The following is a 144,179-nucleotide window of genomic DNA, read 5'->3' on the forward strand; positions in this document are numbered from 1 at the left end:
AACAGCACTCAGTAAAACTTTTGCATGCGAAGAATAGGAAGTGTCACACTTATGTAGAAATATTATACACTTATGATAATAGTAATTTCCTTTAAGTATCGATAAATACATTCTTGCATACGCAATAAAAATAAAATAAATCCAGGAATATATTAGACTAAATAAATCCTTCAAATCGAATATTACAGTCGCTAAGATATCGTTCTGACCAAAAAGGGTAAAGGAGGGGGGGGGGGGGGGCTGATAAAATGTCATAAAATTTCATTCAAATAGATGACGAATATAGTCCGTTTAATATCCGACCATAGATAAATTATTCCTTCGGGCAATCTGTTCGCCCCCTCCCCCCGCCTAGGATCGTAAAGTTTCCAAATAAAATCCATCAATCTAACAAAATTTCAGTCATTAAATTTAATTTCAACCGTGATATATGCGATAACGGAATAAGTTATCGACGAAAAAAAAAGTATTATATTCATCTACGCTAGGGTTACAAAAAAATAAAAAATGGTTTCCCGATTTTACGACGTTATCGACGAAAATATCGAGTCCAAAGATCATAAAATAAAAGAAAGTCGAGAGAGAGAGAGAGAGAGAGAGAGAGAGCGAAAAAATGGGAAACTTTTCCCATCGAGAATTCGGCGAATTGATCCGAATAAAATTTGTTTCCGAATCAGCCAACTCGAAAAGTTGATGGATCATTTACGTTTGTAACGCCATCTGTTGTCTCTTGAGAGAGATGAATGGATGCCGAATTTATCATCACCCTTTTTTTTCTTTACTTCAGTAATATTACATCTTCACGAGCAAAGCTTCTCGGGGTTTTTTTTATCCTCTTCTAGACGTACTAACTGAAGCTCTTATTACTTAGGCAGAGAAAATATCTGAGAGAGAAATATTTGATTTATTCCAGAGTCACTTTTCATGGAAGCCCTGAAATTTGGGATGAACTGATTCGCGCCTTACGTACGCTTAGACTACGCGATCGGGGAGATTCCCTAACGGGTCAACGAAGTCTGTCGAACATTGACCGTTTGTATTGGTCAAATACCCAGGGGCGGCGTCAGGAGATTTTTCAATTGTAGGCCCCCTGTTGCTCAATGGTGGGCCCCCTGTTCTTCAATGGTGGGCCCCTGTTCTTTGATTGTGAATTCCTTGTTCCTCAATGGGGGCCCCCTGTTCTTCAATTGTGAATCCCTTGTTCCTCAATGGTGGGCTCCTATTCCTCAATGGTGGGCCACTATTCCTCAATGGTGGGCCCCTGCTCCTTAATTGTGAATCCCTTGTTCCTCAATGGTGGGCCCCTGTTCCTCAATGGTGGGCCCCTGCTCCTAAATTGTGAATCCCTTGTTCCTCAATGGTGGGCCCCTGTTCCTCAATGGTGGGCCCCTGCTCCTTAATTGTGAATCCCTTGTTCCTCAATGGTGGGCCCCTGTTCCTCAATGGTGGGCCCCTGTTCCTCAATGGTGGGCCCCTGCTCCTTAATTGTGAATCCCTTGTTCCTCAATGGTGGGCCCCTGTTCCTCAATGGTGGGCCCCTGTTCCTCAATGGTGGGCCCCTGCTCCTTAATTGTGAATCCCTTGTTCCTCAATGGTGGGCCCCCTGTTCCTCAATTGTGGGGATCCCTATACCGGGTGTCCACTAAAAAACTAAAAATTATAAATAACTGAAAAAGTTTTTTTTTATTTAAAATTTCAATTGAACATGCCTCGTGCAAGGGACATTTACTAGTGTAAAATTGAATGACCTTGAACCCTGTCTTCGTGGCTTTTCAAAAGCTAACTCGAGAACCATTGGGTTTACGTATTTCGTTCCAATTAAAATGTTGTTGCTCGCCATATTATTAGTTCAGATAACTTTGATTTGAACAAATTGTACAAATAAGAAGCCAATAATTTAAAGGTTAATGAATAAAATAATCTGATCAATTTTAATGTGACTTAATCAAATAAATACTGAATAGTTTACAACGGTTCATTTATGCCACCGTCGGCTACGATACATGCTTGAGCTCGTTTAACGACAGAGTTCATAGTGCTGTTCAACATTTCAATTGAAATGTCACGGAAGTAATTAATTATTCTTTCTCGCAAAACTTCGATTTATCGGCTTCTGATTGGTCAAATTTGGTCAAATTAAAGATATATGAACTAATAATATGGCGAGCAACAACTTTCTAAATCCGTAAACCCAACGGTTCTCAAGATGGTTTTTGCATGACCTTGAAGACATGATTCAAGATCATTCAATTCTAAAATAGTAAATGTCCCCCTGCACGAGAAATGTTCCACAGAAATTTGAAATAAAAAAAAAACGTTTTTCAGTTATTTAAATTTTTTTGTTTTTTAATAGTCACTTGTATCAAGAATGTATTTATTTATACTCAGGGAGAATGAATATGTCGAGACTATCGACGGACACGTTGAGCCCCTAACCCCGCCACGCTAAGGGGTGGGGGGGTAGAGAAAAAGGAGGCGGTCTTATTTTTTGCGTCCTCGCTGCAGCGTTAATCGCGTCGAAAAACGTAATTTTTAAGAACCAATGAGATTGCAATATTATTTGATTTTATTAAAGCGGAGGAGCATACCGCGGGGCCCAACGTGTGGAATTAGAGAAACGCTGAAAATAATCTCGACATATTCATTCTCCCTGAGTATAAATAATACTGTATATTGACTTGAAAATTAAATTTTGCTAAGTTTTATCAGAAGAAAATAGGGGGAAGTACGCTTCTAGTCAGCTTTGGAAAGGCGTCACTTTTCACGAATTTTCGCGCCAAAACGGTTTGGTGGGAAATCGCGGATGAATACATCGTTTAAAAAATCAATTTTTCTTAAATTGAACAATTGTAACATATTGTCCTTCTCATTCTCTGCTAATTGTGCTAATAAGGCGTATTTGCTTTCGTCGTTTATAGCCGAGTTGAATCAAAACAAAAGCGGAACTACTTTTTCAGTTTGGCTTATTATGCGTAAAAAGGCGTTTTCGTGGGTCACACGACGACTTCTACGGCTCAAAGCTACAGATACGTACTTCCCCTATTTTCTTCTGGTTTTATGTATAAGTCAATTTGTGGGCTTTAGCCGGTCTTGTCTACCCCTACAGCAGACCCTGATTTCCACGCGCATAATCAAAGACAATTTAAATTCGTACCCTAGATTCGAATACTGAGAGCTTTCACATTGACGATTTTGTTACGAAGCGTTTACCCTTTTCCGGCATGTGACCTCAGAAAAATCGGGCTCCATCGGTTGCGGCACGGCCAACTTCGATCACGCGCTGCCACGCTATATAGCGCGGCAGCGCGTGATTGAAGTTGGCCGTGGTTGCGGTAAGGCGCAAACCATGGAGCGAATTTTTTCTGAGTTCCGGCGGGAAGTGGGTAAACGCTATCGGCAACGCGCGAGAGAGTGATTTCGAATCTAGGGTACGAGTCTAAATTATCTTTGGTATAATTAAGAGTCAATACAGTGATGCCGGATCACAAAAATGAAATTTCCTTTCCATGGCGTTAAAATTTCCCTTTTCGGATAAAAAATTACCTAATTTTCCAAAAGCCAAGAAACAAAAAATGAACTATGCAACCCTAGAAAAAAAGGTTTACATTGTTAATTCGAAATAATTATCACTGTATTATACCCATAGTTCATATCTATTGGTTAATTTTTCAGTTCTTTAAAGAAATCTTAAATTAAATTCGACCGAAGCCTTGCTATCAATTGCTAATTTTATTGTTTTTATTTTTCAAATTTAATTAAGTTGGTAGATTTTTAATAGCTTCGTTTTTAAATCATCTCCACCTCGAATTTCCCTACATTTCGTCTTTCGAGGTTAAAATTTCCCTCGATCTGACATTATACTGCAATACACATTTGACCCAGAAGAAGATCCTTTCTCTCAGGGGTAACATCATTAGAAGATAATATTTAAATACTTTACAGATGGTACCAGCAGTGTGAAACGTAGACATTTTACATTACCTAAAAATACCGTGTTTTTTATGCCGAATCTTTTATAGTTTTTACATAAAACAACGTTAGAAGTAATTTTCTGTTATAAATTTATTTATTTATTTCCTTAAAGTTGAAAGGTTTAAATTGACGCAATCTAGTATCAATAAAATAACATTTAAAATCGTACCTCTAATGGCGGGTTGCTAAAGTTTCAAATTGTAAAGATCGCAATTTTGAAGGTCAAGATCACCATTCTCAAGGTCAAGAATGCCCCAATAAATTTTGTTAATTTTTGTTTTAAAAAATGTTACATCTCTTTTAAATAAATATAGTTTAAAAGGACATCGCACTTCTTCTATGGGATTTGGCTTTCGACCGAATTTTTTCAAATTGAAACATGTTGTTAAGCTTGCTCAATGGAGCAAAATTGTCCATTGCCATTTTTCCATAGCTCCTTTAGTTTGTCCAGTATCAGCGGCCAAAAGTGGACAAAACTTAGTATAGTCTATTTGTTAAAAGAATTCACGGCCCATCGGTTAGCGTTCTACGTTCGCGCGTCGCTAGTACGGGCTCACTATCAAAAGAGTTTTCTTGCCAAGATTCGGAATGCTTCCCAAAACAGACTGAGCGTCGGATTTGGTTTCGTTCTGATCGCACGATGAACAAACAAAGTAAATAAATCAGTGGTGTAGTCGGGCCAGGGCGGGGCAGGGCGTCGCCCCGGTGCTTTTTTCAAAGGCAGGGCCCCGCCCCGCCTTAGTTTTTCCATTTTGCCAGGGCGGGCCCTGCCTCTTTTTTTTTCAACTTGCCAGGGCGCGCCTTGCTTCTATTTCGTATATCATTTTTTGGAATAAAGGGGGTGTGAATTTATGATAAATTTTGCCCACAGAAAAATACCATAACAATTTCAAATCGTTACCTAGGTACGGCCAGCTTCGATCACGTTAAAAATTGAAGTTGGACGTACATTTATAGATTTGATATTTAAGATTTATTGGTAAACACATACCAAGTACAACCCCTTGATATCGGGGCGGCGTCACCAAATTGAAGGGAGCACGGTTTAAAAACAATACACAACATATATAATATAAAGTACTGGAAAGTATCAAACATAAGTTACATAATGCAACAATAAAATTATATATCTAACGAATAAACATTTAAATTCCTAAATATTTTCAAGACGACACTGATCTTTATTAGCCCTCCAGGTAACCAGAATGTGTTTAACTATATACAAGTGATGAAAATTTCCTGACAATCCAAGGGCTTCCTCTAAGGAGATTTCCCGGTTCCGCACGCGCCATTCAAAGATATCTTCATCGCTTTCACCAACCGGACAATGAAAGAGTACATGGGCGATGTCTTCATAGGCATTCCCACACAGCTTGCAGGCCGGTTCAAAACCAAACAACCGATGTTGCCTCTCTCCCGTCAGAAGGCAGCCCGTTCTAGCGCTCGAACAGGAGGCCACTACACCAAGAACCATCATAACACGGTTCGGTTTGTGGCTTCTGTTTCACTTGGTAGAGCTTTAGACTATTCTTACTTTTGACATCATTACGCCAACGCCTCTCCGCCGCTTCATGAACATCTCGCGCTACTACAGCAGCCCATTCTCTCTCGTTCGTCGCTGTATTCCGGGTCGTGCCATTGCCAAAGACACAATCAAGCTGTGCCATACGCTTAAGTAGCCTGGTCTCAACTCCTTGAAGCCTCAGCGATCTAAAAACTAGGCCAGGAAGCATGGACGCCGGCAAAAATAACAGCCGCCCTAGGTATTTCAGCTTATTCGTAGCTTCACGTTCCTCCATGCTGCTCCAACCCATTTCACCTTTAATTGCAGCCTTAGCTGCGAAAGGGCCCGCCGAAAGTGCAACACGGCCAACTTCTCTCTGAGCATATTCAAAGGCTGTGATTGGGACCCGGGAATACGGTAGAACATCGTTTGCATACGTGATGGTGGGTACCGCCACAGCTTTCCACAAAGTCCTAGATACACTGTATTTGTTATATGATCCATCCGCCATATTCTTGACCGCCCACCGTAGACGAGTAGTTTTAGCTACAAGGTTGCGCTCATGATTTTCCATATAGTTAGGCTTGGAACAGAACAGGACACCAGGATAGCTTTACTCTTCCACCACTTCCAAAGAGGCGTTTCGCAACGTAAAGGGGACCGGGCTAGCTTCCTTTGACGTACCAAACATCAAAACTTTTGATTTCTCTGGGCTTAACCTTAACGCCTTGGAATTAGCATAAGCGGAAAATCTATCCAACAGCTCCTGTAAATCCGCCGCAGAATGTGCCAAAAGAAGAATGTCATATGCAAACAGTAAGCAAGGGATCGACACTTTGCCAACAGAGGCACCTTTATCCTTCTCCACCTTTTCGATCTTAGCGCCAACTCCCGACTCGGACAAACTCACCGCAAGGCCATTGATATAAGAAATTAACAGTATGGTAGACAGTGGACACCCCTGACGCAAACCTACACCACACCTCAACGCCTCAGTAGTAACACCTTGGGCTGTGTATATATACGAGCTATCAGCGTACAGTTTTTGAATTTGGCGAACTACACTCGGGACAAAGCCGAAGCCACGCAACGTTTTCCACAACTTATAATAATAATAATAATAATAATAATAATAATAATAATAATAATAATCAGCTAGGCTAATACCCAAGGCACCACCTTAACTTATCATGATTGACACTGTCGTACGCCTTGTGAAGGTTAAGAAACGCAGAATAAAGAGAGAGCCACTGCTTCTGATAGAGTTCAACCAGCTGAGAAAGCACAAAAATATTGTCTACCTCTTCGAAAACCACACTGAGCTTCATCGAGCAAGCCGTTTATTTCCATATACCCGCTAATTACGTTCTTTCCAAAGTATGGCATACACTTTGTGGAAGACCGACGTTACTGCTATAGGACGATAGGAACTGAGTTCTTCCTCAGCCTTTCCCTTTCCTTTGAAAACCACGTGACTCTTTCCAGCTATCCGGAATATCATCTTGATGCATAATTTCGTTAAACAGAAACCAAATACAATCCTTTGCCGGTACAGCCAACTTCGATTTCGCGCGTAATCGAAATTGGCTGTACCCCGGTAACGCCCCGGTTCTTTTTATTTTAGGACTACACCACTGAAATAAATAGTTAAATATTGAGTTTTAACTGTCGTGTGACCGTGACTTTAACCGACTGTGTGACTATAATCGATAAATAAGTGTTTGATTGATTATGGTGTGACTGATTCTTTCCTATAGGCGAGTGTTGAATGTGGAATTTAACGAAACGGTTAATTATATATATGCTGATTTCTTAAGTATTTCTTTTATGGTATGTTTTATTTTATTAATGCTCATAAAATATTGAATAAAAAATAATTCCACGTACTAAAATTCATCGAATTATTATTTGCGAGAAAAGAAATAATGAAGTAGAGGTGTAAAAATCTTGGCAAGAAAACTCTATTGATAGTGAGCCCGGACTAGCGACGCGCGAACGTAGAACGCTAACCGATGGGCCGTGAATCTTTTTAACAAATAGACTATACTAAGTTTTGTCCACTTTTGACCAGTGATACTGGACAAACTCAAGGACGTATATAAGGGGGGGGGGTTTAGGGGGTTCAAACCCCCCCCCTTAGGACTCGATTCCTTTCTTGCGAAATTAAGTTTTGCAAAACAATATCAATTTTGTTCTTTGTTTTATTATCAGTTTCCCGCAAATGTATTAAAAAACTTCGTTTGATACACATGCGGAAATGTCATTGTCACTCGTCCCGAGTCTAGCCAGTACTTTAAATATGCGTTATTGCTAACGAAAAATTTCGCGCTCGCTGCGCTCGCGATTTCATCTGGTTGTGTTATAACCCGTCCCCCCCCTTAGACTTTCTATATCTACGTGCTTGGACAAACTATAGGAGCTAGATAAAAATGGTAATGGACAATTTCGCTCCTTTGATCAAGCGTAACAACATGTTTCAATTTGAAAAACATCTTATGAAAGCCAAATCCCATAGAAGAAGTGCGATGTCCTTTACTTAATTTGTTTCTGTAAGACATTTCTGAATCGGCTTAATACAGATTGGAACATAATGTTGTCAAAATATTCCAACTTACAGGTAATAAGAGTATTCAACATATGTTTCGTTGCAAATGAATCGGGATAGTAAACAGATAGTAATATTACCAAAAGCAGTTATTCTAGTGTTGTAAGTCGGAAACATTTCCGGAAAATGACCGAGACCTATTTTCCGGAAAATTTTCCGTATTTTTCCCGAAAAAATAAAACAGTTTTCATTCCATGATTAGTCTAATATATTGTTTGCAAATTTAAAGAAAGCGGCATTTTCGCTTCATTTTTCCGAATCTAAAAGTAAAACTAAACCTCTAGACTGGTTTAAACTGATTGACAATGTAACACTTTTAGTGTTTTAGTATGTTTACTGATTTTAGACATTTTATATCGATAAAAAGTTAAAAACATTAAAAACCCCAAAAATTTATTATGTTTCAATTTTTTTTTTCCGATTTGCGGAAAATTTTCCGGAACAATTTCTGAAAATGTTTTTGCATTTTCTTTTTCCGGAAAATTAACATCACTAAGTTATTCGATAAATAACCGATAACAAATATCTAAAGAAATTTGTCTTTATTCTCTAAGATCTAAAAATTGTATTTAAGTACGTAAATTTTACTCACAAATTATGTTTTCGTAGACCATTAAGTCCCAAGTTATAGCGCGTAATCTCAAGAATATATTAAAGTTGACAGATAATGTGTCCGCAACTATAACGTCTGTTTCCATGATTTCAGTTAGATATTCCCCGCCTTCAAGGAGAGAAAGCCTCGGATTTTACCGTAGTGTATTCCCCCCTTACCAGAAGAAAGGGGGGAAAACGATTACGCCAATAAAAGTGGAGGGGCGTGGTTTTTCTTGCGGGAGTCACGAGACGAACATGAGCTGGTTGTATATTCTACGTTCACATTCTTGGTGACCTAAATTAGCATACAGAATGGGAGGCTTTGGGTCTTCTCAGACACGAATTAAATTCCTTTGTTAAACTAGAGCTTGCTTTTTGGCGTCAGAGTATATTTTACGCGGAAACGAATTAATTGTACTTTGCATAATATTCTAATTTCTAAAGATCTCCGTCAAATATTGAAAGACAAAAGCTGGCCGGGAAACTGAGAGCGCGATGTCGAAATTTGAAATAAAATTAATCCCGAGAAACGGCGAGCCGTGATTTGGGATTTTTTCCTTCTTTTCTTTTTGATAGTCCCAGAAATGCTTTTAAAAGTTTCCCAAATCGATACGATTACAAGAACTAAAACGGGATGGCCAAGCCATAATGCTAACTATACAACTCAATTTATTTTATTATTAGGATTTAGTTGAATGATTCTACAATACAATTATCGGATAAATTGATTCAATTTTAATAGTGGGAGTGGCAATAGCTGAAGCAAAAAAGATACTATGCTTTGATATTAGCCAAACAATGAAGTAGCCTATTAGTAAATTTAAAAAATGTTTTATCTAATATATATGTTTGTCCGCTATAGGAATCTAAAGTTTTCGACTTGGGTCGACCACATTTGGTACCTTGACTGTGGTTTTCGATGGTTACTGTTAGCAAAACAACTTTAATTAATTGAATTCATTTAATAAATAGGTATATCCGCTATAAACAAGATACTACACTTTGATCTTAGCCAAAAGATTAGGCAAACACACGAAAAAAGCTTAAATTATTTGCAATTTGTTTTAAACGCTTTCTTCTATAGACACTAGGCCGTATAATAAAAGGCAAATTATGATGTAATCAACGAATAATTGGTTAAAATTGTCATTAACTAGTTGGTTATATTGGGTACGGTGCCATGCGTGAAGATGTTTATCGCAGCGTTCTATTTCGGAGTTGAAAGTATCAAAAATACGTCACCGGCGCTCTTGCCTTGATTATATAAAGTGTTATGTTATCACGGGAAATACCGGAGTTTCATCCTTGTTATACAATAATCATATTATTTCGGGAAATATTTGGTATCACAGCATCGCGGCAAAATAACTCTAATTTAGTGTATTAAGTTAATAATTAAGTTTATCCCCTATATACAAGATACTACACTTTGATCTTAGCCAAAAGATCGGGTTTCTTAACTCAGAGTTTCGTCACTAGAGCTTTTTCCTTGATTGAAATAAAAGAATCATATTTCCCCGGGAAATACCATATACCGCAGATAGTAATCATATAAAGAAGATGGTATTCAAATGGTGAATTCCTTTAAGCACAGGGCCGGATTAACCAATAGGCCGAATAGGCCTGGGCCTAGGGTACCAAGCCTACAAGGGGCACCAAGAGGGATCGAAAAAAAATAAAAGTACAAAACTTTAATCATTTGCTTTTCACAAAATATTTTCCGGAGTAATTTTAGTAAATGCGTCCACCCCTATGAACCAAAAACGTTTGATTGTCACATTCTCTGACGGACTGCCGTCTAGCCCCTGACGACATACTAAATCTGGCAGCAAAATGAATTTTCCTTCCATTTGTCAATTATAAATTGAAGAAGCGCCTAGCTCGCTATTGAAAGGGGGCACCAAAATTAACTTGGGCCTAGGGCCCCATAAAGTCTTAATACGGCCCTGTTTAAGCACACTCGAATCACATTTCGAGATCCAGTTCTAATGGAGATTGTATTTGAAGCTCGATACGGAAGTGATTCCGGAAACAGTAAAAGGTAAACGCCGTGACAGTAACTATGCAAGACATCCGAATAAATAGTTTAATAATTTCTTCTAAACTTATAATAATAATAATCAGCTAGGCTAATACCCAAACCACCTTTGACTACAGTTTTCCAAATAAAACAGACTTTAAATCCCGTAGAAGTAGCACCAATTATATTTGCTGAGATTTTATGGAAACATCTATTGGTCGTTAACAGCAGTGGGGCAAACCAAAAATATTCACCATCTAAATTCTATTTTGAATCTTGGGATGGCGCCACGGTCTACGGATATTTGTAGAAAAAATAATGATTGTGATGAGACGTCACAAGCTGTCGCGAGAGAGAAGGATGCACTCGTGACTCCACCAAGCGCATCTTAGGACGTAAAACGGTAAACGCGGATCAAGATTTTCCACTACAGCTCGGATGTACGGTCGCAACTACAAACTGGGTGTTCTAGTGTTGTTAATTTTCCGGAAAAATATAAAATTGAAACATAAATTACTTTTTAAGGGTTTTTAATGTTTTTAACATTTTATCGATATAAAATGTCTAAAATCAGTAAATATATTACAAAACATTAATAGTGTTACATTGTTAATCAGTTTAAACTAGTCTAGAGGTTTAGTTTAACTTTCAGATTCGAAAAAATGAGGTGAAAATTCAGCTTTATTTAAATTTGCAAATAATAAATTAGACTAATCATGAAATGAACACTTTTTTTTTATTTTTTTTCGTAAAAATACGGAAAAGTTTCCGACTTCCAACACCAGGGTGTTCATTCCATCAACTTAGCGCAAAAGGCGGTAGACGCGTTGGCGCGATGTAAAAGTGGTGGCGCTGAAGGGGTGTAAGTGTTCTATTCGTCTCGGGATAGTCACAGTCATTAGTCTTTGTATAGACCACGGGATTGCATTTGAGAATGAGCGGCAAAAGAGAATCTCTCAGAATATAAAGAGCAAAGAAAAGAAGGATAAAGGAGCAAAAGAGAGAATGAAGAGGCTCTGTTAATGACACCTCGCAACGAACGGTACTTCTCCATCGGAGCGCCAAAAGTCGGCCAGTAGCGAATGAACGTAGGAAGGTATATTAAGAGGCCGACCAAGATCACCGCGCACTTCGCGGAAGTGCTCGGGAAAGGGTATCAGTATGCGTCCGCGACTACAATCTCTAGAAGATCGTTAAGACCAGGCTGCGAGAATCATTATAGGAAGAAAGTATGGAAAGACAGAAAAAAAAGTACTGGGGGTTAGCAGGGGGGGGATGGAGTGAAGATTTATAGCGTATAAGGAAAGGAGAACGAAATAAATTCTGCTCGTTGATTTAGCGCAATCCCAGAATCGGGAGAGAACAATTAATTCGCCGTCGCTTCTCCAACCAGACGGACTTTGTTTGCTTTCCTTGCGCGAGACCCCTTTCTTTGTTTCAGCGACGTGGTACCCCCCCCTCATTCCGACCCCCCCCCGTCGCGTCATCAACGCGTGAGTCTCCACTGCCATTGTATTGTGGCGACGTTATTTGTACGCCGCCATATACTCTGTTTATCGCGTAATTTGTTTCGCCGTTAGTAGGCGGACTGTCCAGCTCGCGTCACCAACGACAATTCGGTTAGGTTGATGGGTCGGTGTGTCTCTGCGATTGTAGGAAAGGAATTGCGTCTCTCTTCCGTGTTCGGGAGCGATTCACCATTGAAGCCAATTAATTTAGGAAGAATTACGAAGAAGATTTGATACTCGCAGATTTTTACACTTTTTACAAACGATTTATAAGTAAGGGGATAATGATATGTGGAGTTACACCCAAATTCGGTCGGTACAAGGTTACAAGGTGTGTATGGCATTGAAACAGGACGCTGGTCACTTAATGAAATCGGTCTACAATGAAGAGATTACGAGCAAGCTCTCGGTATTCGGAGTACACTCTGGTTGACGAGATTAACAGCAATCTCTCGGTAATAGGAGTACACTCTGGTTGAAGAGATTACGAGCAAGCTCTCGGTAATAGGAGCTCACTCTGGTTGAAGGGATTACGAGCAAGCTCTCGGTAATAGGAGCTCACTCTGGTTGAAGGGATTACGAGCAAGCTCTCGGTAATAGGAGTACACTTTGGTTGAAGGGATTACGAGCAAGCTCTCGGTAATAGGAGTACACTTTGGTTGAAGAGATTACGAGCAAGCTCTCGGTAATAGGAGTACACTTTGGTTGAAGAGATTACGAGCAAGCTCTCGATAATAGGAGTACACTTTGGTTGAAGAGAATACGAGCAAGCTCTCGGTAATAGGAGTACACTCTGGTTGAAGAGATTACGAGCAAGCTCTCGGTGATAGGTGTACACTCTGTCGGGTGAGGGTGTGCTTTACGGAACATTCGGGATTTCAAACTCCCTGGGTTCCAAAGAACTTTATTAAAACGACCGTGCCCCCCGCCCTCTGAATCTGGCTAAAATGATTACGGGAATGCGCTCAGTAATCATTCGGTAATCATTATGAATCGCTGTAATCCATACGTTATCGCCAAAGTCGCTCACTACTTACGTGATCGGGGAAACTCTAATGAATGTCTAAAGAAGAATATGGTGGCCCAGATGATTCGCATCGAAACGGGACGTGGATAGCCAAACTCGACACTGTAGGGAGTATGAACTAAATTAAAAATCGTCTGTTAAAGCTAGTGGTCCACCAGAGGTTACGTAACCGTATCGCGAGCGTTACGTCACTTCCACGTCGCATGACGTTTTATCTACGATTTATTTTCAAAAAGCGCGCGTCCACTATCTGTGATGCTAATACGTAGGTTATTCAGGCAGGGCCGGCGTTAGGGGGGATAAGCGGAGCAAAAGTACCACGGGCCTGGGCCTGTGAACGCTTACCTGGGGCCCGAAAATCCTAGCGCCGGTCGTAATTTGCAGATAAATATAGTTAATCAGTTAGTCAGATCAGGTAATCTTTTATATTCCCCTCACCTAGCAATCTGATTTCAAAGTGAATCTGATTTACTATCCTTAGTAACAGATCTGAACTGATCTGTAAAAACTTGTTGAGGTTAACGGTAAACGGTGGGGTGGCGGAGTGGTTAGCACTTTCGCCTCGCAGCAAGAGGAGCCGGGTTCGATCCCAACTTGTGGAACAACTCCTTCTGCGTTGAGTTTGCAAGTTCTCTCCCCACTGGTTTAAGGGGTTTTCCCCCGAGTTCTTCGGTTTCCCCTTCCATAAAAACTTGTCTAGGTTAACGGTAATAGTTAGTGTAGGGAGCTGTTGGCTCGATCTCGTGGCATGTAGGGCTTGCCACCACCCTCCTACGCATTATAACCCGGCCACCTGAATTAAGGGCTTCAAAAGTCGCATGATGACTTAGGCCTAAGGTGGTGCCTTGGGTATTAGCCTAGCTGATTATGATTATGATTAGTAAGTGTAGGGAGCTGTTGGCTCGTGTGGAATGAAGGGCTTGCCACCACCCTCCTACGCATTGTAACCCGGCTATCGGTAATTCTCTTTACATTATCGATTGTGTAAGTTCAATTTTATGTAGTGGCAGTATGTTACGCTATATCCGGTATTTTAGTCAAATCATAAACTAAATGCTTAAGCGGACGTAAAATAGGACATACCATATTGTCAATAACTTTCGAATCAACTATTATTTTGCACTCAGGCTCAGTCCAAAAAGATCAATACTCGGCTTTGTTTAAATTAAGTCTAGACGTCGACAAAGGCAATTTTCGGTGGTTTGATATTTAAAATTAAAATTTAATTTTTAAAAACTTACCAAATTTTCGAACCAAGCCTACATAATGGTAGTGAAATAATTTGGCCAAGAATTCAATAATTTTTAAGTTCGTATACCATAATTTCCATTTTTATGTCTGGCAACGCTGAGTGTAGGGAGCTGATGGCTCACGTGGCATGAAGGGCTTGCCGCCATACTCCTACGCATTATAACCCAGCCACATGAATTTAAAAGTCGCTCCATTACTAAGGCCTAAGGTGGTGCCTTGGGTATTAGCCAACCTGATTATTATAATTATTATTATTATTATGGCAGTTCCAAAATATTTACTCAGCCCCCAGATTTCGATATTTAATTGTTATACTTTGGTTTATTTAAAAATAATTCTGTTAAAAATTAAGAAATAAATGAAAAATTAAAAATAATAGTTTATTATGATGAGTTTTTGCTGTAGCTAGGTAGAAATTGAATATACTACCAATCTACATTGATAATGTGTTGCCAGTCGTGTTTTGTTTAAAATTGGGGGCGAGGTTACAACTGACAGGCAACAAAGTTGAAGTGAGGGGAAAATACTTGGCAGAACATGCTCAAACTGCAAGGTGACGCTGAAGCTAGTGCTTTTGGCGTTGTAAGGTAGCGCCACCCCGGATTTGTTTTAACTAGATCATGCCACATTTTCACGGTGCAGTTCGAGCAGATTATTCCACTTACAAGGAGACTACCCGAGGTGTTTATCTCCGATTTCGTGTAACTTGAAAACCCCTCAAAGGGTGGACAATAATAGGCTTTCGTTTTGCCATGGCAATCGAAAATGTTTTTGACAACTTAAAACCTGATTTTCTCTACGGAAATTAACATGAGAAAATCGAAGATTTTAAGGCTCCCCCGGGGACCACTTTTAATATTTCTCCAAAATTGAAAAACTTAATTAATTAGAAACCGAATTCAGAACATGGGTAGATTGGGTTAACTTTGGCAAATACACGTTAATTTGAGTAAATATACTTAAATTGGGTAAATTGTGGTAAATACACAATTTTTCCATGTTAATTTCCGAAGAAAATATCAGGTTTTAAGTTGTCAAAAACATTTTCGGTTGCCATGGCAAAAGGAAAGGCCATTCTTGTCCACCCTTGTGGAGATTTTCAAGTTACATTCGGGTCTACTTACCACCACCCGAGTTAGATTTCCCAACGCCATCATTTCGCTTCTTTGGTAAGCTTAATTTTTACAAGATTACGGACTCTATTAAGACTAAAGGAATTCAGATAGTAAAGCAATGCCAACACATTTTTTTCACAATCAAATTCCCTGACTTTTCCAGGTTTTCCCTGACCATCTCCGGAGAATTTCCCTGACTTGTTTTGTGCCTAGATTTTGTAATTTTTAACCTATATTTTAGAAAAGTTTCCTATTTGCAATCGAAATTAAATAGACCCATAACAAAAGAGGGGCCGCAGACGAGGCTTAAGTGAGACCTTTGGACGGAACATCCTGTTTGTGACGTTTTGAACCACGTGATCGCCATTGAAATATACAGGCGGAAGTAAGGGAACGGATGTTCCGTCCAAATGCTGAGTTACTAGGTAAAAATGTTAATTTTCGGCCCCCCAACTTTCATCGTGGGTCTATTCCCTGACTTTTCCCTGATTTTTATACCCATATTCCAATTCCCAGACTTTTCCAGGAATTCCAGGTTTTCCAGGTACCGTGGCAACCCTGTAATATTAATTTATTTATCAACCTACAAATCTCTTAAGTAAATTATAATTTTATTTAGAAGGGAATTAAAATTACGCTGTGGAAAGATAGAATTAATTTGCATAACCCTTTGAACGAGGCTTTGAATGCCCTCGATTGAAACGTCGAGAAGTGAAATCATAAAATTCAATAGTACTATTTAATATCTTTCGAAGAAATATTTAAAATGAGGTTATGTTTCCTAGTTTTGACTGGTCAGATAAAATATTAAAATCTTAAAATTCGCTATTTTGCTTCAATTTGAAAATTAATAATTCAACGAAATAAAGACTACAAATGAAATTTAAGCGACATCTATCAAGTGGTTGCGAAATTAGAGTCACTTCGGCTGTCGCATGACAAAATCTCATAAACGCCATTTTGAGATAACTGATTTTTAATATTGGAGTGTATTATAATGATAATAATAATAATAATAATAATAATAATAATAATAATAATAATAATAATACTAAAAATGTAAGTGGTACAGCACTTACTGATATAAAGCATTAAGGAATATTTAGGAAGGTTTGTACAATTCGCGTTTATTTACTGTAAATTTAGAATAGTGTTGATTATTTTCCGAAAAAATAAAATGCGGAAAAATTTCCAGAAAAGTTTCCGCAAATTGGAAAACGAAAATATTGAATAATAAATTACTTTTTAAGGGTTTCTAATGTTTTTAACTTTTTATCGATATAAAATGTCTAATAACAGTAAACATACTACAAAACATTAATAGTGTTACATTGTAAATCAGTTTAAAGCTAGTCTAGAGATTTAGTTTTACTTTTAGATTCGAAAAAATGAGGCGACAATGCCGAATTATTTAAATTTGAAAACAATGTTAGACTAATCATGGAATTAAAACTTTTTTTTTTACGGAAAAATACGGAATATTTTCCGAAAAAAAAAGGTATCGGTCATTTTCCGGATAATTTTCCGACTTAAAACATTATTTTAGAATTTTCAAATTGGCGCTTACAAGGTTTCTCCGTGGGACAACTGACTTTATAATAGCCATCTAGTTTTGGACGGCAACCAAAAGAGGGCGCAAATTATTTACTAATTATGTAAGAGAATTTCCGTCCATTTTGAAAAAAGTTACATATGTTCAAATCGCTTTAGTTTTGCTTAAATTTCATATTTATTATCCGATGAAACATGGTTGTATAACGTCACGTGAATTTAATAATTTTGAACTTGACATAAATAATAGTTGCAATTGACATGTAAATGGTTATAAGATATTTTCGCTTTAGACATTTCTCAAAGATTTTTGAGATAACACAAATCCTAAGATCAATAATTTATAACGAAATTTTCTCATTTAAATTTTATTCATTCTATCGAGTTATTTCAATAATTTTAAAAATGAACCACGATTAAATAACCATAAATTATACAAAATCTGAATACGATATCGAGGTTTGTAGAACATGCCATTTCGTAAATATAAAAGGCAATAAAAATATGACCAATATTATTAGAAAATTTCCCGATATTATTTCTCGGCATATTTATGGAAATTAAATTTTTGAGGTTTTCCTGAAACACAGCGTATTGATGATTTATTCGAAACGCTCGCGCCCCCTGGTGCGAGAAATATCGAACGTCAGTTCCGAGCCAATAAACAATTTATAGCCCATTCGCAAAAGCTAGAGTTGGACGTAGCCACCCGCTATCGCCATTCCTTATTTGTCACTCCGACTGTTTACATTAAAGATTTCGAGCTCGGCAAAGAGTCAGCCTTTCCAAAATCTTTTATTTATTTCGCCCATCCAATTCATTTCTAAAATCCCCCCCAAGGCACATCAATATTTAATCGGATAGCTCGCGATCGAGGATAATTCCGTTGAGGGGGAGGGAGATAAGGGTTACCTGAGAAAATGTAACCCCCCCCGTCCTACCTAGGCAATCAAAATTAAATATTAATTAACCATTCCGACTTAAATTTTATATGAGAAAGAAAATTGAGTTTAATTTTCATTTATAAAGTTATTTGGGGAAGAGGATAGATTCAAATTATTAAATCGAGTAAAAACTTAGTTTTAATATTTTTTTCCTTTAAATGTGGCTTGAATAGCTTAATCGCTTAGGTACGCTTCGAATCAATTATTTTTGAAGTGTGGGTTGAATCGATTAGTCGCTACATTAGGAATCGTATCGATTAATACTTTAAGAATGGTTTGCATAGCTTAATCGCTTAAGTGCGGTTCGAATCGATTATTTTTATTTAGTATGGAAATCGATTAATTTGTTTTAATACGGTTTCCGATAATTTTATAGAACAAGAAACGATTGTTATAAATCTTCAATAAGTAATTAAAAAATGTGTCTATGATATTATCGTTTAATCGATAATCCGATTTAAAATCGTTTAATAGAGTAGAGGACTTGAATACAAGTAACAACATGAAAGGCAAAAAACTGTCACAACTTATAAATAACTCCTCAAAATATAAGAATTGAAACATTTCAAACTTTTACCGGTTGTTTGAGGTAAGAAGGTGATTTTAAATATTAATGCTAAATGCATACCTATGTGAACCTCATCCGCAGAGGAACGAGAACAGCTGGCTGGAATTTCACACCGAACAAAAAAAACCCTGATGATAAACTATTTAAATGACATTACTTTTAATTATATTGAAGCAGATAGTGTAAATTACACAAGGTAATTCAATTTGACCCGGAAATTAATTTCTGTCTGAAAAACGAATATACAATTCTGAATTTTTCAGTTGAAATTTATGAATAGGGAAATGTTTCCAAAATATTTCACGGCTATGAAAAATTTTGAAACTTTTATTTATGGTACCGTTCTTGTAATTAGTGCTTCCAATTTATATCTGAAAAGGTGAAATCTTTAACCTCTTTCTCATATCAGATGATAATCAGACATGTAAATGGTTTCCCCCGAGTTCTTCGGTTTCCCCTTTCCATAAAAATTGGTAGCGGTTAACCTCAATAGTTAGTGTAGGGAGCTGTTGGCTCGCGTGGCATGAAGGGCTTGCCACCAACCTCCTACGCATTGTAACCACCTGTTTAAAAGGCATTATAAGTCGCTAGATGACTTGGGCCTAATGTGGTGCCAAGGGTATTCGCCTAGCTGATTATTATTATTATTATTATTATTATTATCATAAATAACATAATAACAATAAGTATGACACTTACTATTGCTTTAATGCTAATTTTCTAACCGAACCTTTTTTCGGCACTGATACTCTCTTCAAGCTGTGACTTGGACTCGCGACTTACCGTTTTGGAAGACTGCTATTTGATAAAAATTTAAGCCTAATATCGGAGAGCACGTTCTGGAGTCGCGAGGGGCTTTGTTTTTGTTTAGAAGCCCGCGTGCGAATCACGCGTTATAAAAAACATGAGCTCGTGGCGCCGAGAAAAACATTTTTTTAACTTTTATCATTTTAGCCTAATATTCCGCCTATCTATCGGAAACCAGATATTTCGGCTTATCGGAAGTCTCGCGTATTTTAGACACTAGAGGACTCTGTGCTGAGAAAACATCTCGATTACGCAATAACTATGAAAATCAGTTTGGTTGTAAATCTCGTTAATTGTCATACTTATTGTGATTATGTTACTTATGTTATTATTATATATCTGGTAATCTGCCATGAGGCTAATCTGATCTGATAAAATCTGATAATTTACAAAACGTTGCGGATTTTCTGATGCGCGTAACGGATAACGGGTTCGGTTTGGAATGCTCATCCTGCCGTATCGCGTATGGTAAGATCACTCTGACGGCTTTGGCCCCGCCTACGAGATAAAAATCCCCTTTGCGCGCGCTCCCCTCTCACGTTGTTGTTTGTTAAGTTACCATAGTGACGTCAAAAAAACCGTCAGCCACATCGAGACGAAAATCTGCCGCGATAAGCATTCCAAGTAGAGGTATGGATTCCTGGTTTGAACGACGGTTTGAAGCACTACTTGTAATATGTATCTTGAAAGTGAATTTAAAAAGATTGAACTTTTGGTTTCCTTACAATAATGATTTCTGAAATTTAAATAAAATTACAGATATACATTTTAAACATTTTGTTGTCATCACTTCGAAAAAAAGCCCATTGTTGTTAGTAGAAGAAAGTATAATCGAATATTTTCCCTGGCAATAGTGGGGGAGAGGGCAAGGGAAAACGTCACTAGTGTGTGCTTCAATCGCGTCGGAAAAGAACCAATGAGATACCAGTCTGATTTTATTTTATTTAGGGGGGAGGAGCTTACTGTTAGAACAAAACGAGGATTGGGAGCAGTGCTAAAAATAGACTTTAAATAGAAACAAATATATTATTTCAAATAGGCCTATTCAGCTTCAAAGTACATTCCGCGGTATCTTCCCATTGTGCCGAATCCCATTCGACCGAAGTCCGCCAATGTTTTTGATGAAATTAGCCCAAAGGCGGGTTTTGTATTTTTCTAATCGACCGACGCAATATTCACAATTGAGCGACCGCAAAAAAAAATAGTTTTTCTTTCTACTCCTTTTGATTTTTTATGGAAGCGTTTTAATATATTTTTAAGTCTGTTAGGTTAGGTTAGGTTAGGTGAGGTGAGGTTAGGTTAGGTTAGGTTAGGTAATACTGCATGCTGTTCTGACAGATGCTGAAACGGATAAAACCAAATCCTAAACCCGGAGAAGTGCGGGTTTTTCGGTCGAATGGGACAATCCCATTAGACCGAATCCTAAATCCGCCAAAGTGCGGCTTTTTCGGTCGAATGGGATTGGGTTCGGTCAAATGGAACAGATTCCATTCCGCCTACCTGTGAAATACATTAAATATTTTCCGATTTTTCTGTAATTTACTAATTAAATTAAATTGAGGCTTAATTTTATAACCGCTTCGAAAGAATATTCTGGCACAGCGTTTTTTCGTATTAAATTTAGCGGTCCTAATATATTAAATAGTTTAAAAAAAATTATTTGTGTCGATCAAATTGAAACTACCTGCACAAGAACTAAACGTAAAAATTGATGAACATTTGGGTATATAGGCTAAAACGTTTTAATGACACAAATATCTGGACAATTTATTTTGGCCTTTCGTATAAAATAATCTACTGTATAAATTAATAGATGCTAAATAATTAATCTGCGGGTTTTAACGTATTATAATTCGGAAATAATAATTAAACTTGAGAAACAAATTAATACAAATCCGTTTTACATTTTCTTTTAAAACTTTGACGAACTGCACTTGGCCCAGCCACTTAATCGCAATTATATAAAAACTTCTTTCCAAAAATTGCTCTTTGACAAAATACGCAGTTCATTTTTGAAATAATAATCCTAAATGCTAATAATTAAATTAAAATAATTTTTGAAATGTGAATATTTTTTTAATTTAAAAACAATTCACGCCGTTTTTTGTTCAATGCCAATTATCAATTAAATTTAATTAAACCGTCTGTGGCCGTAAAATTGATTGTTACTATATTAATATTTAAATTTACTTTTTTTGGAATTAACAAAATATTTAAATTTCCGGAATCCAGCTGTAATCTTTCGATCGCAACTACGTAACCGTGGCGCAGCGCCTTTAATTCAGGCGAAACTTAAGACGTACGAAGTTGCAAACGACTTACGAGCTTCACCGTAGCGTTTATTATTTTCTTTTGCCATAAACTTGGAATTTGTGAAAATGCAAACTTGTACAATATTATTGGAACACAAGTTTTCATCGGTGGCACATTTGTTCAAAAGAAAAAATATTTTTTCCCTTTTGTTTAATTTTACTAAATATTATTTAAATTCGTCCCGATTTTTTTAAACGTTGATACTGTCAGAATCTTTTCGACTGTCGGATTCGTTCCCGCTTTCGCCGGGGGTGCCGCCAGTGGCGCGCAGTTTCTCCTGCATTTGATTCAACATCTCCTGCATCCTACGAATCTATTTCATCCAATAATAAAATCACTTTTTAAAACTAAGTTACTTTTGATATTACTATAATTTATAATCATGCAAAGCAAGCCAAAGTGTTTGAAATTGATATTTAATAATTCATTAAAATATTTAAAATTTAAATGAAATAATAAGGTAATAAATTATGTATTAATTAAATTATATCTATTATTTGATATGAAATCACAAAAACGCATGCCAAGTAAGTCAAGGTGCTCGAAATTGACCATTAATATTGATCTTATTTAAAATTAATATGAAGGTAATGAATAACGAATTTTTTTAAACTATAATTTTCTAAAATTAATTTAAAACAAAATTAAAAACCGGTCAAAAAAACGATAAATTGACATTTATTAATATATATTTTATTTAAATTAAATATTAATGTAACAATGATTAATTAATAAATAAATAAATAAATAAATAATTAATTAATTAATTATTACATTAATATTAAAAATAACTAATTAATTATTACATTAATATTAATAATAATTAATTAATTAATCAATCAATAACTAATTATTACATTAATATTAAAGATAATTAATTATTGCACTAATATTAAAGTTAATCAAACAAATAATCAATTAATTATCAAACAAACATTTAATTGATTATTAAATTAATATTAAAATCAATTAATTATCAAACAAACAATTAATTGATTATTAAATTAATATTAAAATCAATTAACTGTCAATTAATTAATTAATTATCAAACAAACAATTAATTAATTATCAGAAGTGAAGAGAAGCACATTGTGAAAAACTAAATGAAAAGAGACTTAAAACGGTTTTAAAATTCACAATTTATTTATTTAGAAAATCCAACGTTTCGGAGGAACAGTTCCTCCGTTACGTTGGATTTTCTAAATAAATAAATTGTGAATTTTAAAACCGTTTTAAGTCTCTTTTCATTTAATTAATTATCAAACAAACAATAAATTAATTATCAAACTAACAATTAATTAATTATCAAACAAACAATTAATTAATTATCAAACAAACAATGAATTAATTATCAAACAAACAATGAATTAATTATCAAACAAACAATGAATTAATTATCAAACAAACAATGAATTAATTATCAAACAAACAATGAATTAATTATCAAACAAACAATGAATTAATTATAAAACAAACAATGAATTAATTATCAAACAAACAATTGATAAATTAATTATTGCATTATTATTAAAATCAATTAATTATTGCATTAATATTAAAATCAATGAATTATTGCATTAATATTAAAATCAATGAATTATTGCATTAATATTAAAATCAATTACTTATCAGGCAATTAATTAATCATTACATTAATATTAAAATCAATTAATTATCAAACAATTAATTAATTATACATTTTAACGAAGTTTTTATCCTTTCATAAATTATCTATCGCATATTGTACGTGCAAACATACTAAGCCTTAAAATCAATTAATTATCAAACAATTAAATAATTATTACCTTAATATTAAATTTAATTAATTATTACCTTAATATTAAAATTAATTAATTATTACCTTAATATTAAAATTAATTAATTATTACCTTAATATTAAAATTAATTAATTATTACCTTAATATTAAAATTAATTAATTATTACCTTAATATTAAAATTAATTAATTATTACCTTAATATTAAAATTAATTAATTATTACCTTAATATTAAAATTAATTAATTATTACCTTAATATTAAAATTAATTAATTATTACCTTAATATTAAAATTAAATAATTATTACCTTAATATTAAAATTAATTAATTATTACCTTAATATTAAAATTAATTAATTATTACCTTAATATTAAAATTAATTAATTATTACCTTAATATTAAAATTAATTAATTATTACCTTAATATTAAAATTAATTAATTATTACCTTAATATTAAAATTAATTAATTATTACATTAAAATTAAAATTAATTAATTATTACATTAAAATTAATTAGTACATTAATAATAAAATTAATTAATTATTACCTTAATATTAAAATTAATTAATTATTACATTAAAATTAAAATTAATTAATTATTACATTAAAATTAATTAATTAGTACATTAATATTAAAATTAATTAATTATTACCTTAATATTAAAATTAATTAATTATTACATTAATATTAAAATTAATTAATTATTACATTAAAATTAATTAATTATCAAACAATTAATTATTAACTATTGATAAATTTATTAAATTATATATTTTTCTTTTATTTAAAATATTTTTAAGAAAAACGTTTTTTTAAGTTCAAACAGGAGGCAGAATAAATGAAAACACGTGTTCAAGGAAAAGACCACTACTAGGGTTTATGGGAAAACAAGCCAGCTAAGAAACGCAAAAACATTCCAAGAATCACTTTTTACCAAAATTAGTAAAGAATAAATGAAAAATAAATCAAGCCATTCAAAATTGTGCAAAACAGGGTGATTTTTTCTAAGATATAAACCGAATGTGAACGCACCTCTTCATCCTTTTGCTGCAGAAGCCTGTCCGTCTCTGTGGGATTATCCAAATTACCGACTCCAGAGTCTCGTCTTAATTTGCTGTCGGGGGAGATTATTTTTATGTTCAACTTGATTAATCAGAGATAAATGTAACCAGAAGTACATAATAAATCTCCAGTAGGGATAATTTATCTTCCTTTTTTGCTAAAATTATACGACTGAAACATGTACCTTCGGAGGCTACCGTTAATATTTCAAGATGCGTTTCAGTAGATAAAGTAGTGCGCGGATGATTTCCAAAATTATTTATTTAGAAAAATATCGTTTAAAAATAAATAAATATCCCTATGAAGTGAAATTGGTACATTTTACACCCCGGAGGCGGAGTAATACAAGCTTGATGCGTTGTATGCTTTCGCGGTTTGCCGTTAAAATCGCGGTCATTTACTGTCTCAAGCCTACGAAGATTCATGTTTCATTTAACCTGGCTTTATTGAAGGCAATAAAAGTCACAAGATGACTTTGGCCTAGGGTGGTATTAGCCTAGCTGCTTTTAAAGCCGTATATGGTCAAGCTTAAGAAGATTCATGTTTCATTTTAAAGCCGTATATGGATACTTTCGTTGTCAGGGACATATTATATGCTTCTGATGTAACTTAAATTTAAAATTCAGGGACTCTAAAGTAGGGCATTGGATGATGATCAACTAATTTCATGTTTTTGCTTCTAGGAACGATGTTGGTTTGTTTTTCAGGGTGAAAAGTCTATTCCTACCACTATATGCAAAATTAGGGTAGGTAAGCCTTTCACGATCCACCGCGATTACTAGAAAGATTCTTCGCTCGAAGAAGATTCTACTAAACAACTCATTGCGTAAACTAGAGGAAACGATCAACCGTAGTATGTACCGGAGTGCAAATTGGGCTAAGTGTGAAATTTTCAAGGGGTAGGGTGCTGGTGAAGCCCCTATTTTAACGGGCCCCTAAGAAGAATGGTCCCGGGCCCTTTTCTCACCGGGCCCCTTGCACGGCTCTGCACTACATTACTACCCCCATATTTTTATGCACTTTATACTCCCTTTAAATAATTTGGGGATTAGACTATGGGCCAAGATAAACGGATCTACGTCTCACTAAACTTTAGTCAACTAGCACCATCTAGCGACTTTAAATGGAACTACTAATGTAATCATATGACGTAATTCAAAGCTATAACAGGCATGTAACTATAATCAGCTAGGCTAATACCCAAGGCACCACCTTAGGCCTAAGTCATCGAGCGACTTTTAAAGCCATTAACTCAGGTGGCCGGGTTACAAGGCGTTGGAGGGGGTGGCAAGCCCTTCATGTTACGAGAGCTACTATTGAAGAAGTATAATTACTTTCGTTCCCTGGCAGCTTGTTGGGATATTTTGGTGATGTATTGTGCCCGGTAATTCTCGTAATGAATGTCCCTCGTCACATCCTTCAAGTCTTGCATGTGGGTGCTGAACGCGGAGAGAAAGACAATTCTATCTTTAGTACATACCGTCAAGCTAAGTTTCACGTAAGTGCGTCAGTTCTTTATCTGTAATGGGTTCACTTTTCATTTCGAAGCCACTTTTAGGATGACCAGACATTTTTGGCGTTAAAGGGCCACACCGGCGTTTAAATTTGACCTGTTTCACGCCCTAGTTTCCAATATAGGATTGGTCGTATTCGGGTCGAATTTTTCAAACGCCGGTGTGGCCCTTTATGTCTTAAGGCTGGTTCGCACGGGCTGTTTTCCTGATTTCCTCTATTTTCTAGTTTTACCGCCTTTTGCCGTTGTTCTGTCGCAGGGGAAATTGACTGTACACACGGACAAAATTTGTCGGATTTTACCGCCGCCAGGGACGCGTCAAAATTCTAAGAAGGAATTCTTCTCTCGAGAAGAGTTCTTTGTGAGAATTTTTCTCCCCGTGGGAACTCGCTAAAAAGCGTTAAAAATAAAAAGATTCCTCTAAAGATGGCGGCTTACGAGAATGCCACGAACGTTGTAATCTAAGCCTTTGACAATAAATATTTTACACGATTTCACGACAAAATTAACTTAACATTCGGTTTTCTCTGAAAATCATTTTCGTTCACAAAAATATCATACTGTTTATTTCTTTAGTATCAAGTAAACTGAGTAGAATATTACCTGCCATTTTTATTGTTAATTTCCCCCTGTTTTGACCAAGTGAGAATGCTCGGAGGCATTCTCACTCTTCTCGAGAGAACTCGCGAGAAGAGATTACGTCAACTCCTGTGAGAAGGACGGTCAAAATTTTATCATGGGAAGAGTTCTTAGAATATTGACGCGCCTCAGCGCTGTCGGTAAACGATAAAACGGAGGACCTCTTTTTGAAGCGTATTGGGCTTGACCAATCAGCGAGCATTATGCCGTCACGTCATAGACGCCAAAATTCGTAAACCTACTTTTAAAGATTTTCAAAATCGCTCGATTGGTCTAGCTCAAAGTGCTCCAAATTCAATTTCTACAAAGTAGAGATATTTCCACATTTTTTCTCCGTTTTCTCGTTTACCGGCAGCGTTGGCGGCGGTGAAATCAGTGAAATTTTGTCCACAGCTATACAGGGTGTTACGGATAAGAGTACCGAAACTTTCTATATACATTCTATGGGTCTCTATGATTAAAAAAGTTCAAATAAAGAGGGGTCCTAAAGTGCTTCGTTTCAGAGATATGGGCTCATAAATAACTACCCAAAAAACCGGACACAGCCTTAAATCTGGCAAACAATATTCTTCCTTGAACCAAATTGTTTTCATTACACTATCAATTGTTTTTTATCCGTGAGGCGATAAACTTTAATAACAAGTGGCAAAAGTTCATTAATGTCCTTTTAGAAGTAAAATGAGTTTGAAGACAAATACAAGCCATTTTAATTTATTGATACGATTTTAATAATTAAATGTAAAGATACAAATGTCATAAAAATTCTAAAGGAATGGTTTTAAAATTGTCTAATATTGTAGCTAATATGGCGCATTGGTCCAGGAACGCTTATTGCACGGACGGGCTCAAGAAAAATGGGTTAGAAGCTCAAAGATTCAACCAGCAGTAGATTCCCAAAATACTGGTGTCAGATCGACTGGCGTTTGAGTCTGTAGATAGATGGCTAAGATAAATACAAGAAATTTGTATCTTTAAATTTAATTATTAAAATCGAATCAATAAATTAAAATGGCTTGTAGTTGTCTTCAAACTCATTTTACTTCTAAAAGAACATTAATGAACTTTTGCCACTTGTTATTATGGTTTTTCGCCTCACGGATAAAAAACAATTGATAGTTTAATGAAAACAATTTGGTTCAAGAAGAATATTGTTTGCCAGATTTAAGGCTGTGTCCGGGTTTTTGGGGTAGTTTTTTGAGTGCCCATATCTCTGAAACGAAGCACTTTAGGACCCATGTTTATAAGACATTTTTTACTTATAGAGATCCATAGAATGCATATAGAAAGTTTTGGTACTCTTATCCGTAACACCCTGTATAGCTGTGGTGTACGAGAGCCACTTTTTAGATACATTGAAATCTTACGCCATTATCAAAGACATCCTTTTGTGGGTAGAGAAACCTCCCCCCAATAATTTGGACCAGTTGTCAAAATTTAGTATTTGGCGACCTTTTCTTAAAAAACATTTTTTCTAAAAATTCGAAATATTTCGCAAAACTTGGAAAAAATAGATTTGAAATAAGAAAATCAAGGCTTACGCGTGGTTTGAATCCTGACTCAAACAAGGCGGTAAACGTTTAATTTTTGTTTTTAAACTTAATTTTCTTATAAAATATGTTTATAACTATAATATTAATTTAAAATGTTTATCTTACGTATAATCGTAGCATGCGCGATTTGCACGCGCTTCTATAGACAGTGACGTAAAAGTAACATTAAAACAAGAAATCCAAGTGACTTTATAGAAAGACCTATTCCGAGATTTATAACGCGTTTTAAAGATTGAATTTCCTCAATTTTACCTAGTTAAATTTTCGCTCTATAGAAATAATTAAAAAGTAACCTACGCCAAACTATTAGACAATATCTCACGCCAGTTTAAAATAATAATTAATTTTAAAATTTAGAAAACCACTTATTCGTAGCTGGCTTGTGGGTGTGGCTGGTGTTCGTGGCCATGGTAACGCGTTTAGGTCAGCCATGACATTAAGGCACCCAAGGTGGTCACGTGATGTTTTCGCGGGATCGTGTGGCATCTTGCCTAGTGATCTGTCACGTGAAATAATGTCATGGCGACCGTGGCAAGGAGGGGCTTATTTATTACGTACGCCTTCGACGCTACGAACAAACACTGAATTGTACGTGTTTTTTTTTTCAATTTTTTCAATTTTTAAATTAAAATAAGTGTTTTTTTTTCATCTTTTAAATTTTTAAATTAAAATAAGTGTTTTTTTTCACCTTTTACATTTTTAAATTAAAATAAGTGGTTTTTCACTTTTTACATTTTTAAATTAAAATAAGTGGTTTTTTCACTCTTTAAATTTTTAAATTCAAAATAAGTGGTTTTTCACTCTTTAAATTTTTAAATTAAAATAAGTGGTTTTTTCGCCTTTTACATTTTAAATTAAAATAAGTGGTTTTTTCGCCCTTTACATTTTAAATTAAAATAAATGGTTTTTTCACTTTTGAAATTTTGAAATTAAAATAAATGGTTTTTTCACTTTTGAAATTTTGAAATTAAAATAAATGGTTTTTTCACTTTTGAAATTTTGAAATTAAAATAAGTGTTCTTTTTGAAATTAAAATAAATCGCCCTTTAAATATTTAAATTAAAATATGTGGTTTTTTAAATTAAATTTAATTTTATATTTAATACGCAACGGGAGATGTCGCCACTGCGTCGATAAAAAGGCACCGCTTTAACAACGACTATGTTGCTAATCTTGTGAGCTCTAATTTTATAGTTATAGCTATTTTTAACATGGCAGGTTTTCGTAGCTTTCATATTCTGCCCCGAACCAACTCCTGCCACCAATAATTAAAACGAGCAACTGACACACTTAATGGAAAGTAAATTACAGAGTTACGCCTCTAATTTAAAACAATAGATGTCGCCTCCGTACTCACCTAATTAAGAACGTCCTTAGTTTGAGGAAGTCACTGTGTTTGGGATTATCGACTGCCCGCCAGCCAAGGAAGAGAGGAAATAACAAAAATCAATAAGGATTATTATTATGACATTCCAGGAAGTCAAGTCCAGGCGGAGCGTTGGATGGACGGACGGGGAAGATTTATCAATGTTTAAGGGACGCGGCACACTCTCGCTAATTAACAAAGTGATGGGCTCTCTCACCTTCGACGGTTCCCCACGGGTAATTCCTGCCGCGGATTCGCCGTCCATTAACCTCGATCACCTGCGAGCTGCCCACCACGGCGAAAGGAATACTGTCCTGCAACCCACCAAAAATAATAGCAAATGTAATGAACGAAGAAAGATGGTCGCTGCTATTATTAAGGACACGGAAAATGTAACGAATAAAAGAAGTTGGGCAAGTCATCAATACTATCAGAAGTAACTAATATGGACCAGTCAATAATACTATCAGAAGTAAATAATATGAACCAGTCAATAATACTATCAGAAGTAAATAATATGGACCAGTCATCAAAACTAACGGTAATAGTTAGTGTAGGGAGCTGTTGGCTCGCGTGGCATGAAGTGCTTGCCACCACCCTCCTACGCATTGTAACCACCTGTTTAAAGGCATTATAAGTCGCTATAGATGACTTGAGCCTAAGGTGGTGCCTTGCGTATTAGACAACCTGATTATTATTATTATCATTATGGCAGTTCCAACATATTTACTCTGCCCCACAGATTTCGATATTTAATTGTTATACTTTGGTTTATTTAAAAATAATTCTGTTAAAAATTATTACTTTTATTATTATTACTATCAGAAGTAAATAATATGAACCAGTCATCAATACTACCAGAAGTAAATATTATGAACCAGTCATCAATACTATCAGTAGTAAATAATATGAACCAGTCATCAATACTACCAGAAGTAAATATTATGAACCAGTCATCAATACTATCAGTAGTAAATAATATGAACCAGTCATCAATACTAACGGTAATAGTTAGTGTAGGGAGCTGTTGGCTCGCGTGGCATGAAGTGCTTGCCACCACCCTCCTACGCATTGTAACCACCTGTTTAAAGGCATTATAAGTCGCTATAGATGACTTGAGCCTAAGGTGGTGCCTTGCGTATTAGCCAACCTGATTATTATTATTATCATTATGGCAGTTCCAACATATTTACTTTGCCCCACAGATTTCGATATTTAATTGTTATACTTTGGTTTATTTAAAAATAATTCTGTTAAAAATTATTACTTTTATTATTATTACTATCAGAAGTAAATAATATGGACCAGACATCAATACTACCAGAAGTAAATATTATGAACCAGTCATTCACGAAGATTCACGTTTCACTGAGATGGACCCTTCTCTGGCTTAAGTTATTATTTACTTCTGGTACATTCAATACATAATTATATGATATTAATGGTAGACGTTTCACTGAGATGGACACTTCTCTGGCTTAAGTTATTATTTACTTCTGGTACATTCAATACATAATTATATGATTTTTAATGGTAGACGTTTCACTGGGATGGACACTTCTCTGGCTTAAGTTATTATTTACTTCTGGTACATTCAATACAGAATTATATGATATTAATGGTAGACGTTTCACTGAGATGGACACTTCTCTGGCTTAAGTTATTTACTTCTGGTACATTCAATACATAATTATATGATTTTTAATGGTAGACGTTTCACTGGGATGGACACTTCTCTTACTTAAGTTATTATTTACTTCTGGTACATTCAATACATAATTACGTGTTTTTAATGGTAGACGACAACGTTTACAAAGACACAAATTGCGAAAGCTATCACCCACCGCTTAAAAATATCAAAAAGAAAACGAATAGAAATGGGAGTGAAAAGTTGATTTTGTTTTTACTTTTAAATCTTTATCTTGTCTTTTGAATTCGTCATCCTCGTCGCTGTCGCATTCGGGCAGTTGATAAATGTTCACTTCGCTCTCTTCCAAGTCCAGGAGGACCCTGTCTTTTAGCCTTTTGATCTCCAACGACGTCAGAGTGTCGGCTTTGGCTAGAACGGGCACTATGTTCACTTTCTGGTGCAACCTTTTCATAAACTCAATATCTATTTGGCGTAGACTGGAAATAGGAGATAATGGATTTTTCATTAGTGGCATTCACTCATTAAGGCCAAAAGACGGAGATCAAACTCGGGAAGAAATTACCCGTGTCCGTAGGGAGGGATGAAATATAAACAGCAATGAACTCGATTATCGACTATGTTCTTCCGGTTCAAGCCACTCTCGTCTTTGAAAAACTGGTTGAATTGTTCGTCTATGTACCTTTCGATCGTCTTCCAACTAGGAATTACGAAAACAAATATTAACGGCTTGGAACAAACGGACCATTCTGAACAATCAAAACACAGACCCGGTTGCCAATATTGGGAAACATAATAGACCTTTCCATAAAATGTTCCTTACGGTAAGAGGGGGAAGGAAAACTGTTTTTGCAAGGATGTTTTAGATCAACGTTATATATATTACTCCTTGTTTTTACCCTCGCTCGACTCTTGAGCTCGGTATGTCATCTGCTACAAAACACGGTGGATTAAAATTAATCCAAGTGATATTGTTAAATTTGTTATATCAAATGTTTAAAGTATAAAGTATTTCGTTTACTTAACTAGTCATAAGAGAAGATGATTTAAATATTTAAAATAACGAAAAATTTAGTACGGTTTTGATAATGTTTAACAGCTTATAGTCTTTTGAACTAAGGCTTAACGTTTCATTGACAGCCACAGTAGTGTATCAGGTAAGGATTATTGTTTGTCATAAAATACTAAAGCGTCTAACCAATGAAAAATGTACGCAAGAAAATGCACGATTTTTGACGAGTTGCGTTCTCCTTATGTGGGCAATGCTGTGTTTGTTGCTCCTAGAGTAAAAATAACCCGTCATGTCACGGCTAACGAGTTGGGGAATTTGGGCTAATTAAATAAGTTGTTTAAATTAAAATGCGTCTAGAAGCCACCACAATTAAGGTTAAATCTGTACGACTATACCACCAGAGTCAATTAGCATTTTCTGTTTACATAGGGACATCTGGCGTCCAACTCCAGAAGCTTAATAACTGCTGGATTTTCATCTGCTAAGCTGATTTATCGCCTTATTAAGAGACGAAAATCCAGCGGTTTATTTAAAATTCTGGTATTGGACGCTAGATGGCTCTTGGTAAACTGAAATGGACTATTGCGGTAAACCAAATGATTTTGCGTTAGAGTTTAGACAATGCTCTCAGCCATACACAAGGCGTGTTTTAGTATTGTTCAAAAACATTTTTCGCTTCGTCGTGTAACCTGTTTTAGCAAAATGTCTGATATTGTGATAAAATTCAATTGGAGGCTTACTTTTTTTCTTTAGCCGCTGAAGCGAGAGCACCGGAAAGCATGCTCAACCGATTTAAAGAATATTTCTTCCCGAACGCCTAAGCAACCGTGACATTAGAGAGGTTGAGCCAGCACCAGAAAACGTGTAGAGGGAACTTGTAGAAGGTGCAGGCTGTACACACAAAGGCACGTCTATAATCGTACAGTTCCCCTACACGTTTTCGGGCGCTGGCTTAACTTCTCTATTGTCGGTCAAAAGTCTAGAGCGCTTTGTTTTATCTTTCCGTTTTCAAGTAAGGAAACTATAACTTTTTTTACACGCGTCAACAGCGTTTCAATTTTAGTCGTTTTCTTCCAAAGCTTATATTTTAGTATTACCAGAAGCCTATAATAAGACAAGCCTCTAACTGCCTATACCGCTAACGTAAAACTTTGGAAACGCCTTGTTTTCTACACGGAGCAAAGAAGAAATTAACGCGGCTTAGGACTAGCGAATCTAGCGAGCCCTATATTTAGTCTTTGTAGCGAAAAAGGAGTTTGCTCTCCAAAACGTCGGTTGAAACCTAGGTATATATCATCCTTGGTTTAAAACTTTAAACACGAAAGGCGGGCAAGGCTTAAGGTTTTTAAAGTGTATTGAGCAAATTATACGGAGATATCGCTTTCAAAATCACGATTATTGTTCGTTAGTACGTATATTTATGATAGCAAATAGTTTTAACATTTATTACCTTTATGATGTAGAAATTACCAAGTTCAATCAAAATTTAAAATCCCCAGAAAAATCCTAGGGGAATTCTACGAGCTAAAATGTCAAGAATCGTCGGAATTTTTCAAATGTTTTCTCCGCTACTGCTCGCGTATGAATCGAGGGGCTATCCAATCATTCCAATGATAGACATTTTGTACATCTGATTTCAGATTTCAAGTGATTTCAATATTTCATTGATTAAAGTTATTAAAGCTACTAAATTTACGTGATTTCAAGTGATTTCACCGCTGATTTGTACACCTGAAGCCCCTCGGTATGAATATATCGAGAGGACTATATTTTCTTGCCATATATTGCCTTAACAAATCTGTATCCCACCGAATACCCCTAGTTCGAAAACGAGACGTTTCACGATTTTGGGCGAGTTAGAGGATTCTCTTCTTATAGGCTTCTGGTATTACTGATAATTTTCAGGTTATGATTAAACTTCCAAACGTTTATTGCAAATTTAGTTTTTTAAATTGCCTTTATAAAATTTTGAAAGATAATTTTAAATTATCTAAACTTTTTTTTACAAATTCTTAAAATAACTGTCGTTTCATCGACTTTTTAAATATATTTTAAAATTCCCTGACTTTTCTCTAAACCTTGGCCACGCTATATGTCTTTAAATCGAAAAACTGTTTTATAACCCAGGCTACCAAATGTTTTTAACGTAACTAGCATCAATTATAGTTCTTTTTATAAAGTAACGCGGCCCTTACGTCACAGTCTCTTACTTTTACAAGTCTACGAGCGCGCGCTACAGTCGCCAAAGGAATATAGCTTTTTCTAGCGCGCGTGCAAATCGCGCGTGAGAAGAATATACTAATAAAGCTGTGTCTTGTGACGTAAGAGCAACATATTCCATTTTTTATTCATTTTATTTTATAGAAACAAATCGCTACCTGAGAGCAAAAGACAAGTAAGTCGAGATACGTGACTATTGAAAGAAATTCAAAATAAGAATCCTTGAGTGTTTTTAAATTAAGGTGACTCAGGACAAAACTTTCAATATATATTTTCACTCTATATTTATCAATTTTCATTGTTATTATGCTAGATTTCAAACTTAAAACTGGTTTTTCTCAAATAGGGGTTTTCAGACTTGCTTGACTCTTGCTCCAAGGTAGCGAAATATTGGAGGGGTCTTCCGTCAGGGTTGCCATAATATTCTCAGATTCAAATTCCCTGTTTTCCTTGACCATTTTCAGTTATTTTCCCTGACTTTTTAAGTTATTTTCCCCGACTTTTTAATTTGTTTTCCCTGAGTTTTTAAGGCCAAAATTAGACAGTTTTTAACTTTTACATTTATCAGAAGTTAATAAATTTAACTATCTACTATTTCAGTACCAAAGTTATTTCAACGTTAAGAAACCTTTCAAGGATCTAAATAATAACATAATTTGCCATAGATCCAGATTAAAATTACCTTAAAAAAATGTCAAGATAAAACAGAATTCCCTGACGTTTCCCTGAATTTTTACAAATTCTTAAAATTCCCTGACTTTTTAGGGCGATTTTTAAATTCCCTGAATTCAATGACTTGTGGAAACCCTGTCCGTAAAAAACGTGTTGGAGGTTATATTCCCTTAGCAGGGAAGATTAAAAAATCCTCCTCCCAACGATATTACCTTACACCTCTCAGCGGGATGGGAAATAGAACTTTCCTTCTACAAGCTACACTCTCGCGCTCAACCTTCCCTGCGAAGAGAAACCGGCAAATAACGAAAACGTAATACAGCGGTTCCCAATTTTGTTTTGCTATGGAACCCTAATTATCCACCAAATTCTGGCGGAACCCCAACTCATTTTTTTTACATATCTTAAAAGACTCTTGACACAAACAAAAATGACCGCGCTGCGAATTCTCGGAACCCCAGGGTTCCGCTGAACACCTTTTGGGAACCGCTGACGTAATACACTCCCTTTAAGTAGCGAAGAAAAACCGGCAAATAAAGAAAACGTAAATACTTGTCTTCGCAATTGACGGCATCACCAAAGCCGGGCGTATCAATGATGTTCAGTCGAACTTTGACCCCTTTCTCTTCGATGTCCACCGTCTTCTTCTCGATGTCCACCGTCCGATCAATTCGATCTTCGTCAAGGAATAAGAGCAATTCAATTCCGAGAGGAAAACTATAAACGATTTGACCCGGTTTCGTTACCTTCGACGCTGTGCACTTTCCTCTCTTTGTACAGATCGGTCAGAAACAAACTGCTAATCAACGTCGACTTGCCCAGACCCGATTCACCTGTAACCGGACCAACAACACCAAAAATAAATCACCAGCACTCTTTGCGGAAGAGGAGGTGTTTCTGGAGAAGAAAAATTCGGAACCCCATCTCGGGAATTTTATTTTAGTCAGACCACGTCTAATGCTGCCATAAAGGAATTTGAAACTAGCAATCTTAACTTTTAATAATGTCCCGAGCTAGAGGTATTGTATTTTCCCCTCCATAACCACCTTCTCTTTTCTAAGCACACTGTCGCTAGTTTTTAAAGGGAATATAACCTTATCAGCGAAAGGTCAAGCTTCCTTCATTGGCGCGACAGTCTCGAAGGTAGTAGAAAATTTCAATTTTCCATCACGCTTCTAGGTGAGAAATATCGTTAAAGTTTGTACTATAGACTGTCGCGCCACCAGTGCGCAATGACGGAAGTTTCACCTTCCCTGCTAGGGTTATATTCCCTTTAAGAAGTTCATGGAAAATTGCCCAAAAAAGGGGACTTTTATGATAAAAGCTTAGACCAACAAATATGGGATGGTACACTCAATAAGAAGCTAAGTTAGCTTAGAGCAAAGTCTGACACCAACGCTTTGGTGGAAGCTTTCGACAACTTGTCCATTCGAACGAAATTCCGTGATAAATAACCATAACAAAATTTGATATTATTTTCCCAGAACTCCTTAAATTTAACGAGGCTTACTATGCGGATCGAAAACATGTTGGCATCAAATCTGCATGGATACCGCGATAACTGCCGTAGTTTTACACAGAAAGCTTTGACATTTTCTTAATGCGAGTACTCGGCCTTTTTTGAGGTCGAATACTCGAACTCGACCTCGAATAAGTAATTTGAGAATACTCGTCGATTACCGAGTACTAAAAAATTGCATATTCGGGTACCAGACTACTTGAATAAGCTGCTCTCTAAACTCGTCAAGTATTTGTTTTTTCTATCCTCGTTGCTTCAAAGTTCGAAGAGGGGTTTTTACAACTTTTTGGAGGGCAATAAACGGTACCTACAAAGTTGTGGAAACTGTGGTTCATTTAAATTAAAGGAATATTTTTCAGCATTGAAAGTTACTTTATACTCCTTTTAAATTTAATTTCATAATTACTCGAATAAAACCAGCTCCTAATCAAGTACTCGATAACCCGACTCGTTAAAAATGTTACTCGAGGTTTTTTTTGTTACTCGACTCGAATAAGATAAAGTTTCCCCTTAATCAAGTACTCGATTACTCGACTCGGATACTCGATGAAAAAAAAATTGATACTCGATAGCCGAGTCGATTGCCTAAAATCCCTTCTCGCACAGCCCTATTTACCAAACTCAAATTTTGTGATTTTTCTGATTGTCTGAAAAACATACGTCGTAATAGTGACGTACGATGTCGTCAGATACGAGTAGCTCAGGTGACGTTAAGTGAAAAAGTTTCATTTTTTTTAATTAAAATGCCTGACTTTCAAATCTTAATAAATCTGTTCAAGTAAAATTAATTACGCGGGATAAAAGATTTAAATCTCTATAGCCTTTAGCCAACGATCGAGATCTCTCGGGGCTATGTTATTTTGGGAGTAAATTGGTTTAAAAAGTGTATACTTCCGCCATATTTTCAAGCCTTTTTGAGGTTGGTAGGACTGCCGGTACACTAGGGAACCATTCTTTTGGTTGTAACTATTGTGTATCGATACGCCTCAGCTACGAGCATTTCGTAACCCGCCCCTCAACAACAGAAAAGTATTAAAATATTTGAAGTCGATAGTGCTTTTTCCCCGGATTTATTGAAAATAGTGTACTTTAGGGACATTTATCGATTTAAGGGTATAAAATAAGGGTTTTCTAGGGATCTGGTGGGAACCCTCGACGTTTCTTCTTCTCGCTCTATTGAATTTAATAGCGCGCTTTTTTCTGGCATCTTACCTACAACCATAAGCGTGAAATCGAATCCCTTCTTGACGGATTTTCTGTGTACTTGTTCGGGCAATGTGGAGAAGCCAATCTCCCCCTGAAAACAACAACGAAAAAGGTTCCTTTAATCGCGTTACGTTTGGTTAAAAGTATATAATATCTCTTTTACCATAGAAGTCTCCATAACCCAATACAATTTACGTTATTCGTTTGAAACATGTACTATGCGTCATATAGTTATTGTATTTATTATTATTATTATTATTATGTTATATTAATAAGAAAGCGGTACATTTTGAGAGGTAATGCGGTGTACGCAACCATACTTCATGACGTCACTAGGCTTAAAACGGTTCTATTGCCCGTACCGGCTATTTTGGTTCTTTCGACAGTAGATATAAGAATAACTAGTGTTGTAAGTCGGAAAATTTCCCGCTCGGAAAATTTTCCGTATTTTTCCAAAAATAATAAAAACAATTTTTCATTCCATGATTAGTCTAATACATTGTTTGCAAATTTAAATATAGCGGCATTTTCGAATCTGAAAATAAAACTAAACCTCTAGACTAGTTTAAACTGATTAACAATGTAACACTATTAAAGTTCTATAGTATGTTTACTGATATTAGTTATTTATGTTTCAATTTTTTATTTTTCCAATTTGCGGAAAATTTTCTGGAAATTCTTCCGCATTTTATTTTTCCGGAAAATTAACAACACTAAGAATAACTATAAAATCACTGGCGAGCGCTTGTACATAAACTTAAGATTAAATAAAATTAAAACCACTTTTGCAGTTTAAATCTTTTATTGAAACGCTACGTATTTTTCGAATCAATCGCACCTAGGAGAAACAAACACAAGGAGAACGCAGCTAGCCTTTAAACACGCTAACGCAGTGTTGTGTACAAATTTCAGTGGACGAAGAAGACAATTTCCGAATTTTCCCCTTCCGACGGCAGCAGGCGCTAAAGCGTCTAACCAATGAAAAATGTACACAAGAAAATGCACGATTTTTGACGAGTTGCGTTCTCCTTGTGTGGGAAGTGCTGTGTTTGTTGCTCCTAGATCGCACTAATTAATACTTACACAACAAATTCAAAAAGCAGGCAACAGTGGGAAGAAAAATATTTTTTAAATTATTTTTATACAAGATAAAAAGTTACTACAAAAAGAGAGCAACGATATCGATAAAAACAATATCTATAAATTATAAATTTATGTTTATGATTTATTTTTATTTTTGTATTTAATTATCTCAATGGATTATCCCATATTGTGTTTAAATCTATTTTTCATGTGACTTTTTAGCCTTATGTGCGTTTTGGTGTTCGTTAATACTTTTTTTTTATAACGACAAAATCATAGTGTTGCCATACACAGAAACAAGCCAAAAAATATTTTTTCTAATAACGGCGTAATAGCCGTATTCCAACCGAAAGAAAAAATAAATTAACTATTAAAATTACGAAAGACAAGATAGTTACGCTGTATAAACCAGGTATTTACAAATTGGAATGCAGTTGTAGTATGGAATAAAAATAAATGCGTCGTAATCTAAAAAAAAAGAATTAACTAACACCAAGCGGACCTATACTTAAAACCATAAGCAAAGGTCTAGGCCAAATTTTTGACGATCACATACCCGTTATTAAGAGGTAGGTATTCAAAATCTTCACCGCCTATTGGCTACGTTCTCAATTATGCATTTCTGAAATAAATTTCGCGAAATGCATTATGAATGCGTGCAAGACGTGCGCGAACGTTTTCAATCTTAGAACCAAACGGGATAAATCTCCACCGCGAGCCCTTAGCACCGTAGTCAAGGCTATTTCCCAATTTTATCGCTTTAAAACTTAAAATTAACTCCTATCTTTGCAAAATGATTCATCAGAACCTAAAACTGGCTATTATCAATAAGATTTATCTTTCAAATTTGAGATTTAGACGGGTTTTGTGTGGCATTTATCAACCCGAAAGTGGCCGCTCTACTAAGTAAGAGAGTATTTAGGTGTAGAAATTTTGAAAAAGAAGATGTCGCTACTGGCCTATCATCGTACGTTAATTTTCTTCTCGCATGGACAATGCCGTAAACACTAAACATGGGGCTATATGCTAGACCTTTACTTATGGGGACCTTATGATAGGCTTAGGTTAAAACTGTGCAACAGTGGTTTTAATTTTCTTTAATCTTAGATGTAAGAATTGTCATTTGCAGAGTCATTTCATATCCTAGATGAATACTTCTGACGTAAGAGAATATATTAGTTATTTCTGATTTGGTAGATCGGGGCCCGCAACCCCCTATAGAGCGTGCTATTGAATTATTGACTACGAAGCGGAATTTAACACATATGGAAGCGATCAAAAGTGGTTGACTGCTAGCGTTATAACACTTGCGTAAATTGACACGTTTCGACGAGACCTTAAGGCCAAACTGTCGACTTTCTAGACCTACGACTTCGTTTTTTATTCAAATTCCTGTGCTTGAAACACAAGGACTACAATACGAGTTTTTCGTTTTAAACCATAGAACAAGAGTAAAGTTTCAAAACGAGACACTTTTATTAGATTTTTGTTCCGCGTGTACTGGGAAATACGATCCTATTTATATATATATAATATCAGAAGTGTATAAAATACCTCTTACGAGATAAGTATCCGTGTCCCTATACTGCTCATGTTATTTGAAGGCTTCCTCTGATTAAAACTTTAAAATCTTTGGGGAAAAAAATGGTGCGGTGCGAAAAATAGTATTAAAGTTGATATCCCTACGCCGGGTAATTGCTAATTATTAATAATAATGTACACATAGACATCTTTTTTTTTGAAGACTCGCCCCTCTTTAGAAACTGCCTAAAGCCTACAGAGTCTATTCTGTAAAATTGACAGCCCCAAATGGGTACTTTTGATAAAAATTATACTATATACTTCTGATGATAAATCTTTAGTAAATTCTGTAAAATTGACAGTCCCAAATGGGTACTTTTGATAAAAATTGTACTATATACTTCTGAGGATAAATCTTTAGTAAATTCTATAAAATTGACAGTCCCAAATGGAGACTTTTGATAAAAATTATACTATATACTTCTGAGGATAAATCTTTAGCAAATTCTGTAAAATTGAAAGTTCCAAATGGATACTTTTGATAAAAATTATACTATATACTTCTGATGATAAATCTTTAGTAAATTCTGAAAAATTGACAGTCCCAAATGGGTATTTTTGATAACAATTGTACTACATACTTCTGAGGATAAATCTTTAGTAAATTCTGTAAAATTGACAGTCCCAAATGGGTACTTTTGATAACAATTGTACTATATACTTCTGAGAATAAATCTTTTGAAAATTCTGTAAAATTGACTATCCCAAATGGTACTTTTGATAAAAATTGTACTATTTACTTCTGAGGATAAATCTTTAGTAAATTCTGTAAAAGTGACAGTTCCAAATGGATACTTTTGATAAAAATATACTATGTACTTCTGAGAATAAATCTTTAGTAAATTCTGTAAAATTGACAGTCCTAAATGGATACTTTTGATAAAAATTACAGAATATACTTGTGAGAATATGAAGTATGAATAACTTTGGTAAATTCTGTAAAATTGACAATCCGAAATCGCTGTGAAATTGCGATACTGTACGTGACGCAAAGCTGAGCAACTTAGCGCGAAAAGTGATAAGAAAATATCAAAAATGGAAAGGTTGAACTGGCGCTGCGGCCGCTGGCGACACGGCTTTGTGTCAACTGATATTCCCTCTCCGGGAAACCATCACAATGCGGCTGGAAAATTGATCGCAGTTCGCCATAAAAAGAAATGACAAGAGCTTCCCTCCCCAGACATTTTTTGTTTACATCTTTTTCTTCGACCGCGGTACGTGACTGGGAATGAATTTCTTGAATATGGCCGCTCATAAATATTATTGGATGCGTATATTTCGGCGACTAAATTACGTATAAAAAGGTCGGTCGTATAAAATTTAAATTTCCATATATTTTAATATTAAATAATCGATGGAATTCTTTAAGTTTTTCGACTATGTCGAAGAAAAATATGAGATCTTTTATAATGCATTTCGGATTAGGGGATACTATTTTTCATATCGTATAAAGTTACCCAATAGAACCGGATATATAAAGTTATTAAAAATTTTCGCGCCTCTTAAACAATGGCCATAGTTCCACCTATTGTTATGGTTCGAAAGAAATTATTTTTTCACGGACTGGCGACAAAACTATTTATAGAGTATTATCAAAAGTAAATGAACTAAAGTATCGAGCTTGTTTCGATAAATAAGACCGATTTACCTTATGGCAAGCCTATTAAATCAAATTTTTTAACCTATATTTATTACGAAATAAAGCTAGGTGGTGATTGTGTTCGAAGTTTAAAAACGTGCAGTGTTTAAGGCAAAAAAAGCCTGCAGTATGAGAAATATAGCGTTATGATAACTTTGTCGCGTTACTTCTGGTATTGGACCGAGGGAGCGTGAGCTACTGGTAGACTCGAAACCTTTTTAAGTATTTTGTCTAACATACTAACGCTAGATTTCCCTAAAAATGTTTAAATTGATATCAGTCAATTGATATACCTTTCTTTGTTGCATGGATTTGGCGTAATTCTGCAACAACAAAACATATAAAATATTTCGTTTTACACAAAATAGTTGAGTTCGTATTTAATAATGTATTTGAAATTTAATAATAAGACTCTTGATCGTTTATCTAAGATCAAAGTGTAGTAGTATTAATAATAATAATAATAATCAGCTAGGCTAATACCCAAGGCACCACCTTAGGCCTAAGTCATCAAGCGACTTTTGAAGCCTTTTAATTCAGGTGGCCGGGTATTTCGTATTACCTGTGAAACATATCTCACCATTATCATACAGGGTGTTTCAAAAGGTTATGCAAAAATTTTAAGGAGTTGAGAAGTATGACTGTTTTTTCCCCATTTTCCTACGATGAGTTTTAAAGAGCGCCAGAGAGCTTCAAAGTGTGGCCTACTAGCCCCGGGAAGTAGGCTGCAACAAGCGCAAAACCAAGCAGCAGGGAAACGCCAACATTACGGTTTGGGTTCGTGTGATAGGTTAAAACAAATCGAGGTAACCAGCGTAAAAAGTCAACTTAAACAGTATTTAAAGTCGTGATGGACCGCGATTTCTCATCACTTTCAAACTGCAACAATGGAGTCCACTTCGGAAGAACTGGCGGATATTCATTTCGTGCGGATGACAATGCTTTGACATTCGCAAATTCATCGTACCCCTGAAATCGCATTTCCCTGCTGCTTAGGGTTGCGCTTGTTGCAGCCTACTCACAGGGGCTAGTAGGCCACACTTTGAAGCTCTCTGGCGCTCTTTTAACTCATCGTAGGAAAATAAGGAAAAAACAGGCATATTTCTCAACTCTTTAAACGTTTTCCATAGCCTTTTGAAACACCCAGTATATCGATCTATACGATAAATACGATACCCAAAACATATCTCACCATTGTATTATCGATCCCTAATAGCTGTATCGTAGATTTGACTAAAACGTACACATATAATCAATTCAGTTACCTTGGAATATGCGAGGCTATTCTGTAATAATAAAAAATGACAAAAAAATCATGATCCGTCAAAAAATGACAATGCACGTTTGCATGCATTAGCGGCTGCTATCGAAATATTAAACTATCGATAGTATTGGTCAAATTCAAAATCGTGGCGGTCTGTAATGACGACGTAAGTAATTTTAATGAAATGCTTCGACATACGGTCGATGGTGCCAATTTAAGTCTTGGGCACCAAAAATAAACAGGTATTTTACGTCCGCTTAAGCATTTAGTTTATGATTTGACTCAAATACCGCGTACAGCGTAACATACTGCCACTACTCAAAATTGAACTTACACAATCGATAGTTTGATATTTCGAAATCCGCCCCTTCTGCACCCGCGCATTGCCATTTTTGGTTTTTACAGAATAGCTCACGGCAAATATTTTCTCTGTAGAATAAAGAATGTGTGACTTCTTGCGACGTCAGAGTGCTAGTACTCTATAAGCTATTTCAAATAATAACACTTTACGACGACGAATACTTCATGGTAGTAATTTTAATAGCTCGCAAAGTGTTTTTTAATAATATTGTAAGTTTTTAAAAATATTGTAAGTGTTTTTAAAAATATTGTGAGTGTTTTTAAAATAAAATTACTACCATGAAGTATCCGTCGTCGTAAAGTGTTATTATTTTAAATCAATTAAAAAGCATGGTAAGAAAATTCAACATAGAGGTCGGCGTTTGAATAAGAAATTATACGATAGTTTATCCATAACCGAGAATTAGTCAGAAATATTCGAAAAAAATGATTAATTTTGCATGTTAAATCATTGTTTATTCGTATAATTTATTCGTATAAAACCAATAATACTAATTTTAATGATTAATTGAAATGTTTGCGGTTAATTTATTTGTTCCGCCGACCTCTAATTCAACGTATACGACTCTATAATCTAAAAATGCGATTATTTTCTTCAAAGTAACCTCGCTTTTGAACCGTACACGTTTACACGTATAATATTTATATTACTAAATTGAACACCTAATATATGTACACAATGTTTCATTCCGTGAAAAAGTTTTCCTCCGATCCGTTAGAAAATATTTGAAAGGAAATACTGGCCGATATGAAAGCGTCGGAGTCGTAGTCGGTAAACGTTCGTCTCGACAATATCAGATCTTAACTCAATGTGACATGATTCCTCTCCGGGGATCGGGGGATCGATAAGCAACTGCCCGTAACACGCGGAAATGTCAGCGGAGAAAACGCTGCGTTAAAAAATTGCTCCGTGCAATCTTTAGTCTTTATTTCTTCCGAAAAGCGGTGGCGCCAGCATTCTTGTTCGAAAACGAAAAATCCGAGAGAGCCTCGTATATTTATATCTCATTTTTGAGGGACAAAGAACTCTTTTTATTACATTTAGCCAAAAAAAAGGATGTTTTTTTCTCCCGTATACTTGACTTTTTATTATATTTATTTCCTAACCAGATTTAGGAGCCTCCGAGTTTACGTACGCGTTAAGGGGCATTGCGCTAAAATATGAAAGTAATGTCTTTAAGAGGTTGGCCTCCGTCTACTTCGGGAATTAAGTGGTAAACAAAGGGACAGTTTTGTTCGCGACATTGAACTCATTAAGCACCCCGCGCTACTCTGCCTGGAATTTTCATTCTCGTGTTCATTTTTTTTAAATTAAATATAATAACTTCTAGCGTAATCGGTCGATCGCCAAATTCATTTTTCGCGTGAAACTAACAAGGAGACGACCCGAGGTGATTTTCACCGATTTAGTTTAAATTCGGGGGATAAGTAGACCTTTACGTAACTTGAAATTTTCTAAAAGGAAAAATTTCGACTGGCTAAAAATTTTAAAAATTTTAAAATATTAAAAAAATAAATTATATTAAAAAAATTGTACACGCATTTACCTAAATTAACCTGAATTTAACCAATGTAAATTTTTTTAAATTTAATTTATTAATTGCCCTGGCAAAACTAAAGCCCGTCGAAACTTTTCCTTTTGGTGCCTTGGGTATTAGCCTAGCTGATTATTGAACTTATTGAACTTATTGAAATTAATTTCCCTGATTTTTTAGTGGCATTTTCAATTCCCTGACTTTTCCCTGACTTTTTGGAACCCTTATAAAATTCCCTGACTTTTTGGAACCCTTATAAAATTTCCTGACTTTTTGGAACCCTTATAAAATTCCCTGACTTTTCGGAACGATTTTCAAATTCCCTGACTTTTCCCTGACATTTTGGAACCATTTTCAAATTACCTGACTTTTCCCTGACATTTTGGAACCATTTTCAATTTCCCTGACTTTTCCCTGACCTTTTGGAACCATTTTCAAATTCCATGACTTTTCCCTGACATTTTGGAATTATTTTCAAATTCCCTCACTTTTCCCTGCCTTTTTGGAACCATTTTCAAATTCCCTGACTTTTCCTGACATTTTGGAATTATTTTCAAATTCCCTCACTTTTCCCTGCCTTTTTGGAACCATTTTCAAATTCCCTGACTTTTCCTGACTTTTTGGAACCATTTTCAAATTCCCTGACTCTTTCGAAACATTTTAAAATTCCGTGACTTTTCCAAGTTTTTCAGGTCGTGTACGAATCCTGTACAATAACCCACGAACGGCGTTACGCCCATTTTTGTAGCTATATCATTAAAACGCAAAAACTATTTTTACCTGACCACGGGGATCATGATGGTACAGGTGACCAGATTCGAGCTGGTACAGGGCGAATTGTTCTTTGGCTCGTTCCAATTTCATGGATAAAGTCCAACCCTTTTCAGGGGTACATTCTGCAATCCGTCTTAACGCCGTGGTGCCCACCCGTTTCTCAAATCACGCCGTGACACATTCCAGTTTCGTTTTACTTTTACAACTTCCTTTGATGGTAATTCCAAGGCCCGAACTTGCTTAAATATCTGGAGAATTAATGCAAAACAGGAGCAACGTAACGAGGCGTCTGAAATTTGCAGCCAGCTTTGACGTTTGATTCCCTTTTCGCCAGGGGAGACCAGCCAGATGGATTTCGAACGCCACTATTCCCCCCCCTAGTTAGCAGATGTTTTTAACTCTATCCCCAATGCGGAGGGATAAACATATACATCGGGCAACTCGTTGTTGTCCGTATTGTACGACTCGTTACGGTTACCAAAACTATTGCATATTTATATTTACGTGCTAGCGTAAGTAACATAATAGATATAAGTATGACCGGGATCCATTATTTTCAACACAGATACTCTCGACCAATCACGACTTGGAGTAACTACCCAATTTAATAGAATATTAAGTAATATTAATAAGAATAATAATAAGGCACCACCTTAGGCCTAGGTTATTGATAAGGCTTAGCTTATCTTTACGGTGTGTTAGTCGCGAGTCAGATTTCCAGCACGGTACTGATGAACCCCAAATAGGGCGAAACCGGTCTATAGAGGAAATTCTGTCTATTTTATTTAATTTTCAAATCGTTTTTGACCCGAAAATCTATTTGGGCCTAGTTTCGCGCATTTTATTTGTTCTCCAAGGCCTATTGGTCCGAGTAACTCGTCAGTGTTTTTAATTTCTTAATTTAATTTGTTTATGGTTTAATTTTTATGTCCCCTTTTCATTATCGACTTTTCTGCCTTTTTCGCGTGTTTCGACATTCAACAGAATATTACCGTTCAAGAATGAAAATACTTACAATCGCGTCGAAAGGTGTAAATTTAGGCAATTTGTCATACTTATTGCTATTACGTTACTTGCTAGCTTATTCCAGAAGTGTATATCATATCTCTAAGAGATAAGTCATCTTCCCATACTGCTAATTCTAAGGTTAATTGCTTATTATAGTGATTTTCTAAAGCAAAAATATTATTTAAAAATAATTAAATATTCCTACTGCGTGTAGTTTTTACGTTCTACATCCCTCAAGCGGAGTAATACACCGCGGTTTGGCCGAAAAATACCTCTCTGATTCTACTTATTCCCCATTTTAGAAGTAATGAGTTAAGAAAACGGGTGCTCAAGAGAACTCAGCGGAACTCAGTATCTCATAGTGAGATAAAACTAAAATGTCATGTTCGTTTGGCACTGTTACGACTATGCTAGCTGTGAGTTGTCCTGGCTTATTTGACTAGTGGATTAATATAGTCAATGTAAAATATTAATAAGAATTCAAAAGATAAAATAAAAATGAAACCGTCTTCAGAGATAATAATAGTCATTTATCCATTCTGTAGGAAACGATTGTCTAGTGGAATTTTTTTAATTAGAGTTTAACTGATTATTAACTTTATGCAGGTCAAAGGCTACCAAAACAAAAAGACACTTAAGATTTTTAAAGTGGTAGTAAACGTATTCTTCGGAATAGTATGTAAAAACCCCGCTAGATGTTATAGTGGCGGCGCTGTCTACTCCATGCATAATAACACCGAGGCTTATGATACAAGGGTAAAAGTAAAGTGGTAGGCAAAACCTTATATTTGAAAAAAAAAACCCGTAATTGAAAGATAAAACAAACTTACGACACTGCTTAACAGTTAACACTAAAAAGTACATAATTCGACGCAAAATAAACTCACCTCTGATAAATCCATTACAATATAGAGAATGCAGTTATGGGGAAATAAAAACATTTGTTTCAAATAAAATACTTTACGGGTTAAGACTAAACTAATGCCGTTTATAACAGTAAATTCAAAGACTAACGAAAAACAAATAAATGAAATAACGATATTTAAAGAACAAAAAATAATAGATAACATACTCCGCGTTTTAGGCCTAAATAATAGAGCGGCAATTTTTGGGACGTATTAAACGGAAAATGTACCTGACATCCCCGAATGGTGCATTTTTGGTTGAAATTTTCACCGGGACCACAAATTCGGCTAGTATTAGAAGCGAGCCTAATTCATTATGTAAGTCAAACTCTTAACGTTAAGGGGTATTTATGTAAAAACATATTAGGGCTCTTCGTTCTACAATGTCGAAAAAAGCGACGCGAAAAACGGCTGCTAGAGGCCCCGGATGGGAAAGGGATGGCTTTGCTCGTTACAAAATCGATCCCCCTCATCCATACAGCAGCACTCGGGAGTAGGGCGGGGAAGCCGACTCGCGGTTATTCGCCGAAACGCTCCGGAAGTGAGGTGATCGCCAAAATCTTCTCTTTAATGATCCCCTATGCTCAAAGTACACCTCCTAAAAAACGAATCCTCGAGTGAAAACGGAACACGCAATCGGTTGCCCCAAATTATTATTAGATATATTTTTTGCAGTCTGTAATTTTTGTATATTTTGTCTATTAGTTTAAGCATAAGCGTATTATATTGTTATTATAGACTTATGGTTTTAGGCATCACAGTTTACGAAATTTATGTAAATTTATCTATGTGTGTAAAGTGTAAATTTCTATCGACCATTTATAATTATTCATAAAGTACGCGAATTAAAAAATATATGCAAGTAAAAATTTTAAAAATCCTTCGATTTCGAGCATTATAGTCTTGAAAATACTGTAAGAATTCCATGGTCTTAAAATTAACCAATCACAAGATAGAAGTGTAAACAAACGGCGGCCATTGTGAAAATAGCGTTGATAAAGGACCATTGCAGTAGCACTATACTATATATTTCTACGTTACGTTGGGATGAAATATATACTTACGGCAAAGTTATCTCGAGGCCCATTAGCTCAGTTGGTTAGAGCGTCGTGCTAATAACGCGAAGGTCGTGGGTTCGATCCCCCCATGGGCCAGGAATTTTTTTTAAAACTATTTTCCTCTCCTTGTAAGATGAATGATCTCATGTAAATTTTTTTTTATTAAGGTGTTTTATATTTTATCATATAGGTAAAAAATATTGTTCATTGTTAAAGATTAAATATATAAAAAATTAAAATTACAGGACTGATACTTCACAGTAAACATTTAATAAAAGGTAATCTTTTTTCATGTTTTCCATGAAGTATTGTATCAATGTCTTTAATTTCAACTTAATATATATTACGTTTATTTGATAAAAATAAAAAACAAAACCAAATATTTTTAAGAACCAGTTTACTAAAAATGAGGCACACTAAGCTACTACAACACAAATTATTGCCATTAATTGGATTATTTTTAAATGTATGATTAAAATTAAGAGAAAACACGAAACAAGACAAAGCGCGTAATACTTTGGATATAGGTTATGTCAATCATATAATTTTTGTCTAATACAATTATCATCTCTGACTAAAAATAGTATTTCCTTCTTGTCATTTTTACTTTGTTATCATTTTTTCTTTTAAATTTTAGGGGAAAATAGAGAAAGGCACACTTGGTCAGAATAGAATTTAAAGCTAGTATCCGTTGGAAGTATATTGGAAAATATTGGAATTTGGGAAATGCGATGGTTACAAGGATATCTGTCCGCTTACAATGGAATTTTTATTTAAAATATCCTTGAACTAAGTTTTAAATTGCACGGCAGCTCTTTGAATAAAATGAGAAATGCACTAAATGTGGCACATCTACCAGGTTATAAAAGTTAAAAAAGTTTGAGTAAAAAAATATAATAAAATAAATAAGCGAGATAATTAATAACAACGTAGAACGACTAGAGGCATTTGTGTTCCGAAAGAAATTCTGACCATTTAATAAAATTTGTTTTCTTATATTATCAAAAATTCAGTTTTCATTTATGGTGAATCGATTAAGAAATAAGGTTTTTTTTTTAAGAACTGGAAGCCGAGCTTGGAAATTGAGGGGTCGGAGATGGAGTCGATGAGGGGTCATCCTGTTGTCGCATTTGTTCCTGCATTCGTTGCAGCTCCTCTTGCATGCGACGGAGTTCTGCTTCCTTCTCTTGCAATATTTTGTCTCTCTCAGATATTTTTTCTTCACCTCCACCACTTGGTTTTTTGTAACCAATCGCAACTGGCCTTTCCGCTAAACGCTCAGCTCTGTAATTTTCATAATGCAATTCTTGCGTGACCTCTTGCAGATCTTGCATATGGGTTCTGAAGTGTAATAAATAAATAATCAAACTGGATAATTCAAACAAAACAAACCATTTCTTACATCAACATTGTGCGCAATTTGATGAAATCACAATGTTCTGGATTTTCAACTTCAACAACACCCCAAGGGTAAAGTCTGCCTCGAGTTTTTCGACCCTTAACTTCAATTAGTTGCGATGCGGAGCATACTGCAAAGGGGACAGCTTCCTATATTCATATAAATATTTGAACCATTCCAAAATTGAATATTTCTAAAAAAAATCATTGAACCTTAAGTTGCCGAACTTGTTCCTTGTATTCCTCATCTTCGTCAGATTCGCAATCAGGTAATGGATAAATATGAATTCCATTTTCTTGGATTTCCTCCATAATCTAAGATGAACCACATTTTAAGAGTTTTCAAATACATCCCTTAAAATAGCCAATTAGGAAAGCTTACCTTTTTCTTCAATCTCATGACTTCCTTTCGTGTTAACGCATCTGCCTTTGCAATGACTGGTACAATATTAACTTTGGTATGAAGTTTTTTCATGAATTCAATGTCCAAAGGTTTGAGTCCATGCCCAAACGGAGAGATGAAATAAAAACAACAGTGTACTCTACTATCCGTTATGTTTCTCCTATTCAAACCCATTTCGTCAGCCAAAAACCTTTCAAACTGCTGATCGATGTAATGAATGATTGATCGGAAGCTATTGGAAAGGCGATATTAAGGTGTGAAAACAGAATTTCAAGTAAGAAGGAGATAGATAAGGGGCCATTCAAAAATTACATAACTCAGTACGGGGGTTTCTACAAAAATTACTTTAAAGTTACAGGAGGAGGGAATGAGTGAGTTGTTTAAATTTTATATCACATATCCTAATTCTATACTGCAACCTAAATTATCAATTAAATTAAGGTACACTAGCAATTTAATACTTGTTTTTCTCATTCATATTAATATTAGATTTCTGCTTGCTTAATTTTGAAAGAAATTTCATGATTTAAAGGTTTATGGTGCTTTTGTAATTCAGGGAGGGTTGAGAATTTGTTAGGTAATTTAGGGGTGAGGCCTTAGCAAATGCTACTCCTCATTATGAGATCAGAGGTGTGGAAAAAATATTTTTTTAAACACTAAGTCCTAAATAGCCTCTAATAATAAAATATATACCAATCAGTGTTATTAACGGCATCTCCAAAACCAGGCGTGTCAACAACAGTTAAGCGAAGTTTAACACCTCTTTCTTCAATTTCAACAGTTGAAGCATCAAGCTTCAATGTTTGCTTGATTTTCTCTGCATAAAGATTACACAATTTTGTAACAAAATACTAAACAAGAGTACTCTTAAAATTTACCAGAAGCATTTGGAATGTAGCGCTCAGGATACAAGTCAGTTAAAAACAAACTGTTGATTAACGTAGATTTTCCAAGTCCAGATTCACCTTCAAATTATGTCAAATAAATATGGCGTAGTAATATCAACAAAATTATAATTGGCACTGCATTAAACCTACCAACAACCATCAAAGTAAACTCAAACCCTTTCTTCACAGACTTTCTGTGAACTTGATTTGGAAGATTAGCAAAACCCACGTATCCTGGCATCTCAGGGTTTGTGAACTTAAAAAATTAAAATTTTGCCATTAGATGGATTCTAGGAATTTTGGTCAATATCCATGAGTCATAAAGCTTAATTTCAGATGAAACTAAATGTGCAGCATTCAACAAGTTCACAAGGCAACAGGGCGTAGCATTCAGGAAGAAGGATCGTTAAGAGGCAAATTTCAACGGAAATTCATTATTTAAAAGACATTTTAAGAAAAAATGTATTAGATTACGGCTAAGCCTTGATTGTGACAACTCCGAATATAACTTTGTTTCCAAGTAAACCTACTTAACGAACCTGTTTTGTATCAGCTGCCATTTACAATATTTTTTCGATATATTTTAAAATCATAAATAGTCTCAAACACAAAAACCTAAAAACTGATGGGGAAAAAACGATAACAAAAGGGAATGCACTCACGTCGTTATCAGACTGACAAATTGGGGAGACTAGCGGAAACTATTTTAACCAAACAATGAATAGGAGACAGTAACGTAAACAGCCCCACCGGAAATGAGACGGATTGCGACCAAATTAATTTCAAACAATTTGAAAAGCGGTCTTTTTCGAATGTATCGAAATCGACTAAAATAATGAAACTTGCGCTACACCTAAGTAACGAAACTAAATGAGACCAGCTTTCACAACGAATGCGTATAAAATGAATTTCGAAAAAAATCACGAACACGCAAAAATAAAATTTGTGGTTACTTGAGTCACGACTCACGAAGGACAAAGCATGATTAATCAAACAGACATTACTAAACTACAGCTTCCAACCCAATTTTTAACAAAAATAACGGATATGCAGCTGAATTTTAAAAGACAGAAGTGTTAAAGACTTAATTTGTAAATCTAACCTAATTACGTGAAAGAAACTTAGAAAGGAATAATCATGCAAATCCGCTTGAAAAAAGCAAAAAATTGCAACATAAAGCAAAACGCAACTGAAAGTACATCACCTCCATTTTCGAAGTCCAATAATTAGCGAATAGCACAGTAAATCTGGTTGTATAGGGCTTCAAGGCGCTCATTTTAGGAGTTGTAGAGTACGTTGTAATTGCGTAGGGATTATTCGCGGTTGGCGATTTTCCGCTGCTACCTTCCTGACCTTTCATCTTGGCTCTCGGATCTTCTCTGACCAGCGGTGATGGTGGCCACGGTCTCCGAAGGCCCATCGCGAGGTCACGTGAGAAATGTCAATCAAAGATCAATTTTTTATTATCTCCCCGCAAAGAGATCACCGGGCCTGAACACTAAAAGCTACTTCCGGCAATTTGCGTTTACACGCAAACGACGCTATATATAATCGGCCACAAAGCGGAGGATGACAGTCCAGGAAGATCCCGCGTCATCGAACCAATCCTTTCGGGTAACCGCGATTTATAACAGACAGCGTTTCAAGTCCCTATAATATTGTTACGGATAGAAAAGTAGCTAAAAATATCCGCGTTTTCCGCGTCAAAAGTCACTATTCGTAATAAAACCCAATATACACGAAAGCTTTTAGGAATATTTTCAATAAAAAAGTAAAGCCTTTGATCCTATACTTCGCTAATGTAATTAAAATTTCTTTCGAAAGCCTTTTTTCCGCTTTGTATTCTCTCGCGGAATTTACACCCTCGCAACCTTTTTAAATATTTAGAAGGTTTTGCGCGTTTTGTATCGGGGAGGTGCAGGTGCAACTAAGAATAATGGATTATTGAAAGGCCGTAAACAATCTCCGTGTCTGTCGAAGTCGTGAGTAGGAAGTAACTAGAAAGGTATATTTTCTTCTATTATTTTAGAATATACATAGAACCCTTTACTCCAAATATCTTGTATCTGAAGAACATAATATATATTTTAAGAGAGAAGTAACCATTATAATGAAACAAGTACCTTCGTTGGCTCGAAGCGTATTCCCTTGGGCGTGAAATTATCATCATATCACTGATATGTGTAGCACATAACGAGTCCCGACTCAAAATTTACCGAGATGTAAATAATGAAACTTACACTCCGTAGGGATATTTAGCTTTTGGCAAAGCATATTTTCCAGATGATATGACGGTCTTCTTTCCAAACGTTTTTTTTTTAAATCCACTAAAGCCTGCGTAGGTACGTCGTGTTTTAAACGAGAACATTAGCAAAATATGTAGATGAATACTTCTATTGGAAGATATATATTATATACTTCTGATCATAGTTAGGTGAAGCCAGCCCTTGAAAACGTGAACGTTGGAACTTGTAGGAGTGTAGATTGTACATAATAAAACTACGTCTACACTCCAATAAGTTTCTCCTAAACCATTTCTAGCTCTGACCGGTGCCTACGATATTAATAAAAGCCTGGTCACGCCTAATTTTCGATATTTGTTTCTGAAATGTTTGAAAAATACAATACAAGAAAGGTTTTTCGCGATCAAGCCACAACCTCCTGTGATTCCCAAAGTTATAGAGCATGCACAGTATGTCGGAATTTATAGCCCGGTGTACCGGTAAGATTGAAACCACACCACCGGAGGTCTATCATCGAAAAGCCCGGACCGGTGACAAATCCAGCTTGGGTAGTAGTACCCTATACTACTGATGGTCACACCTTCGTCGCAAGCCACTCAACCCAGCAGAAGGTGCAACAATTAATGGGACGATCAACCCCCCACTTCGCACACAGCAGTGGGCATAAGAGTGGATGCTATAGCAACTCCAGCCGACACCCTACCTAAGTAGGTAGAGAGAGTCATACCCTTCAGAAAGAGCTCCTTAAGGGGAACGATGGGCACCCAGCGGTCCACATAACCCGGCACAGCTGGCACCGGATATCCCGGTGGGCTCCAAAAGGCAGGAAAACCAGACCACTGCGCCTCATACGGAGACCCGCCACACCACAGCAGGCTACCCAATCCTCCGAGGCGGCCAGTTTGCCTGGACCCTCTCCGTTAGGCTGAGCCGAAGCCCAGTTTCCAGCCCATACCTGACCGAAGTCGGAGGGGGAGATAGGACCATTTGACCAGAGCTAACATCTCCCAGTGCGCCACCGTCCTTATGGGTTACAAGAACCGGACCCCGACTCCCCGGTAAAGCCACCAATTATTGCACACTCTGACCCATTTAGGGCAGGCGGCAGGCCTTTATTAATAACGTAGGCACAGTTCGTTAGAAACAGCTCTGCGAAACCAAAATACAGCCTTCGAGGACTTAGAAGACGAATTAGCGATCCTAGAACAACAAGAATGCAAACTTTCTCAACTCGATAATACGGTAATAAGCCTTTTAGACGACGACAAAGAAATTGAAAAGGATGCGAGTGAAGCTCAGGATTTGATAGATAAAATAACGCTCCTCAAAAGTAAAACAAATAGGCGAATTAAACAATTAAACAGCGCAGTGAGCATAGCGTCGAGTATCACCACGCAAATATTTTCAGTGGGTCCAAATGGAACTGGACCCGGAAATCAAATCCAGCTGATGTCGTCGTTCACGCTGCAGATCGGAAACCAGCTTACGTCGTCGTTCGCGCCGCCGATGGGAAACCAGACGCCGCCGCCGATAGGAATAGGACCAACAAATACGTGTCAACTTATTGAACTTAAACGGCAACGCAAGTGGTCATGCAGGGGGGGAACTATGTTTTCTTCAACAAGCCGTAAGTCGGTTTTCCAAGGATGATTTTATACAGCGCGAAAGCCTTATTCTCCTTGGTGTAGCCACGTGGCGCAATTTCGCTCTCATTCGCGAATTTTTCGATTTTCTTCGCTGACATAAATTCGGCAAATATGGTTCTGCTTTTTTTACAGAGGGAAAGGCTATGGCAGATAGCGCATGCGCAGTCGTTCTTTTTATCTATAAGATAATTTACCCCCCCTGCATGGTCACTTGCGTTGCCCTTTAATCCGCCGAACTGGTATCAAAACTGGACGCTTTACAGTGGAACAATAGGAAGAGTGGAGAACTTAAAAAAATGGATTCAAGTGAAAAGGTAATGAAAATGAAAGGGGTGTATATAACTTTTCGAGGATTCGAGATAAATAATGCACACAGAAAAATATTATTGTAAATTTTACAGTAATCTGCGGTCAGCATAGATGCCAGCAGAATGCTGTTAATTTCACAACCAACTCTGACTGTTTTCTTTATTGTCATGCTTCCTTTTAAATTTACGGGACACTCTGCTGTTTAAAAATACAGCAAGATAAAGTTATATCATGAATCTATTTAACCCATGAATATCCAACTCTATCATTAGCCACGGTATACTCTGAGGGAACGTGGGGCGGAGCCTATTTTCGCGCCATTCGAGTGATTTACTCTTTAAGCCAATAAGAACGAATTCGGAAATGATGTCATTTTAGCGCCAGATAGTTTACGCATAGACGAAGAATTTAGCCGTTCTTCGTCTATGGTTTAGTAAACCATAGACGAAGAACGGCTAAATTCTTCGTCTATGCGTAAACTATCTGGCGCTAAAATGACGTTTACGAGAGCTCGGAGAGCAGAATAGCCGCGAAATGACTTCTCAGGTACGGTTCACGTTATTTTGTTCAAAATAAGCTTTACAGTTATAATTCTTTCTAGTATAAAAATATAAATTAAAAAGGAATGTTACTCCGATATTTTGAAAGCAATCTTACGCTATCGAGTGTCTGTGAGATTTATAACAATTTAAACATACAACCTATCTCTGAAAAGCTAAGCCTCGGTGAAACTTTGGAAGAAAACCTGAGTCAATTTTTGCCATATTATTATTAAATAATAAATGCTCTGTTATCATTTTATTCTAATAAAATCTATTCTAATAATAATATGAAATAGATCTATTTATTTAAATAGATTAATGATAAGTACTGCAAAAAGGAAACATAACCATAGCGCGTCATTTTAGGAACTAACGCTTCGACTGCTTATAAATAACAGCTGACACAGCTGAGTTCTACTTCGATTCCGTCGCTATAAATTGGCTCCGCCCCACGCGTCGCCAGAGGTTACCTAGGCTATTCCAGTTGAATATTCATGGGTTAAATAGATTCATGGTTATATTTAAGGAGTATTGCTGTTTATTTAACCTTCATTCCAGACGTATTTAATACGGTAAAATTCCAGTGTTTGCCGTAGTTCTAGTTATCAAACTTATTTCAAAATTTCATCAAACATTTTACGGATCAAAACATTATCACATTGGTTTAGGCCTAACTAAATATTTTCAAACATTTTATTAATCAATTCATGATAGAAATATATAAAAAAATTTCAATTACTATGAAAAAAACTTGGAAAATATTTTCATAATTCAATAGTAAATCTTAATTGAAACTATCAGGAATAACAACAACTCTAGTTATTCTTGTTTAGCTCGAGCCTTTGTACTTTAGAGTTATAGGGAAAACCAAAGGAAAGTAAACTATTAACTTGGTTTCAAATTCTTAAGCACACGATGAACAAGGGTTGTAATTAATATAGCATTTTGCGTGGGGTGCTACTTATACCAAAGAGTATATAAAAATATTTTTATCGGATATTATTATATTTAAAACTAAAAGGAATCTTGTGCGATTTTAAAAATGTTTTGACAACTAAATAATAATTAGTTGTTTTATATACTAGCACTTGCCGTTTATAACAGAAAAAAACCGCAACGTGTGGTAAATTTTACGCATTTTTGAAGTAAAACGTCAACCACGGTTTCATATTGTTAATTTTAATATAACTGACATTTTAAAAACAGTACGAATATGAATTTTTAGAGTCGCTACTGTTTTCTTCAAAATACAGCAGAAAGCTGTAAATTTTACGACAAACTGCTGTTAACCCACTTCAACTGCACCTTGCTGTAAATTATAAACCGTTTTTGCTGTTTTTTCAACAGTAAGTTTTGAGTGTGTGAATGTTAAATCACCTAACGCGAAAGGGATCGACGTCCTTATCGCATAGGCGTTACATTTCTCTATTTAGTTTTCTAAATGTGACGAAAGTGGTGTGGAAAGCAATTATATACATATTATTTACAATTTCTTACAACAAGAAGCAAAAACAACCTCTAGCTATGAGGTAATGTAACGAAGGGAGTGTAAAAAACATTCCGAGAATTCGATATATTTAAAATTTTCAATCACCTACGCGTGGGGGATCGACGTCCTCATCGCAGAGGCGTTACAATTCATTCTCTAATTGTCTAAATATGGCAAGAGTAGGGAGAATCCTTCATTTAAAATGTAATCACAATTTAATTGCAATAAATTACAAGTCCAGGCTGTCGAAACCCCACGTGTCGGAGAACTGTGGCATTGAATCGTTCCTTTGGGCGAAGGCGCGTTTAACTCCGAACCGACTTTTGAGGCGCGCGCGAAATGTTCTAAAAAGCCGCGTTTCAACTTCTTCAAAGTTGTCATTTGTCAGGCCGCCCGTCGTTCTTGCCAAGCAGGAAGACGAAATTGTAGAATTGATGGTTCTTGCCGTCCGCTAGGAACCAGTAGTCGCTGTAGGAGTGAACGTGGTCGCGCACGAGTCGGAGGAGTCGCGCGGCGAAACGACGCGCCATTGGCAGTCGAAATACTGATGAGCGACTGTTCCCACGGCGGGGCAGAAAGGGCATGCTGGGAACGGAACGTTTTCAGGGTCGATATGGGTCAACCGCGTGGGAGAAGGAAGCGCATTGTGGAGGCACCGCCAGTGGTTGTCAATCTCGCTAGGTGGACGCTGGCGTAGGGCACTATGACGATGGACCACAACCATGGGGACATCGGCTAAGTAGGTGCTATAACGTCACCTGGGGTCATCGGTAATCATACCGGATATCGCTTGGCGATCACGTGTCCGTAGAAATCACTCGTTTTCGTGGTTCGTGACAATTGCGTCTTTACGCACCTCGCGCCACTGTTGTGTTCGACAAAAAAGATCGACGAGTCTTCATTGCCAAAAGGAGCATTTTCTCGAAGGCCGTCGGCGTCGAGGTAACCGGGGAAAGACCGTTGGATGGCGGTGAAAGCGGTGGCCAGCTGAGTCTCGAAAGACCACAATGGGCGGCCGTCGTGCATATGGTCGCATGCCGGCCTCCAGGCACCGTTGGGCTTGATGTAATTGGTCAAGTGGCGAAGACCTCTATGGAAAAGTGCTGGAGCCGTGATAGAGGTAAGAGAGTTGCAGGAGACATCTCGAACGACGGTTGACTCCAAAACAGGTGTTTCCAGAAAAACGTCCCGAGACGATTCTGCGACGGTCGAGTGGCTGATGGCGAGCGCGCGTGAAAAATCCTGCGGCCGGTTGTCGGGTAGTTGACATAGCGAGCACGCGAGACGAAAGCCGGGATCCGAGCGGTCCGGATCGGCAAAGAGACGCGTAGCGTATTGAATTCGAAATGGGTCAATCTTGGCAGCGACGTTTACTAATTGTAATCCGCGAACAGGAATTCTGCCGCGACCCAGTGCGTGGAATTCCAAACGTAATTCACGAGATAACGTTGAATGCTAGTGACGAAAGTTGGCGGAGGTTCGAGTACTTTTAACCGATGCCACAGAACTTGGTTTGCGATCATAACCCGGCCACGGATGGAGGAAAGATGACGAATCCGTCGCCAGCGACCCAGCACCTTCAGTAGTCGTCGTTCAAGGTCGGCCCAGTTCTGATCCGTGTAAGTGATGGAACTTCCCGCCGTCCGAACGTGAAGGAATGTCACCTTGATTATCGATTACGCGATTGACCGTGGCGGTGGAAGCGGTGCAGTACGTGGCGAGGCTCTGGAAGAACCTTTCGAATTGCCGCTCTTCGCGTATCAGACCGTTAAGGTCATCCTCGAAAGTGGAGTGAACCACGCCGTGACGCGGATTAGTGTTTGGGATGTCAGGGCTTTCCGGAGCATGACGTTGAGTGGCTCAATTGCGATAGTGAATAGGATTGCCGAAAGAGGGCAGCCCTGTCGAATGCCGCTGTTAAACGGAATCGGCGTCTTTACGGTGTTGTTGTATCGGAGTCGGAAAGTCACGTTCTCGTATAGTACGCTGTAACGCATAAAATAAACAGCCTTAATATTTAATTTAAACATTCACATTATTTCCCTTTTCTCACATTCTTAACTTTACGACTCTGGGTATATTCTTAGAGTCATTTCAAAATTCTCAGAATTACATCTCCAAAACCCTTCCCTGCCTAGACGCTGGCCGTCTAACTGACAGGTTAATGGGGTTACCCATTTTCAAGATCCCCTCTCTATAGAAAGTAGAGACGAGTCGGGCCCACTTTTTTTCCGGCCTGACCTGAAAAACGTAAAAATAAATTTTGCCCGATCCGACCCGACCCGAAATTTTTAGAATTAAATTAGCCCGACCCGACCCAACCCGTAAGAAATTAAAATAAATTTTGCCCGGCCCGGCCCTGAAACCCGACAAAACCCGAAAACCCGAAAACCCGAAAAGACCCGAAGAACCGCCGCAACCCACAGCATGAAGCTTTTTTTATTTTATTATATAGTAATAATATTATAAACAATTTTTGTGAAGAACAGTTAAAGCCCAGTTCACACTATACAATTAATTGGGCCACTTAATTGAAACCAACTAATTGTAAGCAAGAAAATTGAATAGTGTGAACAGAAAAATTGTAACCATTGTTCCAACTTTTTACCTCTCCGAGGGTACTTTGTACCCTGGAGGGGTATTACAATCACCGTGTCGGTCGGTGGGTCTGTCTGTCCTGCGAACGCGTACGCATTTTCCGTGCAAAAGTTAATCATTGCGTACGCAGTTTCTCGAAATCTCTGCGTTCGCAGTTTCTCGAAGGGTTGGCAAAACCACCGGGTGACGGTGAGCGTTAACGGATTCATTTGCGGTTTGGTTTGGTTTCGATGGTGTTGTTTCGTTAGCGCTCACCGACGGTTTTAACTCAGTTTGATTGTGTATTTCGTTTTTGTAACGTTGAGTTTGTTGTGTTTGTGTTTTATGATTGTGGATGTTGAGTCTGTTGTGTTTGTACGGTCGTTTTCTCTCCAACCTCTACTTACTGACTTTGGGACGGACCAAATGCTGAGTGTTATGCAACCTCTCAACGTCCAATGGCAGGATTTCCACCAATTGTTCACGGTATTCGTCTTAGTATCAATTTGCGATATATGGGCGCCGGCCGGGAATCGAACCCGGGTCTGCCTCGTGCAAGATATTTACTCTAACCACTCAGCCACCAACGCTTGTTAAGGTACGGTGTTTTTCTAAAAAACAGCTTTGGCGAATGTCATTTACAAAGTTATAACGTTAGGTACTATAATTTATTCTACATCATTTTAAATATTTATAAATTATATTAATCTTATATTAAAAAATTCAGAGTGGATAGTATAAATGAATTTGATAAAATCAATGCCACTAATAAACAATTTAATGACAAAATAGATAAAATATGTAAAAAGGTCAATGAACATGAGTCCCGTATTGGTAGCTTAGAAAATAAAATTGACCAAATCGACAGTATAAATTTCGAGCTAGATAACCTAAAAGAACACACTGGTGTCAAACTTGCCGAAAAAGACAAAGAAATAGTCCAACTAAAATCACAAATAGATTCCTTAGAAATAGATCGAATAAGAAATAACTTAATGGTTTCTGGTCTTCCTGAGAAACCTGGTGAGGATCGAGTTAAGCTGGCCCATGACGTACAAACAATATTCCAGGAACTACTTGGCCTAGATCTTAGAATTAAACCCCATCAGATCTCCAGAAGGGGTGAAATAAGAAGAATTATAATAAAACTTGAAGATGCACCATTAAAAGCGGAAATTATGAAAAACTCATACAAATTAAAAGGTTCGAAAATATTTGTATCTCATGACTATACGATAAAACAAGAGGAAGCTAGATATAACTTAAGAGAATTTATTAGATCTAAAGAGGGTAAAGCTAAATTTTCATCACAATTCACTGTAACATTTGAAGGGAGTACCTATATTTTTAACTTAAAAATTAATTACGTTTATTATTTCCCATTTTTTATCTAATTGATAAAAATTTGTATGAAAGTGGTGTATGCTAATTTTCGCAGTGCTAACTGCAACCTTGGAAACCTTGTATCGGAATTCTCTGAAAACGATATAGACATATTTGCTCTTAACGAGACCTGGTTCACTAACAACTATGTAACTTACATGCCTAATTTCGTTTTTACTGGAATCGGAGATAGAATTGGAGGTGGGGTCGGACTTTACTTAAAGAATGATATTAAATATTCTGTGATCACTAAAAATTGTATTTTTAATGCAAATATCGAATGTTACTGCATCAAACTCGAATTATCAGGTGACATTCCAATTTTGAACTTTTTATTGATATTTGTGAAGAAATCATAAGAAGCTTAGCTAATACAAAATCGAATATAATAGTTGTTGGAGATTTTAACTTTGATTTCAATTCTAAAACCCCGTGCCCCGTGTTAATAGTTGATTTGTTCTCTAGTTTCGGATTGTCAAGAACTATTTTCGAACCCACCAGGGTAACTGCAAACACGTCAAAATGTATAGACAATCTGTTCACTAATATTTCCGGATCAATAGAAGTAGTTAAAAGCGCAGATGCCTCGGATCACTTCCCAATACTATTCGCTTATGAAACTAAAGTAAAAACCTACACAACAGTAAAAATTAAAGATTTGTCACAAAAAACTTAATCAATTTCGCTGAAAGAATTGGACGTTTAAACTGGGAAAAATTATACTCAATTATTGATGTCAACAAAGCTTATAACTATTTTAGCGATAATATAACGTTGATATATAATATGTGTTTCCTTACAAAAATTTAAAATTAACAAAAGAGTCGTGGATAACAGATAATATAAAACCAATAATTAAAACTAAACGAAAACTCTACAAAAATTTTAAACGCCGCCCCACTTCTGAAAATAAAGCCACATACGCCACATATCGAAACTACTGTAATAATCAGATACGGAATGCCAGAAGCAACTATGTTTATAAAAAAATTGAAACCGCCAAATCAAGTAAGAAGAAGTGGAAAATAATCAATACAGTAACAGGTAGAACTAAATCTGCAAATCAAAGTCCGACGTCCGTAACAGCTGACACTATGAACTCTCACTTTACTACTATCATAAACTCTAACAGTGATGAAAATTCGCCTCTTAATCTTAAAAACAATAACTCGACATGTGCCCTTTTTCCAATGACCGAAAACGAAGTTAAAGAAATCATCACCAGTCTTCCACACTCAAGTTCTCCCGGTCTTGACGGTATTCACCCAAAACCAATCAAACATATTATGAATTATATACTCATGCCACTAGTCTATCTGATAAACTTATCTTTCTCGGAAGGTGAATACCCCGAGCGGCTTAAACAAACCTCGATTACACCTATATTTAAAAAAGGAGATCCTGATTCCCCTAACAACTACAGACCGATTTCAGTCCTTTCCGTCTTTTCTAAAATATTTGATAAATGTTTTCTCATAAGACTTAATTCGTTCTGCAATAAACACAATTTACTCTCTAAACACCAATTCGGCTTTCGGTCGGGCTAAGGAACAGACCAAGCGGTATCCACTGTTTACAAAATAATAATCAATACTTTAGACCTTTCTCAATACTGCTTAGGAGTTTTTTTAGATTTAGAAAAGGCATTTGATAGTGTCCCTCACAAAAGGTTATTACAAAAGCTTGAATGTTTAGGTTTCCAAGGCAATTCTCACAACTGGATTCGCAGTTACTTAAGTAATAGGAAATGCATAACAAAACTAAATAATAAGTAGTAGTTGAAATGAGAGAACTGAGACCGAGGGTATCACTTCCCATAGGGTATCATGGGGTTTCACTGATTCTATGCTGTGTGAGAGAACTGGGACCGGGGAGGTATCGTGGGGTATCGTAGGGGATCGCGGTGAGAGAATTAGGACCGGACTGTCAGTGGATAATAGGGTATCAGAGAGAACTGAGACCGAGGGTATCACTTCCTATAGGGTATCGTGGGGTTTCACTACCGAGAAGGTATCGTGGGGTATCGCGTTAGAGAATTAGGACCGGACTGTCAGTGGACCCTAGGGTATTAATTCTTCGTAAGGCAACGTGGAGTGTAAGACCCTTGATTTTTATGGGGTATCGTGGTATAGTTTTTTTTCGCACGTAAAATCGGTGCGGTATCGAATTTTTGACTAGATATATGAACGGGACACCGTGGCTTGCTTAATGACCAGATGACTATAATCTTGTACAAGATAGTAAAATGAAACGTGCAAAGTTCGGAAAATAAGTATAAAAAGAACGTACTCCTCACAAGTAAACCATCAGTTCATTTGGATCCTCCTCAAGTCTAAGAAGAAGCCAGAATTTTTGAGAAATGTAAATAGAATTTTCCGCTCATAAAACATTTGATATTTATTCTAAAAACTAATTTTATAGGAACACCGGCAAAGTTTTCCCCATTTCTTGTACCAAGGGAATTGCGGTCACTCCGGAGTGTCTTATCCAGGTTGGTAGATTAGACGGAAGTTCGGACATGACACTTACGGAAGACGAATTCAAACAACTGCGGAGGGAAAGTCATCAAATATCAACGTTCATGGACAACGATTTGACTCCAACCGCCGTTTGGTCTTTTGACGGGTCGGATACGAAACGAGTCGAACTAAGTATTTTTAAAAACAGAAGGGTAGTTGACGTTAGAGAAATTGTGCAAGGTTCTGGAGCTAACTACGCGAAGCGTTACTTGACGAAAAAAGGATTTACCATTACCAATCGTCCCTGGAAAGCTTTGTTAGATAAATATGATGAAGTGATGGCCTACCACAATGAAGTGAAACGAGTTTATAGCGAAATTGAAAAATTTGTAATCGAAGTACTTACTATTTTAATAAAAAAGAATTGTTATGGTTGCGATGTTGAGCACCCTTCGCAAACGCAGCACGAGTGTTTAATGGTGGATTGGAACTCAAGAGTAGAAATGCACTTGTTTCACGCTATGAACCAATTATGTTATTCCAAAATTACGTCAAAAATTGATACTTTTTTAAAAGAAGATTTACTTGATAATATTATGGCTCATATTGTATGCAACTCTAAAAAAATATTGTATAAGAGTGACGATGAATAAATTAAAACTATAATAGAAATATTTTGTTAAAACTGCTAAGTCTTTTATTTCGTACGTCATTTTTAGTAATGGATCCTACCATGAAACACCCTTTCACGGGACTCGTAGCGGGACCAACACAGTGTGGAAAATCACATTTTATCGCTAATTTAATTAAGCATAATAAATATTGCATTTATCCCCCACCAGAGCGAGTAATATGGTGCTATACTGAATATCAACCACTTTTATTTAATTCAGTATTAGAAAGTAATCCATCATTGGAATTTCACGAAGGATTGTTAGACCCTTTTAGTTTGAATCCTGAAATTAGAAATTTTATCATTCTGGACGATTTATTAGGTGAAATAGCAAACAATAAAGAAGTGACAAACTTATTTGTACGAGGATCACATCATCGGAACACATCGGTTCTGATTTTAATGCAAAATTTGTTTTATCATGGGAAAGAGGTGAGAACCCTCAACCTGAATTCTCAATACCTCATAATATTTCGTTCCGCTAGAGACGTCTCCAGTGTACTAAATATAGCTAAATATCCCCGTCCAATACGAAATTCGTCATTGATGCTTTTCGTCAAGCTGTACAGAAGCCTTATGGCTATTTATTTATTGACTTAAAACCAAATACGCCAGATGAATTTCGACTACGAACCGGAGTAATACCAGGAGAAGAAGCTGTCGTTTTTGTCCCCAAAGGAAAATGAACAGAACGACATCGAACAGAGTTTCAAAGAATGTTCATTTTTTGAAATACTTATGTACTTGTAATACCAAACAATGAAAAGCGGCAATAGTGCTAGCGGGTCGTGACGCTATCTTGGCGCTGGTGGAATGTTGTATAAATGTCCTCTGTGGGAATGTAAAATTAACAGATGCTCAAAAGAGACGGTTAAAGAAACATCGCTTCGTTTTACGTCATATTTGTGGAAAAATTCCTTTTTCAAAAAGAAGAGATATATTAGTTCAAAAAGGAGGTTTCCTTCCCTTTTTATTAGCACCGCTACTTTCAATCATTACTTCAGTAGCCGGAGCGGCGATAAGTCGTGCCGTTAACAAATAAATGGCCCGCAAAATGATATTAGTATCCGAAGACGTCCTTCGAAGACTGAAAAACGGAATTACCGAAGAAAAACAAGTTGAAGTTCCCACTTTGGATAAAGAAATAGATTCCATTCTCAATAACGACCATATGAACCAATCTGAAAAACTCAATTTATATAATCAAACGCTACAACGATATTTAATTAGGAATCGTCAACCAATAGAAAAAACAAACGTAAAAAAGACGTGGTATGAAGAAATAGCTTCTGGAATTTTTGTTTTATATATATTTTCAATTTATTTGCTTTTTTTATGATTTTCAAAAAACGTTACTTATTTTTAAGGGCCAAGTCATCAAGCGACTTATAGCCTTTCATTACAGCAATTTTTTTCAAATAACATGACAAACATAAAATTTAAAAGTTAAAAATAAAATAAACTAAACAAGTGTAAATATACACAACAATAAAATCTTACTACAAAATATTTAAACAAAACTGTTTTAGTATAAACATAATCATCTACTTAAAACATCTTAAATTATTTGAAATCGTGAACTTTTGATTTTATATATTTTTTGACAGAGCTAAGTGGCTTGTTTATATCAATATAAGGAAAAATTTCGTTAAAAAACGTTGCACCTTCATAAAAAATTGAATTTATTTTTTTACTGGATTTGCACTTAGGCTTATCAATGATGCATTTTCGTTGTACACTTGGACTCAGCAAAATAAAAATATATCATGGTCTGAGCTCGGCAAATTGGAAATTGGAGGGCGAGTCGTTTTAGGAACTAACGTTATTGATTTAATTCATGATGCTGTCAGAAAAACAAAAGCTGTTACCGATCCTATAGGCACTAATAACTTTTATGAAACCTTACAAAACAACAATGTTCCAAAAAAATATATACTAGATTAAGGATTCTGAATTCGCTATCGTACCGTTCACCACCACTTAACCCATCACAGTGGGCAACGGTGTAATTGTGATTTATTAATAAAATGTGAAGCGTGTGTTGAGAGTATTTATTTAACATTATTATTCCAAGATGGATGGTTGTGCAGAAACCGTAGCTGTTGATGTCGTCTCAATATTAACCTTTTCTTTTTCGAAAAATCCAAAACTCTTAACCGCTTTCTTAATAGTATTAATATTTTCCCTAATTGAGCTGTTTGATTTCATTTTATGGGGCTATACGTTACCCAATTTCGTAAATAGTACCTATTATGGATGAATTAAAGAATGTTTATTACAACGTAGCGGACTCAGGCGGGTACGTAGGTGTTCGAGGGTTGTATCTTTCCGCTAGAGAAAAGGATATAAAAGTTACTCTGAAAACCGTGAGGAAGTTTTTACAAGATCAAGACACGTATACTTTACACAAAAAAGCCAAGTGGCGCTATAAAAGAAACAAGACCATAGTGTACGGTTTTGATGAACAGTGGCAAGCTGATTTAATTGATTTAAAAAAACTTTCGAAACAAAATAAGGGAAATCGTTATATATTGGCTTGTATTGACATTTTTAGTAAATTTGCCTTTGTTGAGCCATTGAAAGATAAAAAGGGGAATACCATAGTGAGCGCGTTGGAAAAGATTTTAGCTCAAGGAAGAAAACCGAAACGGATGCAGAGTGATCATGGTAATGAGTTTGTCTGTCAAAACGTTCAATCTGTGTTAAAATCACGAGAAGTAGATTTCTTCGCGACGAACTCGGAAGTTAAAGCTAGCGTCGTCGAGCGGTTTATTCGATCGTTTAAATCAAGAATGTATCGATATTTCACCGGGAAAAATACAATGATATACATTGACGTGCTTCAAGATTTAGTTGCAGCGTATAATAACAGTTACCACCGGTCAATTAAATGTAAACCAATCGAAGTGACCTCTAAAAACTCTAACATGATTTGGAACAACCTGTACGGAGATGTTGACTTTAGTCCACCAGCGATGTATGATTTCGAAATTGGTGACATTGTAAGAATTAGCAAAAACAAAGGATTATTTGAAAAAGGCTACCTTGCCAATTTTTCGGAAGAACTGTTTCGAGTGATTAAGAGGATACCGAGACAACCTCCGGTATATAAACTCGAGGCTTTAGATTCAGAACCCATTTTGGGAGTATTTTACAAGGAAGAAGTACAAAAAGTGGGTAAAGATCTCGAGACGTGCGCTTTCCAAATTGAAAAGTGCTCAGGAGGCGACGCAAATCTGATAATTCAGTCGAGTTACTCGTACGCTGGAAGGGGTACGGACCGCAATTTGACAGTTGGGTTCAAGAAGTAGACTTAGAATGAGTTTTTACATCACTCTACCATCCGATTCTTCGCTGAATTATTTTCCCGATAATACTTTGAGCAAATTCAGAGCTTACCTTCCGGAGAATGTTCAGCTGAATGGGTCTTACGAAGTAGGTTTAGCGGAAATAGGTTATCCTAGAACTTGGAACAATATCAAGGAAGAACCGGTAGTACGAGTTGGTACGGATGATATCGTGTTGGAAGATTTTAGGTATATACCTAAAGCAAATTTCTCTTCTATCGAAGATTTACTTGAAATGTTTAAATTTGAGAATAAAAGGGTCGAGTTCAAATATCATAAACATCTGAAACGAGTTGAGGTTCATATAACTAAGGGGTTTTACTGTAAAATACCTCCTAATATAGCGATGATATTGGGGTTTTCTCTTAAGCAAGAAGGCGAATTGAAAATTAGGAAATCTACGCTAGCCCCACATACCGTAGATATGGACGTGGGATTACATTCTTTGTTTGTGTATTCCGATATCGTTGGAAGTACGATCGTGGGGGACAGGAACGTACCTCTTTTAAGAATAATTAGTGTTAAAGGGAAAGATGGTGAAACTATAGACTCGATATTCACTAAACCACACTATTTACCCGTCGCCAGCCCAAACATCCAAATTATCGAAATTAATATAATGAATGACTTAGGGAACCCAGTCCAATTTGAGCGTGGTAAGGTACACGTTACCTTACATTTCAGACCGCGAAGAGATTGGAGTTCCCTATAACATCCGCTGTAGTCGTGTTTAACACATCATTTTAGTATAGCTCAACGCGAGACCAACATCATGCGGCGACAACCGCACAACCCCGCCGTTAATGATTACGATAAATATTATTTGAATCAGGCCGGCTATGGAGCCATTCCCGTGTATACTGGTGTAGGTGTTCAGAAAGGTTATGGATTGGGTAACATACAAGCACCCGCATTTAGGAGTGCTATCCCTCTCATTAAGAGTGGAGCAGTGTTTCTGGGTAAAAAAGCCCTTGACACTGGAGCGAAAGTGGAATTCCAATCACAACAGCTCTGAGAAACAGATCAATGAACGCGGGCAAAGAAACTCTGTTATCAGCGAGGGAGCGAGTGAGGGATATGACTGGATTGGGACTTAAAAGGAAACGTGGTGTGGTTCGCAAAGTCACTCGAAAGAAATCTAAGAAGAAGAAAACATCGTTTCCTTCTCACTCTGATTTATTTTCATAAGTGTTATGGCTCTTTTACATCCCCACTCGATCGGGTGTGTTAATTCTGAATTGGACCTTCTTCAAGTTCCTCTGTCTCAAACTGGTATCGTCAGCGGTGAATGGGTCGAATACAATCCCATTTCGAGCATTACTAACAACTCATCATTAACCTTTTGCATAAGTGGAAATTCCGAAGCGTATATTGATTTATCACAAACACTTCTACACGTTCAGGTGGATATCAAAAAAGAAGATGGATCTTACCCTAAAGCCGCTGTTATTGCGCCGGATGGTACAGTTACTACACCTGCCGATAATATTGCACCCGTCAATTTATTTTTGCACAGCCTCTTTCCAGAAGTTCATTTATTTTTAAATGAAAAGTCTGTTACGTCCAACGCTAATAATTATCCGTATAAAAGTATGATTCAAACTATGCTAACCTTTGGTGATTCGGCAAAAACGAGCCATCTAACTAGTTCTTTGTTCTATCGCGACACGACCGCTAAATTTGACGATTTAAAAAAAACCAAGGTTTCTTAAAGATGGCCTCTTTTGCGCAACAGGGGACGATAGATATGATCGGTGTCGTTCATTTAGATATATGTCAACAACCTCGATATCTATTGAACTTAGTGGATTTGAAATTTGTTTTCGGAAAACCAAACAAAGAATTCTGTTTACAAAGTGATGTAAAATGTCAGTTAGAGATCAAATCTGCATCCCTTTATCTCAGAAAAGTAAATCTAATTCCGGAAATTCCGTTATCGCACGCCAAAGTTTTACAAATGGCAAGAGCTAAATACCCCATTACCCGCACCGAATGTACTTCTTTTTCGATTCCTAGCGGAAATATGGGCGCCGTGCAAGACCATTTGTTTACGGGACAGATACCAAAAAAAGTCGTTATAGGATTAGTCTCCCAGGATGCTTTTCTAGGTGACATAAAATTGTCACCATATAATTTCCAACATTTTAATTTGAATCACATTGGGTTGTACGTAGACGGTAGTAGTGTACCGCATAAAGCACTTACCCCAAATTTCGCTGAGAATAGTTATATACAGGCGTACGCTAATTTATTTCTTCAAACTGGACAATGGAATATAGACGAAGGAAATCAGATCAGTCGAGAAGACTACGCGGGAGGAAATTGTCTTTTCGCTTATGATTTGACGGCTGATTTGATAAGCAACGCGTCACATTTCCATTTGGTTAAAAACGGAAATTTAAGACTGGAAATAAAATTCGCTTCTTCATTACCAGAAACTATCGCAGTAATTGTGTACGCGGAATTTCAGAGTTTGATTGAGATTGATAAAAATAGAACCGTTGTTCTCGACTAAATTACATGGATACGTTTACAATTGACCGAAATTATGGAGAAAGATAAATTCGCGAAGGACCTATTTCGTGGAGTATTTGCCGCGAACAAATTACCTAAATTCGTGACGACATTCCCATCGCTATATATCGTTAACACGGCTACATCGTCGAGTTCGGGAGAACATTGGGTCATATTGTACTTATCGAGAAACAAAAATACTGCATTTTTCGACTCCTACGGTAATCATCCTGATATGTTCCGCTTTCATGACTTCGTCGAAAGAAACAGTAAAACTATTACTTTCAATTCGTTACAACTACAAGCAAATCGCAGTATGACGTGTGGAGGGTTTTGCGTGTATTCCGCGATAAATCGATGTAGAGGTGTAAAAATGTTTCATATTGTGACTAGATTTTCGAAAAATAAAACTGTCAATGACAAAATGATCAAAGAATTTATGTATTCAAAATATTCAATAAACATCCATTAACTTATCAAAATATACTTTATTATCTGTTATTCAAAACATTGTTAGTCAAAGTACTTTATAGATTTTAGAACAATAAACTGAATATTAACGAAACTTGCTTATGAACAATAAAACAAAGATAGTTTCATATTTCTTAAACTCTTATTTATTCTGAAATATGATCAGAACGAGATTGGGATTCACGCGTTTTTGTTTCTGTTTGTATGCTTTTTCAAAAGGTCAATCCAATAATGGCCGTAAGATAAAGTTCTACTACCATCCCCCAAAATATATTTTTTATTGTCGCAAGGGTTTAAAGCCATTTTATTTTGAGATATTGTATAAAGGTCATGTTTCAAGCTGACGATGCGCTTCATCTCGCTAATAGTTAGTTTTCTCTTAAACAAACACTCGCGATATTGGACATGTCGAATTTTGTTTTTTACCACTTTTTTGCAAATGCCCTTTAGAGTTTTTTTCTCCCCCCTCTTCGAAATTAAACTATACATTTTTGGTCTCAAACCACATAATTCTTGAATTGGTGTTCCATCCATTTCATCTTTCATTTTTCCTATCACTTTTTTATTTGCGTCACTGTAAGAAGGATGGTCGATAGGATAACCTGAGAAGTCAAAAAGTTCGGAATCATTCTTAAAATCGGCGTAGACGTCATCAGTCCTTATATCGTAGGTGAGACTATCGGTGTCCGTGAAAAGAAGCCTCGCATTACTTTTGTATTTCTTCATTATACAGGGTCTTTTTTTTGCTCGGAAAAGTGTTTTTTTTCAAAAACTATTTATAGTACCGATTTCAAATTTGGAAGGTCAATTCTCTATACCGGGGGACATCAGTTTGAGAAATTTGAGCGTTTTCGGTAATGGTTTTCACCAATTTTGAAAAATTATTTTTCGACCACTAGGTGCGAGATAAAAAATTTCTATTATAAAGTTGTAGGCCGTCATCGAAAACCCTTAAAAATTGTTCACTCGACGAAAAACAACTTATTTATCAGTGAAAATTCGAGCTTGAAAAATTTACAAGTTGGTGAAGCCAAATTACGATTGTTTGAAACGATAATTGAAAAGAGAACAAGTCTAATACAAACGTAGTAGAGTTTTCACACTTGAAAAAATGTACACGTTTGGTTTTTAAATGCAGATATTTTATTCACATAAATTTTTACAAAACATTTTCAATAATATCACCATTGGCTGCAACACAGGTTTGTGCGCGGACAATTAAGTTCTCAAACGCTTTCTCTACCATTTCTGGTGTGACGTCTCGGCAAGCACTGATTATTCGTCTAATGAGTTCCTCCCTAGTTTCAATGGGCGTGGCGTATACCTTTGCTTTAACGAATCCCCAGAGAAAATAATCCAGCGGTGTTAGGTCAGGTGACCTTGCTGGCCAATGCACTGGACCATTTCTCCCTATCCACCTTTCAGGAAACTCGTTGTTGAGGTGCTCAGTTACTTGCCGGGAAAAATGCGGAGGGGCGCCATCTTGCTGAAACCACAACTGACGTCTTTCAGCCAATGGAAGGTCGTCGATTGCGTCACTCAGTTCGTTCTGTAGAAAATGTAAATACCTTTGGCCGTTGAGGTTCGTCGGCAGGAAAAAGGGACCAATCAAACGGTTTCCAACAAGTCCAACCCAAACATTGACCCGTTCAAATTGAACCTGGTGATGATATTCAAAACCCCAATGTGGGTTGATGTCAGACCAAAGATGGCTGTTTTGATGATTAAAGGGCCCATCTCTAGAAAATGACGCTTCGTCGGAGAACAAAACATGGCGCAAAAATTGTCTATCTTCTTGGACAGAATTTAGTAACCAGTTGCTAAATTCATAACGTCTTTGATGGTCTCCGTCAATTAGTCCTTGGTGGAGCGTAGCTCTGTATGGGTGATAGCGATTCTTACGAAGAATTTTCCACACACGATTTGCAGAACAACCCAAATCAGCAGCGGCGTTAGCGCAACTGTGACGAGGATATGCCACAAAGTACGCGAGTACATTGTTCTCGAAGTCTAAATCCGGTTGACCCAATCCGCGAAACCTAGGTTGCAAGTGACCAAATTGATTGAAATCGTGAATTGCTCGTCTTACTGTATTTACAGATGGTGCTCCATTTGGATGTCTTTCTGCGAAGATTTCAGTCACTCTTCTAAGGTTTTGCGCTGCTTCTCCATAGTAAATGGCAACTATCTCGGTACGCTCAGCTACTGAATAACGAGGCATTGTTCGAAATATTATCAAACACTGATAATAATCTCCCAAAGTTTTCCTTTAAATACCCAATGCATGTTTAGGATTGACCTATAGCCTCGTGTTTTTTAAATCCGGTCGTTTTTTTAACCAAAGTTTCAACTGGATTAGGTAATTCGGTTTCAATTATCGTTTCAAACAATCGTAATTTGGCTTCACCAACTTGTAAATTTTTCAAGCTCGAATTTTCACTGATAAATAAATTGTTTTTCGTCGAGTGAACAATTTTTAAGGGTTTTCGATGACGGCCTACAACTTTATAATAGAAATTTTTTATCTCGCACCTAGTGGTCGAAAAATAATTTTTTAAAATTGGTGAAAAACATTACCGAAAACGCTGAAATTTCTCAAACTGATGTCCCCCGGTATAGAGAATTGACCTTCCAAATTTGAAATCGGTACTATAAATAGTTTTTGAAAAAAAAACACTTTTCCGAGCAAAAAAAAGACCCTGTATAATCGTAATGGAATTCATAAATACAGAGTTTTGACAACTCCAAAATGGTAAACCCCGTGTATATTGGTCTATTCAACGTTAAACTCCTCTTTTTCAAGTTCATTATGGAATATTGTGAATTTTTCGAAACAGGGGGAAGACGCTTTTTTAATTGCCCGTTCAGGTGTTTGAACTAAGTGGAAATCTATTCTGTTTCGTAAATTCTCCATCGTTTTACCTGTTATAAAAAAATAAAAATAAAAAAAATTAAACAAAGGGTAAATTTTTGTTTGTTTTTCTCTTTGTTTGTTTCATACCAAAGACACTATTGTTTTGGAGCTTGAAGAGGTCACGTTCAAAATCGTTTTCGACCATTTTTCTCTTCTCGGTGTTGAATTCAATGAATGGTCGTAGCCACGGTCCTTAATTGAACGATAAAATCTTATGAACTCGGATTAATTTCAACCCCTTGGAGACGTAATATTTAAGATTTCTGTAGTGTACAACATATTTTTCCTTGTTCATCAAACTGGGGACCAATTTTGGAAGCGTGTTTTTTTGCGGGAGCTTTAGCTCTTGTAACATTAGTTTATAATATGGTGAAAACATATCCTTACTTACTATCCGCGATTCGGGAGCGAGTGGATAGCAATTATGTTCTTGATGAAGTTCTTGGGGATATTCCAAATCAACTTCCAATATGAAACCGTAAGGCGAATCGTTTGGTAAATTTAACACATGTTTATTAGTGAAGGACAATAAATCATTTAAAGGTACCCAAGCGAACTTACTCATTGGGAGATAATCTATCATAGAATAACCGTATAAGTTATTCGTGTCCAAGTTTCTGGGATATACTTATTATTCGCTTGCGCAAATCTATGACTTATCATGGAAACGCCTCCCCGTATTCCACGCTCAATAAATAAATGAATGTCTATATCCTGTATAAGCTCTAGTCGGACATTCGTCATGTAAAGAGCAGCTTCCCAAGCTAATCCGGGTCCGGTGTAAGCGTGTGCACAGTCGAGTTTATAAAATTCAATGCACATTGTACGGAAGCTTTGGTAAACATCTGCTAGTTGTAGTGTGTCCAAACGCACATAAAAGTCGTGTAACTCTCCTGTAAGATAGAATAATCAAATTTATTTTATTAAAATGATAAGTATTTCTTTTATTCTTTGAATATACCTAACGTTTGGATATGAAATGTCTCCCACACCTGACGTACATTTTCGTAACATTCATCAGATAATTCCTCGTCGGTTAGAGCGTTAAAAAAATCTTCTTTCGGTGGTAATTTTGTTTCATTAAATTTATCCATATCACTCATGTAGTCATAAGGGTACGATAATTTTTTAAGTAAATGAGTAACTTCACTAGGTGAATAGACAGAGTTAAGAATAGGGAATTTGTCAGGTCCACCTTTTGCTAAATTAGAGACAAGGGTTTCCAGAGATGCTGGCATAAATCGAACGGAATCGATAAAACATAGTCGTCCAAAAGTAAAACTAATGTAAGTTTCTGCGGTGGAAGGGATGCATGTAATTTTTTCTTCCTTCTTTAAACCTATTCTTTGCATGATAAGGTGAGCATCATACCTGTTAATATGTAATCCATACTCTTTAAGCAAAATTAATTAAATTATATTCTATAAACGTACCGAGATAAATTGTGCATAATAACTGGTATGAACTTCCCCACTCGTAGCTTTAAATTACAAGAGTTGTGTGCAATTCCACGGAAACGCCCTGAAGTTGTTCAATAATTATATTCTATACACAAGCTATATATATTTATATATTTACCTGAATAATGACAATGATCTTTGACCGGTGGATCGGTGAGAGTTAGAATTTCGGAGCAAACATAGCAATGAGTGGCTTTCGAACACGTTTCAATTTCTGAGGGTGTGAGGTCCATCGGGACGTTTTTCTTTAATAAATCGACGATGATTTTTTGTTCCGCTAGTAGGTTCTCCAGAAACACGTCGATAGCATCTGTACCTCTATAAGTCACAGGTGCGTTTGGTGTGCCTAAATTATAATAAAATTAAAGTGTAGAACAGGAAAATATTACAATTATACGATACCATCTGGTCCTACAATAACGTAGCTAAATCCACATGCTTCGTGTTCTGACAGTTTGGTAGTAGATGATAAGATTGAATCCGGAAAACAAGTCTGAATTTTCACAATAAGAGACTCGAAGTCGGCAATTATAACGTACGGCACCTGAAATAATAAAGTACATTTAATATTTTCCAAGAAAAAAACAATATCGAGTTACCTTTTGTATCCATCCAAATTTGTCAAATTTCAAAATTTTCAGAGGCATTTTTATACGTTGGGGTCCATGAATATAACAGTTTTACAGATGATTTTGGTGGTTTTGTTTAGAATTTTCTCCAGAAAACCGATGTAGACAATAACGACATACGTAAATCTTACCATTATGTTTAGTGGAGTTGCACAGCAATCTACTCATATTACGTATCAGACAAAAATGGTGTTTTTCTCCGGAAACAATGTACAGAAGGTCAATTTGTCTAACTTGGGAAACTTTATTATCACTAATGTGACGAGGAAAGACCTAATTTTTTCCCAACCAAAGATATTAATTGACAGATTGTTTTTTTTTCCGAATTTTTTAAGCATAAATGTGTTAAGATGAAAAGGGAACGTAATATCGGAGCATTCTAATTCCATCTCAAATGGAGTATATAGATGGACTCTTTCACTGTGGTATTTGGCGGGGTGGAGCTTTGCGAGAATACACCACAAAAAACACTTCTTATCCCTTGATTTTATATTCACTATTCCTTTGCAATTACGAAGATTAGCGGGGAGAACAACAAGTGGTCTGTACTTTATTATGTCTACTTGCAAAAACATAATGCTATTAATTATCCATCCACTACCGATGTCTTGAAATTCCTCCATTGCCTTGCATATCTGATCTAGACACGTTTCAATTTGACGGGGGATTTCATCGGACACTAAAGTGCATTGATTTTTGCTTCGGAAATATGGAAGCGCTTCCACTTCTTCCCCATTGTTCAGTTCGCGTGAATAACGTCCACGTATGAAAATGTTCCATTTCATACCGTTATTAACAATTAAATGTTTTTCCAAGTACCTTATTAATCCAAATTTAATTTCCTCAATTAATAGATGAAAGTCTGTGTGGGTCGACTTTGGTGAATACCGCGTACTAAGTACGGCGTTTCTCAAAACTGAAAGTTCTTCAATATTATCCCGAAAATTATCGGTAGGCGCATACCTATCTGTTAAGTTTACAGGTTGCTGTTGCTCTGATGTTTGAGTGACGTCTCGGTTAGTTAATTCAGAGTGGCACTCGTGAACACGAAAGTGTCTGGAAAGTCGGTCTTTGCGCGCGAACGATTGTCCACAAACCTCGCAAGAATGTTTATTTTCCTCATGAACTTCGCGTATGTGTCGATTTAGAGTACATTTTCTAGCAAACTCTTTCTTGCAAACGCTACAAGAAAACATGATGGTGTTTCCCCGTCTTATTCGGAAATGGTATTAGCACAATTTTTCGTGGGTTTTATACTACGTTGACTAGACCTTTCACTTCAAAAAAAAAATCGACAACAATGTACAAATCCTTATCCGTCATGACACTTGAAAATAGCGTTTCAATTCGTTTATCTTCAAATGTACATCGTACTACGGACCTTACAAAATTAAACTCTTAAATTATCCCGTTCAAGAGAAATATATTATTATATTTATGGTGAATTAGCCTATATAGAAATTATTTTATAAAATTAAAATTTATTATTGACAAAAATTCAATTTTTTTTTTATTATTTTCGATTTATTTAGCCCGATTCACTTTCAGAATCCGAAATATGTACGGACGCTACTGCAGATAAGGCTCTCTGCTCCAACTCGATTAAATGGTCGAGGTCCGATTCATAAATAAGTCCTTTGTTTTTTTTTGCCTTAATTGGTGCGGTTTCCGTACCCGCTTCAAGCGAACGTTTTTTTTAAATTTTTTCCTTTTTTTTGAGGAGTAACACTTGATGTCGGTTCGGACGGCGTCGAGGAAGTTGATGGAGACGATAGCCCCATTAGAATTTTGGCAAGCTCGTCGTCTTCCTGCGATACCGAATCATCCCTTAGGAATATTTTTTCCACCTTAAAAGAACAATATTATACATTACTTTATTACAGAAATAAAATAAAAAGTCATATGAATATTCAACTGAAACTAAATCCATTGACGTTAATCTACTTGAAAGCATATAAATGTAATATATATACCTGTATATAGGTGGACGCCTTTCCCAGTTTATTTCTCCAATTTTGCATGACAGCGTTGAAGGGAACGTGGACATCGATCTGGCGTTTTTCATTTGCCACGTATTTTGTGTAGAATTTGTTATCGTGAACGGTTTTTACCACGGCGTCCAGCACACTGAAGCTTACCATTTTCTTGCCGGGGTCGGAAGTTGGAATCAACGTATATCGTAGAATGCACAAAGCCTTACTTTTGTCTACTTTTGAATAGTTCATTTTTCAACGAAAAGTTTTAAGTCTGCCCGAATGAATCAGGAGGCTGGTATGATTTCCCTATATTGAGAGATGACCTAAAGTTATATAGTGTACTGCTGTGTACTATCTATGAACTGTCACCACTAGTATATTTCAAAACTAAATTTCCTAATACACGTACTTGATATGTATTGAAGAAAACAAAACACTACACTGATAATATATTTTATTTTGAGATAGAGATGACCTTTATATAGTGAACTTGTGTGTAATTGATCTTGAACTGTCACCACTAATATATTTCAAAACTAAATTTCCTAATACACGTACTTGATATTTATTGAAGAAAACAAAACACTACACTGATAATAAATTTTATTTTGAGATTATACCGAAAGATTGAATATAAGTATTTCCATGTATTATTTCTCCAGAGAGAAATTCCGTACGCTTTAAATAATGCACAATTAATGTCATTATGGTTGTGATACTTGCAAGACAATGGACAACGCACTAACGATAATTTGTTTAATTTGGGACACCTGTTATCTTCTACGTTGATAACACTTTTTCCGAGACTTTTTGATAAATATTTTGATTTTTCTAGTCCTTTCGTCAAAAAGGTTTTCGCCTTAAGTGAAATACGTGCCAGTATATGACCCAAATCTTCGATATCATAGTCTCCCTCATTCCATTGAATTCCACATAAACTTCTAGAGATCCACGAACAGAGTCTTTTGTCTTTGACACTTAACTCACTATACGGAAACGGATGTTTAAACGTGAAAACATTATTTTCGCCAGTTTCCAAGACTAGAAACGCCAGTTCTTTAATTATATATTTGTTTTCAGCTCTAAGGAAATTTACTTCAATTGCGCATGAAAAATTGTTGGACCTATTCAATAGATGCAACTTATTTATTTTAACTATCGGTAGCGTAAGCGGAAAAAACGTGTTACTTACATTTTTTAACGTTTTCTTAAGTTTGGTGATGACCAAAATGAACTGATGGTTTACTTGTGAGGAGTACGTTCTTTTTATACTTATTTTCCGAACTTTGCACGTTTCATTTTACTATCTTGTACAAGATTATAGTCATCTGGTCATTAAGCAAGCCACGGTGTCCCGTTCATATATCTAGTCAAAAATTCGATACCGCACCGATTTTACGTGCGAAAAAAAAACTATACCACGATACCCCATAAAAATCAAGGGTCTTACACTCCACGTTGCCTTACGAAGAATTGATACCCTAGGGTCCACTGACAGTCCGGTCCTAATTCTCTAACGCGATACCCCACGATACCTTCTCGGTAGTGAAACCCCACGATACCCTATAGGAAGTGATACCCTCGGTCTCAGTTCTCTCTGATACCCTATGGTCCACTGACAGTCCGGTCCTAATTCTCTCACCGCGATACCCTACGATACCTCCCCGGTCCCAGTTCTCTCACACAGCATAGAATCAGTGAAACCCCATGATACCCTATGGGAAGTGATACCCTCGGTCTCAGTTCTCTCATTTAAACTACTACTATAATAAAATGTCACAGACAATGAACATATCGATAGGAGTCCTTCAAGGCTCAGTACTCTCTCCGTTATTATTTAACTTGTACATTAACGACATAACAGATATTATTCCGCAAGGTCTTTTAAAAGTATATGCAGACAACACAATCTTATTAATCAGTAATGCTAATCTCGAAGTGTTAACAAAAACCACTAATAAATATTTAGAAATCCTAAACAGCTGGCTGGAAAGAAACTGTCTGAAATTAAATAAAACAAAAACCGAATTTATCCTATTTTGTAATAGAGGCAAAAACATTCCCGACTCAATATGCAATTTACTTATAAAAGGAGTCAAAATCCAAAGAGTGCTTGAGTATAAATACTTGGGAGTATGGCTCGATAGTCAACTTAACTGGAACGCTCACATAAATCACATATGTAATAAATTGGCTAGCTCCACATACCTGATACATAAGTGCCGAGAACTCTTTCCCAGAAATATTTTATTTCAACTATACTATAGTTTTTTCTATCCCCATATCATAAATGGAATTGCGGTCTGGGGTAATACCTCAAACAATAATCTAAAGCGAATAATAGTATTACAAAAACGTACTATCAGGTCCATATATAATGCAAACTGGCTCGCATCAACAAGACCACTCTTTCAAAAATGTAAACTACTTAATATCTCTCAAACCTATACGTACGCAACCTTAAATCTTATACATAAAAACATTACATATGATTCGGAAAAATTATTTACACTTAATGACAAAGAAACTAAAACAAGAAATTATTACTTACTAAAATTGCCCAATTGTAAAACGATTAAAAAAATTAACTCAATATTCTACAAAGGTGTCAAAATGTACAACGAAATTTACGTAAAGATCAAAGATATAAAAACATATGCATCTGTTAAAAGGTTTTTGAAATTTATTGGTTTAAGTGATTATTACAAATAACGTAAACCCAGTCTTGTGAATTAAAAGTAATGCTACGATTTACATTTCAACCTCTGTAATATAAAAATATATATTTCAAAGTGTTTATTTTATTTATTGTTGTAAAAGTTAAATTCATTTTCGCAAAATGTGTGTGTGTGTTTTTTTTTGCTAACTTTTTATATTTCTAACAAATTAATTAATTATCTCGATGTAAACTAAATATACCGAGGGCTATAAGTCGCAGAATGGCTTGGCCCGATCGCTCCAATATGTAAAATTGTAAAAATAAAATGATTTGATTTGATTTGATTTATTTAATGAAATATTTATAAATTATATTAATCTTATATTTAATTAAATATTAATAAATTATATTAATCTTATATTTAATTAAATATTAATAAATTATATTAATCTTATATTTAATTAAATATTTATAAATTATATTAATCTTCAAATAAATCGGAGAAATAAGTTAGAAGAAACCACCTATGGACTGTGAGAAGGATGATAAAATACGTGAAAAAGTATATTAGTCCATAATTAAAAGGGATAATATAGCTAAATCCTAAATAAATTTGAAGAAATTAAAAAATTTACTAATAACTCGTACCAATAGGTCTTAGAGCAAACAAAAACGCGAAACTCGGATCAAATAGATCTTCGAGTAATAAACTAAATTAAAAATAAGTAAAATAGCCAGAAATTCCAACGGTAGACCGGTTTCGTTCTATTTGGAACTCATCAGTAGGATTTAACTATATTATCCCTTTTAATTATGGACTAATCTACTTTTTCGCGTATTTTATCATCCAAATTAATCGGAGCCGTACTAAAGAAATTACAGTTAAAATAATTAGTGATGATTTTTCAGTAAATAAAACCAAAAATGTACCTTTTCGTCTTCATTTGTTAGAGAGGTAGAGCTGGCTACATTATGGGTTATGTCAGAACCATTTGTGCGAGTAGAGTTGTTTAAATTTTCTGCTAGGTCAATAAATAATAATTAAACATAAATTCTAATTACCTCCAGTTGAAAACACGAACTGGCTCTGCTACAGCTCAACCACGTGAATTTTTAAGATTGTCGTCTGCTAACGATACTTCAATTCAAAACAAACCTTTATATGCTTCAAATATTAGGGGCAGTTTCTTGGCTCACCGCGTTCGCAGTTTCTCGAAGGGTTGGCAAAACCACCGTGTGATGGTGAGCGTTAACGGATTGCTTTGCGGATGGGTTGGGTTTGGTTGGTCTTTTTTCGTCAGCGCTCACCGTCGCGACAGTTTTAATTCAGTTTGATTGGATATTTCGTTATTGTAATGTTTATGTGTAGGTTGTGAATGTTGAGTTCGTGTTGTGATGGTTGTGGGTGTTTAGTTTGTTGTGAATGTTGAGTTCGTGTTGTGAATGTTGTGGGTGTGGAGTTGTGTTTGCGTTATGATGGTTGTGGATGTTGGGTCTGTTGTGTTTGTATGGGCGTTTTCTCTCCAGTTGTACACGGTATTCGTCTTAGTATCAATTTGCGATTTTTTGGCGCCAGCCGGGAATCGAACCCGGGTCTGCCTCGAAAGAATAGCGAAAAATAATACGGTAAAGAATACGGGCGAAAAGCAAAATTCGCTAACTTTCAATGCGCGAAAGAATACCGAAAAATAATACGGTACGCGAAAAGCAAAACTCGAAAGAATAGCGAAAAATAATACGGTAAAGAATACGGGCGAAAAGCAAAACTCGCTCACTTTCAATGCGCGAAAGAATACGGAAAAATAATACGGTAAAAAATATTTGTTTGCCCGAGACTAATTACCGGCTGCGGGAGGGCGAAAACGAAGAGGGACAACCGGAACGGGTTCAAGAGAGAGCGAGAGACCGAGAGCGAGGGGGGAGAAAACTGGGGGGCGGTCGTCTACCGCGAATTTCCCTCTCTCTTCTTCTTCTCGTTCAGAGTCCTTTTCTTTTCTCCCCCAAGTGCGACACACACACATACCCACACACACACACACACACACACATACACACACACACACACACACACACACACACACACACACACACACACACACACACACACACACACACACACACACACACACACACACACACACACAGCCGACTTTCCCATTGAAGTCACGACAGTGAGAGCTCCACTCACTCGCTTCGCTCGTTCGCTCCGCTCAATAAATTAAATTAATCTTATATTTAATTAAATATTTATAAATTATATTAATCTTATATTTTATTAAATATTAATAAAATTGATTCGTTGCCGCTGTGTTATTGTTTCCTTTTACGTTGTGTTATAAATCAGTAATATATTATTCAATGACGTTGTTAAACTCTTTAATTGTCAGTAGGTTTATTTTTTCGGATACGCTTTTTTGTTGTGTTTTTTAACTGATCCAGATTACGTTCTTTTTTGTCTAATCTTTGGTATTGTTGGTTTTTATTTCATTGCCTGTTGCCTCACATAGGTGGCAATGAAATTGTGTAGAGGGTCACGCCGCCGCCGCCGCCCCCAGCTTTAGGACCGATTTTGGGGAAGGAAGGGAAAAGGGGGTCCACCAGGGAGGATCCCCTACCGGATTTAACCCGAAGAGCCAAATTTTTTAAAAAACCGTCGTGACCGATATTCGATCTCACGGCCTTCCGCTTCCAGAATTGACGCCTCAACGATCTAGGTAATCCTCTAGTTCGTAAAACGTGCTTTAAAACTTCTAGTCTACAAATGTTATAGATTGGAAGGCCTAATTGCTAGGTGGCGCGAAGTGACATCTTGACCGCGCGAAAATTTAAATACCATGTAATATTTTTAGTCTTGAGAAATACCATCCTGACCGCGAAATTTAAATACCATATAATATGCTGCGTGATTTAAAATGTAAAATTGTTATAGATTGGAAGACCTAATTGATAGGATGGCGATGCTTACAACGTATGACCAAAAGTAACAAATATGTGTGTCACTTTTCGGAGTAATACGCGATGCTTACAACGTATGACCTAAAGTAACAAATAAGTGTGACACTTATCGGAGTAATACGCGATGCTTACAACGTATGACCTGAAGTAACAAATAAGTGTGACACTTATCGGTGTAATACGTGATGCGTACAACGTATGACCTGAAGTAACAAATAAGTGTGACACTTATCGGAGTAATACGCGATGCGTACAACGTATGACCAAAAGTAACAAATAAGTGTGACACTTATCGGAGTAATACGCGATGCTTACAACGTATGACCTGAAGTAACAAATAAGTGTGACACTTATCGGAGTAATATGCGATGCGTATAACGAATGACCAAAAGTAACAAATAAGTGTGACACTTATCGGAGTAATACGCGATGCTTACAACGTATGACCTGCAGTAACAAATAAGTGTGACACTTATCGGAGTAATACGCGATGCTTACAACGTATGACCTGCAGTAACAAATAAGTGTGACACTTATCGGAGTAATACGCGATGCGTACAACGTATGACCTGAAGTAACAAATAAGTGTGACACTTATCGGTGTAATACGCGATGCTTACCACGTATGACCTGAAGAAACAAATAAGTGTGACACTTATCGGAGTAATACGCGATGCTTACAACGTATGAGCAAAAGTTACAAATAAGTGTGACTCTTATCGGAGTAATACGCGATGCTTAAAACGTATGACCTGCAGTAACAAATAAGTGTGACACTTATCGGAGTAATACGCGATGCTTACAACGTATGACCTGCAGTAACAAATAAGTGTGACACTTATCGGAGTAATACGCGATGCGTACAACGTATGACCTGAAGTAACAAATAAGTGTGACACTTATCGGTGTAATACGCGATGCTTACCACGTATGACCTGAAGAAACAAATAAGTGTGACACTTATCGGAGTAATACGCGATGCTTACAACGTATGAGCAAAAGTTACAAATAAGTGTGACTCTTATCGGAGTAATACGCGATGCTTAAAACGTATGACCTGCAGTAACAAATAAGTGTGACACTTATCGGAGTAATACGCGATGCTTACAACGTATGACCTGCAGTAACAAATAAGTGTGACACTTATCGGAGTAATACGCGATGCGTACAACGTATGACCTGAAGTAACAAATAAGTGTGACACTTATCGGTGTAATACGCGATGCTTACCACGTATGACCTGAAGTAACAAATAAGTGTGACACTTATCGGTGTAATACGTGATGCGTACAACGTATGACCTGAAGTAACAAATAAGTGTGACACTTATCGGAGTAATACGCGATGCGTACAACGTATGACCAAAAGTAACAAATAAGTGTGACACTTATCGGAGTAATATGCGATGCGTATAACGAATGACCAAAAGTAACAAATAAGTGTGACACTTATCGGAGTAATACGCGATGCTTACAACGTATGACCTGCAGTAACAAATAAGTGTGACACTTATCGGAGTAATACGCGATGCTTACAACGTATGACCTGCAGTAACAAATAAGTGTGACACTTATCGGAGTAATACGCGATGCGTACAACGTATGACCTGAAGTAACAAATAAGTGTGACACTTATCGGTGTAATACGCGATGCTTACCACGCATGACCTGAAGAAACAAATAAGTGTGACACTTATCGGAGTAATACGCGATGCTTACAACGTATGAGCAAAAGTTACAAATAAGTGTGACTCTTATCGGAGTAATACGCGATGCTTAAAACGTATGACCTGCAGTAACAAATAAGTGTGACACTTATCGGAGTAATACGCGATGCTTACAACGTATGACCTGCAGTAACAAATAAGTGTGACACTTATCGGAGTAATACGCGATGCGTACAACGTATGACCTGAAGTAACAAATAAGTGTGACACTTATCGGTGTAATACGCGATGCTTACCACGTATGACCTGAAGAAACAAATAAGTGTGACACTTATCGGAGTAATACGCGATGCTTACAACGTATGAGCAAAAGTTACAAATAAGTGTGACTCTTATCGGAGTAATACGCGATGCTTAAAACGTATGACCTGCAGTAACAAATAAGTGTGACACTTATCGGAGTAATACGCGATGCTTACAACGTATGACCTGCAGTAACAAATAAGTGTGACACTTATCGGAGTAATACGCGATGCGTACAACGTATGACCTGAAGTAACAAATAAGTGTGACACTTATCGGTGTAATACGCGATGCTTACCACGTATGACCTGAAGAAACAAATAAGTGTGACACTTATCGGAGTAATACGCGATGCTTACCACGTATGACCTGAAGAAACAAATAAGTGTGACACTTATCGGAGTAATACGCGATGCTTACAACGTATGAGCAAAAGTTACAAATAAGTGTGACTCTTATCGGAGTAATACGCGATGCTTAAAACGTATGACCTGCAGTAACAAATAAGTGTGACACTTATCGGAGTAATACGCGATGCTTACAACGTATGAGCAAAAGTTACAAATAAGTGTGACACTTATCGGAGTAATAAGCGATGCTTACAACGTATGACCAAAAGTGACAAATAAGAGTCACACTTACCGGAGTAATACGCGATGCTTACAACGTATGACCTGAAGTAACAAATAAGTGTGACACTTATCGGAGTAATACGCGATGCTTACAACGTATGAGCAAAAGTTACAAATAAGTGTGACACTTATCGGAGTAATAAGCGATGCTTACAACGTATGACCAAAAGTGACAAATAAGAGTCACACTTACCGGAGTAATACGCGATGCTTACAACGTATGACCTGAAGTAACAAATAAGTATGACACTTATCGGTGTAATACGCCATGCTTACCACGTATGACCTGAAGAAACAAATAAGTGTGACACTTATCGGAGTAATACGCGATGCTTACAACGTATGAGCAAAAGTTACAAATAAGTGTGACTCTTATCGGAGTAATACGCGATGCTTACAACGTATGACCTGCAGTAACAAATAAGTGTGACACTTATCGGAGTAATACGCGATGCTTACAACGTATGAGCAAAAGTTACAAATAAGTGTGACACTTATCGGTGTAATACGCGATGCTTACCACGTATGACCTGAAGTAACAAATAAGTGTGACACTTATCGGAGTAATACGCGATGCTTACAACGTATGACCTGCAGTAACAAATAAGTGTGACTCTTATCGGAGTAATACGCGATGCTTACAACGTATGACCTGCAGTAACAAATAAGTGTGACACTTATCGGAGTAATACGCGATGCTTACAACGTATGAGCAAAAGTTACAAATAAGTGAGACACTTATCGGAGTAATAAGCGATGCTTACAACGTATGACCAAAAGTGACAAATAAGAGTCACACTTACCGGAGTAATACGCGATGCTTACAACGTATGACCTGAAGTAACAAATAAGTGTGACACTTATCGGTGTAATACGCGATGCTTACCACGTATGACCTGAAGAAACAAATAAGTGTGACACTTATCGGAGTAATACGCGATGCTTACAACGTATGAGCAAAAGTTACAAATAAGTGTGACTCTTATCGGAGTAATACGCGATGCTTACAACGTATGACCTGCAGTAACAAATAAGTGTGACACTTATCGGAGTAATAAGCGATGCTTACAACGTATGACCAAAAGTGACAAATAAGAGTCACACTTACCGGAGTAATACGCGATGCTTACAACGTATGACCTGAAGTAACAAATAAGTGTGACACTTATCGGTGTAATACGCGATGCTTACAACGTATGACCTGAAGAAACAAATAAGTGTGACACTTATCGGAGTAATACGCGATGCTTACAACGTATGAGCAAAAGTTACAAATAAGTGTGACTCTTATCGGAGTAATACGCGATGCTTACACCGTATGACCTGCAGTAACAAATAAGTGTGACACTTATCGGAGTAATACGCGATGCTTACAACGTATGACCTGCAGTAACAAATAAGTGTGACACTTATCGGAGTAATACGCGATGCTTACAACGTATGAGCAAAAGTTACAAATAAGTGTGACACTTATCGGAGTAATAAGCGATGCTTACAACGTATGACCAAAAGTGACAAATAAGAGTCACACTTACCGGAGTAATACGCGATGCTTACAACGTATGACCTGAAGTAACAAATAAGTGTGACACTTATCGGTGTAATACGCGATGCTTACCACGTATGACCTGAAGAAACAAATAAGTGTGACACTTATCGGAGTAATACGCGATGCTTACAACGTATGAGCAAAAGTTACAAATAAGTGTGACTCTTATCGGAGTAATACGCGATGCTTACAACGTATGACCTGCAGTAACAAATAAGTGTGACAATTATCGGAGTAATACGCGATGCTTCCAACGTATGAGCAAAAGTTACAAATAAGTGTGACACTTATCGGTGTAATACGCGATGCTTACCACGTATGACCTGAAGTAACAAATAAGTGTGACACTTATCGGAGTAATACGCGATGCTTACAACGTATGACCTGCAGTAACAAATAAGTGTGACTCTTATCGGAGTAATACGCGATGCTTACAACGTATGACCTGCAGTAACAAATAAGTGTGACACTTATCGGAGTAATACGCGATGCTTACAACGTATGAGCAAAAGTTACAAATAAGTGTGACACTTATCGGAGTAATAAGCGATGATTACAACGTATGACCAAAAGTGACAAATAAGAGTCACACTTACCGGAGTAATACGCGATGCTTACAACGTATGACCTGAAGTAACAAATAAGTGTGACACTTATCGGAGTAATACGCGATCATTACAACGTATGACCTGCAGTAACAAATAAGTGTGACACTTATCGGAGTAATACGCGATGCTTACAACGTATGAGCAAAAGTTACAAATAAGTGTGACACTTATCGGAGTAATAAGCGATGATTACAACGTATGACCAAAAGTGACAAATAAGAGTCACACTTACCGGAGTAATACGCGATGCTTACAACGTATGACCTGAAGTAACAAATAAGTGTGACACTTATCGGAGTAATACGCGATCATTACAACGTATGAGCAAAAGTTACAAATAAGAGTCACACTTACCGGAGTAATACGCGATGCTTACAACGTATGACCTGAAGTAACAAATAAGTGTGACACTTATCGGTGTAATACGCGATGCTTACCACGTATGACCTGAAGAAACAAATAAGTGTGACACTTATCGGAGTAATACGCGATGCTTACAACGTATGAGCAAAAGTTACAAATAAGTGTGACTCTTATCGGAGTAATACGCGATGCTTACAACGTATGACCTGCAGTAACAAATAAGTGTGACAATTATCGGAGTAATACGCGATGCTTACAACGTATGAGCAAAAGTTACAAATAAGTGTGACACTTATCGGTGTAATACGCGATGCTTACCACGTATGACCTGAAGTAACAAATAAGTGTGACACTTATCGGAGTAATACGCGATGCTTACAACGTATGACCTGCAGTAACAAATAAGTGTGACTCTTATCGGAGTAATACGCGATGCTTACAACGTATGACCTGCAGTAACAAATAAGTGTGACACTTATCGGAGTAATACGCGATGCCTACAACGTATGACCTGCAGTAACAAATAAGTGTGACTCTTATCGGAGTAATACGCGATGCTTACAACGTATGACCTGCAGTAACAAATAAGTGTGACACTTATCGGAGTAATACGCGATGCTTACAACGTATGAGCAAAAGTTACAAATAAGTGTGACACTTATCGGAGTAATAAGCGATGATTACAACGTATGACCAAAAGTGACAAATAAGAGTCACACTTACCGGAGTAATACGCGATGCTTACAACGTATGACCTGAAGTAACAAATAAGTGTGACACTTATCGGAGTAATACGCGATCATTACAACGTATGAGCAAAAGTGACAAATAAGAGTCACACTTACCGGAGTAATACGCGATGCTTACAACGTATGACCTGAAGTAACAAATAAGTGTGACACTTATCGGTGTAATACGCGATGCTTACCACGTATGACCTGAAGAAACAAATAAGTGTGACACTTATCGGAGTAATACGCGATGCTTACAACGTATGAGCAAAAGTTACAAATAAGTGTGACTCTTATCGGAGTAATACGCGATGCTTACAACGTATGACCTGCAGTAACAAATAAGTGTGACAATTATCGGAGTAATACGCGATGCTTACAACGTATGAGCAAAAGTTACAAATAAGTGTGACACTTATCGGTGTAATACGCGATGCTTACCACGTATGACCTGAAGTAACAAATAAGTGTGACACTTATCGGAGTAATACGCGATGCTTACAACGTATGACCTGCAGTAACAAATAAGTGTGACTCTTATCGGAGTAATACGCGATGCTTACAACGTATGACCTGCAGTAACAAATAAGTGTGACACTTATCGGAGTAATACGCGATGCTTACAACGTATGAGCAAAAGTTACAAATAAGTGTGACACTTATCGGAGTAATAAGCGATGATTACAACGTATGACCAAAAGTGACAAATAAGAGTCACACTTACCGGAGTAATACGCGATGCTTACAACGTATGACCTGAAGTAACAAATAAGTGTGACACTTATCGGAGTAATACGCGATCATTACAACGTATGAGCAAAAGTTACAAATAAGTGTGACTCTTATCGGAGTAATACGCGATGCTTACAACGTATGACCAAAAGTGACAAATAAGAGTCACACTTACCGGAGTAATACGCGATGCTTACAACGTATGACCTGAAGTAACAAATAAGTGTGACACTTATCGGTGTAATACGCGATGCTTACCACGTATGACCTGAAGAAACAAATAAGTGTGACACTTATCGGAGTAATACGCGATGCTTACAACGTATGAGCAAAAGTTACAAATAAGTGTGACTCTTATCGGAGTAATACGCGATGCTTACAACGTATGACCTGCAGTAACAAATAAGTGTGACACTTATCGGAGTAATACGCGATGCTTACAACGTATGAGCAAAAGTTACAAATAAGTGTGACACTTATCGGTGTAATACGCGATGCTTACCACGTATGAGCTGAAGTAACAAATAAGTGTGACACTTATCGGAGTAATACGCGATGCTTACAACGTATGACCTGCAGTAACAAATAAGTGTGACTCTTATCGGAGTAATACGCGATGCTTACAACGTATGACCTGCAGTAACAAATAAGTGTGACACTTTTCGGAGTAATACGCGATGCTTACAACGTATGAGCAAAAGTCACAAATAAGTGTGCCACTTATTGGAGTAATAAGCGATGCTTACAACGTATGACCAAAAGTGACAAATAAGAGTCACACTTACCGGAGTAATACGCGATGCTTACAACGTATGACCTGAAGTAACAAATAAGTGTGACACTTATCGGTGTAATACGCGATGCTTACCACGTATGACCTGAAGAAACAAATAAGTGTGACACTTATCGGAGTAATACGCGATGCTTACAACGTATGAGCAAAAGTTACAAATAAGTGTGACTCTTATCGGAGTAATACGCGATGCTTACAACGTATGACCTGCAGTAACAAATAAGTGTGACACTTATCGGAGTAATAAGCGATGCTTACAACGTATGACCAAAAGTGACAAATAAGAGTCACACTTACCGGAGTAATACGCGATGCTTACAACGTATGACCTGAAGTAACAAATAAGTGTGACACTTATCGGTGTAATACGCGATGCTTACAACGTATGACCTGAAGAAACAAATAAGTGTGACACTTATCGGAGTAATACGCGATGCTTACAACGTATGAGCAAAAGTTACAAATAAGTGTGACTCTTATCGGAGTAATACGCGATGCTTACACCGTATGACCTGCAGTAACAAATAAGTGTGACACTTATCGGAGTAATACGCGATGCTTACAACGTATGACCTGCAGTAACAAATAAGTGTGACACTTATCGGAGTAATACGCGATGCTTACAACGTATGAGCAAAAGGACAAATAAGTGTGACACTTATCGGAGTAATAAGCGATGCTTACAACGTATGACCAAAAGTGACAAATAAGAGTCACACTTACCGGAGTAATACGCGATGCTTACAACGTATGACCTGAAGTAACAAATAAGTGTGACACTTATCGGTGTAATACGCGATGCTTACCACGTATGACCTGAAGAAACAAATAAGTGTGACACTTATCGGAGTAATACGCGATGCTTACAACGTATGACCTGCAGTAACAAATAAGTGTGACACTTATCGGAGTAATACGCGATGCTTACAACGTATGAGCAAAAGGACAAATAAGTGTGACACTTATCGGAGTAATAAGCGATGCTTACAACGTATGACCAAAAGTGACAAATAAGAGTCACACTTACCGGAGTAATACGCGATGCTTACAACGTATGACCAAAAGTGACAAATAAGAGTCACACTTACCGGAGTAATACGCGATGCTTACAACGTATGACCTGAAGAAACAAATAAGTGTGACACTTATCGGAGTAATACGCGATGCTTACAACGTATGACCTGCAGTAACAAATAAGTGTGACACTTATCGGAGTAATACGCGATGCTTACAACGTATGACCTGCAGTAACAAATAAGTGTGACACTTATCGGAGTAATACGCGATGCGTACAACGTATGACCTGAAGTAACAAATAAGTGTGACACTTATCGGTGTAATACGCGATGCTTACCACGCATGACCTGAAGAAACAAATAAGTGTGACACTTATCGGAGTAATACGCGATGCTTACAACGTATGAGCAAAAGTTACAAATAAGTGTGACTCTTATCGGAGTAATACGCGATGCTTAAAACGTATGACCTGCAGTAACAAATAAGTGTGACACTTATCGGAGTAATACGCGATGCTTACAACGTATGACCTGCAGTAACAAATAAGTGTGACACTTATCGGAGTAATACGCGATGCGTACAACGTATGACCTGAAGTAACAAATAAGTGTGACACTTATCGGTGTAATACGCGATGCTTACCACGTATGACCTGAAGAAACAAATAAGTGTGACACTTATCGGAGTAATACGCGATGCTTACAACGTATGAGCAAAAGTTACAAATAAGTGTGACTCTTATCGGAGTAATACGCGATGCTTAAAACGTATGACCTGCAGTAACAAATAAGTGTGACACTTATCGGAGTAATACGCGATGCTTACAACGTATGACCTGCAGTAACAAATAAGTGTGACACTTATCGGAGTAATACGCGATGCGTACAACGTATGACCTGAAGTAACAAATAAGTGTGACACTTATCGGTGTAATACGCGATGCTTACCACGTATGACCTGAAGAAACAAATAAGTGTGACACTTATCGGAGTAATACGCGATGCTTACCACGTATGACCTGAAGAAACAAATAAGTGTGACACTTATCGGAGTAATACGCGATGCTTACAACGTATGAGCAAAAGTTACAAATAAGTGTGACTCTTATCGGAGTAATACGCGATGCTTAAAACGTATGACCTGCAGTAACAAATAAGTGTGACACTTATCGGAGTAATACGCGATGCTTACAACGTATGAGCAAAAGTTACAAATAAGTGTGACACTTATCGGAGTAATAAGCGATGCTTACAACGTATGACCAAAAGTGACAAATAAGAGTCACACTTACCGGAGTAATACGCGATGCTTACAACGTATGACCTGAAGTAACAAATAAGTGTGACACTTATCGGAGTAATACGCGATGCTTACAACGTATGAGCAAAAGTTACAAATAAGTGTGACACTTATCGGAGTAATAAGCGATGCTTACAACGTATGACCAAAAGTGACAAATAAGAGTCACACTTACCGGAGTAATACGCGATGCTTACAACGTATGACCTGAAGTAACAAATAAGTATGACACTTATCGGTGTAATACGCCATGCTTACCACGTATGACCTGAAGAAACAAATAAGTGTGACACTTATCGGAGTAATACGCGATGCTTACAACGTATGAGCAAAAGTTACAAATAAGTGTGACTCTTATCGGAGTAATACGCGATGCTTACAACGTATGACCTGCAGTAACAAATAAGTGTGACACTTATCGGAGTAATACGCGATGCTTACAACGTATGAGCAAAAGTTACAAATAAGTGTGACACTTATCGGTGTAATACGCGATGCTTACCACGTATGACCTGAAGTAACAAATAAGTGTGACACTTATCGGAGTAATACGCGATGCTTACAACGTATGACCTGCAGTAACAAATAAGTGTGACTCTTATCGGAGTAATACGCGATGCTTACAACGTATGACCTGCAGTAACAAATAAGTGTGACACTTATCGGAGTAATACGCGATGCTTACAACGTATGAGCAAAAGTTACAAATAAGTGAGACACTTATCGGAGTAATAAGCGATGCTTACAACGTATGACCAAAAGTGACAAATAAGAGTCACACTTACCGGAGTAATACGCGATGCTTACAACGTATGACCTGAAGTAACAAATAAGTGTGACACTTATCGGTGTAATACGCGATGCTTACCACGTATGACCTGAAGAAACAAATAAGTGTGACACTTATCGGAGTAATACGCGATGCTTACAACGTATGAGCAAAAGTTACAAATAAGTGTGACTCTTATCGGAGTAATACGCGATGCTTACAACGTATGACCTGCAGTAACAAATAAGTGTGACACTTATCGGAGTAATAAGCGATGCTTACAACGTATGACCAAAAGTGACAAATAAGAGTCACACTTACCGGAGTAATACGCGATGCTTACAACGTATGACCTGAAGTAACAAATAAGTGTGACACTTATCGGTGTAATACGCGATGCTTACAACGTATGACCTGAAGAAACAAATAAGTGTGACACTTATCGGAGTAATACGCGATGCTTACAACGTATGAGCAAAAGTTACAAATAAGTGTGACTCTTATCGGAGTAATACGCGATGCTTACACCGTATGACCTGCAGTAACAAATAAGTGTGACACTTATCGGAGTAATACGCGATGCTTACAACGTATGACCTGCAGTAACAAATAAGTGTGACACTTATCGGAGTAATACGCGATGCTTACAACGTATGAGCAAAAGTTACAAATAAGTGTGACACTTATCGGAGTAATAAGCGATGCTTACAACGTATGACCAAAAGTGACAAATAAGAGTCACACTTACCGGAGTAATACGCGATGCTTACAACGTATGACCTGAAGTAACAAATAAGTGTGACACTTATCGGTGTAATACGCGATGCTTACCACGTATGACCTGAAGAAACAAATAAGTGTGACACTTATCGGAGTAATACGCGATGCTTACAACGTATGAGCAAAAGTTACAAATAAGTGTGACTCTTATCGGAGTAATACGCGATGCTTACAACGTATGACCTGCAGTAACAAATAAGTGTGACAATTATCGGAGTAATACGCGATGCTTCCAACGTATGAGCAAAAGTTACAAATAAGTGTGACACTTATCGGTGTAATACGCGATGCTTACCACGTATGACCTGAAGTAACAAATAAGTGTGACACTTATCGGAGTAATACGCGATGCTTACAACGTATGACCTGCAGTAACAAATAAGTGTGACTCTTATCGGAGTAATACGCGATGCTTACAACGTATGACCTGCAGTAACAAATAAGTGTGACACTTATCGGAGTAATACGCGATGCTTACAACGTATGAGCAAAAGTTACAAATAAGTGTGACACTTATCGGAGTAATAAGCGATGATTACAACGTATGACCAAAAGTGACAAATAAGAGTCACACTTACCGGAGTAATACGCGATGCTTACAACGTATGACCTGAAGTAACAAATAAGTGTGACACTTATCGGAGTAATACGCGATCATTACAACGTATGACCTGCAGTAACAAATAAGTGTGACACTTATCGGAGTAATACGCGATGCTTACAACGTATGAGCAAAAGTTACAAATAAGTGTGACACTTATCGGAGTAATAAGCGATGATTACAACGTATGACCAAAAGTGACAAATAAGAGTCACACTTACCGGAGTAATACGCGATGCTTACAACGTATGACCTGAAGTAACAAATAAGTGTGACACTTATCGGAGTAATACGCGATCATTACAACGTATGAGCAAAAGTTACAAATAAGAGTCACACTTACCGGAGTAATACGCGATGCTTACAACGTATGACCTGAAGTAACAAATAAGTGTGACACTTATCGGTGTAATACGCGATGCTTACCACGTATGACCTGAAGAAACAAATAAGTGTGACACTTATCGGAGTAATACGCGATGCTTACAACGTATGAGCAAAAGTTACAAATAAGTGTGACTCTTATCGGAGTAATACGCGATGCTTACAACGTATGACCTGCAGTAACAAATAAGTGTGACAATTATCGGAGTAATACGCGATGCTTACAACGTATGAGCAAAAGTTACAAATAAGTGTGACACTTATCGGTGTAATACGCGATGCTTACCACGTATGACCTGAAGTAACAAATAAGTGTGACACTTATCGGAGTAATACGCGATGCTTACAACGTATGACCTGCAGTAACAAATAAGTGTGACTCTTATCGGAGTAATACGCGATGCTTACAACGTATGACCTGCAGTAACAAATAAGTGTGACACTTATCGGAGTAATACGCGATGCCTACAACGTATGACCTGCAGTAACAAATAAGTGTGACTCTTATCGGAGTAATACGCGATGCTTACAACGTATGACCTGCAGTAACAAATAAGTGTGACACTTATCGGAGTAATACGCGATGCTTACAACGTATGAGCAAAAGTTACAAATAAGTGTGACACTTATCGGAGTAATAAGCGATGATTACAACGTATGACCAAAAGTGACAAATAAGAGTCACACTTACCGGAGTAATACGCGATGCTTACAACGTATGACCTGAAGTAACAAATAAGTGTGACACTTATCGGAGTAATACGCGATCATTACAACGTATGAGCAAAAGTGACAAATAAGAGTCACACTTACCGGAGTAATACGCGATGCTTACAACGTATGACCTGAAGTAACAAATAAGTGTGACACTTATCGGTGTAATACGCGATGCTTACCACGTATGACCTGAAGAAACAAATAAGTGTGACACTTATCGGAGTAATACGCGATGCTTACAACGTATGAGCAAAAGTTACAAATAAGTGTGACTCTTATCGGAGTAATACGCGATGCTTACAACGTATGACCTGCAGTAACAAATAAGTGTGACAATTATCGGAGTAATACGCGATGCTTACAACGTATGAGCAAAAGTTACAAATAAGTGTGACACTTATCGGTGTAATACGCGATGCTTACCACGTATGACCTGAAGTAACAAATAAGTGTGACACTTATCGGAGTAATACGCGATGCTTACAACGTATGACCTGCAGTAACAAATAAGTGTGACTCTTATCGGAGTAATACGCGATGCTTACAACGTATGACCTGCAGTAACAAATAAGTGTGACACTTATCGGAGTAATACGCGATGCTTACAACGTATGAGCAAAAGTTACAAATAAGTGTGACACTTATCGGAGTAATAAGCGATGATTACAACGTATGACCAAAAGTGACAAATAAGAGTCACACTTACCGGAGTAATACGTGATGCTTACAACGTATGACCTGAAGTAACAAATAAGTGTGACACTTATCGGAGTAATACGCGATCATTACAACGTATGAGCAAAAGTTACAAATAAGTGTGACTCTTATCGGAGTAATACGCGATGCTTACAACGTATGACCAAAAGTGACAAATAAGAGTCACACTTACCGGAGTAATACGCGATGCTTACAACGTATGACCTGAAGTAACAAATAAGTGTGACACTTATCGGTGTAATACGCGATGCTTACCACGTATGACCTGAAGAAACAAATAAGTGTGACACTTATCGGAGTAATACGCGATGCTTACAACGTATGAGCAAAAGTTACAAATAAGTGTGACTCTTATCGGAGTAATACGCGATGCTTACAACGTATGACCTGCAGTAACAAATAAGTGTGACACTTATCGGAGTAATACGCGATGCTTACAACGTATGAGCAAAAGTTACAAATAAGTGTGACACTTATCGGTGTAATACGCGATGCTTACCACGTATGAGCTGAAGTAACAAATAAGTGTGACACTTATCGGAGTAATACGCGATGCTTACAACGTATGACCTGCAGTAACAAATAAGTGTGACTCTTATCGGAGTAATACGCGATGCTTACAACGTATGACCTGCAGTAACAAATAAGTGTGACACTTATCGGAGTAATACGCGATGCTTACAACGTATGAGCAAAAGTCACAAATAAGTGTGCCACTTATTGGAGTAATAAGCGATGCTTACAACGTATGACCAAAAGTGACAAATAAGAGTCACACTTACCGGAGTAATACGCGATGCTTACAACGTATGACCTGAAGTAACAAATAAGTGTGACACTTATCGGTGTAATACGCGATGCTTACCACGTATGACCTGAAGAAACAAATAAGTGTGACACTTATCGGAGTAATACGCGATGCTTACAACGTATGAGCAAAAGTTACAAATAAGTGTGACTCTTATCGGAGTAATACGCGATGCTTACAACGTATGACCTGCAGTAACAAATAAGTGTGACACTTATCGGAGTAATAAGCGATGCTTACAACGTATGACCAAAAGTGACAAATAAGAGTCACACTTACCGGAGTAATACGCGATGCTTACAACGTATGACCTGAAGTAACAAATAAGTGTGACACTTATCGGTGTAATACGCGATGCTTACAACGTATGACCTGAAGAAACAAATAAGTGTGACACTTATCGGAGTAATACGCGATGCTTACAACGTATGAGCAAAAGTTACAAATAAGTGTGACTCTTATCGGAGTAATACGCGATGCTTACACCGTATGACCTGCAGTAACAAATAAGTGTGACACTTATCGGAGTAATACGCGATGCTTACAACGTATGACCTGCAGTAACAAATAAGTGTGACACTTATCGGAGTAATACGCGATGCTTACAACGTATGAGCAAAAGGACAAATAAGTGTGACACTTATCGGAGTAATAAGCGATGCTTACAACGTATGACCAAAAGTGACAAATAAGAGTCACACTTACCGGAGTAATACGCGATGCTTACAACGTATGACCTGAAGTAACAAATAAGTGTGACACTTATCGGTGTAATACGCGATGCTTACCACGTATGACCTGAAGAAACAAATAAGTGTGACACTTATCGGAGTAATACGCGATGCTTACAACGTATGAGCAAAAGTTACAAATAAGTGTGACTCTTATCGGAGTAATACGCGATGCTTACAACGTATGACCTGCAGTAACAAATAAGTGTGACAATTATCGGAGTAATACGCGATGCTTCCAACGTATGAGCAAAAGTTACAAATAAGTGTGACACTTATCGGTGTAATACGCGATGCTTACCACGTATGACCTGAAGTAACAAATAAGTGTGACACTTATCGGAGTAATACGCGATGCTTACAACGTATGACCTGCAGTAACAAATAAGTGTGACTCTTATCGGAGTAATACGCGATGCTTACAACGTATGACCTGCAGTAACAAATAAGTGTGACACTTATCGGAGTAATACGCGATGCTTACAACGTATGAGCAAAAGTTACAAATAAGTGTGACACTTATCGGAGTAATAAGCGATGATTACAACGTATGACCAAAAGTGACAAATAAGAGTCACACTTACCGGAGTAATACGCGATGCTTACAACGTATGACCTGAAGTAACAAATAAGTGTGACACTTATCGGAGTAATACGCGATCATTACAACGTATGACCTGCAGTAACAAATAAGTGTGACACTTATCGGAGTAATACGCGATGCTTACAACGTATGAGCAAAAGTTACAAATAAGTGTGACACTTATCGGAGTAATAAGCGATGATTACAACGTATGACCAAAAGTGACAAATAAGAGTCACACTTACCGGAGTAATACGCGATGCTTACAACGTATGACCTGAAGTAACAAATAAGTGTGACACTTATCGGAGTAATACGCGATCATTACAACGTATGAGCAAAAGTTACAAATAAGAGTCACACTTACCGGAGTAATACGCGATGCTTACAACGTATGACCTGAAGTAACAAATAAGTGTGACACTTATCGGTGTAATACGCGATGCTTACCACGTATGACCTGAAGAAACAAATAAGTGTGACACTTATCGGAGTAATACGCGATGCTTACAACGTATGAGCAAAAGTTACAAATAAGTGTGACTCTTATCGGAGTAATACGCGATGCTTACAACGTATGACCTGCAGTAACAAATAAGTGTGACAATTATCGGAGTAATACGCGATGCTTACAACGTATGAGCAAAAGTTACAAATAAGTGTGACACTTATCGGTGTAATACGCGATGCTTACCACGTATGACCTGAAGTAACAAATAAGTGTGACACTTATCGGAGTAATACGCGATGCTTACAACGTATGACCTGCAGTAACAAATAAGTGTGACTCTTATCGGAGTAATACGCGATGCTTACAACGTATGACCTGCAGTAACAAATAAGTGTGACAATTATCGGAGTAATACGCGATGCTTACAACGTATGAGCAAAAGTTACAAATAAGTGTGACACTTATCGGTGTAATACGCGATGCTTACCACGTATGACCTGAAGTAACAAATAAGTGTGACACTTATCGGAGTAATACGCGATGCTTACAACGTATGACCTGCAGTAACAAATAAGTGTGACTCTTATCGGAGTAATACGCGATGCTTACAACGTATGACCTGCAGTAACAAATAAGTGTGACACTTATCGGAGTAATACGCGATGCCTACAACGTATGACCTGCAGTAACAAATAAGTGTGACTCTTATCGGAGTAATACGCGATGCTTACAACGTATGACCTGCAGTAACAAATAAGTGTGACACTTATCGGAGTAATACGCGATGCTTACAACGTATGAGCAAAAGTTACAAATAAGTGTGACACTTATCGGAGTAATAAGCGATGATTACAACGTATGACCAAAAGTGACAAATAAGAGTCACACTTACCGGAGTAATACGCGATGCTTACAACGTATGACCTGAAGTAACAAATAAGTGTGACACTTATCGGAGTAATACGCGATCATTACAACGTATGAGCAAAAGTGACAAATAAGAGTCACACTTACCGGAGTAATACGCGATGCTTACAACGTATGACCTGAAGTAACAAATAAGTGTGACACTTATCGGTGTAATACGCGATGCTTACCACGTATGACCTGAAGAAACAAATAAGTGTGACACTTATCGGAGTAATACGCGATGCTTACAACGTATGAGCAAAAGTTACAAATAAGTGTGACTCTTATCGGAGTAATACGCGATGCTTACAACGTATGACCTGCAGTAACAAATAAGTGTGACAATTATCGGAGTAATACGCGATGCTTACAACGTATGAGCAAAAGTTACAAATAAGTGTGACACTTATCGGTGTAATACGCGATGCTTACCACGTATGACCTGAAGTAACAAATAAGTGTGACACTTATCGGAGTAATACGCGATGCTTACAACGTATGACCTGCAGTAACAAATAAGTGTGACTCTTATCGGAGTAATACGCGATGCTTACAACGTATGACCTGCAGTAACAAATAAGTGTGACACTTATCGGAGTAATACGCGATGCTTACAACGTATGAGCAAAAGTTACAAATAAGTGTGACACTTATCGGAGTAATAAGCGATGATTACAACGTATGACCAAAAGTGACAAATAAGAGTCACACTTACCGGAGTAATACGCGATGCTTACAACGTATGACCTGAAGTAACAAATAAGTGTGACACTTATCGGAGTAATACGCGATCATTACAACGTATGAGCAAAAGTTACAAATAAGTGTGACTCTTATCGGAGTAATACGCGATGCTTACAACGTATGACCAAAAGTGACATATAAGAGTCACACTTACCGGAGTAATACGCGATGCTTACAACGTATGACCTGAAGTAACAAATAAGTGTGACACTTATCGGTGTAATACGCGATGCTTACCACGTATGACCTGAAGAAACAAATAAGTGTGACACTTATCGGAGTAATACGCGATGCTTACAACGTATGAGCAAAAGTTACAAATAAGTGTGACTCTTATCGGAGTAATACGCGATGCTTACAACGTATGACCTGCAGTAACAAATAAGTGTGACACTTATCGGAGTAATACGCGATGCTTACAACGTATGAGCAAAAGTTACAAATAAGTGTGACACTTATCGGTGTAATACGCGATGCTTACCACGTATGACCTGAAGTAACAAATAAGTGTGACACTTATCGGAGTAATACGCGATGCTTACAACGTATGACCTGCAGTAACAAATAAGTGTGACTCTTATCGGAGTAATACGCGATGCTTACAACGTATGACCTGCAGTAACAAATAAGTGTGACTCTTATCGGAGTAATACGCGATGCTTACAACGTATGACCTGCAGTAACAAATAAGTGTGACACTTATCGGAGTAATACGCGATGCTTACAACGTATGAGCAAAAGTCACAAATAAGTGTGCCACTTATTGGAGTAATAAGCGATGCTTACAACGTATGACCAAAAGTGACAAATAAGAGTCACACTTACCGGAGTAATACGCGATGCTTACAACGTATGACCTGAAGTAACCAATAAGTGTGACACTTATCGGTGTAATACGCGATGCTTACCACGTATGACCTGAAGAAACAAATAAGTGTGACACTTATCGGAGTAATACGCGATGCTTACAACGTATGAGCAAAAGTTACAAATAAGTGTGACTCTTATCGGAGTAATACGCGATGCTTACAACGTATGACCTGCAGTAACAAATAAGTGTGACACTTATCGGAGTAATACGCGATGCTTACAACGTATGAGCAAAAGTTACAAATAAGTGTGACACTTATCGGTGTAATACGCGATGCTTACCACGTATGACCTGAAGTAACAAATAAGTGTGACACTTATCGGAGTAATACGCGATGCTTACAACGTATGACCTGCAGTAACAAATAAGTGTGACTCTTATCGGAGTAATACGCGATGCTTACAACGTATGACCTGCAGTAACAAATAAGTGTGACACTTATCGGAGTAATACGCGATGCTTACAACGTATGAGCAAAAGTTACAAATAAGTGTGACACTTATCGGAGTAATAAGCGATGATTACAACGTATGACCAAAAGTGACAAATAAGAGTCACACTTACCGGAGTAATACGCGATGCTTACAACGTATGACCTGAAGTAACAAATAAGTGTGACACTTATCGGAGTAATACGCTATCATTACAACGTATGAGCAAAAGTTACAAATAAGTGTGACTCTTATCGGAGTAATACGCGATGCTTACAACGTATGACCAAAAGTGACAAATAAGAGTCACACTTACCGGAGTAATACGCGATGCTTACAACGTATGACCTGAAGTAACAAATAAGTGTGACACTTATCGGTGTAATACGCGATGCTTACCACGTATGACCTGAAGAAACAAATAAGTGTGACACTTATCGGAGTAATACGCGATGCTTACAACGTATGAGCAAAAGTTACAAATAAGTGTGACTCTTATCGGAGTAATACGCGATGCTTACAACGTATGACCTGCAGTAACAAATAAGTGTGACACTTATCGGAGTAATACGCGATGCTTACAACGTATGAGCAAAAGTTACAAATAAGTGTGACACTTATCGGTGTAATACGCGATGCTTACCACGTATGACCTGAAGTAACAAATAAGTGTGACACTTATCGGAGTAATACGCGATGCTTACAACGTATGAGCAAAAGTCACAAATAAGTGTGCCACTTATTGGAGTAATAAGCGATGCTTACAACGTATGACCAAAAGTGACAAATAAGAGTCACACTTACCGGAGTAATACGCGATGCTTACAACGTATGACCTGAAGTAACAAATAAGTGTGACACCTGGCAATGAAATAATATCATCGCCTTCTTGGCGAACTTGTTTCTGTCTTCAAGTTCAAGTTCAAGTTCAAGTTCAAGTTTATTGTTATTTCATGGTGAATTTACAATATTTGGTTACGGGCCAAGTCATGAGTGACTTATAGCCCGGTTATATTTGTATATTCTTTTTTTTAAGTTTATTTTCTTTTTCCCGCAAAATCGTCCAGTCTTAGAGGAACCTTTAAGAGCGTAAGTCATCCCCAAAAGCTTATCCGGTTTCATTATAATAACGTGAAAAATCGTATTTGTGAATGGTAAGGTGTTGCGCTTCTTGATATTATATTTTCTATTGCTTGATTTATAAGTATTTGAACTAATTTATTGCTTGACTGCGTTATAATATTTTTCTATGAATTATTTTGATTCTGAAGTCTGATTTCTTAACTGCGTTATAATATTTTTCTATGAGTTTTGTTTCTGAAGTCTGATTGATTGGGTTGTTATTGTTTATTTTTCTATTCGTTATTTTTATTTTTTGATACTCTAATATTTTAAACTGGATATAGTATAACGTTACTTTGGCGTATTTCGAATGTGCGTGACGTGGAGGGCATTTTCACGTTTTATTAGGATCAGTTTTTTTAATTTTAAATATCTTTCGTTTTATTTGTATTTAATTTAGTTTTTTTCAGTCGTTAATTTTATCGAGTTGTATACATCGTGCGCTTACACTTATGTTGGTCTGGTTTTTAACAGGTTCGTCATTACTTCGTAATTTATTTTAAACGTTTTATCGACTGATTAAGATGTTTAATTTGAAATAAAATGAGCGTTAAAGATGCGGCAAGTATTTCGTAAGCGAGAAAAATACAAATACCCTCTGTAGATATTTCTTTCATTAAAATTGGCTTCGTATTATATTTAACTGATAAACTTGTACCGTAAATAGGGTTAAATTCAATTGTGCATTATTTTAGTACGTCTAACTCGCTGTTGTAACTACTTAATTTATAATATTCTGAATAAATTATACTCGGTTGTTTCGCCTCAATTATTTTAATTATAAATAAAATTTTATACCGGGCGGGATTGAACCGGGATTACGTTTTTAGTAAATAACTCGGAATTGCGGAGATATATCTTTAAGAGTCATCTCGAAAAATTAATACCGTCAGGGACAATTCTTCCAAGGAGAGGTATATTTTGGCTTGCCAACTTGTTCTGTTCACACTGTACAATTTTCTTGCTTACAATTAGTTGGTTTCAATTAAGTGGCCCAATTAATTGTATAGTGTGAACTGGGCTTTAGTTGAGAAAGAGTTGAACCTTTTAAATTTGTTAATCGAGGACCAAGTGTCAGTCCCGTGCTGGAAAATATACGTTCGTCACTCGTTTGTAACGCGGGAATACCTAGAATTTTTTTAGCTATATTTTTTCAAAGTACGCCGAGACACGCGACTTGCAAATTCACAATTTCACGCCGGGAAATCGAAAATAAAACCAAAACTAAGCGTAAGAGAAGTTTAGGCGAATCAGACGACTGAGACGACCTTGAAATGATAGTCAATAGACGCTAGTCGCGCTGCTCTCACTTGTCAGTACTCATTACGTCACCCACACCGTCTTTCTTCCTCTATCTCTCTTCGTACAACACCCGAAGGGCCGAAACATTTCACACGCCCTACGCAGTACGCAGTAGCGGGTAAGGGTCGGGTCGGGCCGGGCCTTTTTTAATTTCAAAATAAAAAAACCCGGCCCGACCCGGACCCGATTGAAAATGAGCCCAACCCGACCCGACCCGACCCGACCCGAAATTTTCCAAAATTAAATTTCCCGACCCGACCCGACCCGTAAAAATTAAAATTTATTTCTGCATAAAAATCGGGGGTCCGACTAGTCTCTAATAGAAAGTCGTTCTGGGACCTCTGGCCACGGTTCCCCTTTCGCTTTCTTCTTGCCGTCCCGCGGCACCATCTTTATTGGGCTTAGCGACTCTCCCTCTCTTACCTATTGTTATTTTCTTTACCCAAAACGTTGAGGTTTGCCTATCTAGTTGCCAATACTTTCTTTTTGTATGTTTTATTTTATTTGCGAGAATTCGTGGGAATTCCGCGATCATATTTGGTGAACTTTTATAATTTATGGTGGCCGCCGCCCTGGCGCCACTTTTAACATTTATAAGGAAAAGTGATGCGCTGGTCAAACCTTTGATGACGCCGGACATAGTGGCTGATCCCACGGTCAGGGATTGGTAGACACTCTTTCCCGGGCTTTTCACAGAGGTCATGATTGGCCCGAATTACGGACGATCTCTAAGACCACGTTGCTATCTGGTTTAAAAACTCGGACTTAGACATTTTTCAAGATATAGAACTCTGGAAGTTAACCGGAGGAGAAGACTACCAGATACAAGGTTCGGAAAGTCGCCAAACTAAAATTGGGACATAGTCCCAGTACAGGTCGCGCAGACCGCTCTTAATAAAACGCGTGAACCTGAGTTCGCGATAAAAAGTCGAAGTGTAATGAATGCGTGAGTGCGCATTATCGCTAACGCGACATCGCCAGTTCCTCCGCCAAGGAACCTGAAGCATCCACCGCCTCTGGACCATATCGTAAAACATTTTTTATCCTCATTTATGATATCTATTTTGTATTGTGATTTATATTTGGCCTCATGCTAATTGGCGCCTTAATATGACGCCTTTGGCATCATTGGACGTAGTCCTTCCTTTTGTTTTTTTTTCATGTTCGCCAAATTGGGCAATGGTATTTTTAAATCTTCATTAAATGTTTTGTTTTACTTGGCAAACCTCAACCCCATTGTTATCTTTTTGTATAAGCATACCCCTAGACCTTAAAGTGTTGGTTGCACGAAAAATCGATAGTAATAAAAACGAATGAATGCGGGCTTGTTTTGAAGCCCAGGACGTTCTCTTTCCAAAAATGTCATTGTCGAAACAAATTTCCAAGCCTAAGTGTATTAATTTTGAGTCCGAAACTGACCTTTTTCGCTCCCCAAAATCCTGAAATTTTCGGCGAATTTTCTCCTCCGTAGCACGAGCAATTTGGGGCAAATCAAAGCTGTAGTTTTATTCCTATAATAGAAGGAACTGAAGTGGAGGGATTCTGTTTACTTGTAGAAGTTTTCAAACCAGAGGTTTTTAATCATAATATTAGGCTTATTATTATCGTTTTAAGAAGAATTTACAAGGAGCCTTCGGTTTCATATCGTTTTTCTACTACGTAGGCTTGTGTATGCCTATTTCAATTACTACTGCGTAGGGCTTTATCCTTTGTGTTAAATCAACCTGCTTTTAATCCCAGATGTAAAGAAATGTATTACAGACAATTAGCCAATGATACGCTTCGCATTTTCTGACGTCATGGGTGCCGAGAAGTCTGGAAATTCGCCGAAAAACTCGATTTCCACCATTTCGACTTCTTTTTATAATAATTCAAAGACCACTTAACCGATTTTGATGAAATTTTCTGTACTTGCTATAAAATGTTTGCTCTTTCTAATGAACCATTAATTAGCCATAGCTAAAATTTCATGCAACCAACACTTTAACTTTACTTCAAATCCCTTAGACAAATTAAAATTCAAATTAAAAAAAAATTATTTCGAGGTCTTTCAATAAAAGGTACGTCCCCCTTCCATCCCGCCCGCCGCGTAAAACCAGAAATAGGTTCTTTAATTTATGTTACACGGCTACCAGATTTTATCGGGTAGTTCTACAGCCAACCCTCTTTGAAAAGATTAGTGTCAAATCTTGTACCCGCCTTGAAGGCATATATTGCCGAAGTACCGCGGTTTTCTATTATTAAAAAACGGTTATTTCTACCAAGTTTATGTGCATTTTGTAAATGTTCGACCGTTGGTGGCTTCTCATGTTAAATTCCTCTTTGAAACAGCCAACTTCAATCCAAGATTTCGCTTTAAACTGTAAGCCTCGGCCACAGCCACCTTTGATCGCGCGTACCGCGCTTTAGCGGCCCCGTCAATCGCCTCGCATCTAATGTTAATTTGCGTGTATGGATAATCCCGATAGGGGCGCTACATACGACCAAAAACCTACTATCACCAAAGGCGGGGAATACAAGCGAAATCGCGGAAAAATGTTTTTTCTTCGGTTTTCCACTTTCCTATTTAGAAAAAACAAGGTATAGTTAGTTAAACTATCTATTCGCAATATATTTAAGTATAATTCATAATTAAAATAATATTACCTAATAAATATTAAATGAAGAAAAAGAGACGCGTTTTTACGCGAAGGCGCCATATTAGAATACATAGTTTTGAAGGCTGTCTCTCTTAAAATGTTTAAATCTTTAATAATATCAAATCTTTATTAATAGTATATATATAGCAAATTCACGAGTTTATAACCGTTCTTAGGTAGTATTTTCTGTAAATCTAATTAGTTTTAAGAGTAAGAATCTTAAAACTTATATAATTGAAGATAAAAGATGCTTAGGTACATCTTTGGAACTAAATAGGTAAAAGATAGATGGTCTTCAGCCTGCATTTCAAGGAGGATGATTTCTGTTCAGGTTTGTACCTTTATTATGGAAAAAATTTTCAGTCAGATAAATTTACAAACCGGCCCTTTCTAAATATACAATATTATTCTAGGTTTAAAAAGATGAAAGCCTAAAACTTGTTGAAACCTAAAATTATAATTTATTGCGCTTATAATATATTTTAACTTAATAAAAAATGTTAAAATAATATATTTACCCGGAAGTGAATCTTCTTTTCACTTTTTTTTTAATTTATTTATATGTGTTTCAAGTATTAAACAATAACACTATGTTCCTGGCAGCATCTAGAGGATGTTTTTGGTTTCTGTTTAACTCTTTTATAATTTATAAACACTGTTAAAAAATTTGAATCATGAAATTTTTTTTATACTATTAGTTAAATATTAACCTACATTCGGTTTAATTCAATGTTTTTTTAAATTTATTTAAAAATAATTGTTTTTTGTTGATTTTTCCTATCTGACTAACGTTAAATTTTGGTCGTAGCGAAAGCCTGGTAGGAAAATATATACACGGTTAATTAGGGGATTGACGGGGCCGCTAAAGCGCGGTACGCGTGATCGAAGTTGGCCGTGCCTCGGCACATGCGTTAGCGGAGTTACCGTTCTCTGTGGTCCTTCGTTATGATATTTAACGTTGGGTAAGTTAAAATATTAATTAAATGAAATAAATCTAATGTAAATAACTTAATAATTTCTAGTTTTCAGTGAAATAGAGAAGAATGGTATATAATTTGTTTTGTCTAGAACCGGGCACCATTTACCCACAGTACGCCTCTAGGTCAAGTACCATAACCACAAGGTAACTGACGGTTCTCATAGATGGGTAACATCTTGATTTGATGTAAAGAAACTGCCCATAAATTTATTTATTTAGAATGAAAAATTAGCCACAAATTAAAGCAGCAATAAATTAATCGATATCACTATCAACTCACCACACTCGATTCTAACCCACCGATAATATCGTTCGCTTCAAGATGGGCCACTGCTTTTTCAAAACCTTTGAAATGTTTATTGCTGTTGTTGTCAATGATCGATTTTTCATATAATTGCAAATTTCAACAGATGTAATTTGTAGTAGAGTTGAAGGAAGGGTACGAGTTTTCCAGTAGAATATTTTATCTGGTTGTGGAGCATCTTTCCCGCATAAATCTATTCATTAAAGATATAATATGTTTAATAGTTAGTGGTTTTGTGTTTCTGGGAAAAAATAAGAGATGGTGCTGAAACACGTCTCTTGCTGGTGTTGCCGGAAAATATTTTTATTTTAATTTCACGTGATTTGCTTTTATTCATTGTACTGTTAAAGTTGAGTGCGGCGCGCGCATTACCACTTCAAAGGAGTTCGTGCGTAAAGTGCGCGAGTCCTTCTATATTAGGAAGCGCGCGATCTAAGGAAAAACGCTTTTATATATGTATCATGGCTGTGTTCAACAACTATCAACGGAGAAAAACCGTTGAGTTATCGTTGAGTTCTTTTAATCAACGCTACGTCACAAAAATCTAAAAGTTGTTGTACGATTTATAGTTCGCAGACTTAACGAACAAAATATCGTTTGCTACCCCTCCTTTAACTTTGTCGAATGACGTCACGACACCGATGAGCAACGGAAAAACCATCTCGCTCAGCCGATGTTTCCGCTGAGTCTCCGATGATCAAGGTGACGTCAAAACCGGAAGACAAAAATCCGTTCAGCCAAAAACCGCTGACCGTTGAGCTCAGCGCTGAGCTTTTTTAGAGTTGTTGAACGCAGCCCTGGTTCGTATAGGTGTTTCTTTAATATACGAAAGGTCGAGGGGCTAACCACTCTTAGAAAGTCTGTACACCGGATTACGGTTAGATTAGCACTGCCATAGGCAGGAACTTCAAAGATTACGCGTAATCCCATTAGTACAGTCAAAGGTACGGCTCTGTACACCGATTACGCGGAGTGATCAGCCCCTCGCGGGAGGTCATGTGATAATGTTTTGTCTACGTCACTTTATATAACTATTGAAGTTAGCGAGGGCACGCTGCTATCACGAGTTCACGACAGACTTCGGCATTCGAAGAGCACGTGCAAATCACTCGCGTTGTAAAAACATTTTATTTTGGCCTACTTGTATTTATTTTATTTTATGGAAACACCTAATATGTTATAGAAATAGCTATTTACAATCACGTTGATAAAAAAGAGAGTTTTTATCAGTTGTATGGGCTTGAACGACAGAGACGGAACAGAGAGAGGGGTGAGTTGGGGATTATAAATGGACCAAAATTCTGAAAATAATTTTAGGGTTTATACAGTTGGCGAAAAATTAAAAATCATTCCATTTTCTTTTGTTTAATTATAAATATTTTCTTTTATTACCATGGTTGACTAAATTTAATTGTAAGACGCGCCTGAAGAAGGACCTCGGTCTGAAAGCTCCCGAGTGATTTTAAATGAAAATAACCATGAAGTAGCAGATCTTTTGTTTTAAATAATTATTAAATTTTTTTGTTTAGCTTGTAGGCCTATAATGTTTTTAGAACTACAGGTATTTTTTTTCTAATTGTGTATTTCTTTGTCAAGTTTGAAATTTAATATTGAATCATGTCTTTCCAATGTCATGTCTTTCATGTAGGATCGAGATTGTAAGAAGAAGATATTTTTTAAAAATCATTTAGCTTGTAATTTTGTCTGTTTTCGGAGAAAATGCTGAGTTACGCAAGAATTTACGTAACAAAATCTGACACGTACTACACACAATGATTGAAATAACAAACTATAAGGTTAGATACTCGTTCGATCAGGATAGCCAGTAGAACGGTATAAAAGTATTTACAGTGACAATTATATTATTAAAAATAATATTTGCATTCGTGCTACTTTTTCTTTGGTTGTTTATTCTTTGGTGCGCCATTGCTTTTTAATTTTATTTTATTTTGGGGAACCGTTTTTCCTGGTACGACTGAGGACTCAGGCTCTCGAATGCGCATCGATCTCGTAAATCTTGGGTCAGCTAATTCTGGAAGAATACAGCGTTCGAAATAGAATTTTAGTTTTCCAAACACCTTACTCCAGAATGCGGGGTCGGGGTAAATTCGTTCAGTTACAGAGCCTAGTGGCGTTCAAATTAGAAAGTCGCAGTAACTCCTTTTGGTGATGTATAGTTGACCTTGAATTTGATAGTAGTAGTCGTGGTTACGCTTTAAGATCAAACAGTCGCCAACCAACTTTGAACAAAAATTCTTCAATTTTTCGGGGGCTTCGATTGGATGGATATATCTCGCTGAATAGGGACATTTAATTTCCAATAATCCATCCGTTCCGATTAATCTATCAGGGGAGGCACCCAAGTATCCATATTCAGTGTCAATGTACAAACCGCATTTATTCACCGATATTCCTTGTTTTTCCGTTTTTTCTTTACGCTCTTCAAAGGCTCGCTCTTCTTTTTCTATGCCGTAAGAACAAGCGGGATTGGAAAATCTTTTGGGGTAAAAATGGCTTTGTTTCACGTAACCACTTCCCGCTTTCCATTTCGCTATAGTTCCAAAGCTGGATGCCGTGATCCGTTTCGCTCGTTGCAGGCGCCATTCTTCGCTGTTCGTTTGTTCTATCGTTCGATTTTGGATCGCATCTCGCTCGCTGGGTGTTACATTCAGCTCGTTCATTATTTCGCATTTCCTTCTTTCGAAATCTTCCACGCTCATATCTGGCTTTTTACAATTTTCTCCGTAATTTGCGTGATCTCTTTCTTGAGCGGTTTCCACTTTGTCCATCTCGCCAAATCTTTTTTCAACGAAGTTCTTTTGAATTTTTTTTTGCAGTTCACAGTTCCTGACGTGCTTTTTTATGGCCAGGCTGGGTGATTTTTTCGAATAGGCCCGAATGAGTTTGGCGTGCCAAGATCGCCCAAGAATTTGCTGAAGTCCGGCGGCTCTGCATCTAGTCGCGTAAGAGTTTCTCCTATTGAAGGAAACTTGTTTTCCTCCGACAGCCTTGATGACGAGGGACATATAATTTTCAGCCAGGTTGTTGGTTTCATTACAAAGGAGTAGGGGGGCCAAATTTTGGACGCGTTGAGAAGCTTCTCCAAGTTTCATCTCGAGTGGCTTAGTCAATACCGCGGTCCTATCGGGTCCCGATTTGTCACAAAAATAATCCCGACAATTGGTATGGCGTCCAAATACGTGCCACGGAGTATTCCGGATGTCCATTCACAGAATTTCTTCGTATCGCGAGCGTATACGTAAGACAGTTTTGGTCCTATCGTCCCGCGCTTCCTTTAGATCTTTTTCCATTTCATCCGCGACGTGCGAAATAGCCGCTCTCACGCCTTTTCCCATTCGTTTGCATCTGTCTAGCGTTAGAGATCCCTTGTAGGATTTGGTAATGGCGTATAATTTCGACCGGTAGTTGCGTACCACGTGATTGGCGCATTCGCTTTTCTCCACTTTCGATCCGTACTCGACAAATTTCTTGATATTGGCGTGAACCGACGAATCCCCGTCACCAATAATTCTTAAATATTCAACGCCGTGCATTTTATAACTTTCGTTGAACCCCTCTACTATGATATCGGATTCCATTGCTGGTGAAGAGCCAGTCCAATTGAAGAAACATTTATGTTCTCTCGGTATCTCTCTGGGCGCCGTCATAGCGCAAATACAACAATATTTATTACATAGATATATTGAGATGGGATAAATTATAGGTGAAGCATTAACCCTTTTCCGACTTTTTAAAAACGTACTCGCGCTAAAAAATTACCTCGTGGAATAAAGTGATATAGCTCGCGTTACATTTGAATTTTGCTATTTTTTAAGAAAGTCGCTCACCAAGACCCTAGCGACTTCAAGCGTCAGGCAGGTTAACTACTAGAAAAATGTGGTTTTAATTGAATAATAAATTAGTCTTTCGAGCTAGTGGTGCCGTTTTCAATCGTGAACTATATTTATGCCAAACCTATCGAGAACACTTTTAATTTTAAAAATCGGTCCACTACTAAAAACAAATTCAAGGCCTATAGTTAATAAAATATTTATAATTAAACGTTAAAAAGGAATTCGAATGTACATCTTCAATCATTGACTAGTTAAGGTTTCAAAGAAAATTATGCAAAAACACTTGGTTTAATATCTTAATTATTGTAGAATTGGCGAGTGTCGTAAAAACGTCTTATTTCTATGGTTATTGCTGACTTCCCCCTTAAGTTATTAAAACCTAGCAATATTTTTTTAATCAACTTACCTTGGAAGAACTTATGAACACCACTACCTAGCAAAATTTCAGGCTTGTTCTTTTTGGATTCCTTTGATATTGTAGTTGGAGCTTTTCTTTTACAAGAGCATTCCTCCAATAACCATTGCACATATCAAATTCTTAAAAAAATTGTAGAGCTTCCTCAAATTTTAACAAAATAGTTTAATGTGCTCTCCAACTTCTGTAGAAATAGAAGGCCGAACAACATCCTCGTTTTCGTCAAGGCCTAGATTTTCATCATGATCTAAGTCCGGCAAACCGTACCTGTTACCATGCACTTACATGTAATATTGTCTCGTTTTCGCTCTTTTTTCTTTAATTCAGTAATATAATCACTTTTTTTCATTTAAATTTAATTCCTAAACTTGTGTATAACACTTTCAACGTTTTATTATAAATTCCACTAAACATTCGTTTTTTTTTTATACGAAGAAGGGCTGATTGAATCTGAGAAGACCGCGAGCCCGACGAAGACACAAACTGATTAATCAGGGCGAGATATGTGTAACGGCCACGCCAACGGGGGGATACGTGGGGACAGTTGTGAGGACACCCGTGGCGGAAGTATTCCGACCACCCGTTGGGGGATTGGTGGTCTTCCTCAAACGGCCATCCGCAAACTCTGCCTCCCGGACTCCTGGGATTACAGGAGTGAGCCACTACTCCCGGCCTAAACATTCGTTTTCCATAGTTAACATACGGAGAGATATGGCGTCGTCTGCTTCTAAGAAACATTGGACCGTAAGCGCATGCGCGAAATAAAAAGCAAAAAGGTGTAATTATTTGACCATTAATTTGAAATCTGCCGTTTGCAAAATAGCACATAACAATGTCTCTTGATGCGATAAATTTCGTATTGTTATTCGAAAAATTATCGGAAAATTTATTTAAAATGGGTATAATTCGGCAAATTCAAATAATATTGGATAAGTTCTTATATCATTGGGTTAACTGAAATAATTAAGGTTAATTTCACATTAAATTTGGAAAGGAATACATTTAGGTAAATTCGTATAATTTGGGTAAATTGAAATAACATTAAATAAGTTCAAATTACATTGTCGACATTCATATAAATTGGGAGAAATTCAAACTATATTTGGGTTTTTAATAATATTCGTATTATTTTATGAAACCTAGTGTAACAGGCGGAAAATAAGAAACCTTTTGTGATTTCTAGATTTTTTTCTTCTTAAATTTTAATTATTTGATTTTATGTAATGGAAACGGAACCTAGTTTATCGGTTATTCTGCAAGAAATTAAGAAGTTAAGAACTGAAAATAAAAATGACTTTGATAAACTTTACGCAACTAACAAGCAGGTTACCGAAAAAATAGATAAAATATGTAAAAAGATTAACGTACACGAATCACGTATAACTAAATTGGAAGACAAAACTGAAGAATTTGATGGTATTAAGTTGAATTTGCAAAACTTTACAGAATTTACCGAATCTAAGTTGACTGAAAAAGATAATGAAATATCTCAATTGAAATCGCAACTCGATTCACTAGAAATAGACAAACGAAGAAATAATATTATGATAACCGGTATTCTAGAAAAACCTGGAGAGGACAGATTAAAATTAGCTAAAGATGTACATACCATTTTTGAAGAACTACTCGGAATCGATGTTAAAATAATACCTTACCAAATCTTTAGAAGAGGGAAAAATAGACGAATTATTTTAAAACTTGATGAAGCTATGTTAAAGGCTGAAATATTAAAAAACTCATATAAACTAAAGGGATCCAAAATTTACATTTCTCATGATTATACGATTAGGCAGGAAGAAGCTAGATACTATTTAAGAGAATTTATAAGATCAAAAGAAAATGGCAAAGCCAAATTTTCAACGCAATTTACGGTAACATTTGAAGGTAATACTTATCAGTTTAACAACTTAAAAAAACGAGTCGAACCAAAAATGTAATTACTTCAATAATCTCCCTAACTCTTATTTTTATTTTTAATATTATATGAAAATTTTGTACGCTAATATACTTAGTGCCAATTGTAACCTTCTAAATCTTGCCTCGGATTTTTCCGATAAAAATATAGATATATTTGCCCTTAATGAGACCTGGTTTACGAATAATTTTTCTACATATATGCCTAATTATGTTTTCACCGGAATTGGTAATAGAATAGGTGGGGGTGTCGGCTTTTATTTAAGAGCTGATTTGAAATACTCTGTGATACCTAGGAATTGTCTTTTTACTGAGAATATTGAATGCTACTGCATTAAGCTTGAAGTAACTGGTGATATAATCATTGTAGTATATAGACCTCATTCTTCAAAATTTGACATTTTTATCGAAAATTGCGAAGAAATCATTAATAATTTAGGTAACACGAGTCCCAATATAATAGTGGTTGGGGATTTTAACTTCGATTTTAACTCTAATACCCAATGTCCTACGTCCATAGTTGATTTGTTTCTTAGTCTTGGTCTATCTAAAAATGTGTTCGAACCCACAAGGGTAACTTCAAGAACTTCAAAATGCATAGATAATCTATTCGTTAATTTCGACGGAAAAGTAGAAATAATTAAAAGTTCTGATTTCTCGGATCACTTCCCAATTTTATTTACTTATCAAACTCCTGAAAAAAGTTACCCCAAAGTTCAAATTCAAGATTTATCACAAAAAAATATTAACAACTTTTCCCAAAGAATCGCTCAAACTGACTGGGAACAGTTATATACTTTAACTGAAGTTAATGAAGCCTATAATTTTTTTAGTGACAAAATAACGCAAATCTACAAAAAGTGTTTTCCTTATAAGAACATATCATTATCAAAAGAATCTTGGATTACGGACAATATAAAACTAATTATTAAAAAAAAACGTACTCTTTATAAAATATTCAAACGTCATCCTACTTCTGAAAATAAAATTAAATATTCAGCATATCGAAACTACTGTAATAATCAGATAAGAAATGCTAAGAGTAACTTTGTTCATAAAAATAGAAATGGCTAAATCAAGTAAAGACAAATGGAAAATAATTAATACAGTAATTGGTAAAAATAAACCTTAAATTAAAACCCCTACGTGCCTTACAGCTGATACCTTAAATACTCACTTCGTTACAGTTGTAGACTCCAATAAGAATTATGATTCCCCTCTTGAATTAAAAGACAATCCTTCGACCTGTGCTCTCTATACAATGACTGAAAAAGAAGTAACTGAAGTTATTGTTACTTTGCCGCACTCAAGTTCTCCTGGTCTAGATGGAATTCACCCAAAGCCTATTAAACATGTTATGAATTATATAATAACCCCACTAGTTTTCCTTGTAAATCTTTCTTTCTCTAACGGGGAATACCCCGATCAATTAAAAAATACTATAATTTCATCAATTTTTAAAAAAGGAGACCCAGAGTTAGCTAACAATTATAGACCCATATCAGTTCTCTCGGTTTTTTCCAAAATATTCGATAAATGTTTCCTATTAAGAATGAATTCGTTCTGTAAAAAATTTCAGCTTATATCAATTATTAATTTGGGTTTCCGTCAGGTATGGGTACGGAGCAAGCTATAACCACCGTATATAAAAAAATTATTAATGCTCTTGACCTTTCGCAATATTGCCTTGGGGGTTTTTATCGACTTCGAAAAGGCATTTGATAGTGTTCCTCATAAAAGGCTCTTACAAAAACTAGAGCGATTAGGTATAAGAGGTGTAGCGCTAAACTGGATTAGCAGTTACTTGAAAAAAAGAAAATGTGTAACAAAATTAAATAAAACACTCTCAGAACCAAATGAAATAACTATCGGGGTACCCCAAGGCTCAGTTTTGTCACCATTACTCTTTAATTTATTAATCACTGACATAACAAACATATTGCCAGGTCTTTTAAAATTATACGCAGACGATACTGTTTTATTAATAAGTAACGCCAAACTAGATGTGGCTATAAAAATTGCAAATGATTATTTAAACATTTTAAACAATTGGTTAGAAAATAACGGTATAAAGCTAAACCGAAATAAAACGGAATTTATAATTTTTTGAAATAAAGGCAAATATATCGATGATTCAATTTGTAACTTATATATAAAAGGAGTAAAAATTAAAAGAGTACTCCAATATAAATATCTAGGAGTATGGTTCGACAACCAATTAAACTGGAATGCACACATAAATTATATATGTAATAAATTATCGAACTCATCATATATAATACAAAAATGCAAAGAAATCTTCCCTAGAAATGTATTATTTGACCTGTACTTCTGTTTTTTCTATCCTTTTATTACAAATGCAATAGCAGTTTGGGGTAATACAACCAATAATAATATTAAAAGAATAACAATACTGCAAAAGCGCACGCTTAGATCGATTTATAATAATAGCTGGTTATCCGCTACAAAACCACTCTTTCAAAAAAGTAACTTGTTAAATATATACCAATTATGCAAATTTAAATTTTATACACAAAAATATTACGACTGACCAAGAAAATTTATTTACATTTAACAATACAACCACAACCACCAGAAATAATGATTTATTGAAATTACCAATATGTAAAACTTCAAAATCTATTAATTCAATATTTTATCGCGGTGTAAAAATGTATAATGAAATGTATGAAACGATAAAAGATATAAAAAATCACTCCTCTGTTAAACGAATTTTTAAAAAACAAGCTTTTGAAGACTTCTTCAAATATTGTTAAAAAGTGCTTTATATCTCAAACGATAATTTGTGTTATTAGCTCCAATCTATAAATAATGATTACTTTTTAATGTTGTTCCGTTATGTAACGAAATTTTTTTTAACTTTACATTTAATTGTTAATGTTTTTCTCTCGTTTGATAGTTACTTATCATATTTACTCAAAAAAGCGAGGGCTATAAGTCACATGCTGACTTGGCCCTCTTACTGCAAAAATATGTAAGACATTTGAAATGAAATAAATTATTATTTGATTTGATTGGATTTGAACTTCAAATAATTTTGATTACATTGGAACAATTTTAAGTAAATTTCAATAATATTTGATTAATTGAAATAATAGTGGGCAAATTTAAATTATATTGTGTATATTTATATAAAATTGGTTAATTGAAATAATATTGTGTATATTTGAATAATATTGTGTATATTTGAATAATATTGAGAAAATTAAAATAATATTGTGTATATTTGAATAATATTGAGAAAATTCCAATAATATTGTGCAATTCACATAATTTTGTTTACAGTCTATTTTCACTAAATCCAATTTACATAATGTAAGTTCATTTACCATTGGGCGAATTATAATAATTTTGGTAAGTTTATTTTATAATATATTATTTGTTTAAAATAAATATCGGAAAAATGTATATTATATTTTGTAAATAGACGAGTAAAGAAATCAGCTTTTAAATTTTTGCTACGATTTTCCGAGGGAATTGTGAGAAGGAGTGATTGGCTATTTCAGGGGTCTACACATAACCTTACTACTCTTTAAACAAATTAGTAAATATATACACCAATATTACGCCTCCTGTAGGTGATACTTTAACCCTACTCTTTTGCTGTAGTGAAGTCCTAACGTTAAAATATTTTTAATTAGTTCTACCTTACCTTGGGGCATAACTGATTATGACCTTGTTTTGACATACTGGAATATTGTTACGGTAGGATGAGACGACGACAAGACATTCAATATAAAATATACTTTATTTATAAACATACAAAAATAGCGTGAAGCGCGAACTGGTAGACAGGCCGACCGACGAAAGGCCAGCCGAGGGAGTTAGATTCCCCGCCATAGGAGGATTTTCACGAGAGGCTGCGCTTGTTCAGCGTTAGTCCTCTCGCTATTACCTAGACGTCTGGAGCGAGATTTTGCAGCAGGCGGTCCAGTCGTCCCGTCAGAGAAGGCTCAGCCTATTCGCCCTGACTTCGGAGAGAACCGGCCTTTTATAGTGGACGGTGACCTTCGGCCCCTTTGTTATGAAGGACTATAAAGGGTACGTCTTATTGATGTTGCTTGGTCGGTCTGTCTAGCTATCCCTAGTTACGCGTGACAGCTCTCCCCTAAGAAAGAGCCGTCCCGGCATTTGATTCAGAAAAATATACAAAAAATAAACAAAATATAAAAAATAAAATACAATTAGTTACGATGTTATGGCACGCATTATTCGACGTCGAAGATCGGAGTGGTCTGTGAACAGCAGAGGTAACCTATACAGCACAAGACGAGCGTATTCGCAGATGCCATCATCGTGCGTATGGGCTGGGGCCGTGAATTGAGGCGAGATGTTGGCAGAGACGGTCGTGAAGTCAGATGGCGTGATGTCCAGGATCCCTCGTAGTCCGTAGTCGGACTTCCTGACTGAGAAACGCGCTGATCCTGGAGACAAATGGGTGATAGTTTCACTACTGATGTCGATCACGATGAGACTCCATTGGGAATGGTGAAATAGCGGCATTAACAAAACGTCGCAAGCGAATAGGTCAGTTTCCAACTCAGCCTGGACACAGGCGCTATCGGTGTTAACCAGACTCCGAACAAATGCGGTAGCGAAGACGAACTCCGTACGAGAGCTTGAGACTAGTAGCGTATGAAGATACATTTCAACAACTCTCTCCGCCAATGGGCCGAGTTCCGGATCTTGAATGCGTGATAAATCCGTCTTTGTTATTGCAAATCCGAAACGAGAGGTCGGATTGCGAGGAACATCCTGCTTCCGTCGCTCCCGTCGCCGTTCTCGTCGGGATAGATGATTGAAAAGACTTGGATGGAGGGGGTCAATTTTCCTTAGCAATTGTACATTTTCATGAAAATTTTTAACGCGAGAGGGCCGCATACCGTTAATTTTAACTAAAATTAAAAGGTGAAAAATTAGATGACGGCGACTGTGAGTTCTAGAGAAGTGTACGTAGTGAGAGTTTTTAGCCAAATGGCGAGTCTTCGTTTCTTTTCTCATTTTCCATGGTTCCACCGCGTGATGGGGTTGTTATTTATGGTAGGCAGGTATCGACGGATAGAGGAGAAAAAGTCGCGGCAGTTGTTAGTGGGTCTCTGGGGAGTCATTTGGTGGGGAAGGGTTTATAACGCCGCGTAGGTCAGCCGGTCCGGGCTTCGGCGCAGTCGTGGAGATCGGCGGGTATCTGTTTGTAGGGCGGGAGGAGTTTGTTGGCGTGGGGCTAAAGAGCCTGGAGCGTCCGAAAGAGAAAATTCGCAAATATCTGGTAAAATAAATAAATACAACTTTAGGAAGAGGGGGAGAAGGGATGTTATCTTCCCAATCAGCTCGCTGAAAATATGGTTTTAGCCTCTCAACTGACACTACGTCCGTCTTTTTCCCCGAAGAGTCCGATATCTCGAAACCATTTGGCGCAGTTTTACGAATTATCCGGTAAGGGCCAGCGTATTGGTGGAGAAGTTTTTCGCACCGTCCTGGGATGCGGCGTGGCGTGCGCAATAATACCAGGTCGCCTTCGTTAAAATCTGCCTCCCTACGTTTCGAATTGAAACGATGTTTATGTTTTGTTTGTGAGATGGCGTGACGGTCGGCTGCTATAGCTCTAGCACGCTCGGCGTACGCGATGTTTTCGAATCCAAACTGGCTTGCAATAGTAGCAGCGGGTAGGTTCAGAGCGGCATCAAGCATCAAGTCGGCTTCGTAACCGTGTAGTAGAAAGAACGGTGTGTAGCCTGTGGTGTCATGTATGGAGGTGTTATAGGCAAACACTAGGTGGGGAAGAAAACGATCCCAATCCCTGTGGTTGTCAGACACGTAATGCGATATCATATCAGGCAAAGTTTTATTAAATCGTTCAACTAGACCGTTGGTTCTAGGATGATATGCTGTTGTGCGACGGTGTTCCACGCTAAATAGTTGAGTTATTTCAGCCACAACTTTGTTTAAAAATTCAGTTCCCCGATCGCTGATGAGTTCTTTGGGACTTCCATACTGAAGTATCACCTCTTGGGATTGCAGCGGCCATTACCATTCTGGTAAAGTAGTCGGTGCAGATAATGATATGGACATTGCCGTCATTTGCGACGGGAAATGGTCCCAATTTGTCAATTCCGACCCTCTGGAAGGGTTTCGTTGTAGGCGGAATAGGCTGTAGTAGTCCCGCTGGCCTAAACGGGTACGTCTTACATTTCTGGCAGGCCATACAGGATGAAACGTAGTTGGCCACCAGAATCTAGTACAAACCCGTTCCCAAGTTCTTCTAAGGCCAAGGTGGCCAGCCTGAACGTCATCGTGAAGATAATATAGAATGGAGGACCTCATGGTTTTCGGAGCGACGATGGCGTAATGGAATCCGGTCGAGGCCAGTATCCGTCGGCAAAGGAGGCCGTCGCGAAGCGTAAAACATTCGCTAGCCCGGCGAAGCTTACGGGTAGGTTTGACCGAGTGATGGTCGTTCTCTAAATGCCGAATGATGGCTTCCATAAATGAGTCTTGTAACTGAAGTTGGTGGATGTCGATTTGCCGAGGTCGTCATCAGATACTGGTAATGGAGTAGCGAGGAGCGAATCCTGAATCGCCGGGGCTGGCTCGTGGGGTGCCATAGACAGTGTATCCGTATCAAGGTGTTTTATCCCATCCTTATGTTTAATAATGGGATTGAACTCCGGGAGGGTCAACGACCATCTGGCCAGCCGGCCGTTTGGATTTTTGACAGTCGTTAACCAGCAGAGGCCGTGATGATCAGTAACAATGGTGACGGGATTCCCATAAATATAAGGCCTAAACTTCTGAACCCCAAAGACGATAGCTGGGCACTTCCTCTCGGTTGGGCTATAATTTCATTCTGCCGCGTTTAAGAGACGGCTAGCGTAGGCGATAACGTGCTCTCGTCCTTCAACGCGCTGCTTCAGAATAGAACTTATTCCGTATGCGCTGGCGTCCGTGTGAATTTCAAAGGGTAGCTCCCATCTAGGGTGTTGGATAATGGGGCTGGATATTAAGGCGTCGCGGAGGAATTGGAAAGCTTCTTCCTCTCCACGTGAATGGCGCGTCCTTCTTCGTTAGGTTGATTAATGGCTTGGCTACCTGAGAAAATCCCTTCACGAAGCGCCGGTAGTACCCGGCAAGGCCGAGGAACTGCTGAATTGCACGTTTTGTTGTTGGACGTTGAAATTGCCTGACAGCTTCCAGATTCCGTGGGTCAGGGGAAATTCCGACGCCGTTGATGATGTGGCCCAAGAATCTAATTTCCGTTTTGGCTGGGTTTAATTTTCAAATTCGCGCTATGCAGGCATGATAAGACCTGCTCGAGATGACCTAGATGGCTTGTAAAGTCTTTGGAAAATATGATGATATCATCCAGGTACCCAACGACCACTTTCCACATTAGAGCACCAAGGGTCCTATACATGAGCCGTTGAAAGGTACTCGGAGCGTTACAAAGCCCCATGCCAAGAACGTTAAACTCGTAATGGCCATCCGGAGTGACAAAAGATGTCTTTTCCCTGTCTTTTTCGGAAACTTCAACCTCGAAGTAGCCGGAGGCTAGGTCGAGAGTGGTAAAAAGGGTAGACCCGGCGAGGCGATCGAGTGCATCGTCGATTCGTGGAAAGGGATGTACATCTTTTTTGGTAATCTGATTCAGACGCCTCCAATCCACGCAAAACCGCCAGGATCCATCACGTTTTTTGACGAGGATTACCGGTGCGCCCCAAGGGCTGCAAGACTCTCGGATGATGTTAGCCCTATGTAGTTTCTCAACTTCGTTTCGGAGTACTTTCCGTTCCTAATGTGATTTCCGGTACGGATGACAACGTACTGGCGCGGCGTCTCCGGTATTTATTTGGTGGGTTATCAAAGAAGTACATCCCAGATCATTCTCGTGTTTGGAGAACACGGATGCGTGTTTTTGGAGAAGACGGCGGATGGGTGTCGACAGTGGTTTCCACTGGGGCCAGAAGTTGTAGTTCCAGGACGTCATGAGCGTTGGCGATATGACAGTTACGAGGTAGAACAATAGGGTGATGGGAGGGATTGGCAGCCCGAATAAACGCACGGCCTTTCTGAAATCGAGCTAGTGTTTTGCACACTAGAAGGCCATGGCGCTCAAATGTTTCAGGTGCAGATTGAATAAGTAGAGTATCGCAAGCCCTTGGTACGGAAACTTCGATCGGTATCTCCGAGAGAGGCGTGATGGTAACGTCGGAGAAGGATCGAACGTTGGTATACTGATCGAAAAGACGGTCTTGCAAAGGAAAGGTGTCGTTGCCCAGGGAAACCGTGCGATTTCGGAAGCTAATCTCGACGTTGTTGGAAGAGCAGAATTCCAGTCCCAACAGTAGTTCGTGATGGAAGTTGTCGATGACAACGGCGTCAATTTGAAAAGAAGATTGGCCGATCCCCAGGGTGAGGCTAGATGAACCGACTGGAGTAATGAGGCTACCATTGGCTACTCGTAAGTAGGAGAAGCTAACGTCTTTGAGGGTTTTCAATGTAGAGGTAGAAAGGGGGTCGGCAACGGAAATCCCCGCTTCCTTCCCCCCCTGTGTGTAAACTAGGTCACTTCCGGCAGGTGGCGACATTGTGGGCGTGGCCACGGGTGTCAGGTTACTCCCGCCAGGTGGCGCGCGCGCTGATTTGCTGGCGCGGGGACCACGTGGTAACTACGCGGCGCGGGAACCACGTGGTTACTACGCGACGCGGATACTGCGCGCTAATTGGCTGACTCGAAATTATTCAAAATGGCGCCGATTGGTTGGTATTTTGGCGCGAAAAGGGGTCAGTACTCCTTTAAAGGAATTCCCAGGCTCGCTATACTCGGGCATTGTTAAAATGGTGACAGGTTTGATTGATTGAGCAGGTGTTTATCGAGGAATGCGCCGTTGCGAGGTTACCCCGCTCGCTGTTAGCGACTCGGGGAATGTGTGACCTTGTAGCTATATAATAAAAACATTTTTTGGCGGGAATTTAGACAAAGGCTTAACATAAGTTTGTAACTCTCTTTTAACGGTTCTTAGTAATTTGGAAAATTCACGTGATTTGGCCGCCATCTTTAATGTCGCCCTTCCCCCTTCCGGCAGGTGGCGCGGGGGGGTCGGCATTTTCCTCGAGGTCATTGACCCCCGCTGAGTGGCGCGCGCTGATTGGCTGGCGCGGGGAGCACGTGGTTACCTGCGCGCTGATTGGCTGGCGCGGCGCGGGAACCACGTGGTTACTACGCGACGCGGATACTGCGCGCTAATTGGCTGACTCGAACGACCCCTTTTCGCGCCAAAATACCAACAAGATTGAGTGATAAGGAAAATAACGAACTGAGGTACGATATTACCCAAAGGTACGACTCATATAGCGGTGAACTCTTTGTAGCGCGTGCTACGAAAAAGTGGTCGAAAATTACAATTTGAAGGAGGATAAAAGACTGTTTTCGTTGTACCCATTTTTGAATTGCGAAAATTTATCTACCGGTATAAGCATTCAATCATTAGCGTTTATATCTCTTCCGATTTTAGTCGCTAACGGTTGAGTATTGTACGCGGTCTTACTATTAATTAGTACTCTTTTAATATTATTACTATTTAGTAAATATATATTTAGCAGGACACCCTATCAGCATTGTCGTCATATTTCAAAAAACATAATGAATTCGGATACCAGAGAGCCCATGCCTAACAAATGCGACGTGTGTAAAAAAAATACGACTTGCACAAAAAAGGATCGAGATGACGATGGACAGTGGTACGATTTGTGTTGCAAATGTAGTTCTATTCATCAATATTACTGGAAAAGAAAGGCTCGCGTAGTAAAGTGCGAACATCAAGTGCCGTAGTGGTGGGAATGACGCGTCGGTCATGGACACGTTTTCTCCAAGCGTCTCCGTCGAAAAGACTGCGATATTTTTGTTATGGTCTTGACATTATAAATCCAGCGCCTGTAATTATTACTGGATATGTATGAGTTTTCTTTTTCTTTGGTTAATAAAATATTTGGATCCCAGCAGTTATTGTTTTTTTTCCGTGGGGGAAAATTTTCGAAAAACTTACTAACAATATATTTGAAAACATTGCATCTGAATTGTTGTCTGTTTAGCGTGAAACTTATTCCATCAATGGGCACTTTACGCTGTAACGTGTAAAGGAACTAATAATGGAAGAGCGCAAGGGCGTTATTATTAGACAACTCGAAATACATCTCCAACGTATTTTGCAATGGTTTAATTCGTACGTTACATCAACCAAACCCAACCTAAACTTGAGTTTTTAGAGTGGCATTGTTATTTTTCACCACCAGGGGTAAATTGAACTTTTTTAAAGTACCAACGTTATTTAATTCGTTGACCGTGGGTATGAAAGACCATTATTGTTTTGCCATTTTAAATTAAGAACTTGGTGGCACTACACTGATTGTAACGACTGCATTATTGAGAATGTAAGCATTGTTTAAATACTTATCTTTTAGCCAAAGAAATGCCCCTTTTAGTTTAATGTTGATATTTCGGTAACCCTACGAAGCCAGAATTACACATTTCATTTTACAGAACAAAATTGGACGACAGTTGGATAATGAGTGATAAGGAAATTAACGAACCGTGTACGGAACTATTGAAAAGTATCAATATATTGAAAAAACAGAGTCAAAAACAAAACTAAAAAAGTAATTGAAATTACTGTTAATTTTACTTGCAATAGTAAAATACTAAACCAAATGTATAATTTATATTTTATTTTATTTAATAAATTTAAAAAAAAACTTTTACAAACAAAATTTAAAATACACATTTTTAAAATTTAACTACACCAGCTCCAAGTCAGCTAGCGACTTTTTTTAAGTAACTATTAACTACAATTAAAATCAAAGGATCTGATATATTTTTCATGCTTTGAAAACAATTCATTAAAATCTCGAGTTTTTAAATATATGTAAAACACGAAGGAGCAGATCTTTTATCACAAATTTTCAAAAATTATATTTAATTTAGTTTATAATAATATAGGGAACTCAAAAATTAAAAAACGAAAAATCAAAAAAATTACTTACTTCAACCTTTCTCTCAGTTATTAGTTTCGTTTTAAACTTGGTTTACGTTTTAGTTTTACTTTGCTATTCTAGAAAATTCCAAAATTCCATTAGAGTTTATCAGTAAAACCACTTACTTTAAGTATTTTTAATCCGTTCGGTCTAATAGTAGATTACGCACCTATAATCCATGATGTTTTCATTTAAATTCAAATTATAACGAATTGAAAGTTTGAGGAAAATATTAATTTAGTTTGTAAATGAAATCCTTTTATAGTACTCTGAAGGGCTCTTAATACGTTTTGAACTTCCAAAATAAATTAATGTACTAAGTTACGTTTAAAAGAACCTTTTGTAACAATTCCAATATGTAAATATAGGTAAAAGGATTGAAAAATACTTAATTATCCACTCTAAAGTCTATTTTTCAGGTATTAGTAAGTATTTCATACAAACTAACTTCTAAGTTTGAAAAAAAAAATTGGATTATATAGTGAATAAAAAAATTGTCTTATATATGTTAAAAATAATAGCATGTTTCTTAAATATTTTTATTATTAGTAAAAAATATATGTTAAATTTAAACGATTAGAATTTTATTATCAATGATCGTTATCTAGTTATCTAATCTCATTGTATGCCATTTCTTATTCTGATAAGTTTACGTTTCACGGATATTTAAAATATCAATCTGTCAAAACCCGTATAATACATAGAAACGTAGAATTTCTTAGTGCCGAAAATTCTCGATAGGGGTAGCCATTATCACATTACAACGTGGTTCTTGTTATGGAACTAATGACAATAAGGTATAAACTTGGCTTATCTTTGATAAAAACGTCTCTTATTCCAAAGAACTTGTATAATTATCGAGAATGTACTTGCCCTTTTAGATATTTTGGAGGAAAAGGCCCTCAGAAATTTATGCTTTTTTACTTAAATATTCCATTTCAATCTATCCTTAACCTAAGCAGTGTTTATCCTTTATATTTAAATATAGCATATGATGTTTTTTATATTGACAACATTCGGATTAATCAGAAGCGATGATATAAGAAAAAGGTTTTATTGGAATATCCATTTCAGAAGATCAACGCCCGTGAATGAATTAGACTAAATTTGGAATGATGTAATGAATAAGGGAATTGTACATAGCATAAAACTGAATTGTAGGAAGATACAAGGTTATATCAAATTAATGTGAAAAAATGGATGGAAGGTGCGGAATAAGTAAACGTTATCTGAAACACTTAACTTGGAAAAGGGGCATTTCTTTGGCTAAAAGATAAGTATTTAAACAATGCTTACATTCTCAATAATGCAGTCGTTACAATCAGTGTAGTGCCACCAAGTTCTTAATTTAAAATGGCAAAACAATAATGGTCTTTCATACCCACGGTCAACGAATTAAATAACGTTGGTACTTTAAAAAAGTTCAATTTACCCCTGGTGGTGAAAAATAACAATGCCACTCTAAAAACTCAAGTTTAGGTTGGGTTTGGTTGATGTAACGTACGAATTAAACCATTGCAAAATACGTTGGAGATGTATTTCGAGTTGTCTAATAATAACGCCCTTGCGCTCTTCCATTATTAGTTCCTTTACACGTTACAGCGTAAAGTGCCCATTGATGGAATAAGTTTCACGCTAAACAGACAACAATTCAGATGCAATGTTTTCAAATATATTGTTAGTAAGTTTTTCGAAAATTTTCCCCCACGGAAAAAAAACAATAACTGCTGGGATCCAAATATTTTATTAACCAAAGAAAAAGAAAACTCATACATATCCAGTAATAATTACAGGCGCTGGATTTATAATGTCAAGACCATAACAAAAATATCGCAGTCTTTTCGACGGAGACGCTTGGAGAAAACGTGTCCATGACCGACGCGTCATTCCCACCACTACGGCACTTGATGTTCGCACTTTACTACGCGAGCCTTTCTTTTCCAGTAATATTGATGAATAGAACTACATTTGCAACACAAATCGTACCACTGTCCATCGTCATCTCGATCCTTTTTTGTGCAAGTCGTATTTTTTTTACACACGTCGCATTTGTTAGGCATGGGCTCTCTGGTATCCGAATTCATGATGTTTTTTGAAATATGACGACAATGCTGATAGGGTGTCCTGCTAAATATATATTTACTAAATAGTAATAATATTAAAAGAGTACTAATTAATAGTAAGACCGCGTACAATACTCAACCGTTAGCGACTAAAATCGGAAGAGATATAAACGCTAATGATTGAATGCTTATACCGGTAGATAAATTTTCGCAATTCAAAAATGGGTACAACGAAAACAGTCTTTTATCCTCCTTCAAATTGTAATTTTCGACCACTTTTTCGTAGCACGCGCTACAAAGAGTTCACCGCTATATGAGTCGTACCTTTGGGTAATATCGTACCTCAGTTCGTTATTTTCCTTATCACTCAATCAAACCCTGTTAACAATGGAAATAACAGCCAAATTTATCATCTTTTGTTACACTTTATCAAAACTTTTTGCCTTATATATTTTAGGGCCTAGATAGCGAGCATGTTTTTGACCGATAGTTTTATAGGATCTTGGCGTAAATAAATTTCCTACTTCTACATATCTGTTGTCGTAAGTTTTAGTCAAGTCGATAAGTTGTTTGTGTTTGAAAGGGTATAATAAAATTTCTTTAGCAGAAAAACTTTAAATTCATCATTTAGTAATTGATTTGGGTAATAATAATTTCGTACATATGCGTAGAATTTCTCTTTGTAATATTTCCAATGGTACGATTGTAGTATCATAAGTACCACCCCAGCCGATTATTCCGTATGATATAATTGATTGAATTAGGGCGTAATATACTGTTTTTAACCACGGTATTTCTAGAAAGTTTTTAATTTCACGGAATTTATACATAGTCGAATTTTGTTAGTGATATAGGTCACATGTACATTCCACTTTAGATTACTGTCTATTATTACCCCCAGATATTTTAGTTTATTAACTCTTTCTAACTTTAAACATTTTGCAGTGCAGTTTCTACAATTATTATTTTCGTGAATTTTTTATTCATGTAACAAATCTATAGTCGTTCTCGAGGAGAAACAAATGTAATTAGTTTTATTTATGTTGAGTGTTAATAAATTTTCCTTAAGTTTCATATAAACTATATTTAGAGCCCTTTCTGTTTTGGAAAAATAAACCAGCCTAGGGAATATTTCAAGTTTTTTACATTATTTATATATGGTTTTCTTTATCGTTCTTCGAAGTCGGTCGTGTCTGGTCTGGCCGATCCCGATAGCTATCTGTTGGAGAAACAGGACAACGACGTTTCAATTCAGAAGACTGAAGTAGGAGACAAGAATTATAGGATTAATTTACAAGGTTGCTATACTTTGTAGATTCTACTCCTTTAGTCCGCGATAGGTAGTCGTAAAACACAAGAGTCCTGAAAGATTAAGAAACTAGTCTATTAAATTAAACCCAAAGCGCCACAAATCATGAAGCTACTTTTACATTAAATAGGTATCAAACATTAGTTAAAAAACTTGTGTTCAAGTTGTTGTGATAACAAAACATGATTTTCGGTGAAATTACCCCAAAGTTTAATTGCCAATAACAATAATTAAAATATCAAATTGTGCATTATATTTACCTAACCATGGTCGATTGGTATAACTAAAGGTTACGGTTATACGTAAACTAATATTACTAAATGTACACAATGTGGGTAAAGACATTGTATACAGTGAAACATTTATAAGGCCAGATCTGCAAATTGTATACCAAGCTGATTCTTAATATAGGGACAACTTGTTTCAAACTGCGAGGTTAACGAATTTAACATTGAAACAATCTAAAGGTATTTGCTAAGTTTGTTGATACTCAAATAAACGTCGCGCCGAAGTCACCATAGCAACGGGGGATTCTCCGCTCAACACCTGTTCTAAATAAATCAACAATGGAGATAAACGCGGAGAGAGAGATAGTTCGCGGTAATCAGAGGAGCTCTAACGGCGTAGAGGTATAGTTCGCGGTAATCAGAGGAGCTCTAACGGCGTAGAGAGATAGATCAGTAATCAGATTCCTTTGTGTCCGACCTGTACTGAACTAACCACATCGCGTTTTATACAAACTAGTTTCGCTTTGTTTTTGTTGTGGAATAATGACTTATAAAGAAAACAAGGACTATGAACTGATTAAACATATAAATAAAGAATTGAAAAAAATTAATCGTCAACTTGAAATGGATTTGAATGCACAAAGAATGAGATATTTTCAAAAAGAGCATAATTCTCACGAAATGCATTTGGAACGACCCCCAAAAACTGGATTCTTAAAGGCGATAGACGAGTTAGTGGTTTTAATTGATAGCGTGTTAAATGTTTACACGATAGTTCCTTTGTGTCAACAACAAATGTTGTAAAATAAAGTTTAAATTTAAATCAGAGTTTTTTATTTTAAACATAGAAGGATGTAAGATAATCCGTTTTGTTTGTTATTATACCAATGTAATTACTTATTACGTTTATTTAAATTACACGAGCGCGAACCGACCTTGTTTAATTTATGTAAATATTTCGTATAGTAGCAATGTATTCAATATAAATTAGAAAGCTTTCCCTCGCGTCGTTATTAAAGGTTAAGTGACGGTAATATATGATGTATATGTCATAATAATCAAGTTCGAGCCATCTAGGTACGTAACGATATAAAAATCCGTTAGGAACAACTTGTTTAAAAAGCGTTAAAAAATTGACGTAATTATGGTAAATAACAAAGATGGTCACCCTACCCGTTTGAATATGCGACATTAAAGATGGCGGCCAAATCACGTGAATTTTCCAAATTACTAAGAGTTCATATAATAACCGTTAAAAGAGAGTTACAAACTTATGTTAAGCCTTTGTCTAAATTCCCGCCAAAAAATGTTTTTATTATATAGCTACAAGGTCACACATTCCCCGAGTCTCTAACAGCGAGCGGAGTAACCTCGCAACGGCGCATTCCTCGATAAACACCTGCTCAATCAATCAAACCTGTCACCATTTTAACAATGCCCGAGTATAGCGAGCCTGGGAATTCCTTTAAAGGAGTACTGACCCCTTTTCGCGCCAAAATACCAACCAATCGGCGCCATTTTGAACAATTTCGCGCCAGCCAATTAGCGCGCAGTACACGCGCGTGGTAACCACGTGGTCCCCGCGCCGCGTAGTTACGCGCCAGCCAATCAGCGCGCAGGTAACCACGTGCTCCCCGCGCCGCGTAGTTACGCGCCAGCCAATCAGCGCGCGCGCCACTCTGCGGAGGTCAATGACCTTCGGTGGGGAGGAAAATGCCGACCCCCAGCGCCACCTGTGACCTAGTTTAGGGAGGGGGGGAAGGAAGCGGGGACTTCCGGTGCCGACCCCCTTTCTACCTGTACATTGAAAACCCTCAAAGATCCTGGTACATCCTACTCTCGTAGCATTATTGAGCCGGCTGGGCGGATGAGAAGACCAGTAGATCGGCAAATTGTGAGATTAATGATGTTTTTAGTACTTCCAGAGTCAAGAATAACGTTAATGGTGTTGTCATTTAAAAGTCCAGGGAGAGAGATAAGTTTATCGGGATAACTGAGGAGGAAAGGTTCGTGGGTAGCAGACGGAAGGGTCCCACCTAGTACCGCCGTCGGTCTCCGTTTCCCGGATAGGCGTTAAAACGGCCGTTAGGATGAGGTGAGCTATTTCGTACACGCCACGGCGATGGGCTCCGACGACGAAACGGGGACTGGGACCGTCGATCTCTAGACTGGGATCGGAAACGGTCATGAGACCGAGCCCCGTTCTGCTCTCGACAATAGGAAGAGCGATGGTCGTCTCGGCCACAAATATTGCAGTGGTGTGAAGGGCTAGACTCTCTGCGGCGCTTGAGATCGTTAACGTCTTTTTGCAAAGCTTCGAGCAGACGACGAAGGGATTGGATTTCGTCTTGTATCGGTGTCTGGTAGAGCAGATGAGAAGGGAGTCGATACTGGCGAGAGCGGTTGTCAAGAGCTCGAGAATCTTCCCATTGGCAGTGGCGTCCTCCGTGGGAGTGGGTTTAAGCGTCGCGAGTATTTGTAATTTGTCAAGAAACTCGGCTGAAGTGGACGGGCTCATTAAAACCATTTTCTCCCGTAAGTGCGGGTTCAACCCTTTGAGTAAAAAGTTGACTTTTTCGGCTTCAGGCATAGAGTGAATTGTTTTATTTTACTTTGTTACTTTGTTAATTCATATTGTATTAGTTAGACAAAAAATGTATTATCTAATAATGTAAGAGGGCTATAAGTCGCAAGTTGATTTGGCCCTCTAACCCAAAATACTAAAAACTTAAAAAAATAATATATATTTGAATTTGATTTGATTTGATTTTGTGATTGGCCAAAGAGCAAAGTGCCAGGACGTCGTGGTAATATCTTATAGGGTCTTCCTTGGATTGTTGTTGGCGAGAGAGAAGGTCATTAAAAATGGAGCGCGAAGAGCGCCTAAATTCGGATTTGATAGCTGCCTCCCAATCAGTCCATGAGTATTGGGTAGTTGTAATGCCCCGCAGCAACCGAGAATACCAATCGAGGGCTTTGCCTTGGAGTACCGTGCGCCCCAAGGTACTCTGATTGAATAAGGCGAGCCAACCGGTGGCTTCCTGAGTGTCGAGGTCATATTTGGGAAGGTGTTGGCGTAGGTTGACTGCGCCCATAAGTTGAGCCAGGAGCGCTGGCAATTCCGCAGCGTTGGCCGTGTGGACGGTGCCCGCGTTCGCCGCAGCGGGACAGTCGGAGAGCGGTAAATGAGAGTTACGCAAAATGGCGTGAGCGGGTAACAACGGGCCGTATTCAGGTTGAAGACGGAGAATACGCCGTGATTGCCGGTTGAAAAAAAACGCTGGTAGGCGGACGTTTGAAGGAATGGAAAGCCGAATCGACAAGATCGGAGAGTCCCGAAGCGTTGGAGGCCCAATCGACGTGATGGGCGAGGGTGTCCGCGAATAGGTCGGTATCCGAGTAAATCTCAGTATCAGACGAAGTGCTCATGCGATGGAGGGAAGGGAAAGGCTCGGCGCACTCCACCAGTTGTTACGGTAGGATGAGACGACGACAAGACATTCAATATAAAATATACTTTATTTATAAACATACAAAAATAGCGTGAAGCGCGAACTGGTAGACAGGCCGACCGACGAAAGGCCAGCCGAGGGAGTTAGATTCCCCGCCGTAGGAGGATTTTCACGAGAGGCTGCGCTTGTTCAGCGTTAGTCCTCTCGCTATTACCTAGACGTCTGGAGCGAGCTTTTGCAGCAGGCGGTCCAGTCGTCCCGTCAGAGAAGGCTCAGCCTATTCGCCCTGACTTCGGAGAGACCCGGCCTTTTATAGTGGACGGTGGCGGAGTGGTTAGCACTTTCCCCTCGCAGCAAGAGGAGCCGGGTTCGATCCCAGCTTGTGGCACTGGGCGAAAAACTCGGAACAACTCCTTCTGCGTTGACTTTGCAAGTTCTCTCCCCACTGGTTTAAGGGGTTTTTCCCCGAGCTCTTCGGTTTCCCCTTCCATAAAAACTTGTTGAGGTTAACGGTAATAGTAAGTGTAGGGAGCTGTTGGCTCGCGTGGCATGAAGGGCTTGCCACCACCCTCCTACGCAGTGTAACCCGGCCACCTGAATTAAAAACTTCAAAAGTCGCTTGATGACTTAGGCCTAAGGTGGTGCCTTGGGTATTAGCCTAGCTGATTATTATTCCCGAGTTACCAATAATTTCCCGAGTTACCAATAATTTCCCGAGTTACCAATAGTTTCCAGAATTAAAAATAATTTCCAGAATTGACAATAATTTCCACAATTACCAATAATTTCCAGAATAACATATTATTTCCCAAATTTCCAATAATTTCACAAATAACCAAATCTTTCCTGAATTACAACCCTTTTCTGAATTACAACCATTTTCTGAATTACCAAATATTTCCCGAATTACCAATAATTCTACAATGCCAATTGAACTAATTTAATAATATCAATTGCTAGTGTCAATGTTTCTTCAAAACCCTGATTGACTGAAGAAATTTACCAAAATTTGGCCTTTCAACACGGCAATCTGCCAGATACATGGATTTTGGAAATGAAATGATTCTTCATTCTTAAGAATTAATTCAAAATTTATATCGATTTTCTTAGTGTGGTTAGCATAACAGAGCTGCCAGGCTTATTTATATCAATAATTATTTAAGTTTATAGATTTGTTAATCAATTGCTAGTGTCAATGTTTCTTCAAAACCCTGATTGACTGAAGAAATTTACCAAAATATGGCATTTCAACACGGCAATCTGCCAGATAAATGGATTTTGGAACTGAAATTATTCTTCATTCTTAAGAATTAATTCAAAATTTATATCGATTTTCTTAAGGTGATTAGCATAACAGAGCAGCCAGGCTTATTTATATCAATAATTATTCAAGTTTATTAATTTGTTAATCAATTGCTAGTGTCAATGTTTCTTCAAAACCCTGATTGACTGAAGAAATTTACCAAAATATGGAATTTCAACACGGCAATCTGCCAGATAAATGGATTTTGGAACTGAAATTATTCTTCATTCTTAAGAATTAATTCAAAATTTATATCGATTTTCTTAAGGTGATTAGCTTAACAGAGCTGCCAGGCTTATTTATATCAATAATTATTCAAGTTTATTAATTTGTTAATCAATTGCTAGTGTCAATGTTTCTTCAAAACCCTGATTGACTGAAGAAATTTACCAAAATTTGGCATTTCAACACGGCAATCTGCCAGATAAATGGATTTAGGAGCTGAAATATTAATAATTCTTAAGAATTAATTCAAAATTTATATTTATTTTCTTAGTGTGTTTAACAAAACAGAGCTGCCAGGCTTATTTATATCAATAATTATTCAAGTTTATTGATTGGTTAATCAATTGCTAGTGTCAATGTTTCTTCAAAACCCTCAATGACTGAAGAAATTTATCAAAATTTGGCATTTCAACACGGCAATCTGCCAGATAAATGGATTTTGGAACTGAAATTATTCTTCATTCTTAAGAATTAATTCAAAATTTATATTGATTTTCTTAGTGTGGTTAGCATAACAGAGCTGCCAGGCTTATTTATATCAATAATTATTCAAGTTTATTGATTTGTTAATCAATTGCTAGTGTCAATGTTTCTTCAAAACCCTGATTGACTGAAGAAATTTACCAAAATATGGCATTTCAACACGGCAATCTGCCAGATAAATGGATTTTGGAGCTGGAAATATTCATAATTCTTAAGAATTAATTCAAAATTTATATTTATTTTCTTAGTGTGGTTAGCTTAACAGAGCTGCCAGGCTTATTTATATCAATAATTATTCAAGTTTATTGATTTGTTAATCAATTGCTAGTGTCAGTGTTTCTTCAAAACCCTGATTGACTGAAGAAATTTACCAAAATATGGAATTTCAACACGGCAATCTGCCAGATAAATGGATTTTGGAACTGAAATTATTCTTCATTCTTAAGAATTAATTCAAAATTTATATCGATTTTCTTAAGGTGATTAGCATAACAGAGCTGCCAGGCTTATTTATATCAATAATTATTCAAGTTTATTGATTTGTTAATCAATTGCTAGTGTCAGTGTTTCTTCAAAACCCTGATTGACTGAAGAAATTTACCAAAATTTGGCATTTCAACACGGCAATCTGCCAGATAAATGGATTTAGGAGCTGGAAATATTCATAATTCTTAAGAATAAATTCAAAATTTATATTTATTTTCTTAGTGTGGTTAGCATAACAGAGCTGCCAGGCTTATTTATATCAATAATTATTCAAGTTTATTGATTTGTTAATCAATTGCTAGTGTCAATGTTTCTTCAAAACCCTGATTGACTGAAGAAATTTACCAAAATATGGCATTTCAACACGGCAATCTGCCAGATAAATGGATTTTGGAGCTGGAAATATTCATAATTCTTAAGAATTAATTCAAAATTTATATTGATTTTCTTAGTGTTGTTAGCTTAACAGAGCTGCCAGGCTTATTTATATCAATAATTATTCAAGTTTATTGATTTGTTAATCAATTGCTAGTGTCAATGTTTCTTCAAAACCCTGATTGACTGAAGAAATTTACCAAAATATGGCATTTCAACACGGCAATCTGCCAGATAAATGGATTTTGGAACTGAAATTATTCTTCATTCTTAAGAATTAATTCAAAATTTATATCGATTTTCTTAGTGTGGTTAGCATAACAGAGCTGCCAGGCTTATTTATATCAATAATTATTCAAGTTTATTGATTTGTTAATCAATTGCTAGTGTCAATGTTTCTTCAAAACCCTGATTGACTGAAGAAATTTACCAAAATATGGCATTTCAACACGGCAATCTGCCAGATAAATGGATTTTGGAACTGAAATTATTCTTCATTCTTAAGAATTAATTCAAAATTTATATCGATTTTCTTAGTGTGGTTAGCATAACAGAGCTGCCAGGCTTATTTATATCAATAATTATTCAAGTTTATTGATTTGTTAATCAATTGCTAGTGTCAATGTTTCTTCAAAACCCTGATTGACTGAAGAAATTTACCAAAATTTGGCATTTCAACACGGCAATCTGCCAGATAAATGGATTTTGGAACTGAAATTATTCTTCATTCTTAAGAATTAATTCAAAATTTATATCGATTTTCTTAGTGTGGTTAGCATAACAGAGCTGCCAGGCTTATTTATATCAATAATTATTCAAGTTTATTGATTTGTTAATCAATTGCTAGTGTCAATGCTTCTTCAAAACCCTGATTGACTGAAGACATTTACCAAAATTTGGCATTTCAACACGACAATCTGCCAGATAAATGGATTTAGGAACTGAAATTATTCTTCATTCTTAAGAATTAATTCAAAATTTATATCGATTTTCTTAGTGTGGTTAGCATAACAGAGCTGCCAGGCTTAATTATATCAATAATTATTCAAGTTTATTGATTTGTTAATCAATTGCTAGTGTCAATTTTTCTTCAAAACCCTGATTCACTGAAGAAATTAACCAAAATTTGGCATTTCAACACGGCAATCTGCCAGATACATTGATTTTGGAACTGAAATGATTCTTCATTTTTAAGAATTAATTCAAAATTTATATCGATTTTCTTAGTGGGGTTAGCATAACAGAGCTGCCAGGCTTATTTATATCAATAATTATTCAAGTTTATTGATTTGATAATGAATTGCTTGTGTCGATTTTTCTTTAAAAACCCTGTTAAACTAAAGCAATTTATCAAAATTTGGCATTTCAACACGGCAATCTGCCTGATACATAGATTTTGGAACTGAAATGATTCTTCATTCTTAAGAATTAATTCAAAATTTATATCGATTTTCTTAGTGTGGTTAGCATAACAGAGCTGCCAGGCTTATTTATATCAATAATTATTCAAGTTTATTGATTTGTTAATCAATTGCTAGTGACAATGTTTCTTCAAAACCCTGATTGACTGAAAAAAATTTACCAAAATATGGCATTTCAACACTACAATCTGCCAGATAAATGGATTTTGGAGCTGGAAATATTCATAATTCTTAAGAATAATTTCAAAATTTATATTTATTTTCTTAGTGTGGTTAGCATAACAGAGCTGCCAGGCTTATTTATATCAATTATTATTCAAGTTTATTGATTTGATAATGAATTGCTTGTGTCGATTTTTCTTTAAAAACCCTATTAAACTAAAGCAATTTACCAAAATTTGGCATTTCAACACGGCAATCGGCCATATAAATGGATTTTGGAACTGAAATTATTCTTCATTCTTAAGAATTAATTCAAAATTTATATCGATTTTCTTAGTGTGGTTAGCATAACAGAGCTGCCAGGCTTATTTTTATCAATAATTATTCAAGTTTATTGATTGGTTAATCAATTGCTAGTGTCAATGTTTCTTCAAAACCCCGATTGACTGAAGAAATTTACCAAAATATGGCATTTCAACACGGCAATCTGCCAGATAAATGGATTTTGGAGCTGGAAATATTCATAATTCTTAAGAATAAATTCAAAATTTATATTTATTTTCTTAGTGTGGTTAGCATAACAGAGCTGCCAGGCTTATTTTTATCAATAATTATTCAAGTTTATTGATTGGTTAATCAATTTCAAGTGTCAATGTTTCTTCAAAACCCTCATTGACTGAAGAAATTTATCAAAATTTGGCATTTCAACACGGCAATCTGCCAGATACATGGATTTTGGAACTGAAATGATTCTTCATTCTTAAGAATTAATTCAAAATTTATATCGATTTTCTTAGTGTGGTTAGCATAACAGAGCTGCCAGGCTTATTTATATCAACAATTATTCAAGTTTATTGATTTGTTAATCAATTGCTAGTGTCAATGTTTCTTCAAAACCCTGATTGATTGAAGAAATTTATCAAAATTTGGCATTTCAACATGGCAATCTGCCAGATACATTGATTTTGGAACTGAAATGATTCTTCATTCTTAAGAATTAATTCAAAATTTATATCGATTTTCTTAAGGTGGTTAGCATAACAGAGCTGCCAGGCTTATTTATATCAATAATTATTAAAGTTTATTGATTTGTTAATCAATTGCTAGTGTCAATGTTTCTTCAAAACCCTGATTGACTGAAGAAATTTACCAAAATATGGCATTTCAACACGGCAATCTGCCAGATAAATGGATTTTGGAGCTGGAAATATTCATAATTCTTAAGAATAAATTCAAAATTTATATTTATTTTCTTAGTGTGGTTAGCATAAAAGAGCTGCCAGGCTTATTTATATCAATAATAATTCAAGTTTATTGATTTGATTATGAATTGCTAGTGTCGATTTTTCTTTAAAAACCCTGTTAAACTAAAGCAATTTACCAAAATTTGGCATTTCAACACGGCAATCTGCCAGATAAATGGATTTTGGAACTGAAATTATTCTTCATTCTTAAGAATTAATTCAAAATTTATATTGATTTTCTTAGTGTGGTTAGCATAACAGAGCTGCCAGGCTTATTTATATCAATAATTATTCAAGTTTATTGATTTGTTAATCAATTGCTAGTGTCAATGTTTCTTCAAAACCCTGATTGACTGAAGAAATTTACCAAAATATGGCATTTCAACACGGCAATCTGCCAGATAAATGGATTTTGGAGCTGGAAATATTCATAATTCTTAATAATTAATTCAAAATTTATATTGATTTTCTTAGTGTGGTTAGCTTAACAGAGCTGCCAGGCTTATTTATATCAATAATTATTCAAGTTTATTGATTTGTTAATCAATTGCTAGTGTCAATGTTTCATCAAAACCCTGATTGACTGAAGAAATTTACCAAAATATGGCATTTCAACACGGCAATCTGCCAGATAAATGGATTTTGGAGCTGGAAATATTCATAATTCTTAAGAATTAATTCAAAATTTATATTTATTTTCTTAGTGTGGTTAGCTTAACAGAGCTGCCAGGCTTATTTATATCAATAATTATTCAAGTTTATTGATTTGTTAATCAATTGCTAGTGTCAATGTTTCTTCAAAACCCTGATTGACTCAAGAAATTTACCAAAATATGGCATTTCAACACGGCAATCTGCCAGATAAATGGATTTTGGAACTGAAATTATTCTTCATTCTGAAGAATTAATTCAAAATTTATATCGATTTTCTTAAGGTGATTAGCATAACAGAGCAGCCAGGCTTATTTATATCAATAATTATTCAAGTTTATTAATTTGTTAATCAATTGCTAGTGTCAATGTTTCTTCAAAAAACTGATTGACTGAAGAAATTTACCAAAATATGGAATTTCAACACGGCAATCTGCCAGATAAATGGATTTTGGAACTGAAATTATTCTTCATTCTTAAGAATTAATTCAAAATTTATATCGATTTTCTTAAGGTGATTAGCATAACAGAGCTGCCAGGCTTATTTATATCAATAATTATTCAAGTTTATTAATTTGTTAATCAATTGCTAGTGTCAATGTTTCTTCAAAACCCTGATTGACTGAAGAAATTTACCAAAATTTGGCATTTCAACACGGCAATCTGCCAGATAAATGGATTTAGGAGCTGGAAATATTCATAATTCTTAAGAATAAATTCAAAATTTATATTTATTTTCTTAGTGTGGTTAGCATAAAAGAGCTGCCAGGCTTATTTATATCAATAATAATTCAAGTTTATTGATTTGATTATGAAATGCTTGTGTCGATTTTTATTTAAAAAACCCTGTTAAACTAAAGCAATTTACCAAAATTTGGCATTTCAACACGGCAATCTGCCAGATAAATGGATTTTGGAGCTGGAAATATTCATAATTCTTAAGAATTAATTCAAAATTTATATTGATTTTCTTAGTGTGGTTAGCTTAACAGAGCTGCCAGGCTTATTTATATCAATAATTATTCAAGTTTATTGATTTGTTAATCAATTGCTAGTGTCAATGTTTCTTCAAAACCCTGATTGACTGAAGAAATTTACCAAAATATGGCATTTCAACACGGCAATCTGCCAGATAAATGGATTTTGGAACTGAAATTATTCTTCATTCTTAAGAATTAATTCAAAATTTATATCGATTTTCTTAGTGTGGTTAGCATAACAGAGCTGCCAGGCTTATTTATATCAATAATTATTCAAGTTTATTGATTTGTTAATCAATTGCTAGTGTCAGTGTTTCTTCAAAACCCTGATTGACTGAAGAAATTTACCAAAATTTGGCATTTCAACACGGCAATCTGCCAGATAAATGGATTTTGGAACTGAAATTATTCTTCATTCTTAAGAATTAATTCAAAATTTATATCGATTTTCTTAGTGTGGTTAGCATAACAGAGATGCCAGGCTTATTTATATCAATAATTATTCAAGTTTATTGATTTGTTAATCAATTGCTAGTGTCAATGGTTCTTCAAAACCCTGATTGACTGAAGACATTTACCAAAATTTGGCATTTCAACACGACAATCTGCCAGATAAATGGATTTAGGAACTGAAATTATTCTTCATTCTTAAGAATTAATTCAAAATTTATATCGATTTTCTTAGTGTGGTTAGCATAACAGAGCTGCCAGGCTTAATTATATCAATAATTATTCAAGTTTATTGATTTGTTAATCAATTGCTAGTGTCAATTTTTCTTCAAAACCCTGATTGACTGAAGAAATTAACCAAAATTTGGCATTTCAACACGGCAATCTGCCAGATACATTGATTTTGGAACTGAAATGATTCTTCATTTTTAAGAATTAATTCAAAATTTATATCGATTTTCTTAGTGGGGTTAGCATAACAGAGCTGCCAGGATTATTTATATCAATAATTATTCAAGTTTATTGATTTGATAATGAATTGCTTGTGTCGATTTTTCATTAAAAACCCTGTTAAACTAAAGCAATTTATCAAAATTTGGCATTTCAACACGGCAATCTGCCTGATACATAGATTTTGGAACTGAAATGATTCTTCATTCTTAAGAAATAATTCAAAATTTATATCGATTTTCTTAGTGTGGTTAGCATAACAGAGCTGCCAGGATTATTTATATCAATAATTATTCAAGTTTATTGATTTGTTAATCAATTGCTAGTGACAATGTTTCTTCAAAACCCTGATTGACTGAAGAAATTTACCAAAATATGGCATTTCAACACTTCAATCTGCCAGATAAATGGATTTTGGAGCTGGAAATATTCATAATTCTTAAGAATAAATTCAAAATTTATATTTATTTTCTTAGTGTGGTTAGCATAACAGAGCTGCCAGGCTTATTTATATCAATTATTATTCAAGTTTATTGATTTGATAATGAATTGCTTGTGTCGATTTTTCTTTAAAAACCCTATTAAACTAAAGCAATTTACCAAAATTTGGCATTTCAACACGGCAATCGGCCATATAAATGGATTTTGGAACTGAAATTATTCTTAATTCTTAAGAATTAATTCAAAATTTATATCGATTTTCTTAGTGTGGTAAGCATAACAGAGCTGCCAGGCTTATTTATATCAATAATTATTCAAGTTTATTGATTTGTTAATCAATTGCTAGTGTCAATGTTTCTTCAAAACCCCTATTGACTGAAGAAATTTACCAAAATATGGCATTTCAACACGGCAATCTGCTAGATACATGAATTTTGGAACTGAAATGATTCTTCATTCTTAAGAATTAATTCAAAATTTATATCGATTTTCTTAAGGTGGTTAGCATAACAGAGCTGCCAGGCTTAATTATATCAATAATTATTCAAGTTTATTGATTTGTTAATCAATTGCTAGTGTCAATGTTTCTTCAAAACCCTGATTGACTGAAGAAATTTATCAAAATTTGGCATTTCAACACGGCAATCTGCCAGATACATTAATTTTGGAACTGAAATGATTCTTCATTCTTAAGAATTAATTCAAAATTTATATCGATTTTCTTAGTGTGGTTAGCATAACAGAGCTGCCAGGCTTATTTATATCAATAATTATTAAAGTTTATTGATTTGTTAATCAATTGCTAGTGTCAATGTTTCTTCAAAACCCTGATTGACTGAAGAAATTTACCAAAATATGGCATTTCAACACGGCAATCTGCCAGATAAATGGATTTTGGAGCTGGAAATATTCATAATTCTTAAGAATAAATTCAAAATTTATATTTATTTTCTTAGTGTGGTTAGCATAACAGAGCTGCCAGGCTTATTTATATCAATAATTATTCAAGTTTATTGATTTGATAATGAATTGCTTGTGCCGATTTTTCCTTAAAAACCCTATTAAACTAAAGCAATTTACCAAAATTTGGTATTTCAAAACGTCAATCTGCCAGATAAATGGATTTTGGAACTGAAATGATTCTTCATTCTTAAGAATTAATTCAAAATTTATATCGATTTTCTTAGTGTGGTTAGCATAACAGAGCTGCCAGGCTTATTTATATCAACAATTATTCAAGTTTATTGATTTGTTAATCAATTGCTAGTGTCAATGTTTCTTCAAAACCCTGATTGATTGAAGAAATTTACCAAAATTTGGCATTTCAACATGGCAATCTGCCTGATAAATCGATTTTGGAACTGAAATTATTCTTCATTCTTAAGAATTAATTCAAAATTTATATCGATTTTCTTAGTGTGGTTAGCATAACAGAGCTGCCAGGCTTATTTATATCAATAATTATTCAAGTTTATTGATTTGTTAATCAATTGCTAGTGTCAATGTTTCTTCAAAACCCTGATTGACTCAAGAAATTTACCAAAATATGGCATTTCAACACGGCAATCTGTCAGATAAATGGAT

General features: G+C 36.6%; 5 protein-coding genes and 1 non-coding gene across 15 annotated transcripts; 1 reads left to right on the forward strand and 5 right to left on the reverse strand.

The window, feature by feature from the left end:
• Window positions 1–21,226: 21,226 nt before the first annotated feature.
• Window positions 21,227–48,565, reverse strand: LOC149926925 (septin-2-like). 4 transcript variants are annotated; one of them, XM_090159502.1, is made up of 13 exons: window positions 47,418–47,477; window positions 46,211–46,452; window positions 42,565–42,594; window positions 37,975–38,059; window positions 35,990–36,076; window positions 35,796–35,919; window positions 31,905–32,039; window positions 31,599–31,818; window positions 29,909–30,005; window positions 29,683–29,734; window positions 25,958–26,062; window positions 24,594–24,675; window positions 21,227–22,092 (listed from the first exon to the last, which is right to left on the reverse strand). In XM_090159502.1, the coding sequence occupies exons 2-13, from the start codon at window positions 46,292–46,294 to the stop codon at window positions 21,970–21,972; spliced, it is 1,224 nt and encodes a 407-aa protein (XP_090015628.1). In that variant the 5' UTR covers window positions 46,295–46,452; window positions 47,418–47,477; the 3' UTR covers window positions 21,227–21,969. The 4 variants fall into 4 exon arrangements, with proteins under 4 accessions (XP_090015628.1, XP_090015627.1, XP_090015630.1 ...); XM_090159501.1 differs by lacking the exon at window positions 47,418–47,477 and having other exon boundaries at window positions 46,211–47,171; XM_090159504.1 differs by lacking the exons at window positions 42,565–42,594; window positions 46,211–46,452; window positions 47,418–47,477 and adding an exon at window positions 48,348–48,565 and having other exon boundaries at window positions 37,975–38,061.
• Window positions 48,566–49,197: 632 nt separating this feature from the next.
• TRNAI-AAU (transfer RNA isoleucine (anticodon AAU)) lies at window positions 49,198–49,271 on the forward strand. Its single transcript has one exon. It is a non-coding gene; the product is annotated as a tRNA-Ile (tRNA).
• Window positions 49,272–49,573: 302 nt separating this feature from the next.
• Window positions 49,574–52,530, reverse strand: Septin1 (Septin 1). Its single transcript, XM_090158793.1, has 8 exons — window positions 52,403–52,530; window positions 52,014–52,119; window positions 51,855–51,941; window positions 51,670–51,793; window positions 50,956–51,208; window positions 50,787–50,888; window positions 50,578–50,723; window positions 49,574–50,516 (listed from the first exon to the last, which is right to left on the reverse strand). The coding sequence occupies exons 1-8, from the start codon at window positions 52,421–52,423 to the stop codon at window positions 50,231–50,233; spliced, it is 1,125 nt and encodes a 374-aa protein (XP_090014919.1). The 5' UTR covers window positions 52,424–52,530; the 3' UTR covers window positions 49,574–50,230.
• A 7,244-nt stretch (window positions 52,531–59,774) lies between these two features.
• On the reverse strand, window positions 59,775–71,339 carry LOC149926928 (uncharacterized). Of its 4 annotated transcripts, XM_090159176.1 has the most exons (6): window positions 71,141–71,339; window positions 66,184–66,365; window positions 66,081–66,101; window positions 65,819–66,015; window positions 64,918–65,745; window positions 59,775–60,078 (listed from the first exon to the last, which is right to left on the reverse strand). In XM_090159176.1, exons 1-4 carry the CDS (start codon window positions 71,217–71,219, stop codon window positions 65,905–65,907), a joined length of 393 nt encoding a protein of 130 aa, XP_090015302.1. In that variant the 5' UTR covers window positions 71,220–71,339; the 3' UTR covers window positions 59,775–60,078; window positions 64,918–65,745; window positions 65,819–65,904. The 4 variants fall into 4 exon arrangements, with proteins under 4 accessions (XP_090015302.1, XP_090015301.1, XP_090015303.1 ...); XM_090159175.1 differs by having other exon boundaries at window positions 64,918–66,015; XM_090159177.1 differs by lacking the exon at window positions 59,775–60,078 and adding an exon at window positions 63,012–64,854 and having other exon boundaries at window positions 64,918–66,015.
• Window positions 71,340–74,229: 2,890 nt separating this feature from the next.
• Window positions 74,230–77,046, reverse strand: LOC149926929 (uncharacterized). 4 transcript variants are annotated; one of them, XR_016473863.1, is made up of 8 exons: window positions 76,490–77,046; window positions 76,293–76,434; window positions 76,009–76,236; window positions 75,864–75,951; window positions 75,392–75,801; window positions 74,822–75,323; window positions 74,518–74,622; window positions 74,230–74,438 (listed from the first exon to the last, which is right to left on the reverse strand). XR_016473863.1 is itself a non-coding variant. In XM_090158702.1 (6 exons), the coding sequence occupies exons 1-6, from the start codon at window positions 76,535–76,537 to the stop codon at window positions 75,010–75,012; spliced, it is 1,230 nt and encodes a 409-aa protein (XP_090014828.1). In that variant the 5' UTR covers window positions 76,538–77,046; the 3' UTR covers window positions 74,701–75,009. The 4 variants fall into 4 exon arrangements, 1 of the variants encoding a protein (XP_090014828.1); XR_016473861.1 differs by having other exon boundaries at window positions 74,818–75,323; XR_016473862.1 differs by having other exon boundaries at window positions 74,518–74,693; window positions 74,818–75,323.
• An 888-nt stretch (window positions 77,047–77,934) lies between these two features.
• On the reverse strand, window positions 77,935–78,847 carry LOC149926930 (uncharacterized). Its single transcript, XM_090159399.1, has 2 exons — window positions 78,493–78,847; window positions 77,935–78,366 (listed from the first exon to the last, which is right to left on the reverse strand). The coding sequence occupies exons 1-2, from the start codon at window positions 78,742–78,744 to the stop codon at window positions 78,199–78,201; spliced, it is 420 nt and encodes a 139-aa protein (XP_090015525.1). The 5' UTR covers window positions 78,745–78,847; the 3' UTR covers window positions 77,935–78,198.
• Between the last annotated feature and the right edge of the window lie 65,332 nt (window positions 78,848–144,179).

This window comes from Leiobunum rupestre, chromosome 9, assembly GCF_980474605.1.
Source record: "Leiobunum rupestre chromosome 9, qqLeiRupe1.1.hap1, whole genome shotgun sequence".
NCBI lineage: Eukaryota > Metazoa > Arthropoda > Arachnida > Opiliones > Sclerosomatidae > Leiobunum > Leiobunum rupestre.

Bases quoted from the DNA above. Each gene is read 5' to 3' on its own strand.
- LOC149926929 (XM_090158702.1), bottom strand. From the start codon at position 76,537: ATGCCTCTGAAAATTTTGAAATTTGACAAATTTGGATGGATACAAAAG. The intron at 76,435-76,489 runs GTAACTCGATAT...TTATTATTTCAG, and splicing joins AATTTGGATGGATACAAAAG to GTGCCGTACGTTATAATTGC. The intron at 75,802-75,863 runs GTACGTTTATAG...ACATATTAACAG, and splicing joins ATTATGCACAATTTATCTCG to GTATGATGCTCACCTTATCA.
- LOC149926925 (XM_090159502.1), bottom strand. From the start codon at position 46,294: ATGAAATTGGAACGAGCCAAAGAACAATTCGCCCTGTACCAGCTCGAA. The intron at 42,595-46,210 runs GTAAAAATAGTT...TTGTTGTTGCAG, and splicing joins ATCATGATCCCCGTGGTCAG to AATTACGCCAAATCCATGCA. The intron at 35,920-35,989 runs GTAACGAAACCG...TCCTTGACGAAG, and splicing joins GAAAGTGCACAGCGTCGAAG to ATCGAATTGATCGGACGGTG.
- LOC149926928 (XM_090159176.1), bottom strand. From the start codon at position 71,219: ATGACCCAATGTTCTCCCGAACTCGACGATGTAGCCGTGTTAACGATA. The intron at 66,102-66,183 runs GTAATGATTGAA...TTTTTGAAAAAG, and splicing joins TCGCCGCTCCGGCTACTGAA to GAATTTTTCCACAAATATGA. The intron at 66,016-66,080 runs GTAAAACGAAGC...ACATTCCCACAG, and splicing joins AATTTTTCCACAAATATGAC to AGGACATTTATACAACATTC.
- Septin1 (XM_090158793.1), bottom strand. From the start codon at position 52,423: ATGGCAGCTGATACAAAACAG. The intron at 50,889-50,955 runs GTAAGCTTTCCT...GGTTCATCTTAG, and splicing joins TCATGAGATTGAAGAAAAAG to ATTATGGAGGAAATCCAAGA. The intron at 50,517-50,577 runs GTAAGAAATGGT...ATTACACTTCAG, and splicing joins AAATTGCGCACAATGTTGAT to AACCCATATGCAAGATCTGC.
- LOC149926930 (XM_090159399.1), bottom strand. From the start codon at position 78,744: ATGAACTATTCAAAAGTAGACAAAAGTAAGGCTTTGTGCATTCTACGA. The intron at 78,367-78,492 runs GTATATATATTA...TGTTCTTTTAAG, and splicing joins AGGCGTCCACCTATATACAG to GTGGAAAAAATATTCCTAAG.